This window comes from Gymnogyps californianus, chromosome 5 (genome assembly GCF_018139145.2).
Source record: "Gymnogyps californianus isolate 813 chromosome 5, ASM1813914v2, whole genome shotgun sequence".
NCBI classification, from domain to species: Eukaryota; Metazoa; Chordata; class Aves; order Accipitriformes; family Cathartidae; genus Gymnogyps; species Gymnogyps californianus.
In genome coordinates, this window is record NC_059475.1 from 1,002,403 (window position 1) to 1,119,003 (window position 116,601).

The window sequence follows — 116,601 nt, forward strand, 5'->3', positions numbered from 1 at the left end:
GGCTTCCCACAGTCCCATTGCCCCTGTGCTTTTGATTCAGCAAAGGCAGCTACTCTGCCTTTCCTTCCTGTGCCCTGTCATTAGGAGGCAATCTGATGTGACACCCTACAAATGATCAGCTTATTCCGTGAGGTGTGTGGTTTGATTACTCCACTTAGGTTACCTTGTGTAACTCTAAAATCATAATTCACTGCCATGATGTTATACACTCCCTTGTCTGAACTCTGGCCCTGGTTTTTGTTCTTGGTGTCTGCCTCCAGCAGTGTGACTTCTACAGGCAGATTATAGACTTCATAAAGAATTTTAATTTTTTATTGGCTGTGTGTTGCTTTTTAAACTTTATACTGTCTCCTTGGTCACATTTGTGAGCTGGGGAGGGATGGATGAGGTCTTTCTACCTGCCTCCTAATGTTTAAAGGATGGAACAGGTATGTTTAAATTCATCTCTGTCTTGGCTGAAGTCCTTGAGCAAATACTTTGCTAGGCTTGAGCCTTCTGTCATAGAGAACGTTTCTGCTCTTGACAGGGGACAATCTCTCACACTCTGCTGTCTGCTCTTCTAAAGGAAATATGCCTTATTTCACACTGTTGTGCCAGTCTCCCATTTGGAGCCTGTAGGGAATCAGATTCTGTTCTTCTCTGCATCTTCCTCTTACACTTCGAAATTTCCTCTGTCTTATGTGGGAAGGTGCTGTCTTTTTTGTTAATCCCATAACAGATGGGGGGAGGTTGGGGATGTTCTTTTAATTCCTTCAGCTTCTGATTTAGCTGTGGTCAGTGAAATTTGCACAACCCACTGTCTTGTGCTGACCTGGAAAGTGATCTGCAGAGGTTATAGGGTGGGTGGGGAAGATAGTAGAAGTGATGCTGAATTTGAGATATAACAGCAAGAGGTCTGGTTTTGCTCAGGATAGAGGCCTTGGGCAGAAAGCTCCTGATAGCTCAGGGTAGTAATGTATCAGCAGCTTCAGCCTTGTATCATCAATTTGGTGAGGCCCATTTTGAGCCATTTTATTATCCTGTGAACCATCCACACAGTATAAAGAGTATGTCTTACTTGCAGGAGAGCCTTGCACAGTGAATGTTTCCTTGGTGGGAACCCTCTTGAGAGTGAAAAGTATGTCTGAAAAGGATTTATTGTTTTGTTTTAATGTTTAGAAACTCCTGTAAGTAGATGATGGTTCAGACTCTGGAGTGGGGAGAGCCACTTGGCTAGCTTTATAACAGAGGTGTTCACAACATTTCAGAAACTCTGCTTTTATTTGGTGTAATTTGGGGTTGGGTGTACTTCTGAGTGGAGACAGATCTCAGTCAGCTTTCTGGAGGCAGGGAGTTCTCCCAGAAAACATGAATTGTCTTTGGCCTGTTGTTTCCATGACATGTTTCTGAAACTGAGAAAAGGCTGACAACGGTGGCTTGACAGTGCCCTGGGCGTTTGCTGAAACAAGAAACTTTGCCATTTGCTCGCGTGTTACGCTTTAGTCCCAGGGGTTCCCAGTGCTCTGAGCTGTAGGTTTCACGCATCGGTTTGTGGAGAGAAAAGTTGTTTCACTAAGTGCAGAACTTCAAGAGTGTGAATGTTGTGGGTTTTTTAATAAAAAAAGTTTCTCTTTGGGTGTGAACCTGTGTTGTCTGTGGTTGTGACTCTAAACACAGTCTCTGTGGAGGAATCTAGAGGCAAAAGTCAGTGCTTAATTGTTCATTTTGCAAGGAGGAAATGTGCATGTACACACACCCACACACACTTAACATCCAAACACAATTCTGAGGGCTGTGTTTTGAAAATAATCACCACTTTTCAAGCAATAGGACAGTAATGATTAATGGCCGCATAATCTGACTGTGCATCTTTGCCTCCAGTTTTCATGGTCTGAAGAAACTGAACTCACCCACCTTTATGTGTGGAGAATGAATGTGTATGAGTTGTGCTTCTCCCTGATGCACACCAATATATATATAGTGTTTGCTCACATGTATGTGTGGGAGAGCACTGACATAGGTTGTCTGAAAATACAACCTATAATGTTTGCAGAATGACAACACTTCATTCAGAGTTGCACCAACTTGTGATTGCTCCTACAAGCACTGGAACAGAATTTACTTGGAAAGCCCTATCCACAATCTCAGGATGCAGCCCTGAAGCTAGAGTGATCCTGGTTTAGCCTGGGTTTCTGCTGTTTCAATCTGGGATAGTTTGATTATTTTTTTTTTCCCCAGGATGGAGAAGGGGCTTTTTCAGTAGTTCATGTGTGCATGATTGCTCCAGCCATCTTTGGGGCCAGCTCTTAATGCAGCCAAGCTCTTGGTTAGACCGAACAACTTGTTCATTCTTCGAAGTCAGGTTGGCTTAGCTTAAGTTTGGGTCCTTGCCGAGTTACACTAAGGCAACATGAAGTTTTAACTGCTTTAAAGATACAAATAGAAACCCAAAGATGGGTTTTCACCTTAGTTAAAATAATGTACCTTTGAATGTGATAATGCTCCCTGATTTCACAGTAGTTTTTCCTTGCAGAAAAAAATCAACAGCAGCTGTTACTTTTTGACTTTCTCCATTTCTGTGTGCTTGGCTTTGATAGCTGAATAAGGAAAATGTGCTGGACTCATGTTGATAACCCTGTGCAAGGGAGGGTTATTTAACTGAATTAAAATAGCAGTCTGAAACCTCTCCCAATTCTGCTGGAGCTGATTCTTGCTTGTTACATCTTACTGTTTCCACACGTCTGCTATCCTGGTTCAGGCTGCGACTGGAAATGGAGCTGTAAAGTCTTAGGAGAGAGGCTGTTCTGATGCTTCCAGGAGCAGAAAGCATGGAAGATGTCAGCAGAAAGTTCAGTCCTGCTATGTTTCTTCCAGATCCAGTGGTTTGATAGTCATCTGCTCTTCTGGATGTATACATTTCCAGCAGAGGTGTCCAAATGGTTTTGGTTATGTAACAGTATTATTCCTCAATTTTCTGTGGACCATGGTGCATGCATCACTGTCAGCTGAAAAATACTATGGAGGTCATGTGAGCCTGGGGACCAACTGCGGCTTGTTTACCAGAATCTTAAAGACCACAAATTGTGAAGTGCAGAATGAAATCAAACCTGACATCTAACCCAGTCATGTATGCCCTGAGTACTAACAAGGTGGCATGTGTCAGAGCTGGTGTTTGTTTCTGGGAAGCTGCGCTGCTTTTTGTGAACGTGCCTCATTAGACAGAAGCCTCCTCTGGTACACCTTCACTGTCTGTTCCCACCAGTACACCCAGCATTGTATTTGTCAGTGTAGTTCATGAACACGCTGCTGCCTTTGGCCACTCGTACCCCATGAATGCCACAGAATGACCTAGTAAGAGACCTTCCTTGTGCTCTGGTAGCAATTTCCATTCCATTTGCTGCTTTTTCCTGTTCCCATGTTTATCTCACTGTTCAAAAAAAAAAAAAAAGTGGCTGGAGTTGCATGCAGTGTTAAATGTTTCCTGGGGAGCTCTTTTCTAAGAATCTGTAGTCATTTTGTGTGGTGTTTGTTCCCATTTTGATAATGTGATGAAATAAAAAATCATTTTCAAGATCTAATTTTGACCTCTAGAAAGACAAGGGATGATTTAAAATATACTCTACTGATTGCACTCATCAGGACTAGAAAAGCTATGTAAAAAGCACAAGTAACAATAAGGAAGGTAAAAAGAAGGGCATTTCCTGGCAGGGCAGGGAGATGAGTCTCTTGGAGAGTGGCAATGGAAAGAAGCGATGGCCGTGCCACGTGTGCATATTCACGTGCTCATTAGTTAACGGCACTGGGCTGAGTCAGTAACCTGCCTGTGTACACAGCGGTATTGCGGGCAGCAGTGATGTGTTAATAGAGCAAACCTCTGCAAAAGTGAACAAAAATGGGTTTCGTTTTCTCTTTAGGATACCCACAGGTGATTATCAAAGGACAATGCCTGGATGAGATCTTGCCCCTTTAGCTTCAGACACCTTTAGCTTCATCTTTACAGTTGCTGGGGATATCAGCTGGTGTCAATCATTTTATGGCTTCCATGGGCTGTGGAGATTGTGCCTTTTGAGATTTTTCAGCAACAGCTTTAATGATCTAGGTGGAGGTTAGTGAGAAACTTGTGGGGGCTGAAAGTGGTCCTTAGCCTGAAAAGCTTGTGAATCTCTGATTTTGCACGATTCACTTAAAACAGTGGAGGCTGTAGACCTACCTGCAAACCTACCTGACTTTTCCTTTGCAGCCTCTGATGGAAAATGCATTCTGTCCTGCGGGACTAAATTTGAATATGTCATTGCTTCACAAGCACGTTTCACCTCAAGGAGGTGAAGAGTTTGGAATATAGTGTGCAAAGACCTTTGCAGTGAGGAGGGGAATACTGGAAGGCTGAGGCTGGATATTATGAAAGCGGATTTTTGGTCTAGCGTGTGGAGAACTGAAGTTTATGGAAGGGCCAGGGAAGACTGTGGCTGAAACCTACTCAGCTCGGTTAGCTGAGTGGGCAGAGTAGGTCCTGGGTAGCAGTCTGAGGCTGCTTTAACTTGGAATCAGCTGGCAGGGGCAGTGTGAAGAACGTTTGTAGCCTTTATTTTTATTGTTCTTTCATCCCAGACGCTGAACAGTGCTGTACCAGGGTGTAGTCTGGAATGGGAGCCTCTGTCTCTTGAATGGGATTCATTGGGATGCTTTGCCTTTCAAAGTCAGTGCGTTGCGGCTTATATATATGGACACAGCTATGTAAATCTGAGTAGAAAACTTGGTGCATTTGTGCTGACAAAAAGCCAGCCGTGGGCTGACGGCCACGTTACCTGCCTTAGCTTGATGCTGGAACGAAGCTGATATCCTTTGCTTCTCAGCCAAAGAGCTCTCATCTTTCTGGACCCGCACATGCAGACATGCCTACTATTAGGGAAGCATGGATTCGGTCCTGCCCTGAAGACTGGGCTAATCTGCTACCTTATCCTGGAAATCCTGTATTAAGAGGCTGCCTCAGAGCTCTCTGAAGGGGAAGAGTCAAAGCATGCTCAGTACCTGAGTCTGCGCCCAGGCTCTTGCTTGGGCTCTTGTCTCGATGCCGCAAGAAGCGTGCCTCTTTCCAGTGGATCTTGTTTTTCCCTACACCCTGAATGCTTTGAGCAGAAGCTGTTGTGTATCAGAGAGCTCACTCTTCATTATTTCACAGTGAAGACTGATGCTTCAGGAATAATAGTTTGTCTCAACTGAGAATGAGCATGTTGACCTTAAAAATATGTAACTTCTCCCATTCCTAAAGCTGTTAGATTTGTCTCTTGCCCCAGTTACTGTCTCCCTGGTATGTCAGTTTAAGAAGTTGACCTTGATCTTCAAAGTCCCTTGAGGTGCAGCTGAAATCATGTCTTGTTCTCTGTGACCTGCCCAAGAGGACTGTGTTCTTCTGGACTTGACTCATGTGGGCAGATGCAGTTACTGTGGCAGCTCGGTTTGCTGCTTTGGACCTTCCATAGGAGATTGCACTTGTAAAATGTGCTTTGGTATCTGACCTTCTCACAAGTGAGAGATTATGCCTAACCAAGGGAAGTAGAGAGAGTAAAGTCCAGATTGTAGAACAAATAGACTGACTGTGAAAAGCAGATGCAACGAGAATGTGAGTATGGCAGAAGTATTACAGTAATACTGAGGTCTCAACCAGGATTGGGAGTCTGCTGTGGCAGGCAGCAAATGCATCCACAGGAAGACAGCTTACAGTTTTGAACTAAGTTTGGCTGGTGGAGTAGGAAGAAAAAGTTGATGAGGTCAAGAGCAAAATGGGGCTTCCTCCCCCAGTATCCTGATTTCCAGTTCAGTATTTTATACTGTAGGTAAACGCAGTGGGGCAATTAGATGCATTCACCTCCAGATTTGGTAGAAGTTGCTTTCCTGTTCTTGCTGCTCTGTTACTGCAAGGTAATGTGAGACGGGCACGTTCTGTCTGGTGTGCTGCTGTTCTTCATCCTCCTTCCTATTATGTTAGTGACCTGTCTTGGAAAGTTTCATTCTTGTGCTAGCAGTTAGGAATTGCATGGTTCAGCCATCCCTGTGCAGCAATTACTTTTGTACTGCAGTAATGTATAGGATGTTTAAATAGTGTGTGAGCCTGCTTGCATCACTCAGCTACGCAGTTTGGAAATACGTAGAAAGCCATCAGAGTGCTGTAAGCATAACATACTCCTGCTGCATATTCCTGCCCAGTGGACGGTTAATTATGGACCTAACCATGTCTCGGTGGTTGGTCAGATAGTTTTTTGATTTGGGTTTGGTTTTTTGTTGTTTTTTTTTTTTCACACAAGACCTCACTGCTCTTATGGTATTGTGGCATGTGTGGCCACTTGTCTTTCTGTGCCGTAGTCCACTGCCCTCTGACTTTTGCAGATCAAGCTGAAGAGTCATGCTGTCAGCTGAGAGCTGTCATGAATCCTTGGCTTTGTGATTTGGGCTCAAAGTAGGACACAAAATATGCCCCGGCACACACACTCAGCAGTTGTCCTCTCCAGGGCTGGTGAGAAAATATTGGCCTTTGTTGTCCTAATGGTGTCATTAAGCCTTTCAGGATTCCCAGGGCTCAGAGGGCAGAATAGAAAAAGGAGCAGCAGGATGAACTCAGTTTTGCTTAGCTGTGAATTCATTACTGGTGTTTGAAGGCAATGCCAGAGGCTGTGTGTGCAATGTCATTGCTGTTCGCTAGAGGACAGTATTACACATTGCAAAGTATAATTACAATGGAACAATGCTGGAAGAGATTTCTTACAGATTTTGTGTGTGCTAGGAATAGGTCGGGGTTGAGGTTACAAAATAATGTGCTAGAACTCGGGAGCCATCCAGTCAAGGTGGTTTAATAGACAGCATGGCTTAAATCACTGTCTACAGACCCTGTCTTGTAAAATCTCTGAAGGGTAATGCTGACTACCTTGCTTCTGCATGTGGTTTGTGGGAGGTAGAGGCTGCGGAATAGGGAGATAAGGAAGAGTCTCTAGGGGAGAAGAAGAAAAAAGGGAAATTTTTGCATGTCAGAACTCTTGTAGTGGGTGGTGGGATGCACAGTGCTGATGGTAGGGGATGAAAGCAAAGGAGGCACGGGGCCCTGAACAGAGGGGATATAGGATGAGTATACACTGGGTGACGGGCTTTGCAGGAGAAAGAAAATAAAGGGCAGTTAGAATAAATACTGCTCAAAGTGCTGCTGCTTCTGCCTGCTCCGATATCAGAGCTTTCAGCAGAGGGCAGGACTGTTGCTTTATTCTATCGCTGTTCCATCAGCCATCTCTTCATGCAAGGGACAGAAGCTCCCACATAGAGCAAAGAGTGTGAAATGAAAGATAAGGAGACTGGGTTATGCAAAAGGAAGTAACCTTCAGCTTTCGTGACCATCTTTATGCAAGCGGGGATCTTGGCAGTTGATATTGTGCAGTGCCATGCAGCCTCAGGACAGCCGCTAGCTTGGTTGCTTCTCTTCATGTTGTGTGGTTTTTTAAATTTATTGTTTTATCCCTTAGGGAAAGCTGACCTTGAGTGACAAACAAGTAAAGCTGTGGCAGGATTCTTGCTTACTTTAGGTTTGTTGATGAGACAGAAAGCTGTTGAATATGCCGGTCTGAGAGAATGCAGGACAGAAGCAGCCTTTCCGTGAGGCCCTGGTTCTGGCAGGAAGCAGCCATGGGTCACAAAGCTATGATAACCTGGTCAATACCAGATGGGCCACTGGAACCAGTAGCTGTGACTGTCTGACCTCACCTGCAGTCCCTCTGCTCTTGGCACTACCAGGTGGCAAAGCTCATCCCACTTTTCAGTTCTTCACAGCTGTGACCTCCAAGGCCTTCCTTTAGTGCTTTCTGTGTTGCAGAGGATGGGAGGACTGCAACACTTCTGAGCAAGACTGATGCTCTCTATCCTTTTCACAGCTGCTCCCTAAGTTAAAGTTAAGCAGCCCTGAAACTGCTCTGGCATTGCAGAAGGGATCAGGTGAGGGTAGAGAAAACTTTCACTCCTCGCTGCAGCCTCCTGTGCTCCCATGGGCTTTCTCTATATGTACTTAGGCCTTGGGGTCCTGTTCTTAAGCTGCTTACAAGAAGAACGCAGAGAACAAAACCCGCCCAGCAGTGCCTGGCGTTTCACTGGCATTTATGCCAAGTCCCAGGCTGTTGCTGAGGTCCCTGAGCGCTTCTAGCTCAGCCGTTGAGATCTGGGCAGACACTGTCATCTGCTGCTTTGCTGCTTGGGAGTAACAGCATTCTCCGAGGGGAGGGTCCTGGCGATGCTGTCTTGGCTGGGCCTGGAGTACCCCAGCGCTCTGTCAGCTGTCTGCCTGAGAAGCAAGTGTCACTTTGACACACATGCAAAGGAAGCTTAATACCATGAGTGTGGCTTGGTTGTGAGACTGGAGGTGATGGATTCCTGTGTCCCTAGTCTCAGCCCTGATACCAAGCAACCACAGCTATGGGTAAGCCACCTCAGTTCGCTGCCCTAATAAAATAGAGCTAACAGCCTTAGCTTGGACAGCCAATTCTTGGAAAGTATGGTGCCTTGTAAAATATGTTAGTAAATGCAGAAAACTCGATGGTAGCTGGAAATGTCAAAGCTCTCTTATTCCCAGTTTGTCAGGCAGATAAACTCCTGAAAGAAATGTACAAAGGATGTTAGGTTTGTTCAGGGTTCTCTGTTTCTGCAGCAGGCATCTCTGATAATTGCTGCCATCTTTGGTTTTTTACAGCTAGAGCACTTGCTACAGGTCCAGTTAATCTCTCCTGCCTCGTGCCACTAACATTTGAGAATGCCCTTAGGATTCCTTCAGTCAGGTTTCTGCCGGCTGTCCAATCTGCTTTAAAGTGCTGGCCTTATCAAACTGGGTAAGTCGGGGTGGGAAAGAAGGAACAAAGCCATGCAACTGGCTCCCTTTGCACAGTGGGAGTTTCTTTGTCCACGCTTCTTGGAGAATCTGCACCGCTATTGACAGTATCTTGTCCCTCTTGAGTAACAGCAAGTGCCACACCTTGACTCTCATAGGAGACAACAAGGATGAAATCCCACCGTGTGGCTGGGAATCCTATTATAGCAAGTGTAGCACAGTTTTCTCTACTTCTAATTACTTCTGGGGCTCTGCCTTTTTGACTAAAATTAACCTTGCCCATGTCAGTCCTTTTAACAAGCCACTGTCCTTCTGGTTAGCCAGTGCACATCTGCCACCAGAGCTCCTTTTCCCCTCTGCTGTCTGCACGCAATGCCTTCGTTCCAAGGTCAGGAGCAGGGACTCGTTTTTGCCCTGTTTGCCATTAACCTTCTGTTCTGCTTTCTGTCACTTCCCTGCAGCTTCATCATTATAATGCCCATCTTACACATCTCTCCCATTCTGTGTTCCCACAGTATCTGCAGTAGACCCAAGTGAATCTGGAGAATATTCCCGTTCCTAGGGACTCTTGTGAATGTTTTATTTCATCTGTCTGTGGAATTTCCATCTGCTCTGCTGGTCTGTCTCACTTTTCAGGTTGACATTCAGAAGAACCCATAAGAGAAAGGAAAGAAGTTAAAGACTGGATAGTGCAGCAAGTGGCCCCAGAAATGGAGTCTGTACAGAGCAAAGAATGAGTTTATTTTACGTGATATTTGGCCCGTCGCATGAAGGGGGCAGTCTGCTTGTAGCCAAAGCCTGAGCTGTTCTGTAACCACATCTGCTGAAATAGTTTGAGTGTCGGCTGGCAATGCCTGGACTTTGTCAAAGAGAACATTTAAGGAAGTTCAGTTGCGGAAGTGCTACGAACCGTGCGCCTCACAAGTACAACGAGGAGTAGGTCCCTCCTGGAGAGACGGCGTGTGTGCATGACTGCTCAGGCGGGCATCTCAACCCATCGCAAGCTTTCCTCTAGGTGACCTTGGGCCGAGCTCCGCGTGCTTGCTTGGAGAGCTGTTGATTTACAATGCAGATTCATCGGTCCTCGCCTGCCTGCCCCTGCCCCTCCTAAATTTGGCTGGGATATAAGAGGCTGTTTGCTTTCTGATGCCAACGCTGGCAATGGCAGAGAGCCCTGCCATGTGAGAGGCAGAGATAGAGGGGGCCAAGGAGGAGCAAACTGTGCAGCTGCTATTGCTTCTGGTAGCTGAGGAGCACATCTGCGGGACAGAATGTCAATGCTTACCCCTGTCCTGCAGCCCCCGGAGGTGAAGGAGTATCTATCCAAGGGTGAGCGCTTCATCAAATGGGATGATGTGAGTACCGGGGTTTTTGCTTCACTGGATTGTATGCGTGGTGGCAGGGCAGATACGGTGTTTTGGTCAGGGTTTGTGGGGAGGCTGGGAGCAGGTATTCAGTGGGGGGATGAGACATTGTGTGTCGTACCTGAGAGCAGTGATGCCTGGATAGGGAGAGTGAACTGAGAAGAACAGGAGAGCTGAGGGCTAAAAACAAAGGGCATATGTATTAGGGGTTGGTGATGTGGCTTCTGCGCCTCTTGTTATTGTGGAGGATGGAAGTAAATGGAGTGTGCCACTGGGTCTGTGTGCAGCTTCTCTGGTGCAAGACCCCAGGGTCCTGTCTGTGTTTGTGAACCAGCCCTCAGGAAGGTGGTCACTGCCAGGAGTCTCCTTGGGGTGAGAGGCATACGCTGCATTTGGACTTGTCCAGAGGAGCGTGAGGGGTAGGATTTACTCCAGAGCTGAGCAGACTCTCCCTGCTTTGCAGATAGAGAGGAAATCTGGCTCCAAGTTGCTTCCTCTTATGGCCCTGTTGCTGGAGTGGATCAGAGGGTGAGCCATGTCCTCCCATGCCTGCCCGGCTTGTGGGTCTGTGAGCTACCAAGTGCACAGCAGCCGAGCAGCAAGGGGTCTGTGCTTTAACAGTGCCAGAGCCTCGAAGCGTGCTGCAAAAAGCTGCTTCTCTCTCCAACTCGGTGTCCTCTTCTGTCTTCAAAATGCCTGGTTTGCAGTCTCTGTTGGCCTTTCATTGTGAGGGGAAGAAAGTGTGGAACAGCAGAAGAGGAGAAGTTAATTTGAATGTAGTAGTCCCTCTCCTCACTTTCTAAGCAGGCAAAAGAGTATTTACCCTAATACCCACATACCTGAGCAAGGGGACAGCAGCTGCCCATCCGTTTTGTCTGGAGTATGAATTGTCTGCTATTGAGCATGAATGTTGATAAAGCGGGGGCAGACCAGGTTATCATTATTCACCAAGATCTGGGGGAAACATTTGATGTGGTATTGCAAATGAGACGCATTAGAAGGAGCCTCCAGCAGCAGTGCAGGAGCGATTAGTGCTTACTTTTGTGGGCGTAAAGCTGGAATAGAGTTTTAAGTCCCAAGGCAGTGTGTGCGGGGGAGGTAGGTCACTTGTGTGCAGCATAAGCAGGGGTGGTCCAGCGGCACTGAGAAATGAGAAAGCAATGTAATATACAGCTGACAGAAAGGATGGATGCTGACGAATACAGGTTGGAATATCACTGGGCAGTTATTGTACACTAGCTGTACATAAACAGGAGGATGACACCAGGGTACAGTGGAAAGCACAGCCTTCCCTTTCTTTCCAGTGGGGCCCCTGCCTGCAGAATGCACTTGTGGCTGCTTTGAATTTGAACAGGGATTTGGTTTCTGAGAATAACAGTAGCCAAACTTGTCTAATATTGCTGCTGACTTTCTATGCTCAGTCCTCGGGGACCACTTTCCCAAAAACTTGAAGCTGTTAAATACTTCACTGGGAATTCCTGGGATAGTTAGGCTCCCTTGAAACCCAAGGTGAGTCAAGTTGGGCTTCCTAAGACCCAACAAGTGTTATTTGCTGCTGCAACCATAGGAGTTAGGGAGGTCAAGTCCTGTGTGGATTTTTCCCTAAGGTTTACAGATTTGTAAACATTCCTAAAAGGTTGCCTCTAATTACTAAGCAGTTTACAGACTTGACCTCCAACAATAATGAAAGCCTTCTCCACAAGTGGGCTGTTCTGGTCAAGTTGCTCCATCTCATCATGCTTTCCCACTCCACAGTTAGAGCAGGCTGCAAAGGAATCATCAGCCTGGCAAGAGCTCCAGGATTGCTGCTTTTTAGAGGTCATGGGCCTGCATTTTTTTTGTTTCCCTCTTTGAATTGACCTGGCCATGCTGTTGGTAACAGTTTTTAACTCCTTCCACAACATCTGAGGCAAAGGAATGAAGGTAGATCAGATTGGCTCCTTACATCACTCTTGACAGTTTGGGACTGGACCAGAGCCTTCACTGTACCCAACAGTTTCTTGAGAAAAGCAAAACCACGCTTTTTCTGTAGTGCCTTCACCTTGTCCAGCGTTTGTAATGTATTCTCTAGAGGAGAGTGCAGTAGGATCTCTGACAGGCAGGACTGTTCTGACCTGTCCCACTGAGTTAGTTGCAACATCTTGGGGTAAGGAGCAACTTTGCTGTGCTTCGTTTAGCATCCAGCAAGCTGGGGCTGCCAAGCAGACTAAAGAGGTTAAGTCCTACTGCATGGATGATAGTTTATTTCAAGAACCAGCTTGGGAACCCTTTCAAAACTTCAGGTAGGGCACAAAGTAGTAGCTGACCTCTTAAGCAGATCAGATGCATGTGGATTTGGCTCTGTGCTGACTCTTAGCCCTCGTAGTAGAAGCAAAAATGTTTCTCTCTCTTAAAGATTATGGATTATGAGGTTTTACCAGCTAATGTTTGCTTTCTGCTCTAGAGTTGAACTCCACAGTGTGAGCCGCAGCCAGTTTGGCTGCCAGACCGTCTTCTGTAGAATTCACTATTTCCTTGGTTGCCAGGAGCCACCCCGTAGGAGAGTCTACCTGTGCCCCACAGCCATCCACGTCCCTGATCAGGAGGCCAGCTGTCAGCAGTCCTTATTGCAGCCTCAACTTGCTTTCAAGAGAGCTGCTTTGTAGGAGATAAGGTTAATCTAGAAACGTGGCACGATACTCAGTAGTAGTACTACAGTGCCTGTTCTGCTCTTCGTGGCTCGTGGCCATGTGTTCAGGGAGCTAACCAAGAACTCTGGGAACATGGGCGTGATGCTGTGCAGATCAGCATTGTCCCTAGTACAGTGTGAGAAAGACAGTAGGAAGTAAAAGGAGAACATACAATGCAGTGTGGCATGGGCAGTTTGCTATAGTGAAGAATACTGAATCTGGAAATGGAGGGCCCTGGAAATACAGATAAACTCTGAAGTATGAGTTCAGCAACAAACTGAAGAACCCAAGGCCAAGTGACAAATGCAACTTCCCAATTCCATTACTGGTTTCATCTCAGTAGCTGCGTATTTCAGCTTCCTGCATTGAATTTGAAGCTTTCCTGGAAATGGCTGATAGGCCTTATGATCCTATCTTCTGTGGCACCAGAGGTCAAATGCAGTGAGGAGTCATCTAGACTGAATGAGCAAATGGGCTGGGACCCAAGCAGAGGCACCAAGCATCCTTCATCTCTGTCTCCAAAGAGCTCACGCTAATTCATCTCTTAGCACAGGCTTGCATGTGAGATGGGAATGGATGTTGTCTTGAAAATGTCTGTGAAGTTGCCTTTAACTGAAAATGCAGAAGCAGTGTAATTATTCAGAGGCAAAGTACACAGCCTCACAGCAGCCTGTGTCTCCTTTGCAGTATATGCCTTGGTTCTGATCTGGAGGGCATCCCTGTTGTATGAGGTTCAGGATCAGCCCCAAATAATTTAATCTGGTTTTGTGCCTGTAGTGTGGGTGTTTAAATAGCTGCTTCTTTTTATAGTCTGTGTAGAGCTAGTTCATGGAGTTTAAGAATCGCCACCTAAAGCAGCCTCATCTGCTGTATTAGATGGACCCCTTGTTGAACTCTTCCTGACTAGGCCCATTCTCGTAAAGAGAGCCCAGATAACTAGCGTGAGCATGTAGATGGTAGATGCCACGGATAAATGCTATCTCTGCTTGGCCTAGGCTACTTCTGGAACTCTTAGAATGAAGTAGGTGCCTTGGAGGGAAGGCAGTTCAAATGAAACAATTAATTGCATCTACAGGTACTTTCTTCTCTTAATTCATTGTATAGAAAGCTCCAAGAGAGTTGTTCTAGCTAAGTGCATAGTGTTAGGTGAGACTCAGGCTTCAGCAGAGATCAGCTTCCATAGCCTCACACTGTTACTCTGGAGATGTACTAAAATCATCTGGTTCATTTCCATAAATCACAGAGGATGTTTCACCTGACTGGGTCTATATTTGAACTGGGAACCTCACGTCCCATGATGGGTTCTCCAAGTCAGATAAGGTGCTAACCTTCTTTCTTCTGGTTTTTTTGTCAGGAAACAGCAAGCGCCTCTCCTGTGATTCTTCGAGTGGATCCAAAGGGCTTTTACTTATACTGGACCTATCAGAATAAGGTAAGTGCTAAGACTTCACAGCTTGGTCTCTAAATAGCCAGTTCAAGTTTGTGTGAGATTAAAACACCATAAGCGCTCAAGTTCTGCACTCAGGAGCAAACTACCACACTCATTCCACTTGGGAAACCCCCCACAAAGGACCTGGGAGTCTTGTGCTTATTCAATGGCAGATTTGTCTGTCTTCAGAGTTCCAGAAAAGAGCAGGAAATTAAGCTGCGAACATGCCAGAGAGATGAGCGTGGCCTTTTTGTGCCTGTCACACTGGCATCTTATACCTACAAAGTTCATTAGATGTGCTTCAAAGGACTTCACAGAGAACAGTAGTATTGATATCCCTGTTACCCAGCATGCTAAAGGATTCTCCCAACCAGTACAATGATGCAGTTGGAAAGAAAATGGCTAGACGTATGCAGTTAAATGTATGCAGCTTCACCTAATGTGTACCTCATGTGCAGCCTGTGTTGTAATTAACTGACTGGTTGGGGTTTTAGAAATTTTAATTAAAAAATAGTAGTGACTGTAGTGATGTAGAGACTACATCAAGTCTGGAGAGTGAGTTGTGCTCCTCTCAGGCCAGGGTGGTGTGTGCACACTGCGGGAGGTAAACCACAGGATGCTGGCTGCTGGAGGAGAGTGACAGGCAACAAATTTAGGAAAGAGAATTCACTTCCTCGCTGATGAGTAGCAGCGAGGGGTGGAGAGATCTGGCTGACTGGAGGTGGAAGGCTGGGCTTACTTCTGCTTTCCAGAGCAGAGCTGTGGTTCAGCTCTACTTCCTCCTTGTGACCTACATGCTGAAGAGGCATGGTAGATAAAGAGACAGAGGCAGTAGTCCTGCACAGCGCCTTGGCCAAGAGACCTGATGTGTCTTGGTGAGCTCTGCCTTTTCAGAAGATTGTGCCCCAGTGCCAGCTAGGGCAAGGCACCACCACACAGCCGTATCCTCCAAGAATAGTGTCGCGAGGCTGGGGATTGTCACATCTCTCTGGAAGATGTGCTCTCCTTTCAGCCATCTCCGTCACTCTCAGCCATCTCCGTCACTCTCATTCCCCTTTCAAGGTCTGCTCCTGGCGGTAGAATTTTTGCTGTAAGGGTTCCAGCAGACAGCAGGAAGACGTGGTAGCACTGGAGGAGGTGCACAAAATGGGGCAAGGGGAGCTGTTGTCACCCATCAGAAGTGAGATATTTCACTGGGTTAGTGGTACAAGGGATTTAACTACCTGGGAAGGGGGCAGAGGTAAGGAAGCATAGCTAACGTGAGGAAACCCAGAGTGGAGGGGGTCTCATGCTCCTGGAAAATGCCATTAATTAGCACCTAAAATAAACTGTAAACAAGTTTGAGAGCCGCAGTGGAGCAACAGCCTGTTTTACGTCCTTGGGGAAGCACTTGTCTGGCATCTTTCCTATTCTCTGAGGGAATCTGCAGACAGTGTGAGCTAGCAAGGGTGGTGGGCAAACGCTGGCTGTCAGAGGGAGCTGGGGCAGGCTTGTGAAGGTCCCGTGCAGGCTGGCATGAGCACAGCGACCAGGGACAAGAGATGGGCTGATACAGAGCCTGGTGTGGTATGGTCAACAGTTTCTCTGTTGAATTCGTGTGGCTTATTAATCTTTGGCTGACTCCTCTTAAGATCTGCTTGTCATGAACAGCGAGGAAGAAAAACTGCACTGCTTTTGCGCTAGGAATTCAGAAGGGAGTGGGATTAGGAGTAAAATTTCCATCCCGCTTGACAATAAAATGGGGATACAGCCAGAAGACATGGTATCCACATTGTTCCTTATTGTGATCTTGGAAAATAATATTATCTGCTGCAACAAGTATAATTTGTTCTCCAGATCCATGGTGAGCAGACAAATTAGTAACAGAGGAAGGAAATTCAGGTTGGATATTAAATGAACAAACAAAATAAACATGACAGCTAGCCAGTAGTGAGGACGTGGAGTGGGCTGCCTAGGGAAGGTTGTGGAATGTCCTCCATGGGAATTGCTTCAGAACAGATGAGGTGAAGGTCTGCTGGGAGTGACCTGGGGAGAAGTGGTCCTGCCTGCCTTCCAGCTCAGCTGCTCCGTGTTGAACGCATGGAGGCAAAAGACAGGCTGAGAACATGAGTGACAGGAGACTCTGGGTTGTATTAACACATGGGCTGTAACTGGGGTAGAGTTTCCCCGTATAAACCTGTATGCGTGTCATACACTCCCTCTCACGGTAATCCACACCGAGCCTCGGGCCTCACCCTCAAGAGGACGGTGCCGCAGACCCCTGCCACCTCTGCACTAGCCAGCCTGCCAGCTTGGCATATCAGCAGCTGATGTTGCCCTGCCCGCCTTGTTTCTGGTGGGAGGGCTCTTCCCCAGTGAAGGGCACTGGCTGAGACCTGCTTTGCAGCTTCTGGGGGTCTGTAATGGATTTCTTTCCTTCCTCCTTTGTCCTTCATCTTCCTTGTCCTTATTCTGTTGTAGGAAATGGAAATTTTGGATATAACCAGCATCCGAGATACCCGAGTAGGGCGATTTGCCAAAATCCCCAAGGTGAGTGCATAGCTTCATTTCTGCTGGTTGTTCATATGGGAAAGGCAAGGCTGCCTCGGGCTTTGGCATAAGCTGAGGCAGCTTACCCTGGCTTTCTGTTACAAGAACGTAGAGAGGACCTTGTCTCCTTACATCACATCTACATAAATTTAGAAAAGCCATCTTTACTTTTGTCCCTGAACTCCCCAGGGGTCCTCTGTGCACCCAAAAGAAAGGCACTTCCAGACTATGGTATATGAGCTTGTTGGAAAGAATATGCCAGAAAGCTCGGAAAACAACAATTCCGCTTCCGAGTGCCTTCCAAAAGAGCTGTTTTCTGTTGTGCACAGCGGCTGGGTTCTCTCCCCTGCCATGCATCTGGCTAGCTTTAATCTTGGCCTGGCCTTTACGTTCCCTGAGCTACGCTGGGAAGTCCTGCAGGAGACTTGTGATGCTTCTGTATTGAGTCACCAGAGCTCCTCTCTTGTGCAGAGATGCACAGGCTGGGTCAAGGCAGCTACAAACTTGTAGTTACAGTGAGATTCCAATGCCATGTGTGGTGGGGTTTTTTAGCCCTTTAAAGGGAAGAAAATGTAGTTTCAGAAAAACTAGTGTTTCCCCCCCCCAAAAAAATTTTAAATTGTCTGCTTGCAGGGTGGCAGACTAAGGGAAGCACATGATTATGGCTTTGTTCTTGGTTTCAGTTATAATTTAAGCTTCCTGCAGCAAAGTTGTCCTTGTTAGGACTTTTTTCTGGGTCTGTTTTTTGTTTGTTTTTAACTTTTCCATGTATGGAAAAGGCAAGCAGAAAATTGAAGTAAAGCTAGAACGTGAAAAGGAAACAAAGGAGTAAAGATAATGGCTCCATATGGTAACATAGGTGATTCTCAGTTTTACGCAAAAGGGGAAGATTTTGCAATATATACTGAGAGACTCGAGCAGCCTCTTTGCGTAAGTAGTACGGCTGTTTTCTTAATTCTGCTCTGAAAATGTCTATTCAGAGCTCCCTGAGACTGATGTTTCTCAAAAGACCATAATGAGGTGGGTGCTAAAGGCACAGCAGAGCTCGAGAACAATACCCATCTTACACAATTCTTAAAAATCATAATTCCTTCTGAGCAACTGTGTTTCTTCTTGGAAATTTACTAGAATGAAACATATTTGACTTTTCAACAAGCCTAAAACTTTGTCTGCAACTTGTTTTGTGGGAATAATGTTTGAAAAAAAGCTCTCAGAAGTTTTTTTGTTGGGTTTGTTGGGGTGTTTTTTTTTTTTTTTTTTCATTTGAGAGAATAAAATATTTGGCGCTGTTAGAGCTAGGTGCTGCACTCCAGACAGAATGCAGTAAGGAAAAGGCCAACTTAAAGGAGAGGCATGACATACTATTTTCTAGGGTGTTAAACTTTCAGGAATAACCTGTTTACAAAATTAATTCAGCTTTGATATAGATTATAAATTGATCGTGTAAGTACTGAGGCCATAGGTGGACGTCCTTCTGGTGGCAACAGGCAGGCTGGAGAAAAGTGTCCTAGATTTTAGCAATTAGTTAAGGAAGACTAATTGGAGACTACCAGGAGGAACATGCTGGCACAAGTGCAGTGTCAGAGTTGCCTCTAGACAGAAGGAATTTCTACTCAAACAGCATCTTTCTGTAATGAGCCCCTACTCACAAACAAGGAATTGCCCTGGAAACAAGACCAACCGTAGTTTTTTAAGAGTAATTCACAGTACAGTTTTGGGATGACTGCAGTCCATATCCAGAGAAAAACTAAAATGGCCTTTTAAAAGAGATTTTTAAGGAAAGCACAAAGAAGTTTGAAAAGAATGAGGAAATTCATGAGCAGTACTAGGGTAGCAAAAAACAAAAGAGGAGAGGGAAGCAGCGGCTGTGTTCCATAGTTAGCTCTAAATCTTTTCCCTAAATTGGAAAGTGGCCCATGTGATTCCTATCATAAGCAAAGGCTCTTAAAGAACAGAGTAAGAGAGGACATCTTTGCATGGAAAAATTACTGCTGGAGAATAAGAAAAAGGTCTCTTGAGAGGAGAGAGAGAGAACCAGCAGACTCCCAGAAAGATCAGTGCTTTGGCCTGTGACATACTGTGTGTTCATATGTGATCTGCAAAAGAGGCGTATAGAGACAAGACGAAGTTTGCCAATGGTACCAAGTTATTTGGGGTAATAAAATGAGGGCTGATTTGTAGAAAGACCTTGAATTCCTGATTGACTGGATGATCTAATAAGTGATAAAATTTAGTACAGATAAAAATCAGGCAATGTACACAGGAAAAAAACCCCCCGATCCTAACCTTCTGTAATAACAGGCTCTGAGTTGACTACTGCTACTCAGAAACAAGATCGTGAGAGTATGGTAAAATATCAGTGCAGTGTTCAGTAGTATTTGCTCAAAAATTAAGTTGTATGTTAGGAATTATAAGGAAAGAATTAGGAAATCATGCCACTGTGTACCCCCTGAATGCACCCATATTTCTGTGCATTTCTAGTGTCCTCATCTCAAATGAGACAAGAACTGGAAAAGGCAGAGAAGAGCAGCAAGATTAATAAAAGAATGAAATGGCTACTGTAGGAAGAGCATCTGAGTAGGCAGGGACTGTAGTCTGGCAAAAAAAAAAAAAGATGAAGGGGGATGTGGAGGAGTATTGTGGAGTGCTGTAAAATCAGGAGTTGAATGGAGAAGGTGAGCATGAAGGAGTTACTCAATGATTCTTCCAGTGTGAGCGCTACACATCAAGTGGAATTTTCCAAAGGCAGGTTCAGCACAGGCAGAAGGAGGTGCTGCTGTTCTACACCCTGTGTCAGTGTGTTGTGGGATGCCTTCCTGCAGAAGTCATGAAAACATAGGCGAATGTTAAAAGTCAGGACAAGAAGGAAATGCCCTTTGAGGGTTATTAAATGCAAGATAATGCCTCTGGTTTAGGAAGTTGCTGAATCATAAATTGCTGGAAGCTGCAGAAATGTGTCGGGGAAGTATCATTGCATTTGCCCTGTTCTTATACTTTTCCCCAGGCATCTGGATGGATCTGTGGTCTGACCTGGTGTAGCTGTTGTATTCTAGCCATTGTAATAGGCCAGAGACAGTATTTTACAGTCCTGGGAATTGGCTACAGCTCACTTTTTACAAACAAAGAAACAAAGGTCAAGCACCAAGTGATTTATTAAGTATTCTCAACAGGCAGAAGTGATGCACTTGATGACAACCTCTGCTGTGAAAATCCCAAGTGCTTTTTGAATTCTGCATTTCACAGAGACCCATTTAAAATAAGTCCCCTTTGTATTTCAGGGAATTTTCTGGCATTTCTATGACAACATGTAGTAAAATGCAGTAGGCTGGCTCCTTATCCACCTTTCTCTTATGGGATGATGGGAGGTCTTGTGTGGGCACTGAAATGGCTGTTGAACCAAAACGGTGGGAGGGATGTGCCGTCCAGACCTGGAAATTTCTTATTTACACGTGGCTGTACTGTCCACAATGCTTCTGCAGGGCTTGCTTAAAGCCCTCAGTTGTGTATTCAGTTGGCTTTCCTGAGAACAGAATTTGCTCAAAGGAATGCAGAAAGCATTGAAAATTTCTTAACATGAATCGCCACGCCCTCCACATAGGGCAGCTATGTCGGGTGCATCATTACAAAAAGGTATAAATATGAAAAACTGGTGTGATGAAGCAAACAAAGCTCTGTCGAGGTGAAGGGCGGAAGAATGAAAAAGGGTGCTGTCTCCCCTGCTGCAAAATAATGGCTTGGAATGGTTGTGGGATATAACTGCTGAAATTAATACAAACGGTTACTTGTTTCATTGGCTAAAAGTGGAGGAGAAGGGGCTAATGGATGATATTGAAGACAAGGAGAACAAGATCACAGCTGTTGGAAGAGCTTTGGATAGTACCAGTAACAAATCAAGCATCCTTCTCCTCTCCCCTTCCTTGAATAGTAGATCCACAGCCTCTGTGAGGCAATGCTTGTGATCTGGTTTTCATACTGAATTGTGACTGAAGGAATTTACAAGGAAGGAAAATGCTTTATTGAGAATATCTGCACTCTTGCTTTCCTGGAAAGTGGCTGTGGTTCAAGCTGCGTGAGGGTGTAACATGCCCTGAGCTTTTCAGACCAATGTAGGTGCAATGAGTCTCTCTGCTAACACATGGTTGTACTGTGGATGCTGGGAGTTACCTGCTTTCAGTAACACTTTCCAGCTGCTGCAAAGTGAGAGGTTTGGAGTTTTTCTTTGTAACCTCTCTATACACAGCAAGAAGAATAACAGCAAAGCGCCCATGCAGAAAACCACTTCTGAAAAGACCTGCTGTCATACACACTCCGTCGCCAGTACAGGTCACAGCATTGTCCCTGCAAGGTGGGAGGCAGGGACTGGTGGGACCCCTTTCCTGACGCTGCAAGTGTTTAGGCAGTAGACAGTCAGCCTGTAGCGCCCAGCACGGCAAGTGGCATTGAAAAAGGGACAAGTCACTAAGGGCTGGCAGCAATTGGAGCCACCTCCAAATGAGAAGGGCCATTGCTGTTTGCCCCAAGAGGGAAATGATTCCTGGAACTGAACCTGCCTGAAGGTGAGGGACAGCCGTGCTCTCTTTGAGAGAGACTCTCCTCTCTCTTCCTGCCCCCCTCCTGAGCCCTCGCCTCCTGGCATATTAGCACATAAGCACGCACACAGCCCTCCAGTCCTCCCATGACCTCTTCTGTGCATGTGCAGGTTTCCCCTTCTTACCCCCTTTGCTTTATTTTCTTTGAGAGCTACTCAGTGTTCTGCAGTGTTTTTTCTCCATGGAAATTTTTTTTTGAGAGACAGGGCAGAATGAACTTTGGCACGTGTTCAAGAGTAATAAAGATAAGAATTAGCAGGGACTTTGAACATAAATGAGACAAGATAAAAAGCTATTGAATGTAGTTCAGCAGCATGCCAAAGCAGATCAAGATGTTATTTACAATGCAATTCTGTGTTTTCCTTTGAGTAACAAGGAACAATAACGGCTGCTCCATTTTGGTTTTTTTTCTGATGCACCAAGACCCCAGAACACTGACAGAGAAGGTAATAATTAGGACCAAAATACACGGTGTTTTAGGCCAGACTGCTGGGCTGTTGGCTTCATCTTGGGTTTTGTTCAGATGTTTCAGCAGGCATTGGCTTTGAAACAAGCATAATTTTTCATAAAAACAGAAGTTGTATTTTCTGACTGTCATGATTATAAAAGTTTCATCCTCCATACACATTTTGTTGTTATTGAACCCAGAGATGCAGACTCTGAACTGAACATGTACGAGGGAGAAAATTATACCAAGGTATTTCACACGTCATATTTTGAGATGATAAAGTAGGAGTGAGTAGTGTTTAGGAACCACCAATGCAGGGAGCACTCACATTGCACTTGGAGCTGAGTAGACGGCTGAGCCACGGACTATAAACACGTTGTGGGTGGTCAGTCGTTCTGCTGCATCGCGGGGGAAGGCGGCAGCTCCGGGGATTGAGCATCATCTCAGTGCTAGGCTGTGGATTCAGCAATGTGCACGAGCACAGGATGGAACTAAACAAAGTCTGACGTTCAGGCCTCCAAATAAAAGAGTGATCACAAGAAGCTGTATGGAGACAAACTGATACGTGTGCATGCAAGAGAAAAGCGGGTAGAAGCCCGTGGCTTGCAAAGGATTTATAAATAGTGGAGCAGGGGCCAAGCAAGGAAACAGTCACATCTGAATAATGGCCTTTTGCCATGCTGGGCCATTTTTCTGCCTCTTCCATCTTTCTGCAGTGTGAGCTCTTAGACCACAGGGACAGAAGTTACTGAGGATGCGCAGTCTGCATCTCTCCCTTGCAGTCTGTTCCTGCTCGATTCCAGAATGCCGCGGGTTATTTTGTGCCGTGTGAATCTGTGTGCTGCTGCATTTTCCGCTTCCTTTAGATAAGGCAGCAGTGAGAGCTGAGAGTGCTTCATCTGCGTATTTTTTTTCTGCCTCGTCTTGCTGAGATGCTTGGTGCAGAGACAGGCTGGCCCCCGTGGTGCAAACGGTGGCAGGACAGCCCTCCCCGCTTCACAGCAATCGGTCTCGTTGCTGAATCCCATGATGGAGCAGTGCTGCTAACGAGATGAGCATTACCTGCAGAGCCAAAGGCATTTGAATAATCTTGGTGCTCCCTTTCCCTTCTGGCAACCAAACCAGACCTTTCTTCTCCACAAGAGAAGATTTGTTGTCATGTCCTGTCTTCTAATACCACAAGCACTGCATCACGTAGCACATTTCATGAAGATACAGAATTGTCAGTGTGCAGTGAGCACGTGCAGCTGTGGCAAATCCCAGCTATCACTTGGCTGTATCCCGTTTCAAGTAGAGAAAGGACTGGCGCTCTCTGTCTCTTGCATTAGGCCTGGCTCTTTGTTTATATTTGCATGAGAATTTGCTTTTCTGCGGACTATGAATCTGATTTGTACAGATGAGGATTTTAGGGAAATCAGGAGGGTGGGAAGTGAGATGCAAGCTGAATCTGTATTTCAACCACTCTGCTGGTGGGTTCTTTTCTGTTTGTTTGGAGGTTTTTTTAAGTGGATTTGCTAAGCATGTTTCCCTTCCTCTGATTTGCATGGCTAATACGGTTGTCCTGCTTTTCATGTAGCAATTCCTATTTTTCCTTTTATGGCCACCTGCAACGTGACACTCAGTAATTACATAGCAAAGCGGCAGCACAAGGTGCTAAAGGAGTACAGGTTATGAAAGAGCCAAGACGTGGCATCAGGTTCAGTGCTCTCGGACACGGTCTCTGGTCCTCTCTCACCATCTTCATTCAGTGTTACGCCAACATCACTGCTTTTATCCCGTGAGGGAGATAATCCCCACGTAAAGTAGGCAGCACAAAGTAAGCGAGTGATTTGCTTAAGGCCAGGCGGGAAGTCAGTCGCTGGGAAAATATGACCCAATTTAGATCCCTGACAAGATCATCCCTTCCTCTCCCTGCTGCAGTTCGCTTCTCATAAAATGAAGCTATCAACTTTGCCGAGGTGTTGGGAGGTGTCATAAGTTATTGCTGATAAAGGGCGTGGCATATAAAAAGTGGCACAGGCTGAGGCTAACAGTGAACAACAACTTCTGAGAAGGTGATCAGATATCAGGCCGTTACCAAACACTGCATGTGTCAGGTTTGTCCGGTGGAGCACATCTAGATAAAGGCAAAAGCTCTGATGCAGCATTCAGCTTGCTAGGGACGTAGTGTGAGCAGAAACGTCTGCTGGAGAGCCAAGCGACATCAGCGTGCAGAGGAGGAAGGGCTGGGAGGAGCCGATTTGTAACAAATACAGGAAATGAGTTCAGCATAAACCACAAGTTCTCTATTGTCTTAGCTTCATATAATTTACAACGCTAGAGGTAAGGAAGCTGAACAAATGCCAGTGGGTTTGCAAGATGAAGTTAAATTTGAAGTTAAAATCCTAACGCTTTGTTGCTTGTGATGAAAAGTTAAGCTCCATCAAGAAGTTGCTATGAGCGCGGAAAGGAGGTGTGGGCGTGTGGGTGCTGCTCACTTCTGCGAAGGAAAATTGCTCACAAAGTGAAAATGAGGCATTTTAGAAATTCCCTAACTATTAGAAAATAGGCAAATCTTCTGGGTGACTGACTGCTTTCCCCCTCCCTTCTTTCCCTCCAAATACTCTTGGATTATACAGGTTTCAGTTACCCCTGCGGAGAGTTGTTTTTATGAAGTGAGAGACAGCAGTCAGATGATTTTGAGTTATAATCCAGGCCATCCTGTTTTTCCTAAAGATGCCTGTTTGCTACAGATGTGTTCAAAATTGCAAATGCTCCAGAAATTTGGAAAAATGCAGTGGAAAAAATCTGCAGAGTTCCTTATAAAATACATAGGCAGCTCTGTGTGTGACATGGTGCAGACACATAAGAATGCCTGAAGCTGAGCTGTTTTGGAGTTTCTGCTATTACAGTCCAAATGTAAAGAGAAAAATCTGTGGCAGAAATGGAATTGCTTCTATTTGAATCACAATGGGATGCAAACAGATGGTTGCATATAGGGGTTTTTAGTTGGTTTGGGCTAAATTGAGGTCCATAGAAGTCTAAGATTGGGGAGTTCGCTTTCTTCAACTTGCAAAGATTCAGACATTGTCCAGTTCGTAGCAGCTTAACAAGTCACTAAACGTGAGCTGAACTGCAGTGACTGACTTTGTATGTGCTCTTAAGTTTATAGCAAACACAAAGGTAAAGCCATTTAGCTAAAACCTCTTCTGCTGAAGTTAATGTGATATGTAGTGTGTTAAGGTGTTACTGATGTTTTAACTTGTTGAAATGCAGTAACTCAGCCATGTGTCTAACTGTAGGTTTGTGCATACACTGAGAGCTCAGATTCCAGCTCCAGTTAAACTTCTGGGTCTGACCTGCTCTGCTGACAATCCCAGATCATGAATTTTGCCCTTAATTTCTGAAGGAGCAGGTGCTCTGGCAGGTGCAAAGCCTCCCTGTTTGCTTTGATAGGGATTTATCCTGCGCTTTAGATAATGAATTGCTGTGCTTTATTCTAGGACATGGGAATTTATCTTTTCATTATAAATAGTGACTGTCAGTACAACTCCAGGATACCTTGGCTTAGTGACGCCTTACGTAGGAATGCAGAAAATGCTAAATAATTTAAAGGGATTCTATAAATACTTTCATATGGTGATGAAATCCAAGTATGACTAATTGGGTGAGCCTTATACTTAACAAAACAAATCTCTGGTGAGCCATCACTGTAGGATACTGCAATTGCTATGGAAAAAAACACTTCTGGCAACTGACAATTAGCAGAAAATGTGACTTGGAGGGAGAGAGCCCATCTCTCCAGTGACCAGGTCTAAAGCTGGTAGACCTTCCGGGACGCAAACAACATCTTTCTCATGGTGGATGGAGGTTACACTAATCTAAAAGACTTTCTTAGCATGTGTTTCGACAAATGACTGTCTGCGATAACCTGGTTATGCACCTCTGGTATGGGCAAGCTAAATACTCCTCTGCTTGTCTGCAAGTTCAGGCTGAAGTTTGAGAAGGAATTTCTTTAAGAGCAGTCTCCAACTTTTACTTTTTCAGTCCAAAACAGCATGTTTGTGCAGTGATGGTAGTCACAATGTTTTGTTCTATGGAGGATCCAGGTAATGCAGGCTCCAGAATAAAGATTAAAAATAAGGAAAGCCAGGGAAAGGAAGATTATATTAAACAGTTTTGCAACCCTTGAAAAGCTTGAATTTGGGTCAATGTTTGGATCGGGTCCTGTTTTTTTCAGGTACATTTTGCCTCTTTCTCCCTTCATCCCCATCTGTTCTGTTTCTTTTGCAGTGCCAGAAGCTCCGAGAGGTTTTTAATTTGGATTACCCTCACAGCACCTTCCTGCTAAAGACTCTGACTATTGTATCTGGCCCTGACATGGTTGACCTCACTTTCCATAACTTTGTGTCCTACAAGGAGAATGTTGGCAAGGTATCGGGTCCTGAGGGCAAGGAAGCGCTGGGAAGCACTAAGGATTGGGGCATTAAGTGGGGAGCTGGAAAGGAGAGGGGAAGAGAGGGAACCTGAACCCTGTCAATGTTACTGGCAAGGCTGTAAACAAGCAGGTTTATGTTCCAGTAAGGTGTGGTACCTCCATAGTTCTAGAAACTTCTGCCCTGAATGGAGAAGGACCAGTAGAAGAAATTTAGTATGTCATTTTTGTCCTTCATGTGCTTTGTATGGATAAACAGGCAGCTGAGAAGACTCAGTGGAGAAGTTTCAGCTGCTAGTGTACATAGGCAGTAGGAAGGTGATATAGCCAAGCCCAGGGCACAGTTGTTGGGATTTGGAGCCCAGCAGTATCGGGACAGGCCTTTTTACCAAGGCCTGTAGTGACAGGACGAGGGGTAACGGTTTTAAACTGAGAAAGGGTAGATTTAGAGTGGATGTAAGGAAGAAGTTTTTTACTATAGGGGTGGTGAGACACCGGAACAGGTTGCCTAGAGAAGCTGTGGATGCCCCCTCCCTGGAAGTGTGGAAGGCCAGGCTGGATGGGGCTTTGAGCAAACTGGTCTAGTGGAAGGTGTCACTGCCCATGGCAGGGGGGTTCGACTAGATGATCTTTAAAGGTCCCTTCCAACCCAAATCGTTCTATGGTTCTGTGCCCTTTCTGTGTTTATTGCTGTGTACTTCTTGGTGCAGTTCCATAATGCCCAACTCTCTGCCTTGTGTGTGTGTTCCCAGAGCTGGGCTGAGGATATCATGGCCATCGTTCGGAATCCCCTCACATACAACGCTTCTCGGTACACCTTCCTAGAGAAAATGTAAGTGATTTCTGACAAACATTGTTCTCTGAAACATTCATGTACGGCCCTTTCTGTCTGTACTAGAAAGAAAAGGCTGCTTAGCATCCAGGTCCTTTGGCAGCCTCCAAAACAAGTCCTGTGTCAGCTCAGGAGCCCCAAGGCACAGGTACTGGGTTGGTAGTTGGGCCATATGTTGCATGACAACTGACTGGCACAGAACTGCTTGAGCCAAACACACATGTGGTATTAGACAAACTGAAATTCTGAACCTCAAATGTGTCTCTCACCGCAGTCACCCCAACAAAGTGCTGCCTCTTTTTCTTTGCTCTGTAATACCATTTGGTTGGCAACTTGGGATCGCTGAGGAACACTAAATAATAGGAGATATCATTATCTCATATCTATATCTTACGTTTCAGAGGAATCTTTCTGATATCTAAGTTCTTATAATTTGCCTGTTTCTCCTTCCCAGGAAACAGGAACAGGCTGGGGTTAAGCTGACGGTCTGTAGGGCCCTGATTTTCAGTTAACTGTTAGATTGTTTTCCCAATTGCATATTTTTTCTTTATCCTTACTTAATAGGACCTCTAAGATTGTACAAGTGCATTTTCATAATCTTGGTTTTTTTCACAGCCTGGTGAAGCTGAAGATGCAGCTTAATGCAGAGGGGAAAATTCCTGTCAGGAAGTGAGTATGGATATTTGTTCTATTGTGTGTTCAGTCAGACTAAAGGCAGAGCAGCTAGTAAGAGGATGGTTGCCCAATGGCTTCACCTGCCTGCTCTTTCTGCACCTAAGAGGTAGAGATCATTCCCTCTGGATTCAGACCACGAAAGTATTCCTGCTGCACCTAGGTGCCTCCCAAGGAAGGGCCTGGGACATAATTTGGGTCTGGAAAGGAGACCTTTTGTGGCCTTCATCTACAGCAAGAAATTGCCTTAAACAGCCATTGATTTCAATTCCTGACTGTTGCCAAGAAATAATCAACAAAACCAAGCAACTTTGGTAAAATTCTGATCACAGATTGTTTTGCAAACCTGAGTTGAAAGGTGGATGAGGCGTAGGACTCATTTTACCTTTCATATAGGGAGTTCTGTATTTGGAGAACTTTTTGCTTGACTCCCCAGCTAGCCTGAAGTAGGGGTCCATTGCTTTCGCTTGTCTCCTTTCTTCACATGTGACCACTACAGCCGTACTCCACTGGTGTAATTCCGCTGCCCTCAGTCTTTACTCTGGATGTGCATGAGAGGGAAACAGCCTTTGAGGGCAGACCTCTGGGCCAATGTTAATGCTGGTTCAACAACAGAACAGTGGAGATTTGCACTTCGCTGTCCCCAGCGTTGGCTTTGTGCATCAGGGTAGGACTGCCATTAGAATGAGCCAAGGCTGCTTTGCTGAAGCAAAGACCAGTCTATTACTTCTCCCCTGCACTGCATGGCATAAATCTAGAATTGATTTTGTGCCACTCAGTGTCTTCCCTAGTAAAATCACTCCATGGCTGATCCTCTGGCTCCTCCATGTTGATTCAACTCATGAATGAGTTACAAAAGGCTGCACTGTGATGCTGAATTCCCTTTTGGGTGCATAAATTATCTTTTGTTTTAAGAATAAGGACCTGCAGATAGTGCATTTGTGGGTATTCACTGGGAAGTTTTGAACCACTCTGCTTCTAGGTTTATGCTGTGTTATAGCATCACAAGAGGGAAGCGCTAATCGCCTGTAATAAATATGCTACCTACTGCGTGTTATATTGCAAAATGATTCTAGATTAAGTCTATGCTGGCTAAATGGGCTCCTAGATGGTTGACCATTATTCTAACAATAAACATTTTTTGTTGTTTCTTTTCTAAACCACCAACCAGCAGAATTCCATTCTGTCAGAAACGAGTGTATTCATCAAAGGCCTTTTAAAAATCTATAGGTCTTTAATGAATAACTCACACTAGGGAAGAGTACTTTGAGCTGATCTTTAAAATGCAAGCAAGGTAGCATTACTGCAGAGAGAAAACAGCTTATTCTTCTGAAATAAGCCAGAAAAAATACCTGGTACAGGCTGTACCTCTCTTCAATGCCCTGGCCTGTCTGTCTTGTAGAGTGGTAAAAATGCTTTACTGTGTAAAGCATTAGACCACTAAATAGTCCAGATTAAGAGCCAGATTTATAAAAATACTCAGTATCTCCAGGTGCGGGTGTATGTAAGGCTTTCAAAACTCCATGTCTGAGTTCTTCTGAAAATTCCCCTGAGCATCTGCCTTTCTCTTTAGACATTTAAATCCCTTTTGAATCATAACAAGGGTGCTGCAATTTTTGCCTTGCAAAGGGCAGCTTGGGAACCAGTATGCACTGAGTTTGCATAAGTCTGCTGCAGCTCCCGCTGAACACTTTTCCACCTGTCAACACATTTGGCACTTTTTGTTCCCCTTTTTGGCTGTGAGCAGCTGTGATGCCAGGAGCTTAATAGAGCTGACATCTAAATTTATCCATGGAGGAGACCTTGTTGCTGCTGACTGGGATATTCTGAAAGTAGGGAGAGTTCAGTTATTGTTACTATTCCATAGTGCAGCGGAGGCTGCTTTAAGCTGAAGGCTTGACCAAGTGAATTCTGCCCTGCAGACCAGTACTCAGCTTTCTAAATTGGAGGTGAGCTTTGGTTTCCGCAGCAGTGGACTTTTGTGCTTCCATCATGCAGTATACCAGCTGCTTTGCCTGTGTAATGAGTTTGTTCCTTGAATTCATGGAAAGCCTTTGGTTCCAGAAAATTTTGCCTTCTTTCAAAGCAGCAAATGTGCACAATGTTTGTTTGCTATTTTTGAATGTTGTCTTGACTACAAAGTTATTCCTTGCTAATGCCAGCTACCGCATGGGATGGTGTCTTGTGGGGGGAAGTGTCCTGGGGAATTTGTGGCATGAGGCCTGCGACCACAGGGGCCACCTCCAAGAGGGGCAGGGGAGGGACAGTGAAGAGGGATTTTGAGAGTAAGCTGATGCAGTTTAGTGACAGGGCTCTTACAGAGTTCATAGCAGAAATATAGAACTTCTGTATTAAGGCAGCGGTCAAAAAATCCACTGTAGTTTTATAAGACTTGGTACATCAGTTACTCCCTTGGAGAAACACTGTCTTTCTTCTCTGGTTCATGTTTACAGTCTTCTTGTCAGTCTCCTTCGCTGTGCATTTTGAGTGTCTTGCACTCTGGCTGCAGCTCCCAGCCACCCAAACCCAGGCTTTCTGACTTTGCTCCTGCTACATTGTGATGACTTCTTTTTTCCCTGTCTGGTCAGTATTTTTCAGATGTTTCCTGCAGACAGGAAGAGGGTGGAAGCAGCATTAAGCGCTTGTCATCTTCCAAAGGGCAAGGTAAGGGTTTTGCTAGGTAGCCAAAGATCTCGCTAGTTCAAGAACAATCTTTTTGCCTACCCTGACTGTGATGCCCTTGGCTGTGAAAAAATCATCAGCCCAGATGCTCTTAGTTGCTGTGAAACCTTTTCCTTTACCACTAGCTGCCATGCCTTAACTGCAAGCCTGCTAGGATCAATTCTTACTGTTTGTATTGCAGTAACGCTTGCGACTCCACCACTTGCACTATGTGGCACAAGAAGCAGCACGTTCCTTTCCGCGTGTTTCACTGTCTGCTCTTTGAAGCAACAGATCTGACGGTTAATCTTGGGACTTCTACCGGCCTGCAGAGTACAATCCAGGCCTCTGACAGCTCCTACCACTGCATCAAGCTTTAGCTTTATACCATCACACAAGAGGCACCGAGGGACAGTTTAAATAACTGTCCCTTCTGAAATAGGGCATTATGGTGCTTCTCCACTCCATCCGTTCTTTCCTAAACACCTTGCCAGATGTTCCAGTCGCTTACTTGCGTTGTCACAAACAAGTGCTGGACTGTGGGTGTATTAACACCACAGAGAGGTGAAAGCCAGCATGGGTTTGTGATACTGACATGTCTTTATTGCATTCTCAGAATGATGCCATCAACCCAGAGGACTTCCCTGAGACCGTGTATAAAACTTTCCTCATGAATCTGTGTCCACGGCCTGAGATTGATGAGATATTTACCTCACAGTAAGTTTCCCTCAAGGCACAGCAGAGAACTTGATCTCTTGTGGCAAAAGATAGGCAAAAAGCAGAGGCGAGGGGATTTTATGCTATGTGGTTTGTCTGGTCTCAAAAGGGCAGGAAACCAGGTCACAAAACAGTGCCAGTGCACTTAACACTTTCACTCACAGCCTGAATAAAAAGGATGAGACTCATTGTGCTGCAGGGACTCTTAACTGTCACCATCAGGAGGGTTGATTCCAGGTCAACACTAGATCACGCTAACGTGATACTGCTTGTGGCTAGCCCCAAACAAGGCCATGTACAGTGTGAGAACCATAGATCCTCACAAGCAGCCAGTGACCTTTTTTTTTTTTTCCCCCCAAGTAGCTAAATCTGTGACTTCTTAAATGGACTTGGTTTCATAGGGCAAGCAATTCAGTGTGCTGTGAAATTCAAGTCCCTTTAGAGTTCGAGCCAGAGGCTCAAAATATGCTTTGTGCTCCCCTCAGTACAACGTCTTCACAGTATTGAATTAGCGAGGAAGAAGAAAGGCCACAGTAGGAAGCATCGTTTACAGGAAGAAATGTAGACAAAACAGAAATTTGTGGGCCCAGGGAGGCGGACACCCATTGCTAATCTGAGGAAGGACCAATCTCTCTTTTGTGAAAAGGTTTTCTGGGTAATACACAGGCCTTACCTCTGCTCCTCTGTAATTCTCTCACCTTAGCCATTTAAAAGCAAAGCCCTACATGACCAAAGAGCACTTGGCAAAGTTTATCAACAAGAAGCAGCGAGACTCTCGCCTCAATGACATCCTTTTCCCACCAGCCAAACCTGAGCAGGTGCAGAGCCTGATAGAGAAGTACGAGCCCAGTGGGATTAACATCCAGAGAGGTGAGTCTCTCTCAGCCCAAAAGTCTTGCTGTAGAGGTAGTATGAAAATAGCAGAGGATCTCGCACCTTCTGCTACCCTCACTTTCCCAGGGGAGCAATCAGCCCGATTCTCACAAGTCCCCTGTGTTGCAATGCACTGGCAAGGAGGTGCCAGAACCATTTTGTTTCGGTACTATTAACAGCTTTGTTTTCCATGTTAGGGCAGTTGTCTCCAGAGGGGATGGTCTGGTTCCTCTGTGGCCCTGAGAACAATGTGATAGCACTGGACAAATTGGTGCTGTACCAGGACATGACCCAGCCGCTCTCACACTACTTCATCAATTCATCACACAACACATATTTAACAGGTATGGGCAGTTCCAGAGTCTGCCTCAGCTCCAAAGCGTATGTACCACCACCGGGGATGGGTGAATGATGCTGACAATCAGTCGGGCAGATGTATCTGAGGGCTGTAATGCACTCTGAGGTGCTTGGCACTTAAATGCTGTGTAAGAAGAAGAAATGTCACCCTGTAACTGAAAACATCTTGTCAGTCTGCCACGTACACCTGCCCAAGGATGGCAGAGAGTTCTGCTGCTCCAGTTTATGCAGAAACTGTCCCATGTGAATAGCTAATGTTGAGCCTCCCTCCTTCTGCTCTCCTCCAGCTGGTCAGTTTTCTGGTATCTCGTCTCCTGAGATGTATCGCCAGACGCTGCTGGCTGGCTGCCGCTGCGTGGAGCTGGATTGCTGGAAGGGCCGTCCCCCGGATGAGGAGCCGATCATCACTCATGGATTCACCATGACAACTGAGATCCTCTTCAAGGTATGGAAGGAGTTTTCTCCATACATGCTTTCCCCTGCTTGGCTTTAGACTGATCTCTGTTTGAGGAGGCTGGCTGAAGGAACTGTCAAATGGATGGGCTGAGGTGAAAAGATTGATGGCAAGGTGCCAAGTGAATGAATGTGTAGCTAGAATGAAAGATGAACAAATATGCAGTAGGTTGGAGTTTGTGTACGTTTTTGGAGTGGGAGGACCAGAAGGGAGGTTGTTAGCTGGATGAAGATGAATGAATGAGGGAAATGCGGGCAGTCAGGTAGAAGCGATGGAGAGATGGTTGAGTAGATGTGCCTGCATACACAGGGCTGTGTTGCAAGATGGATGTACGGACAGGAAGTTGCATGAGGATGGTGGATTTATGGATAGAAGCACGTCAGAGAAACAAACAGGATGGCTTTTAGAAAACAAACGGTTAAAATGAGTTTATCTTCTAACTGGTCTACAGCAGGTTTCTGTGGCTTACAGCCTCACATGGTGGTGCTTTGGAGGAATAGGTTTCAATTACTTCCTAATTACATGAGTGTGTGGAATGTGTTCAGTGGAGCAACTGCCCTCTAGCATGCTGGGCAGATGGCTTCCCTGAGGATTCAGCTCCCAGGCTTCAGAAGCACAGTGCAAAGCCTACTTCTCCCTTGGAAATACAGAGCATTTAACTACAGAAATTACAAACAGCTTGCAGGTTAAAAATCAATGCATCACACTTATTTTTTTTCTGCACTCCTTTACACAGCTACTGCCAACAGGCAGAGGCACTTTAGATTCTTTTAAAGCTATTTATTCTTATTCCGTACCTTCCCCCTCAGTTCCCACACTTCACTATTACTAAAATATTCATGTGGGGGAAAAAAAAACCCCAATCCTTAAGATCAGAGGTATTGTCATATTCAGTGTCAGTAATTTCCCAAATCCTGTAGTACCACTGCTGCTTTTTGCACAGCAGTTCACTACAGATAGGAGGAATAATGACAGCTGTAGCTGCTGTAATTGCAGAGTTCTGCTAAAGCATGTGACTGTACCTCAAGGAAATTATAACCTGTTAACGCAGCATGTGCCCAGGTTTTAGTTTTACATAATACGTAGATCTTTCCCTCCATACCTCTCTTTTCTACCATTGCCTGTGGCCTTTTAGTAGCTTTTTCTGTAGCTTCTCCTCCTCTGAAGGGTGCAGGTTGCTGAGATAGAAAGCCCAAGTGGTCCATGCAGGAGCAGCTGCGGCAGCCTCCCTGAGTGCTAAGGTCGTGGCTGAACCAGGATTTTGGGGGGAGTAAGGGACTGTAATTGCAAAGGAGCAAATGATACTTCTTTACCATGTCAATTAGCAGCACCAGAAAAGAAAATAGTGGAAAGTTTGTGGCAGTTTAACAGGGGCTTGGGGAAAATATGATTCTTTTTTCTTACATAATTAATGCTGAGAACGTTTCCATGGTATTTGCATTTGAAATGTCAGCACTGCTGGTTACTGAACATTCCAGTTTTCTCTGCTGCTAGACAGAAGGATTTTATAAGCAGGTGAAATGATAGAAAATTGGACAGGTTCAGAGGTAAGCATAAATGGGGTTTGAAGCAGTTCAATCTGGTGCTGCATACACCTTTCTCTACCAATTCATAGTGCATGTGGCAGTGGCTTGCCTCTCTGGCAAGACGCTTTCACATTCATTTATGTATACACTGAACTATGTAACAAAAATAAAAACTCATATTCTTACATCTTCAGCTTCATTTTTTATGCAAGCTATTGAGTTTAGCTGCATGTTGTATCCTCTGGAGCTGGAAATCCAGGCGGGTATGAAAAAGACACTTGTCACCTTCTTACTGGGAGAAGTTTAGTTACTTTAAAGAGAAGCTCCTGACAATGATCAGTTTGGAGTCCATTCAGTGGGAGGTCAGCTGCATGTCTCTGTTATTAATGAGTGCTGATCTTTTCTCTGACCATTGCCTCTCATTTAGGATGCCATTGAGGCCATTGCAGAAAGTGCTTTTAAAACGTCTCTCTACCCTGTCATCCTGTCCTTTGAGAACCACGTGGACTCGTGAGTATCTAGTGATTGGGAGAATTGTGTTCTCTGTTGTCCAGAGCAGAAAGTATATAGGCAAGGGCTGCTGGGTTTTAAGTGAGTGCCTGAGCTGAAGTGAAACATCGATTGAGATTTCTGAAGCAACTGGAGGTGCGTCAGAGCTGAAAGATGAGCGATAAGCTGCAGAGTGAGAGTGACCGCAATTGTGCAGTCTTTTAGCTCGGGATGGCAGAGTATGAACAAATGGGAGTCAGCCTCAGGAGGGACTTCAAGATCTGCATAGCTGTCTGAGTGAAGGCAAGAGATGGTTTTCTGGGTAGAGTACATGGATCTCGAGATGGTTGTTCATGCTAAGCTCTGGATTTGGGCATCTGTTTCCCTGTTCACTCCTGCTTGATCTTTTTGTTCATTAGGCCCAAGCAGCAAGCGAAGATGGCTGAGTACTGCCGAACCATTTTTGGAGATATGCTGCTGACAGAGCCACTGGAAAAATACCCAGTAAGTGGAAGTTGGGGAAGGAGGCTAGTGGAGAGGTCTTTCTGAAAAAATTGGTCACTCCTGATGCTAGGAGATGCCACAACAGATACAAGGACAGTGAAAGAGAAGACGATGCCGTGGACACATAAGCCTGGTTCATAGGGGTGAGCAGCATAGTAAGCGGATGGAAGACCTCTCAGTCGCAGAGGTTTTCCTAAGCACTTGCCTGACTCTGCTCTTATTTAACACTCTGTGACTCGAGTGACTTTGGAAACTGAGCTCTAGGTAGCCAAGTCGCACCAGTTGTACCAAGATAAGTCAGTGTGGTTTTGTACATGGTACTGTTTCAAATCTGTCTGCCAGCACTTGCTTTGGAAGGAAACAGGAACAAGGGCTTAGCAGCATTTCAGGCTCTTCCTGCCAATGCTTCTCAATTCCTGCTTCCAACCTGGAAATATTCCCTTCCAGGCATAGACGGGCAGGTCAGTGACACGCATAGCTTTGTGCTCAGAACAGCTGAGTAAAGCTCCCGATCTGCTTGACCCTAGTCATCAGCTTACTTGTACCAGCATGTATTTTTGTGGACACAGTGACATCTGTGGTGATCCCCATGCACATTGCTACTTCAGCTGCCTTGCAAATGGACGCTGATTTACAAATAACGGGCAGTGCCTGTGTTCTGCAAAGCATGAGGCAGTTCCTTCGGATACGTAGTGGAGGGGGGAGCTGAGACACCTAGCCCAAGCATCTATTTTAAAGCAGTGAGATCAAAAGAAGAGCTGAAAAGCAGCAGTGTGCAAATCAGCCGTTGCCCACTGTCCAGACCCGTGTCCTTGTCCAGGCAATAGGGAGAAACAGGGTCTGTGTGTGAGGAGAAACAGTCCAGGGTATTAGCTAAATTAATAATACGCCTGTTGCTATCTGTACAGGGAGTGTAGGTCTAGAAGCACTGTCTGAGTCACACATCCTTGTCTTGAGCCACCTACTGTCGGATCTTTTTTTCAAATCTGCTGCAGGCAGAGTGTTTAAATATGGCCTGAGTGCTGATCTAGGACTGAGGCTCTGGGATAATGAGAGAACCAGGTGGAATGTGAAAGCCAGAGGTGTGTGGATGCCTTCAGGCCAAGTAGATGTTTTTTTAGCTGTGGTGCAGGAGAGGTGGCTGGGAACAGCATGGCATATGCAGGTAGCAGAACATGAGAGGGCTGAGAGGTGCAAAATGCTGGTCTGAAACTGAAGGTGAAGTCTTAGAAAAAATCTGTATAGATATAGTGGGATATGCTGGCAAATGGAGGAATTATACAGTGGGTGAGAGATGTGTCCATGCACCAATAAATGGCCAGAGGAATGGTACTGGGAGGGACAGGAGAGATGAGTGTTTGAATTCTGTCTTTGTGATGAAAATTCAGTATGAAGTTTATCTGTTGCAGCTGAAGCCTGGAGTTCCTCTGCCAAGTCCTAAGGATCTCTTAGGGAAAATCTTGATTAAGAACAAAAAGAACCAATCTATATCTGGGAAGAGGCAGAACTCTTTGAAGAAAGGGAGGAATGTGGAGCCAGAAATCATCGAGCAGCCAACCCCTATGGATGCTGAAGATACTGGTATGTCTGAAGGGAAAATGGGACTAGTATAGCTAGATGAGCAAGTCTAGCCCACTGGAGACCTTCCAAATCACCCAATACTAGCTTGAGGCAAGCCAGTACTAGTCATTAATTCAGTTATCTCAAGAAGCAGCATAAGCTTGGAAGAGAAATTAAATCTTCAGAATATTTTCAAACACTTCATTCCAACCAAGAGAGACAATCAACTTATGCCCTGCCCATCAGTCAACTCTTCTGCCTGCTCTGAGGCATATGGCTGCATGAGTTGGTAATTCGTTGATACACACTGGCTGTTGGTTTGATGGAAGGGTGGATAATTTTTTACTGCTTGTAGCTCTCTGATAACCACAAATTCACCATGGCCTAGTTCTTCACCCTGAGGTTCTTGAAGGTTTATAGAACCTTCAGCCCCACTCTCCTCCCTTCCTTCAGTCTCAAGGCTGTCACCTCTTGGGCTCAGGGAGCCTGTGGTAGAACAGTGAATTTTCAGTCCCCGTCATGGTAGGAGCACATGAAGTTACATGAAGACAAGGCGAGCGCCACTACAGAGCACCTAGAGGAATGATTTGGTCTCTTGAGTGTGCTAGTCCAGAGCGTGCTAGTTCATATTTGGATTTGGCTAATAAAATTGTATGATTCTTCCACTTATTGTTCGTGCATGACTTGATTGTGAGGTTTTGCAGAGCTCTCCATTGCTAGCAATCTGCAATGTCTTGTCTCAGTGTGCTACTGATATGTGCTACTGATGTGGGCTGTGCATGCTTAGTCTGGGCAGGTGATGTGGCTGAAGAGGAACCAGAGGAAGAGGATGAACATCTTGGAAACCTGGATGAAGAGGAAATTAAAAAGATGCAGTCAGATGAGGTACTGTCACTGTTGTTTCTGTTCCTTTTCTGTTTTTTTCCTGGCCTCCAGTTTTCTCTGGGGCCTCACCATATTGAAGAGAGATGAACCCAAAATGCGAAGGGAAATGAACTGTCCTGTGTCCAATCAGGGGCTTTCCTTCCCCCACGCAACATGACTTTTGCAGGAGAAACTGAATAAGAGAAATGATGTTGCAAGCATAGAGAATATGGCAGAAGAGTTATTATTTCTGATTCTGCCTTTGATATTCTGCATGATTTGGAGATAGTTGTTTGCCTTCAGGGTATTTGGAGAGGCTTAGCCTTAGTCTGATAAAAGTTGTTACTGAAACATGAAGTGCTGCTGCTGAAGGGGGAGGGAGGAGATCAGCATTCCCTCGAATAAAAAAATCCATTTCCCATTTCCATCTCCCTAGTATCACTCAGAGAGGTGGGAAAACAATGTCCCCAGTTTGTCCCAGACTCCATGCTTTGAGAGATTAAAGAGGTCCTGGGCTTCTCACATACTGATACCTCTCCATATGCCTCAGTTTCAGTTTTTGCCAAGCTACCTAGAAACGCTAGCCCCTGACTACGCTGCCCACAATGTAACTGTAGGACCAGGAAGGCAAAGAAACTGGTGTGCTCCAGTCAGGGCAGCCACCAGAGTTCTTCGATGGTGAAGCCCAGGTGTGTTTTGTTTCATCTCTAGGAAAGGTCTCTTCATCTGTCTTCTCTTGGATTTTGTTTTCTGCTCAGGGCACTGCTGGTTTGGAAGTGACAGCGTACGAGGAAATGTCCAGCCTAGTTAATTACATACAGCCTATCAAATTTGACTCCTTTGAAGTCTCTGCCCGTAAGTCAAACTCAGTCCTTTCAGAATCCCAAGTATTTCCATTCGACCGGGAGAGCAGTGCTTTCAGATGCTGCTGTTCTCCACCTGCCTTTGTGACTTGCTTTCACCCATTTTCTGTTGTGTTCTCTCTGTCCCACAACATGCACATGGTCAGAAATACCTGCCTTCTGGCCTCCTCCCTGTAGTAAGGAGTTGGTAAGGACAAGACAGGGAGAGGGACATGTCAGATACTACTCCCAGTTATACGAGTGAGGATGAAAAGAAACAGCCGAGAGGCCAGTGGCATCTCTGTGGGCTTGCTTTGCTGCTTCTGAGGGCAGGGTTGAGCCCAGCTTTTCTTTGTGTATGTGACTGGCTTTCCTCTTCTGTGGTGATTGGACAGAGAAACATCTGACACACTGAAAATGCACGCAATTTCTTTATACACAATAGGTTCCTCTGAACAGTTCCCACATTTGGGTCTAGCTTTGAGTGAGCTGGTTTGATTGATGAAAGAAGAGAAAAAGAAAAAACTAGGGGAGTGAAGAAGGGGAAACTTGGCAAAATAACGAACTTTGTGCAAGACTTTGAATATTTGGATTTACCTGGAACTGAAACTCCAGGCAGGAGCTATCCTCTAAGTGTCACTGAAATCCAGGAAGAGATGGGCATAATGATTGCCATTTAAGCTTTGCAAGCCAATCTTGTCTGTACTCCATGAAGTTCCCGTCCTGTAGTACACAACCATTGTCTCCCTGGTAAACATAAACCACCTTTTATGGAGTATTATTCTTCAGTCCCTTTTCAAGGGACCAGAGAAAGGTAAATTGCCTTGATAGAAAACGATAGCCGGTATAAAGTATGAGTAAACAGGCCAAAAGGCTGGGCATGCCTTTCTTCTAAATGCTTTCTTATCTCCTGTTTCTAGAGAAGAACCGGAGTTACGTCATCTCTTCCTTCACGGAGTTGAAGGCTTACGATCTACTAACGAAGTTCCCTGTGCAGTTTGTAGAGTATCCTTTTGGCAACCTTTGTCCAGTGTAGTTGGTTGTATGGAGTACGAGAGCTAATCTGAAGCTTGGGTAAGGCTGAGGCGTACCCCACTGGCTTCTGGTTTGAGGACCTGGTAAACTCTTCATCAGAGATATAAAGTGTGCAGGTGCTAGATACATGGGATCTTCCAGGGTGGCCTGGGAGCTGTTCAGAGAGATTCTTGACAGGATGCATCCTGCTGTAGCGAACGCCAAGGCTGCCAGACGCTTGTCCTTAAGTGGAAAGGGTATGGGAAAGGAGCCTGTTGTTGCCAGGGCCTCTCTTACTTCTTGTCTGGAAGGCTCTGAGCATTTGGTAGCAGAGCTTAAACAATTTTCATAATCTGAATACGTGAGCTAGCCCCAGGGTACACAAGGAGTGCTCCAGACTTGTTTCCAATAGAGCAACTGTAGATATAACAAGAGACAGATGAGCCGGATTTACCCCAAAGGCACCCGGATGGACTCCTCTAATTACATGCCCCAGATGTTCTGGAACGTCGGCTGTCAGATGGTGGCACTCAACTTCCAGACCATGGGTGAGTGTCACATTGTCCTCCAGCTTCTGAGCGGCTGAGGCTGTGTGCTCGCGTTCACTGCCTCTTCCTTCGCTGCTATTTCCTACCGCTGCTGTTTCCCTGAATGTGTTTATTCTGCATGCCTTCTCCCAAAGCGTTGTTCTTTGACTCTGTCTCCCACAGACCAAAAGCACTTTTCTAGGCCCAGCACAAACCTGGCATACAGTGTCCGGGATGCCGGTCCTACACACTTGTGCATACGTGGACTTGCTGTCATTCAGTGTCTGGGTACCATCTCTGGCTGTCCTGTAACGTAATGTCAGACTAAATAATGTGCACAAATGCATCAGAAGCTCCCTACTCCCCTGAGTTGCTTCCTCTTTTGCAAGGCAGCAGGCAGAGCTCCCTCTGGCTACAGGACTGGCCTGTCTATGCTATTATTTCCAGTATTTTGACCTGAACAGAGAAGGGTGTTTCCTTGCTGCACAACCAGCATGAGAAGGAAAGAAAAGCCTCCAGAGAAAGCTATTCTTTACCCCCCTTCCTTCCTCAGAGGAGTGTCCTATGTATAGGGAGTGTAGGAGACTAGCTGTAGGATCAGCAGGAGAAGAAAAGAAGCAACTTTAAAAGGGAGAGAGTGAGAGATTGGTTATGAAGAGGATATCATATTGAAGACAGGTGCAGAAACCACAAGACAGTGTTCTCAAGAGAAGTGGCAGAGGAGAAGATGGACTGAGAGGAGGCCCAAAATGAAAGGGGGAAGGAGTAGAGGCATTCAGACAACTATTTACTTCACACCCCAAAATAGCGGGTACTTCTTAACGTAGGTTTTAATTTAGTTCTACCCATGACTTATGGGGCAATCATAAGCAAACCACTTACCTTTCTTACAACAGCTGCTGTAATATTTTTCCCTGTAGGGTGCTGAGAGGCTTAATTAGTTTTTGAAATGGCATTGTGAGCCTTTGGCTAGCAGGGGCTGTAAAAGTACAGCATCTTTCAGCTCACTCATAGCACGCAAGCCGCCTGATGAGGTCCCCCAGAAATTTTTCTCATTGTGTTCCTCTGTATCTCAGATGTCCCCATGCAGCAGAACATGGCTCTGTTTGAGTTCAACGGCCAGTGTGGCTATCTGCTCAAGCATGAATTCATGCGGCGTCCAGACAAGCAGTTTGACCCCTTCTCTGTGGACCGCATTGACGTGGTGGTGGCAAGTACCCTGTCTGTCACGGCAAGTACAAACCATGGTGCTGTTCCTCCCCTGACAGCCAGTTCCTGGCACCACGTATATAACTGGCATCTATGTCCCCGCTATTTATTACCCAGTAGAGTTCTTAGTGGCAAATGAACCCGGAGAGTCCTGTGGGAGAGTGTTACCATGGCAACTCCCAGTCTTTTCACTATTTTAAATTAATCATAATCGCATGAAAATGGAGAATTAACATCTGCCACACAGAAGCCGCCAAGGCTGTGATGATGGGGAGGGAGGAGGTTGGAGGAGGTGCTGAAGCAAGAAGCATGAGTGGAGGTAAAAGAACAGCCTATTGTGGATTGGAAGCTGTAGCAGAAAAGATGTGTTGGGGTGGGAGAGTGACTTTGGGTGAAGGTATGGGTGGGTTCTTCTGTTTTATTCTTTTCAGCAGTTGCTAATTATGTTTCTGCTTGTTCATAGATACTCTCTGGTCAGTTCCTCTCAGACCGCAGTGTGAAGACATATGTGGAAGTAGAGCTGTTTGGGTTGCCAAGGGACACAAAACGCAAATACAGAACCAAACTGACCTCCACTGCCAACTCCATTAACCCTGTATGGAAAGAGGAGGCTTTTGTTTTTGAAAAGGTAATAACATTTAATAGTAATGTAGAGAGAGAATCCTTAAAGATGCTGTTGGCCACAAGCACTGCCTCTTGAGAGGTCAGTGACAAAAGAAGGGACTCCCTTTTGGAGATCTCAGTCATGGCTTTAGACGCACAAGGCGTTACGTGTTGCTCTCTCAGATAATATCCAAAACAACTCTCCATCAATATTTCCCTGAACAGACAAGGGGTAGCTGGGAACATTTCTGGAAATAACAGGCATCAAAAGTCTCCCATTTTTGATACACTTCAGACTGAATTGACTAATCAGCTTTGAAAACTTCAAGCACCAGGAAGCAGAAAGGAACTGAATGTCTGTGGTTAAACTGTAAAGGAGAAACAGACAAACTGGAGAAGTAATGGGACCAGTGGGAGGTTTTCAGTTGTGCCAGAATACGGAAAGCTGCTCTGTTTGTCCACGAGAATTCAGTGGTCACTAATCCAGCTACAGGGTACGGGGAAGTTGAGTCAAAGGTGGTAGTAACGTTTGGCCTTTCTGTAGTAAGTCACAAAGGCAAAATACGTGTTATGCAATTCATCTCTGTCAAGCACGCTGTGAAATAGCAGATATTTTCAGCCTACTTGGGATGTGTAGATAAATATTATCCTCATTTCAGAAAACACTTTTCAGGCTTCAGTTCTGGCAGAATAATTTGTAGTTCATTTTATGGCAGAAGAAAATGGGGGAGGAGGGAGGCAAGTGCCCTTATGGCAAAGTTACCATGCTTGCTAAATTATCCTTCAAGTTCATTCCCTTCTCTGGTGAATTGCTTCACGGAAGCTGTGGTTCTTGCCCCATTTTTCCTTTAGGTAAACTGCTCTCCTGTGATCCTGTGCAGTCTCTCCTCTGAGAAGCCTGTGTTTTGTGGAATTTCTGTGAATTCAGTTATGTCTGTGATAAACTGTAGCCTTAAATTACAAGATGCAGAAGCAGGCAGTGCCTTCCTTGTTGGAAGGAGGAGAGAGTGAAGTTCTACTTAGTGAAGCTAGTATGCTGTTAGGAGTTAGAGGTGAGGACATTGGTGCCTTACTCTGTTTTTTCCTTAGATCATGATGCCTGAGTTAGCGTCTCTCAAAATCGTGGCTTGGGAGGAAGGAGGGAAGTTCATTGGTCATCGTGTCATTCCTGTTATTGCAGTGCACTCAGGTAAATTCTGTGGAAATGCCTTCAGCTTTTGTGCCCTTCAGACCTATCCATTGGAAGCTGTAAAGAAGATATGAACACCTCCATACTTTGCTACTTAATCTCCATTCCTGTAGGCAGTGGAGCCTTCAAATTCATCCTGTTATAGCCTTGGCTGAATTCCAGAACATATTCATCATGCCCTCCTGTAAAGAGAGACTTTGTTTTACTGTTGGAGCACACAGACAGAAGGGACAGAGATTCTGTCAGCTTACCTCTTCTGCTTTCTGTTTTCAGGCTATCACCACATTTGTCTCCGCAGTGAAAGTAACATGCCACTCACCATGCCTTCTCTATTTGTGTACCTGGAAATAAAGGACTACGTTCCTGATGCTTGGGCAGGTAGTATGCGTTAGGATGCGCGTGGGGGGGTGCTCTGGCTTTGTCCAAACTGTGATCCAGAAGCAGTTTTCCAGCCCGGGGGGTGCTTTCCTGCTGCACCCTTAATTCCTTGTCAGGGTGGGACTTGAGCGCATGCCAGCATGCTGTCACACCCTTGCTTACATCAGAAGAGCGTGGACGCTTGCACTGTAACTGTGGCGGGTTCCCCAGACAGGCCGAGGCGCGCACACCTGACGTGCAGTGTAGGTGTAACTGTCTCCCTGGTTTGGAACGGGTCAGTCTTTTTCCTACTTTTATTCAGAGGCAGGGAGAGGTTTCCTTGAGTGAAGAGGTGATAACTGTCAGGGACTGACGCGAATAGGGTTTTAGGGAGCACGGGAGTGTTCTTCCCTGTTTGAAGAGAAGGAGGATCTTGCTGGTACTGAGATACAGTGATCTTCCTTTAAAAAGGGAATGGTCAAACAGTGGGAGATGAATCAGGAAAGAAGCCCCACTGGAGGTATTAACAGCAAAACTTTTTAACAATCACGAACAAAGCCATGCAGAATGTAACAGCATCAGCCACAGAAGTTCTTGTGCGTACTTCTCATGTTTACTCTCTCTTCCCGTGTTCATACAAATGAACCCTATTCATGGGGGAAATCCTGTGAAATTGATGGTTTTAACACATGTTCGTAAAAAAGACCAGGTTTATATGGCATTGGACTGGAACTGGAGCGGGGAGTTGTGCAGGTTAGGAAAGTCTTAACCTGGCTTTGGATTTTGGGAGCAGCATGCTCTTCTCAGCTTCATAGAGCTGCCCTAAACATCAGTTGTGAGCCATCACCTCAGAATGGGACTGAGGTGGAGACGGTCCCCTGCCTTTGTGCTGTCAGGGAGACGCTTGTTACAAGTAGAGAATACAAAATATCCCTTCCCAACAATTTCCTGTCCTAGGCCAGAAAGGAAACCAGAACGCAAGGAAATCAGAGTACAGTGAGTTATTTGATAATCCGAGCAAAGACCTCCTCTTTGTTTCTAGATCTGACTATTGCTCTCTCCAACCCCATTAAGTTCTTCAGTCTGCAAGACAAGAGATCAGTTAAGCTAAAAGATGGCTCAGTGGAGGTAAGTTTTTCCGAGTTCTGTCATTGTCTCTAAAACGTGTTGCATGGATTCAGCCTGAAATAATAGAGCTTTGATTTACTTCTGATCTTTGTTTTAGAGGCTTGGCACACAGAGGAACTTCCCATCTGCTGAAACTAACGGGATGCCAGACTCCACTGGGAAATTCAGCATTCCTCTTTCAAATGGGCCTGCAGGTAAAGCTGTGGATGTGGGGTGAGCTAAAAGTGGAAGGGAAAGCCTGTACACTCAAAAGGCTGGAAAGAGACAGTGCTGGAGGGTGAAGATCCTTGGTAATGGGCTCAGAACCTCTCAGGCCCAGACACCAACTTAAATTCTGGTGCTTGTCATTAATGGCAAAAGTTGTAGTTATCCCCTGACTCTTGGGCTGGAGCGAGTGTGACGTGCATAGTGCTTTTCCTCCACAACAGAAGAGTAATCTCTACTGAGAATACCAGGAAACAAACTGAAGGTCCAACTGGTGTGAACATCGCCTTTCCCCTCCAAGGCAGGGCTAACGTATCGGGGTAGTACTGCTGCTTCCTGTGCTACCTTGCACGTATGCTGAGGACTCTGATAGATGACCTCAGTTGTCCAGGTTCAGCACAGAGTTCCTTGGGAGATAACTGCATTAAGAGGGAACCACTGTCCAAGGAAGAAGTGGCCTGTGGCAGAGATGTAGCCTCTCCTCTGAAGGGTGAAATTAGAGGTTGGACATGGATTTTTGAGCAAAGACATGATAATTCTGGATATTTGTGAGACTAAGGTTTTAAGATCTGGCTTGGTTTTATCCCGTAATACCTCACTGCTCTTCAACTCTTTGTTGTTCTTTTCAGGGGTCTCTTTCTGTAGACTACTGTTGATTTCTGACATTTTAAGTATGTTTAGATTCTGCTGAAAACTCTGTATCTTGTGAAACTGTGCTTGCACCAGTGTCCAGTTGTATAATACTTGGGAGCTTTAAAGATTATTAATTTTATTCATCAGCTCAGATGAACACCTAACTCTTTATAAGATCCACTACAAGTTCAGAGTGAACAGATCCCGCATCTGGCATTCTGCAAGAGTGGGAATAAGAGCACAGTCCTGCGTTTTGACCGCTAGATTAAATGGGGACCCATTAACATAACAAGGGCAAAAACTACTTAACTCTGACCAGTCAGATGAGTTGGAAAAAAGTTAGGGATTTGCTTTAATAGAAATCAAAAGACAAAGTCAGCATTTATTACTAGGTTTAAAGAAGCTCTAGCAAAGAAAGATCTTCCTAACAGTATGTTTGTTCCTTTCCTACTGGCACCTTCTTGGCCTTACAAAACAAGATAGCCAACAAACATTAAAGGTGTAGCATTGGTGAAAGTGCCAGAAGGAATGTTCCTCAAACACACTTCTAATACAAACTAATTGAAAGAGTAATTTCGGATTAAGTAAGAGCATGTCCCCTACCATATGCTTAGATTACCTCATTCTCTTCTATTGTGTTTTATAGTAGTTGACAGCTAATCAGTATTTCTTCCATATTAACCGCATCAACGTGATTAGTGTCCTTTCAAATATATTGGTATTAAAACAATCAGTTTTCTCAAATTTCAGACCAGAACATCCTTCTCACCTAATCAAAACAAGTTTACATGTGCCAAATCATCACTAGCAATATTCAGCTAATACAAAGCAAATGCCCTTTTTTTTCTTGCAAGGCAGAGAATCCTCTTCCCTTTCTGCTGTGCCTGTTAACAAAGTTCCCAAGCACTTAAGCATCTCAGCAGCTTAATTAATTCCTTTGTATTCACACCAACATCCTTCATGTGGCCCATGTTCTTGATGAGCTCTCCAGTGTCTGTTTTCAACCCGAAGATCCAAGATAGAACATAAACAGGAACTTCTTTTGTGATTTCAGGAGCAGCGGCTTTCGCCAAGGACGAAAATGTGATAGAAGTGACGCAGATTGCAGGTAACTCCTCTCATGGTGTTCACGTGGTCCGAGGCCCTGTCAGTCATCTTACATTCCCTCTCTGCCCAATTTCTCACTGGGATAGAGATGAAGCCTGTTTTGCAAATTAAAAAAGACTGGCCCAACCCTGCCTGTTGTAGCCAGGACTAAAGACAAACGACACGAATCTTTGGGCTCGGGGACCCGGTTTCCCTGCCTGTGGCACCATTTGCACATTTTGACAACTGCCATGGTGTGTGGCGAGCTCTCAGGCTGGGGCTGAGCTCACAGCAGGTCTCAAGGAGCAGAGAGGCTCGGAGTTGCCGTGGTCCGTGCCTTACGCAAGCTGGGCCACTGTCACCTGCACAGGTCGGTCAGAAGAGCTTTGGACTGTTCCAGGTTTAGCCCTCTGAGGGCACTGGCTGCAGCAACACTGCAGCAAGTCAACTTTATAGCAAGGTGGGAGGCTGGAGCTGTCACACGAGTTGTGCTCTGGCCAGATTCGATGGTTCCTTTACCCTGACTAAACCAGAGGTAACGTGGCCGCAGGGAGTCTTCAGCATACGTGCACCCTCTGTAATAATGCATTGTTCACCTGCTTTTCTGTGTCTTTAATGTAGCGTGATACAAATCAATACAAAAGACTAGTAACCAGTGTGCCTAATTATGCCACAAAACTGAACTCAAGGCACAAGAGTAAACCTATTGCACTCGGGATATGTTGCCAAGTAACTGTTATGTACATTAAGTTTTGTTTTTAAAAGTTATTCCTAAAGAAAAATGTTCCCCAGGACAGAGCTATGATTACTTTAATCATAATGTACTCTGGTAAAAGGCATCACATAATATGGAAGCATAGTGGGCTCTGGTTTGAGAGCCTAGCCTTGTTGACTGAGAGACTTGCATTTAAGCTGTATGCTTCAGTTTCCTCAGTACAAGCCTTTTAGAAGGAGCTGACCCTGCACAGCACAGCATTGTGTTGCAGACACACCCGCAAGTTCTGTTAATTTTTACACATTCCAAGCCAAAAAAAAAAAAAAAGTTATTTCCCCTGAGAAGATAACTCCCTGTGGCCTTTCTGCCACAGATAACCACATCTGACTGACTTGCTACTGCCAGATAACAAGTTCTCCAACAGTTCACAGGCATCCTTCCCCTCTCATTTTCATCTGCCTCAAAAGCCCTTTCGTTTCTACATCACAACTGAAGAAATGCCAGGCGTTAAAACTGGAAGGGATGAAAGCGTCTGTCATTGTAACTCAGTTTTGCAAAAAAATCAGTAATGAAATAACAAAGCTTTTCCCTTATAATTAGAGCTGCCAACTAGCTTAACAACAGTGCTATCTTTGGGATAGTTAGAATTGTGGAAAAGGGCACAAGGCACAAGACAGACAGACTGGCACATCACCAGCAGCGTGTTCCTCTGGCCAAAATACCAAAAGGCAGCAATTCTTCTGGCCATCCCCATGCCACGCATCCACCAGACGGTGAACTGAGCTGCGTGTAATGCTGAAAAGAGGGAGGAAAAGCTGAATGAAGGCAGTGCTGAAAAAAACCGTCTGACCCCAAAAGGCATCACAGCAGGTTGAGAAATGCTGTGTGTGAGAAAACAGCCTCTCTTTATTTTGTATTTTAGAGCCTGAGACAGCCAGCCTCACAGAACTGCAGCAGATGAAGCTCTTTCTGAAGCTGCTGAAGAAGCAGGAGAAGGAGCTGAGGGAGCTGGAGCGGAAAGGAAGTAAACGGAGGGAGGAGCTGCTGCAGAAATACACTGTACTCTTTTCGGAGCCTGTCTGCTATGGAGGCAAGAAAAGGATGATCCACACTAGGAAAACCCAGAAGAAGAGGTAAATACAGCACAGGGTCTCCAGCAGGGCCTGGCCTGGGGGTCACCTCCCCAAACCAAAGCAAGGTTGATCCCTAAGAGAAACACGGGCTCCCCTTCTCTGAAGCAAGCATGGAGTGGTGGAGGCATCCACATCTCCCTGGCTTTATAGAGTGTCGGATGTTCCCACTGAGGGGTGGGTAGGAAGGTCAGGATTGTATCGGCATCTCTAGAAGCAGCACAGCTGCTGTATCTGTTCTGCAGGAGTTTGACAACAGGTGACGTTGGTACATGTGCAAATCCTGTAGAAATGGCAGAAAGCATTGATAGCCGAGTTTTGGAACTGAGAGAGAGGCTGGAGATGGACCTCATCCACCTGGGGGAGGAACACCATCATGGGATTCGAAGAAAGAAAGAGCAGCACGCCACAGAGGTAAGGACTGCAAGTGTCAACAGAAAATGTAGCCTAGGAGAGCCCCTGCAAGGACAGCCTGAAAAACCAAGTTCTTCACTAAACTGTGAGCTTGGAAATGTGACCACAGGGCAGACAACACCCCTCAGAGCAATTGTAAGGTCCATGCAAGACAATTGAGAATGTAGACAGTGATGCTTATTTGTTAGAAGCTATAAAAATCCAGCAGAAACATTTTTATAGGTCTGCAATTTGAAAAAAAATTGAGCAGCACTGCCCTGGAGCACATCAGGCTCCATCTGCTTAAACTCTTGCGATAGCTTAGCTTGGAGTTAACGTGGCATTTAGTGGCTTCATACGCTGCCAGGTGCCAGCTCTCTAGGAGCACGGGTACATGAGGCTGTACCACGCTTCTCACGGCTCCCTGCTTGATGCTGTACCTTCAGAGCTAGGGTGACACACAGGTATGTTGAAGCCCTGCAGGTTCACCGGTGGCAACCATCAGAGCATTACAGGCATGCCGTAGGGGCAACCACACTCACCACTGTCATTTAACCAGGACAGATGATGTGTGGGAACAGAACAGCCCCACCAGTACATTTGGTGCTTGCAGTTGCCACATCTGTGCTAATAAAATGAAAGCCTTGTGAGGGACAGTACTCCTCAGACCACCCCTTAGCACTGACAGCAGGGCTGGATCTCATTCCTCTTGAAACCTGGAAAGTGTTTTGCTGTTTGACTTAGTAGAAGTCAAAGTAAGTGTCCACGTAAGGTGTCGCCAGTGAGTCCTGCAAGTGCATCAGTGTTTCCCACACCCTCAGACTCCCCACCTTAAGCAAATGCCAGCGAGAGACACAGTAATGCCTGGAGACAAAGTACAGTCCACAAGATGGTGGTGATAAATATGGCATACACCATCGCTTTCAGTGAAAGGGGGATGATTCCAGGATTTGGAGGCTTTTTGCTATCATTGTTTACCAAAGGAGTTTGCATCATATGTCTTAAATCTTAGGTTCCCTGGTGCGCTTTGGCTTGACAAGCACCTTACAAGCTGTCTACAAGACTGGCTGGTCTAGCCTATGCCAACCCTGAGGGGGAAAAAAAACCTGCCTCTTGAGAACTAGCTTACCTGGAAGTCATGCTTATTACCAGAGAGAGAAGCCAAAGGAATAAAACATTCTTGTCTCACAACTGTCAAAGACTGTGAGATTTAGTGAGCAAGGCTACTAAAAGGAAATGAGAAACTGAGTTCTCACTACACAGCACGTAGCCCAGCAGCCAGGGTTTTTCCTTCCAGGCTGTCTCTCAGCAGGCAGCAGTGCAGGCAGGTCTGACTGCACTGAGACTTACCTGCCAGGAATTTCCACAGAACTTTGTTTCCACAAGACAGAAGGCCCATCCTCTTGCTGCTAGCCTCTGTTGTTTAGAAGGTAAGCTCTACTGCTGTTTCCCACCTACCCACAAGTGCAGTGAATCTGGTGCTGCCTCCTGCACAGAGGGATAGGAAGCTGTCCATAAAGATAACCTGGAGGTGTGTGACATGGCTCGCAGAGTAGCCTTTGGAGCCTTGGTGGAGTCAGTCCAGTCCACTAGCGCGGCGCAATCTGCGCACATCGGAACTCGCTGTTGTGGTGCCTGGATTTGCACAAAGCCTCATGGATGAGCTGGCCCCTGGAATGCAGTGCAGGGAGGGATAAAGCTGAATCTGGTGGTAATTAGATACGGGTGGTGTGCTGCGTCTCATCTTGGTTTGTTTGGTTTTGATCTTGTTTTCATCCCTTGAACAGCAAGTTACCAAGATAATAGAGCTAGCCAGAGAGAAGCAGACAGCTGAGCTGAAGGCACTGAAGGAGTCATCAGAAAGGTAAACTTAGTATTTGAATAACAAAGTAATAATGCATAGCTTTTATCTGGGGTAGCATTTTCTGCTAGATCTCAAAGCACTGTACTACAGACAGAGAGTGGATACAGGGGAAGAGAAGCATTTCTTTTACTTTGGTGAGAAATTGAGGCACAGCGATGTGACATGGGTCTCACACAGTTACACAGTGGCAGTGGTGGGAAGACAGCTCTTGTCTTGTGACCTCCAGAACAGTGTTCCTGCCACGAGGCACCAAACAGGGTACTAGTGTTCAAGCTGTGGTAAGTAGCCTTGACTGACTAATTCAGAAAGACAGGAAATAAGACTGCTGGTCACTGGATGTCATCTCTATCTGCTGTAGTCAGTACATCACATATAATCCCTTCCAGGGACTGATCAGTTCAGTCTTCTAAGTGAATTGAGCATCTTGGCTCCAGTACTTAATAAACTGGCAGAATCAATTCACCAGTTTCTAGCCAGGCATTTATCCATTTGTTCTTGGAATAACATTGTCCTGAAGCTAAAATCCTCACTCATTCCTCCTTCCCATTAAATCCTCTCTCAGCCTTTAGTTGCTAAGTCAGGCAAAACTTCCTCGTTTTGTGTCCTCCATCAAGACAGATTCTCTGTTTCTCTCAGCTATTCAGCATATTCAGACAAGACTAAGAAAAACAGATTGAGTAGCTAGGTAATGGTTTGCTAACAATACAATGTCATTTAGTACAGTCACATCTACAACTAGCTGTGAGGAGCTCCAGAAGGATTTAAAGATCTTGAGCAACAGGCAATAGAATGGCAGTTAAATTCAGTATGAATAAATACAAAATAATGTGGTTAGGAAAAAACCTAACCATAGTTCAACCATAGCTCAACCATAGCTCCTGAGCTATTGTCACTCAGGAAAGAGAACTTCAGCTGCTGTGAGTACTTCTCTCAAACAACTCATCACTCACAGCTCTGCAGTGACCAAAGTGGCAAATAGAATTTTTGGAATTATACGGAAAGAAAAAGATTCAAAGTCAGCATTGTGCCACTAGATGTATCTCCATAGTGCAGTCACCTTTTCAGTATGCCATCTTGAACAAAAAGCTTTGAAAGAGCAAGAAGGGGGTGGCAAGGATAGTCAGCAGCGAGGAGTAGTTTCTGCAAAAAAAGAAATTAAATAGGACTCAGCTTGGAGAACAGATGATTGAGGGGGATGTGACAGAAGTGTGTAAAATCATGAATGGTATGGAGAAGAAGAATAGGGAAGTGATTACTCACTGTTTCTCATAAGAGAAGAAATGTGGGGCAGCCAGTGAAGTTCTCAGGGAGTACTTCTGTCACACAGCATATAAATTAAGTTCTTTTCCTCTCAGGGCAAGGAGCTGTGAAGTCCAAAAGTAGAGCTAAACTGCAAGGTATGAGAGACATTCATGGGAGATAAATGCATAGAAGCTGGAGGATAGACTGGAATCTGGGAAGGTGGAGGAAGGAAAAATTACCCTACACTTGTTCTCTTTCTTACATTTCTCTCAAGCATACGCTCCTTCCACTGCTGGAGGCGGGACACCAGACCGATGGCCGCAATCCGGCGGCCATTCGCATGTCCCCCTTAGCAGCTGTCCTGTTGTAATCGTTTTGTACCTGGATGGCCAAGACGAGGTGCTGGTGGTGCGTCAGCAGCCTCTTACGCCCTGACACTTACACCTTCCTCCGCCTCTCTTCTCACGTTCTCTGGCCTGCAGTTAGCATTTTTGATGGCCACGTATGCCTCAGTCAGGGCCACAGATCTTAGGTTTTCTGGGTTTTGTTCTTTTCATCTTCCCTACCGGTTGATCGAATGCCTTTTAAGTGTTTGTGGTTTCTGCTTTGCAAGTCACATCCCATAGTTTATGTGCCTTTCTGCTTGCTTCAGGTCGTCTTTTTAGCTCTGCTACATAAACATGTAGTTCCTCCTTTTTTTTTTTTTCCTTCTTTTCTTTTTTTTTAATTTAGCAGTGTAAGTACTTTCAGCAAGTCTCCTGCTGCTCTAGAGGAACCCAATGTAGGTATACAATACAACCTCATTATATAGCATGTGTTTTCTCCTGTCCCTTTGTTATGACTCCCATTTAAAAAAAAAAAGGAAAAATTTACAGGACTTAAAATATTCTGAAGACTTAGGGCTTTCTGCTGCACAATCACTCAAACTTTGCTTTTCTGGACAGTAGAGCACTCCAGAGAGCTAATGTGGAGGGCTGCTTCAGTTTCTGGGTTTTGTAACCAGTCCTGTCTCTCACAGCACTCTTTTCTCTCCACAGCAATATTAAAGACATTAAGAAGAAGCTGGAGGCAAAGAGAGTGGACCGAATCCAAGCCATGATGAGGAATACTAGTGACAAGGCTGCTCAGGAGAGGTACTGGGGTACACGTTACTGGGCTTTGTCTATGCAGAACGCTAGCTGTCCCGCTCCAGGCAGGGAACAGCGCTACACCACAGTCTCTGTCACCAACAGGGAAACTTTTTAAAGCAGCCCAAACAGGTCATGGCAGAGCTGTAGGGATCAGGGGAGGTGTGCTGGCCTGCCCTCGCTCCTGGCTTAGCTTTTTTTCTCCATTGCATTCCAGTACACAGGCATATATGCAGTGAAGCCAAACATCTGCTCCCTAGTATAGCGATAACTTCATTCCTGTAGTCACTGCTGACAGTGCCTTCCGGAGCTTTCTCCATGGGCTTAATTTTTTTGTGTAAGGCAGTCAGCAAGATCGCTTTCACTTGCTGGACATCGGAATAGCCTGAGAGGAGTAGTGCTTTAGAAATGCCCCCTGCCTGCCGCAGGGAGTAGGAGCTCATATGGAAATGCAGGGGGAGGTCATTACAGATGGAGAAACTGTACCTTGAAGAGAAGCCTCCCATGCACCCGTCTCTTTGGCTCTCTTACGTGACACGTAAGCTTCTTGCTGACGTGACAATGCACCTTCCAGTCACTTCAGCTGAAGCCTAAGAGCACTTCCAAATACTTCCTGCCTACCCTCATGCCTTGGTGGGTATTTATCTCCCCCTAGGATCAAAGGCAGGTCTTCCCCAGCTTCCCTAGAACCTGTTTGTAATCAGTTTCAGGAACCATCTCAGTTAAGAGGTTGTGTTTGGGCATACAATGGCTGCAGCCTTCCTTCCCATTTGTTGTTATAAAAATAATACTCTGCTACTGAGCCTGTGTATTCACATAGTGCAAGATACGAATCAGTTGTAACAGCTTCACGTGTTCAAGGGTACAGAAGAGGGTACGCTACCTCCTTTGCTTCCGGCTCATAGCAAGGTCCTTTTGCTGTCTGTTAAGCTGAAAAAAATAGAATTTTGCATCCAATTATTTGGCTTACGTCTCAGTCAAATTTGAATGGTGTTTTGTTTGCCTTTCCTAAAATTACAGCAACCTCTCAATGTGGGAGGACACTATGAGAATATAACACACCTGTCTTTCTGCGTGGGCACTAGCCATCCTGTCTTACTGTATGGTTCTTTATATAAAACCTGTTTATCAGTTCTGATAAAGATAACAGATGGATTATAGGTTTTTATACGTTTCCTTTCTTTAAAGGTTGAAGAAAGAAATTAATAACTCTCACATTCAGGAAGTGGTGCAAACAATCAAACTGGTAAGTTCTCCTGTGACAGTCTGCCACAGCATCTCTGTTTTCTGCAAAGTGGGGGTGTCTCGTGTACATCATCAGCATGTCTCACAGACAGTGCGCAAGTTCTCTGAGGCATTTAAATCCCATTAAATTGCTACTGCATCAAGGACTCTGAGTGTAATTCAGGCAGCTGAAGACAGCTGCTACCCTTACTAAAATATGGCAGGTCCGTAAGGGTCTCGTGAGTCCTCCCACCTGGTCAGAGATGCAGTGCAAACAGAGCTGTCCAGGATATTTTGCATTTTTAATTCAGGGATTTTTTTTTTTTGAAGCACAACTAATTAGTAGTGTAATCCTGCATCTGTTGAATCATGTGCAAAATTTTGCAGAAGGGGAGGAGACCCTAAGGATCTCATCTTTGCCCTTCAGAGACCCATCCCCTTATAGAGCAGATCGTGCGTGTGTGTGTCCACACGCTCACACACGTGCACGCTCTTGCACTGCTTCCCTAGCACCGGAGTTCAGGGGCTTGAGTACCACACAGGTAACTCAGAGCCAGCAGAAATTGTCCAGAATTGGGAAGGGGGGGGATACTGTGGCATGTGCTCTGTAACCCTGTGTCTTGCTGGTATAAGCTTGGGACGGCTGAAGTATTTGTTTGTAAAAATTGAAATATGAGTGGTTTTTTAATTTGTTCTTTTTAAAGGTGACAGAAAAGACAGCCAGGTATCAGCGGAAACTGGAAGAGAAGCAGGCAGATAATCTGAGAACAATCAAGGAGAAAGAAAGTCAGGTAAAGGCAAAGATGAAGCTCAGGGTCAATGCTGTTACTCAGTACAGCAAATCCAAAACACTACAGGGGATCAGTCTTCCTTGCACATTCTTTAATTAATGCTACACTCATCCTACACACACACACACTTCAGCCACCCACTCTTCAGTGTGCTGAGAAAATGAATGACTTAGAAGGTGGTTCTACAGGAGCCTAGACAGATCTAAGTCAGAGGTGCTGCACGCCTACGCTCCCTGTGCCAGCACTAGCATTCATCTAACCGTACAAAAACCCCCTAAATTTCAAGTGTGATGGAAACACAGCTTTAGAAGAGATGAGCTCCTCAAACTCTCAGAACACATTCGTGTTCTTGCAAGGCTGATGTGCAGTGAACATGCAGTCTCAATTCATCAAACTGTGGTGCAAATCAGAATGATTTGCAATCCTCCCTGCTTTCATCTTCAGGGAAGCCAAAGATTGCCTGGGCGATGGAGACAAGTCGTTCAGTATAGGGTTGAGACCAAAATTGTGAAGTGCTAACATCTCATCATATTGGTATCTCTCAGAGCAGGTTTTTATACCATTCTGCTTAGCTTCAGTGTTCGGAGAATGATTTGAGGTCTCTGTTTTGCAGCTCCAGCAGGAGGCACTGGCAGAGTACGAGGAGAAATTGAAAACTCTGAATATGGAGGTGCAGGAGATGGTGAAGAACTATGCAAAAGCAGGCTTTCCTGGAGAGCCAGAGACTCAGAGCGAAGCAGTTCAGAGGGTTCCTGAGGGAGAACAAGGCTCTACAGAACAACTGGAAGAAAAGATCCCAGTGGCAGAGGTGTCAAGGCTTACAATAGCCATGCCTGGGCCCCCAGGAGCTGAAACAGATGTCGAGATTGAAGAAAGCATATTCTGAGAGGTGCTTGCCTTACTTACCGTTCCACTTCAAGAAGGTTTATGGAGGTATATAGTGAAGTTAAAGACCAGCTTGACAAACTACTATCCCTTTCCACTCTGGGGACCTCCTGAAATCCTTCAGGAATTTACTACTTTACTATCCTAGATATTGGAAGTAGTCTGAAGAGCTCACCCTTCAGGGAGTGCTTCGCTCTCTTTGTCTTCCACAGCCTTAGCACTAAGGTATTTAAGCAGCATGAAGGGCCTGTGGCTGAAGACAAGCTAGTTGTTGGTATTCACAGCAGCATCTACATTAATATTTTAGTCTGGATTCAGACTTCAGTTTTTAGAGTAAGATCCGTCATCATTCGTCACATGCATCGCTTCACATCAGAGTGGTCTCGGAGCTAGATCCCTTGGAACGAAATTTAACTGAGAGACGCTCTCCAGAAGCCCACCTAATATGCTCCTACCAGCCGAGAGCTAGCCCAGAATAAAGCCTCCTGAAATACATGTAAGTGTGGGTGGCAGGTGCTCAGCAAAAACTGTTGTCTTCGAAAGTGCCATTCCTTCTGGCAACACTACCTGCTCATGTAGACACGGCCTCTGGTTATAGGAGGAAAGGTCAGTTTGATAGAACCTCATACCATTTTTGTCAGCATACCGCTTCCTTGCACAACCACTGTTGGCTTTTTAATTGGTGTCCCCCCCGTCAGATGAGGACAGGTTTCAGGGCACTGGTGTCCACACAACATAAAGCAGCGTTTCCTTCTGTGGAAGTGTGCATTACCAGCATTGTAGCTTTTCTTCTTTCTTTCTTTCTAACCTCCCCTTATTCCCAGGGGCTGATTCTCACTCCTCATTCTAGCTTTGACTCTCACAGGCCTTCGGGCAAGTTCTCAGATCCGGATCTGTATCTCCTTAAGACCCTGCCAGTCTTGAGCAGGCTCCTTGGGCAATTATAAGGCATACTGTGAGGAGTCCAAGAGCCCCATCATTTGTTCCAGCTACCACAAAAACACTTGCAGAGTTCTCATCTACAGCCATTTGACATTTTTAGAGCTTCACTGAAACTTTTTCTCGTGAAGCTAAATTAGTTCCATATTATGGGCTTAGGTAACAACAGTTAACAAAATTTCTAAACTGTTTGAAAATAATTTTGTTGCTCAAATAAAGAGCCAGCCAGTTATGTTGCCCGTAAGATTCCCTTACGCAGGAAGCTGAGTATGGCTCATAAGAAAACTCATTGAATTATCTATTCAAGTAGCAGAAAGCAGTTCTCTGGGGCTTATTTTACGTGCTGCCATCCCAGTTAATGACAACAGAGGGCTCAGCAGTGACCTGTAGAATCTGTTCCTTGCTGCTGGGAAAACGAAACTCCTCAAAGATCCATGTTCTTTAGGACCTTGGCGGGAGGACTACACGCTACTCCAGCTGTTTGCTCTCCCTTTGCAGGAGTACTGCACACATCTTCCCTCAAAGCTTTGGTCATTTCCCATTTCTTAATGAAGTCTGTGCACCTGTAGCTAACAGCGGTTCCCCCCTTTGGTGACAAAACAGGTAAGTCTCATTCCACAGCCTAACTCTGAATGACAATGGCCCGGCCGTATGATTTCAAAGGGCAAATGGTCCTCAGCCTCTTTTAGCCCTAGCACGTACTTGCTGCTGCCTGTCTGCACTAACACAAAACCTTCCAGCAGAACACACTTGGAGGTCCAGGTTCCCAATAGCTTGGTCTTGGCTTGCAGCAGAAAAAGGGTAGGTTCCTCCTAGCCATCCTTACACTTCCACTTTGTAGGACAGCAAAGCCTTATTTTGTGAATGCAGAACTTGCATCAATGCCCCCTGCCTCCACACATACTTTCTCTCACCTGTTTTATGACCTCTTGCACTGAGCAGCTTTGACACAGCAAGATCTCGCTCATCCAGCAGGAAGGAACTGGAACCACATGGTCCAACTCTTTTCCTAGCACCATTTACGACAGACTTTGCTTATGGATCCTAAAAAAGCAGGAAACAGCAATAATTCAGTACAGATCAGCCACATCCTGGCCTTCTTCGTATCGCGTCCTGAAATAACGTTAGCCCAAGAATTGGAGTTGGGCCTGCCAAAGTATACCTGCGCCAGGTCACAGGGACCCTGCGAAATTAGGCACTTGTGGTCACCAGATGTCACAAGCGGAGGAGGGGGGAACTGACCTGACACCCCCCTGCCCCCCCAAAAAGAGTCAACCCTCTCCAGTCACACATCTGTAAATAGCAAGACTTAATTAAAAGCGGTAGAAGAAGATACACTTAGGGATACAAAAGGAAATGGGAACTGCAACTATTTTATTACAGATGCTTCTCCTAGAGGTAAGATACTGTAGGTCAAATCTTTCAAATCATTCAAGGAAACAAAAACAAAACAACAAACCCTAAACACTGCTGAAGAGAGATGGGGGGGATGGGACCCCCAAACCTCAACCTGCAATCGAGCAGATCTGTGACTACTGGAAGTCTTAGCACCAGCAGCCAAGAGAACCTTGCGCCGATGAAACCCTCAATGTATTTATTTATTTAGCCATTCAAGCCCCCTTTTATTGCTACCTTATAGAGCCGCAGAGGGTAGAGTGTCTTTAAACCCAGCCATAGAGGAGAAACGGGTGAGACCGTGGTCTAAAAAAGGAGCTTCTTCCATCCTCTTGTTATTAAAATCTTTGCCCTTACTTTGAGACAATACTAGAAGAGAGGTGTTCCTGACTGGAGCAACAGTCTCTCTCTGCTCCCCACAATTTTAAGTAAAAGTACCACGCTGCAGTGTAATCTCATCAAGTCCCCACTCACCCCTCAACTTGTTCTTCAAGTTTCTGCCTTTTCCAGAAAAGTGAGCTCAGTCACGGCAAACCTACAGCATGCAGTGGTTGTTACACGAGAACAGTTACACCTAGAAACTGCATTGATAAACGCATTATGAAGTGCTGCTATAAAAAAAACCCAAACAACAAAAACCCCAAACGATAAACAGCCCAAGTAGGTATGAGGGGCAAGATGTTCCAAGCCTGGTCTGACATCCAAGAAGAGACCATACCTCCCCTGCGGTGTTAACATAATACTGGAATTGTGTATTGTAAATTTCAGACTTATTTATTTCTAAAAAAAATAAAACATTGCATTTCTTAAAAAATTGGATCACCTTTTTTTTTAATTACAGTTGGTGGATATGGGAGCAAGTCCCAAATGTTGCCTGATGTACGCACATGTTAATAGAGACATCAGGTGCCCAGACTTTTCTGCCACCTGTGCTCACAGTTCTCAAATTCAGCTTCTTCAGTTATTAAATACCCAGTGAGGTGGGTTTTCTAAACATAACGGCCTTCTCACACACATTCTCCTCTGCACTAGTTCATTCCATTCCTTATTGTACTTAATAACCAAATCTAGCAAAGCAAATTACTCACAGTCCAAATACCGCTCCTGATCCCCCTTACCGTTACAGGTGACCTTGCCTCTCTCTAATACAGCGGCCTTCTCCTCCTCCTCCTCCCAAGCACAGGTCAGAAGAGCGCTTCAACAGGCGTCAAAACTATTCTGGTGAGTTCACACTCCTCACGTTGGCTCAGTCCTAGTTCAGACCAGCACAGGGACTGCCACGAAACGGAAAGGTCCTTCACGGACACGCCAGGGCAGCAACACCAACTCCAACGCTTGGAGCTGGTTCTCTCCCACCCCACAGCAACACTCGTCCCTCACGCACTCACAGCACAACCCCGCGGCCGCTCGCTGGCTCTGACCGCCGGCGGAAGCGTCTCCCAGGACAGAGCCGGCTCAGTGCAGAACACTTTCTGCTGTGGGCAGCAACAGGTTCACAAAACTCTGGCCAAGCAGTGACCACAGCGTGGGCTCGGTTCCCTTCTGAGCTTGTCCTCACGGCTGGTTGGGCTCCTTCACTGGTACAGTGGAGCTCTGGCGTGGCTATAGGCTATTAATGGCCATTTCCTTCTGCCGAGAGCGGTTGCCTTCGCTGTTCCAGGACTGAAGCTTTATTTCAGGAAGTGGTAAAATATTACTCCAGTTAGATCGGTTTTGTCGGTTTATAGAACAGTCTCCATCCGCAAAGTCTCGCTCATGCTGTTAAGTTTGAGGGCCTTCAAAAAAAGATGACAAACCTCACAGCAAGGTACAGCTGCAGCCAGGAAGCAGTTTCATATTTTGACTTAAACCAGCTGGCAGTGTTGGCAGTTCCAAACCGGAGCCCGTGTTCCTTAGCCCCCTGCTTTCCACACTGGGGCCGGCAATGGCCGTCAAGGATGGTGTCAGAAACGGGATTAGCACAAGGGGAGGGGCTGCTTTCCCGGTAAGAGCACGGCAGAGGCGCAGCCATCGCAGCAGTGAGGAAAGGCTGCAAATGGAGAAACAGACCAAAAACCCACCCAGAAAAACACTGGCCCTGAGCGGGGCTCCCCAGTCCCTGCCAAGCACCCGTTATGTCCAGACATGAGTAAACAGTCAATCTGCATTTCTCAGCCACGCAATGGTGCCTGCAGTTACTCCCCTAGATCCAGCCGCACACAGATGAAACTGGGAAAACAAGGAACTGAGCTTAAGTACATGCAGACTTCCCATCAGCATAAATATAAACCCGCAACACTCACTGCTTTACAGCCTGAGACTGCTGATAACAAAAGCTGTTCCAAGCGGTTTCTAACTGTATTTCTAGGGGCACAACAGCCGCCACCTGCTCTCTATGTCATTACATGGCATATGTTGCTCAACACAGACCGAATTGTTTGGTGTTTATCCGCCCTCCTGCTGCACACGCAGCATCCAGCACAGCAGAAACACAGCTCTCATGCTGGCTAAACGGGGGTTTGTCACCAGCTTCAGCCACCCAGTCCATACTGGCCACCCAAAACCCCTCCAGAGCAGTTTTTCAGAGGTTATTTTAAAGGACAATTCATCCCATCTCTCTGGAAGGAACCCAGACACCCAGCTCAGACCAAACGGTGGACTCGGGGTGCCCCCCTCTCCATGCACATTGCCAAAGCACCAGGGGTTACTTTTTTCCTTCAAACCCTTGAACGGACCCAACAAACGGACCTTCAAAAGTGAACGGACCCAACAGAATAAACCCGTGTTACAGAGACAGACATGTAAAGCCAGGGCAGAACAGCAGGGCCCGAGTTAGCGGAAGTTTTCAGTCCTCTCTCCCCTGACCCCACCACCTAAAGAACAACATGTTTCACAGGGACAGGGACAGGGACAGCCCTAAGGGCAGTTGCAGTGAAGAGGGGAGGGACACGGTCTCTTCCTCCATATAGCACACGACAGGACAAATGCTCTAAGCCAGGTCGGGCAGGTTCAGTCTCACTTCAAAGGCTGCTCCCCACCTACAGCACCGGCGCAAGCCGCAGCCCGCGTAACGAGGGATACCACCGCTGCAGCCTCCTTCCCTCCAGCCTGCGCCAACTTACCCAGCGCTGCCCGTCAGAATTCCCCAATTCCTTCGTTTTCCAGCCTAGAGACCTCTCATTACTGCATTGTGCCAACTCTTCAGCAACACCCTTCAGTGAGAGCTCTCACACTGCCTGAGAGCATTTTGGGGTCAATACAGCAGGCTGAACCCAGTGATCTCCCCTTCTAACCTTTTTAGCTCTTTTTGCTGTCATCTCCAAGCAGAACATCAGTGCTCTGACAGCCTTTGGATGACATAAATTGGTTGGCCAAAGCAAGGGTGAAACAATGCCAGAGTAAAATGCTCTTCGTGAGGCTTTTTTAAAGGTGTGGACATTTCAAAAAAACAAGCATAGCTCAGCTATACTATGACACAGATGTAAGAAAACTTAACTTCAGCAGTTTGGATTCATGTTATTAATAACCTCTGATGTTTGAAGCCTGAGGAAGAAAACACACCACGATGACTTGTACCCTTACACCACATCACAGTTTCTATTGTGCAACCCTTCTGTTACTAAACAAAGCACTGGCACAGTTTTGTCAGGTGATTTATGCAGAATTTCATGAAAAACAGGTGGAATGTTTTAAGCAGATTACATCTTAGTGCCAAAAAAAAAATCTAAATGTATTTTTCAGAGTGTATACAGAAGAATCACTAACTGTAAGCAAAGCCACATCTCAGATGAAGTACAGACCATATTCTGCATCAACACCTTTCCCCACTGAAATGAAGCAGCCTTCATGCCTCAGGGGCCAGGCATGCCGATGCTACTCTAGACAGAATACTGTCTCTACGCAAAACGTGATGAAATTTCTGGAAGATGAGAAATGGACATAAGTAAATAAAGACGCTAAAACAAATGTTACCATAGAGGTTTCACACAACACATGATGAATTCTGACCATCCCTCCAGCAGCACAACGGCTCAGAGTCATACCAGTATTTGGTTACTTACCTACTCCAGAGGAGAAATGCCACCTTCTGATTTTCCAGCACTATTTCTTCCCACAGAATTCAGACATCCTTGGAGATTTCTTCATGCGGCTGTGCAGCCCTGCCTGTGTTTTTGCTTACCGTAAGACACTTGCTGACCACAGGGTGATACGGTAGTTGGATCAGATAGGTCTCTGTAATGAGGCTGTTACATACAGAAACCAAATTCAATGGTAATTAAGACAACAATAGTGCCTGGTCAGACAGCGAACAGCAGCAGATTTAGGCACAATCTTAGATTCTTTACACATTTTCATCTTTTATGTGGCATTTTCTAAATCTCATTCTCTACCACTAAATTCTCTTTCCCAAAATACTTATTTTCATGAGCCCAAACTTTGTACTGTATTCTTAAAAAACTAAATAATGGGGATCCCTAAGCAAAGGAGGACTCCAACCACAACAAGGGATACAAACACAAGCCGCTGTACCTGAAGGATCAGCACGAGGACTCTCTAAAACAAGAGCATTACTAACAAAAGACACAGCAGTCGAACTCATCTCTCGGCCAACACCTTTGCAGGCAGCTTCCCTAATGAGAATTCGGCACTGACACTTAGGAAAAAAAGAAAAAAATAACCTAAAAGACTGACATGGCATACACTTTCAGATGAGAAGCCCAACCCAGGGGAGAGCTTCCCCTTGCTCTCTCTTCACTATCCAGTGGGAACTGGTGGTAGTGGGAAAGTTAGGGCGAGCGCAGCTCTCCTCGGCAGGCTGGCTTGCTATTAGCACCTTTGTTATCATCATGCCCTTCATGTTTTCAGAGCGCTTTACAGACACGAGTAAAAGCCTGAAGGTCATTGCTAAAGCAAATCAGTTTGCTGTGGTGAATAGATGCAGATCCCTATGAATAGATGCTGTCAACCAAACACTGAGAAGTAAATAGCCAGAAAATGCATGTAGCTGGTTGCTTTAGCTTTACTTCTATCATCATTCCCTAGGCAGTCAGGGACCTAGAAGCCTTTGATGTCTCTTCGCAGCTCCACACAAATGTATGGCCATCCTCTCCTCCTTTGTAAGCAACATTAACTCATTTCCTTCCAGTTTGCACGACTACGATGCCCCAGTTTTTAACTGAAGAATGGACAGTGTGTACAGGCAGTTCTCTCTGCTCCCTTTCCTGCAATTACAGAAAACTTTGCCTTCAAATATTTAGTGGCCACTTTGCATACCGCAAGCTGCTCTAGATATTCCTACAAACTATATCCAGTTGAGAGCCACAGTTCAAGCTCAATTTGTACTGAATGATCGAAAGTTATCTTCTACCTCTGTAATAAAGATATGGTGCTGACATGACCATTGCTACTACAGAAGGAACTGCTGCACAGGAGCGACTGTATTTTAGAGACACTCTCCCTGCCCCACACGGTCAAGATTCACTACTTATTATCATCCCCATTTATATACTAGGATCTAGGGCACAGCAAAACACTTCCTCCAGGCTACAGGGGGAAGCGTAGGATTCTTCTCACCAGACTGAACAATCTTAAAAGTCGGGAGCCTCATTTGATCTAGAGTCCTTCTGTAATCACTGGTTAAAAGATAGGGGCCTCTAGAGAAAGATTTGTCTCGTTCTGAAATAAATGAGATAATAAGCTGCTGCATTCGATAGCACAGAGCTCTGTTTGAGGAGGACAGGCACCATTATATATAAACAAGTGCAATTGGGAGATGACAGCAGTCACAGACTCCCCGTTTGATTCAGCAAATTGTTCATATAAATTCAACCTGCCATCTTCAAAGGCCTACTATATGCTGATTGCCAGGGCTGTGGCAGCATGGAAAAGACTCGATACCAGCAAGGCTGACGGGAAGGAAAAATAAAAGGGAACGATTCAGGTGAAACATGACACAAAACAACAGAAAACCCCGAGACATAAGTGTAACCTTGTTGAAAGCATATACAAAAAGATATTCAGAGAAAACAACATCTCAAAGCATAATTACCCACTGAGTAGGCTATGAGCTCTTCAGAGAAGAGGCTACATTTTGTTATGTACTTAGGTATCACTTAGCATACAAGAAATCTCGCTCCCGAGTACTACTGCAATGCAAATTACAAACCTGCTCTGCTTATCATAATTCTCCTGACTGGCTGCCTGGTTCTTGGGGAAGGAGCTGTTGGCCCTAGAGACAGAGCTCCAATCTTTTATCTAATCTAGGTTTATCTTAGGATTTACATTTGATTCCACCCTCATCTAAGTAATGGAGCAATTAATTGGTGATATGCCGTGCACGAACTGTAAAGAGAGAAACACAAGAATCAGATATTTAATTCTATATTGGACAGGAAGATGGATACTTTCTGCATTCTTCACAAATACAGTACTGAGTTTTTTAAATTTTATAAGATACTTGAATGCAATCCTTCAAGGGCCTTCCCTCACTATGTTTAGTCAGACTTGGACCAAAGTATAAAATGATGTTAAATGTTAAACCTGTCATCTCTGTCTCCAACAAATGTTTGTTTCAGGATCCAGGCTTCTGCTGTAGTCTCTTCTTGTTTTAAAAGCCACATCGCCACAGAATAGGTAAGTTAGACCAGACTTTAAGGTCCACACTTTCCTTACATCTCTGAACTATAGACATATTTTAAAGCATCTCAGCACTGCAACAGGCTTATGAATAAATCAAGATCTACTTTAATTTAAAACACAAGTGCAAAGGATTCACAACTACAGACGAGCAGGATCGTTTGTTTCAAATTATAAATCTTTTCAAAGCCCTGCTCTTTTGCATTAAAAAAGCAGTATATCTGGAATACAGAAACATTTTACATCAAAAATTTTCCAGTGCAGGTAAGGAGGAGCTAAATGAATTCATTTCAACCAACTTCATCAGCCCCAAACTTAGACATCCAGTCTAGGCAAACCACCTACGATCCCTCTACTGGCCACAGGCAGAGTGGTATCGAGAGACAGCGATTTCATCCTTCAGCAGGTATCTGAGACAATGGAGATGAATCACCCTCTGGAGGTGTTCCTCTCACCTTGGTCTACAGAGCCAACCTATACGCTTCGCAGACTGGGTGCCCACCATTTAGATGGCTGGCATCAGTGCAGATGAATTCCATCCCAAATTACTTCAAGTAATCAACTGTGGCTTCAATTTTGAAGCAGGATCTGTAACTGGAGTAAATAGCAGAGGATAGAGATTATTAACATCTTCTGAAGAAAATGCAATTATGAGGTTAGTTTCTGAGACACTAGAAGTGTCCCAAGAATAACTTAAATTCCAATAAATTTCTATCTGGAGTTTCAAAATAGGATCCCATTCCACATGTAAGATTATACTCTTGAGACCTCACAACAATACACACCATTACTGTACAATGTTACATCCTGACCTAGAGTCCAATTACCTTGACTATCTCACTGCTCAGAAAGTGTATCATACAAAATATCTAAATCTATTTTAAAATAACTGAAAGAGCTCTTCAGACAACCAGTAACCTTCCGAATGTATCAGCAAAGGGATGGTGGGGAAGGGCATACCAATAACGAAACATACATCAAAAGTTTCTCTTCTCCCCATCTGCTGCAGTAGCAAGCAGGGGAGATAGAGGCTCAACAAACCGCCTCACGTGAACACAAAAATCTCTCCTGGGATATGCAGGACAGCTGAAACTTTTTCATTCAGTCTCCTAGAGCATCCCCAAAGTGCTACCCAACAACTGTCTCAGGCAGCATTTCTCAGCCTCTCTTGGGAGAAAGGACTTGGAAAGAAAGGCGCCTGGAAACCAAACATAGGAACAAGCTTTCACAGACTCTCCATTCCAACCAGCACTGGAGGTGTTGCATATTGCAAATTTTCAACGACAGGATCCTGGTGGCAAGAACACCTGCCTTCACAGAGTCCGTTTTGAGGCCCGTATCCAAGGGTTTCCCCCTCCAAAAGTTTAAGATCATGAAATGGATTCAAGATTGACCACTAACCCATACATATTCCTCAGCAAAAAAGAGAAGCATGTTGACGCAAGAGAGCCATTTAGAAACAAATATATACATATCACATCTGCTCCCTAGGAAAATATGTACAGTTTTCTAGGTCCACATTTAACCGAAGGAAATTAAAATCATCTGTGAAAAAGTCTCAGAGGAAAAAATTGTCAAGTCTTTGTGCATTGTTTGAGAGTTTAAAGGGGCCTGTGCCCCAAAATGTACATTTGAGTCAGCTCAAGACTCCAGTGTACAACTAAGGAAACAAAGATCACATTTCTAATTGGGAAATATTGTTCCAGTTCAGTAGTCAGCAGCCAAAGTTTGCAGGAACTTGCAGACATTCAGATACGCAACTTCAGACTCCGCTTTAAAATGCCACTCTTCGGAAGAAGCGATCCGCAAGCCGTGAAACACCTGCTTTATTCTTGATACATACTTGGTCTTATTTGGATCTAGTATGTATTGATTGTCTTCAGCAAAAGAGAAGCCACAAAAGGCTGAGAATGCAAGGACAGTATTCACATTCATCCTCTAAAAAGATCGCTGACAAGTTCCAAGCACCATTCACAGGACGAGACTGCCTGGTCTCTTGAAGGGTTTTTTTGTTTGTTTGTTTGTTTTTTAATAAACATTACTTTTTCCTAGCGTTTCCCCTTATGTAAAGTCAGCAGGTAGAGGTACGCTTTCTGTATTGTTGGATAAGGGGGACCAGGCACTCTGGAAGTCCTGTCTGGAGCAAAAAGGGGTGATCCAGAAGTTCTTGTGCCGTTGCTCTTTCTAGCGGATCCCGTGTCAACATCCTTTCCAAGAAGTCTCTCAGAACTGGGGAGGTCTGTGAAAAAGCAACCAACCAAGTCAACCCCGTAAAGGAACCAGGCAACAGTTCATGCGACAACAGGTTGCCGAGGTAGGTTTGGTTAAAAAGGATCCTGTACATTCAACTTTGTAACCCTGCTTTTGCACAGAAAGGTAACATGAGATAGCATGCTTTTTACGCTACAGTAAGAACTTTCTGTCACCGGTAGGCACAACATTTACACAGGTTGTTTTCTTTTTAATGGGGCACAGCAAGTTAAGACAAGACTGCCTGCTTGTTAATTTAATTTTGTTTCTCATTTTGTTATTTAATCTTTTCTGCACTTCAGCTCAAAAAATTCAACAGAATTCCTGCTACCCAAGGCATGTCACTTTGGTGTGAAGGGTTGATCAATTCATTCTTTTACTGGCCACACATTGTGGAAAAAGTAGTTAAATAGGATTCCCAAATCGTTTTTGAGAGTCTGGAAACCTGATGCTGCTGGTACAAGAAGGTGAAGAAACTGCAGAACAGTATACCGAAAAGCTAAATGACCTCAGAAGGTTTGTCCTTTCAAAGATGTGTAAAAGCCTGTTGAGTAGCCAGCTCCAAGAACCACTTAAAGGCACTGCACATCTCTTGCTGGTGGTAATCTTCTGCATCATTAAAACTGAATAAAAAATGAACTTGGTATATATTTATTTATTTTAATGCTTCTAATTACATCCATTTTAGATTGTGGGCATTTTCTCAGCTCTGGTTAACTTACAAGTAGATCATGAAATACTGTTCACACTGAGCTACTGCTTATTTCATGAGTGCTTTGAACGACTTCACTGTGATTGCTAGAGGGAGAAGGCACAACATAGCTAAGTATGAGTGCCAGGATCCAGCCTTTATGGCCCTGTCAGTAAGTCTAGCTCTGCTTTAGAAAAGCAGCAGAGATGATCCCAGGTGGTGTCCATTTAACCTGTTGCACCCAGTGCTACAGGAACTGACCACAGTGAGCCATTAACTGTCATCAGAATGGAGGGCTGGATCTGGTGCTGAGATCCACCCAGACAGCAGGGAGACGGGGAGGACGGCCACCGGCCTGGCAATCCAGAGATCTGCTGGAAGCCAGTTTGCTTCCCAGGACAAGGTGGAGCAGAGCAAGACTGTAAATGGCTCTGGCTTTCACAGCCTGTGGTAGGGCCATCTCACCAAGCGAGGTGTGCGATCCGGACCAGAACCGGCTTTACACTGTCTAAGGAGTGCAAGCACTGGGTCCGGAATGTGACCTTCAAATTTTAATTAGTGTTGCAAAGGCAAAGAGGAAAGAGCAGCTGTTGATGTTTGAGTGTATGCTGTTAGTTCAGCAGTCTACTTTGTTAAATAATTCAGTGTTAGCAGCTGCAGATACTCTGATTAATTGGAAAGGCCGGATAGCTCAAAATGCTGCAGAAGCTATTTGATCTCAGAGGCTTGGACTGAAATGAAAGGAGGACTGCTCTAAGTGGTGACTAAAAGGTAATCACTGTATTTCTTATGTCACTGCTACTTTTTCATAAGAAACCATGAAGCTGAGTTCATCTTCAAAGCAGCTGCAGTGTTTCCATGAGCTACTGTCTGTATTGAGCTCCCCTGCTCTGACCGTAATGCAGTCTTTGCAGTCCTGAAAGCCGTCAAGCCGGAAACTCTCAAGAGCAAGGATCTTCCTATTTACTTCCCTAGAAGATGAGCTACTCTATCGACATCAGCAAGATATTAACTGTTGGGTCCACCTGAAGCAGCTTGGGCTCGCATTATCAGGTTTATGCCCAAGTGACCTTACATTATTAGGGCTATTTCCCAAACCAGCCACTAGCTGTCAGCAGCAGCTTGCATCCACTGAGGCACCAGGGCCAAAGAAGTTTGCCAAGAAACACGTCCTAGCAAGATCACTTTCACAGCCAGCTTTACTGGGAACGGCTGATACGGATGTTTCCCCATGATAATCATCAAGTTTACAAGTGTTTGCCAGCATGCTCACCCTGTGGAAGTTTTTCAGTTTGGGAGGAGGACTGTCACGGAGTCTCTTCATTGCCTGGACCGGAGAATCACTAAAATAGGGGGGTTCTCCATCCACCATCTCTATCACCATGATCCCCAGAGACCAGATATCCACCTGTGGGAGCCAATGTCACATCAATACACACAGTTCAGAGCAACAGGTCCTTGCTTTGCTGCTTTCACAAAGACTACAACACCCCACCCACGACAAATGGCACTGAGAGAGTAAAACATGAACCCACTTGATGCTATTGAACTCCTTACCGCAGTTTAACAAAGACAGCTTTCCACCTAGGACTGAGCCATGCTGGTGTTGCAACATGTAAAGCTCTGCAAGTAACTGCTTGTGCTACACCTGGTTGGTTGGTAAACAAAACTAATCAGTCTGCTGCCACCTGCCGTAATTTCAGAGCTCCCATCTGTGCCTTCCCTCCTCTCCTCCCCTCCCTTTATGGCACCGACTGATTTATTGATCCATATCATGTCACAGGCTGCTCCTTGCTAACATCTGTCCACACTACAGCAGATACAAGTCTACGCCAAGCTTCAGGTATAAGAATAGAGTAAGTTTACACCTCGTTCCCGGAAGCAGAACAACCTGTTTTTCTACTGTTTTAGGAAATATTGGTATCATCACAATCAAATCTGTAGTCATAGTTGTATTTATAGCTTAAATAGATTCCAGAGGCTCTTCCTAGAAAAGCCAATAGTTATCTTCCTGTGACACTTCAGAATATTATTTGCTACCTCTTCTGATATTAGGGAAGTAGTCCCTTACCTCGGTAGTGTACGGTATCCTTGCAATAACTTCTGGAGCCATCCAGTAGGGAGTACCTACTAGGGACTTTCTTTTAGGTACATCTTTACTGATCTGAGCACAGAAGCCAAAATCTGAGAGTTTGACCTGTACAAAGAGAAAAGCAACCAACCTTAAAAATAATTTTTAAACAACATGGAGGGAAACACCAAAGACAAAGAAGGCAAAGGCAGCAAGAGGATGAGGTACAAACAAGAGACTGTGAACAGAAAGGAAAAAAGGAGACAGACTAAGGCTGCAGCAGCAGAAGACAGGAAACAATTTGTCTGAGGAAACATACCCTTCCATCCAGTGTCAGAAGAATGGAGTCGCTCTTAATGTCTCGGTGAATGACCCCCTGAGAGTGAAGATATGACAGAGCCTGCAGCACTGATTCACACACTGTTGCAATTTGCTCTTCATTTAGCCTGAAATTAAAGACACGGGAGTTTAACTGCATTGTACTGGTCAGTGGATAGTATTCATTCACAGGTCCTCTTTAAATGCACAGTGCAATTTTGAAGTTGAATTGCAGATACATATTTTGGTTCCCCATGACCATTACTATCTTGCTTTTACCGTTCTTCTATGACTGTCTTTTACTGTTGAAAACATTTCTGTCTTGATGGTTAGCAATTTTAATTTTTCATAAGTCTAATACAGAGAAATTGCAGTTTAAATCTTTTATCTAAATTCATTCTGCAAGATGCTGTTTCAAGCAATTCTGATAGGCAAGACTGCTGCTTCATGCCAAGGTGCTGCAGTAACTGTTGAGACAGCTTTTTTTTTTTACGCAAATATAGTAAAGCTATTGTTCACAAAGCTTATTGCGCAACTTTATCCAGAAAGCATCTAAACACGTAATTTGATAGCGAATATAGGGGTCCTTTACAGGTTTCATGCAGCTAGACGCTTTGGATACTCTTATACCTAACTAAAGGTAGCACAGGTTACAAGCAGGGAAGACACTCCTGAATTTACCACTTTCTCTGTTAGCACACTGAGTATGAGCACCAAGAACCTTATCTTTAGAAGCTCTGGCTGTTTGGAATACCAACACAAGAACCTTCACGATCAAGTATAAGTGAAAATGGTAGAAATGAAAATTATCTCCTGTAACTGGGGACAGTGACAGCGTTCTCTGCACATTTGTACTGAGCAATGCTAGAAATTAAGTATTTCAAAGAATAGCTGAAGTACCCAATTTGAGTACTTTTGATTCTCAGCCAGTCTCTAGCAGTTGTTTCAAACAGCTCTCAGCTGAGGGCATAGAAATGATACTTCCTCAAATCCAGGTCTGCAAGTAAGACTGAGGAGAAGAGAGCGCTCAGAAGGCAGAACTGTGCAGAGCGTACCAGTACCTTCTCAATACATAAGAGCAATTTCTACACATTCATGAAGGAGGCTGCACCACCAGCTGAGAAATTTATACTTCCATTGCTTGTTTGATATTCCGTATCTCACTCTACCAAACTGACCATCTGACCAGGACAACTACATGTCGTGGCTGCACTGTGCCATGCTGATAGCAAATATATCTGAAGGATGGCAGGGGGCTACTTTTGTCATTATGATTCAACCTGTAAAGAGAGAGGGACAAAGGCTAACTGTGAGACTTCCCCAATACAGAACCTAACCTATTTAGAAACAGTGCTTTTCATTTCATAGTGCATGAGCTTTAAGAAAAGCTGATATACTTCTGAGCTCTGTGGTTCTAGAAAATAACAAGAGGTGTACTTTCAGCTTGTCATGTATGGAATTTGGTTTCAGTCAAGTGACTGCATAGTGTAAAACAGATTACTAGAGGATTACCTCACTCCTGGAGATGCAAATCAGTTATCACCTTCAGCAAATGTTTAATGAGTGGAATGAGGGTATTTTCCTCCCTGTGAAAAACTGATAAAGGCTTGGAGCTTACTTTTGATAAATGTTATGGTTATAACAGATCCTGTTTCCACTACGTGGAAAAACAAGCATTCATTAAAAGGTTCAAAGGAAGGCTTCGTAAAATAACTCAAATCTAGGCTGAGGTCCCACAATAGAATTCAGTCTCACTGGTGGATATAAACTACACAGACCCTTCATAAACCTCTTCAGAATATATATATTTTTTTAAAATCTGTAGTTCCATTGGTTCTAATACCAGCTAAGAGCTACAAGAGTTTCACTAGCTCTGCAATGCCGTAACTCAGCACTCGTCAGAATTAAATGTTCTTTTTCCTGTCCAGGAGCAAGTACATGACTTACAGTGAAAGCTTGGTTCTCAGACCCTGAGATGTGCCTCTGAACTCAATGCTGGAGGGCCTGGCCAGCTAAGTGTCTCCAAGACACTCCTTACAGGTGGGGTTGTAGAGGCTACAGAGGACAATGTGGTTTTTTATGCCTCCCAAACACATCACAGATGCGCTTCCAAAACAAAGAACCCAACAGAGTGAGATATATACCTTAAATCCACCACAGGATCAGTAAAGGCTAGTCAAAGCACGTAAGTGAATTAAAGGCATACTATGATTAAAAAAAGTAAATACAATTAGCGTTAGCAATACTGCCTAATTGTAATCCAATTAAGATTCTGAATCTTCAAAAAATGAAAGCTCATCCTACAGACTTTCTTGGTCAGTCTTTTCATCGGCGTTCCCTGCACCAGTTTACAGCCTCGCAGGACTGCTCAGAAGCAGGAGGAGGGTGCTCCAGGGTCATGGGTAAGACACGATCATCATAACTGCATCACCAGAACACCTTGTGAGTGGGACTCTAGAGGCCATTTGAGAACAACTTCTTTGCCCTACAGAAATGCTTTGGGCATTAATGAATATGAAGTGGTGTGGATAAGAAAACAAATTTAGGAGAGTGTCCAGTAGCTGCTATCTTTAGGCAATGAAATTTGGGAAGGAGTCCAGGAGTCTGCTGCACTTCTCCAGAGGAGTAAGCCACAAATTCAACCTCACTAAGGTTGCACCATTGAAAACTATTTCTGCATGCTCTTTAATACTTATTCAATGAGCTTCCTGGCCAGAATTCAACAGATATAGTAAACAACACTTTTTATGAGTACTGTGGTTTACAGGGAAGGTCATCCAGTAGATGAATAGTGGGTATCTAAAGGGATCAGTACCATAAATGAGGTCCCTTCCACATCAGTATTATCGCATACTTCAAATGAACGACAGTTATAAAGTGTAGTAGTTTCAGGGCACTGCAAACACAAGAACTCTGAGGGAAACTGTTCTTCCCAGAAATCTCCACTCTACTACCCTTGCCTGTCAGGTGGGAACACAAGTGTTGATGTTTCAGATTTTGCTTCGTACCTGATCTGAGACACAATGTCTGTGAGGGCTCCCCCTGCAGGAACTCCATCAGCACCCAGAGCTCCTCTCCCACCAGATAGCTCTTGTACATCTCCACTACATTGACATGTTGATAGTCCCTCATTATCACCACCTGTAAAAACACAGTGGACAACTGACCACCACAAAATCACTAACACTTAATCTTATCCAACAAAGCAAGCATGCACAACCCTATGAGTACAATGCAGTAGCCTCCATCCCCCCAGTCATTTTTCTTCTTGGTACTAGCATCATTCTATTAAAAGGAAGATGTTGCCTGATCTTCCCTTCTTTTTACCACACTGGCTGTTACCATGGTTTTATGGCGGACAGCAGAACTCCACCTCTCATCACTATACTCACCTCATTAAAAAGGAGCTCCCGGCGCTGCTGCTTTCTCAGATCCATCATTTTCACTGCCACCTGCCGCCCTGAGTGCTTTTCTCGAGCAATACAGACAATACCTGTGGACCCCTCACCAATCTTTACATAATTCTCTAGCAATGTCCGGGGATCCCCCTGGTCCACAACCATCCTAAGGGCAGCTTTGAACTGCTCATGAGTCACAACCACCGGGTCCTCACTGGCCAGCTGCCCTTTCACAGAAGAGTCCTGGGGAAGGTGAAGGTTGCTAGAACTAGTCTGAGTCTGCCGGTTCCTGGGAGACCCTGCCGGTGACGGCCTGCCTTGTGGCAGCGCAATTGCCTTCTCCACTGTTGGTGATTTCTGCGGGGTCTCAGCTTCTGAGATCATCCTGGGCAAATCGGATGCAGGCTGATCTGATGGAAGAGACTGGGCTTTGGCTGCAGGGCTGCGTGGTGAACCCCACTGCTGGGGCCTGAAGAAAGCATTAGGCTTTGAGAAGAACAAATATGAAAGTGGAAGAAAGAAAAAGTGATGGTTAGATTAACAAGAAGAAAGAAGTGTCAGGAATCAGTTGCGTGTTATGCCACTCTGGCCTAGTACATTTTGTAGGAGACTGGAGTCAAGAGCTCTAGGTTCTTGTCTCTGGGTCTGCCCAACATATGCTGCATGACTAGGGGAAGCCACATGGATGCAGATTTTCAAGAATCATTTACAGGATGGGTGGTATGCTTTAAGGACCTCCAAATTGAGGCAGTTTAAAAGGGACCTTTTAAAGCACATGCTTTAAAAAAAAACCACCAAAAACCAAAATCCACAGAAAAAAAACCCAGCTGGTAAAAAGCATTCCAACCTTGCTACCAAAACTGAGGGGCAACCTGTGTTGCAGAGTATTTGAAAATCTTTTATCCCTCTGTGCCTCTGATCTTCCTCTATATAAAAGGAAAGGGGATTCATGCCAAAGCTGTAAATCACTTTGATGTCTTGGCCTAATTCCCTTTGGGTAATTACGCTCTGCCTACTGAAAACTCTCTCTGCACTTTCCACTGGTACCTGCAGAGCATTCCTGTCGATCAGACACAGAATTAGCTCTCTGTTTTGGGAAAAGCACCATGAACCAGGACAGCTGTGGGTGGCCAGCATGAGACTTCAGCTACACAGAGCCACCTGCCACCTTGCCATCTTACTGGCTCAGAACTGACCTACAATGTATTTGGATTAGCAGTGCTCTTTCCCACAGCACTCGAGGCTTTCAGAGACCTCCCACTCAAGTACCAAGCAGGCCCAACCCTGCTTAGCTTATGAGATCTAGTAAGATCACAGCCTGCAGTAATGTGGCTTCAGGATACGCATTCCCATGCTAGCACCACGCATAGGTCTCCCAAGAAGGATCAATCTTGAAGTGCTAATACTCACCCTGGAAATGTTGACTAATTAAAATTCAACATCATCTAGCAACTTAGGTATAAAATACATTATATACTTAGTTATATGTAAAATAATAGTGGATCTGACAAAGTAGTAACTTCAGAAAGAGCAAGCCAATCATTTATATTATAGGGCAAAATAAAAACTTCAAAGCAACAAGCTTTTTCTCTCTCACAATTCAGACAGATTATTAATAAAGTTAATAATATGGGTATGGGAACCAAAAACTGCCAATAGAGAAATTCCTAAAAGAGCACTCATTTTCTCTGTCTCAGAAAATAATTGTATAGAATTTAATTCTATGCGCTTTGGTTTTTAATCAAGGATTTTTGTCAACAGTAAAATCTGCATAAGCCTAACACACATACAGCTCATTTTCACACGCACACAGGCCCTGAAAGTATGATTTAGTAGCTCCTGGCATCGGGGTGCAGGAGTGCGCAATCACAAACTGCCTGTCAGAAGTCACTTCCTCCTCATTTACCAGCTCCACCCCTGCAGTCCTGTAGAGACATGCTCATGGCAATGAAGTATTTATTTCCCAACTCTTGTTTTGTCTCAGGAGACAGGAAAAAAAGAAGGGTTTATATAACCTAGAGCATGCAAAAGGGCACACAACATGCATGCAAGCTCACACATGTTTGTCTAACCACATGTAAGTATTATTTCCTGCTCCTGTAATTTGACAGCCCCTATATACACATTTTCAGTCTCTGGATATTTTGAGATGTCACTGGTTCTCCCACTCCTTCCCCCCACATTAGGTCAAAAGGAGAGAGCACTCGACCTTCCCCTGGTGACTATAGGCAGCCTGTCAAAGCACCCACCTCCCTATTTTCAGCCAGTTATATCCCCTTTCAATTTCATCTCCAATTATGCATTTCTTACACGTCACAATTACACATCATCATCTCCATTTGTGAAGGAGACTAAGGTTGTAATCATTGGAGGCAGTTAAGAACAGCTTAGATAAACAATTGCCAGCAATGGCACAGATCCTTCACTGGAGCAGGGAGATGGACTAGATAACCTCCAGGTCTTTCCTACTCCTCTCCTCTCACAAGCAGCTCGAGTTCAAACACACCCAAGCACATCCATGCGCACACGCCATTTGACTGGTAACCGCTGCTCCTCCTTGTGAGAGCGCTGAGGCATGGCAAAGACACTCTTGCTAGAGAGGAAAGAAGCAGTCAGTTCTCCTAAGTACTCAGGGACAGCCTCCAGCCAGTAAAGATCAGCCTGGAGTCAGAGACAGCAATAAGTCTAGTTTGTGCTACACAAGAACGGCATTCCTTTAAAATCTGACTCCCTTGGAAAGGGAGTCTGCAGGGAGAAGTCTCTGTCTGGAAGCCTTGAGTCTGATCCTTATGCAAACTCCAACAAGCTGGGTCGTAGAGAGCCCCACCCTGCAATACGCTTTAGAACAGTCATTTTTGTTGGGCCAGTGGTTCCTGTCGCCTTCCTCCGAGTTCAGGGACTCCACGCCTGCTAGAAATTAGTCTGGCCTAGCACCAGCCCAGCGCAGCCTGTGAAACCACCAAACAGCTGTGCAAGGACAATGAGTGCTGGGTTAGCCTGGGATGAATTAGAAGCAGTGGCCCGAAGGGCTGCATTTCCTATCCAGTAACAGGAACCAGAGTTTTTCTCCTAGTTTAATAAGAAGTGAGTCATTCATTCAGGATAGCTTTCCTGGGCGAGATGTAGCTATGAGCTGTCGCACCCTTACCAAAAACCAACAGTCAGATTTCCTGTTTGACAGTACTGTGGGTGCTGATGGAAATGTTCCTGTTGTAGGCAGGTTGGCAGATACAGCTATAAGCAACAAGCTCTCCTGAGGTAGTTCTGTTTTGCACAGGCAAAAGAATACATTACTAATGTAAATGACGGCAATTTCCCAAATGGCAAAAGCACATTTATGCTAGTATAATGGCATTTAAGTTATGCCTTTACTACTACAGAAGGGCAAAAACGAGTAAGTACCCTACCTCCTTCCCAACCTACACTCCTGCAAGCACACTAACAAGTCTTTCTCGCGTAGAGCTGACTGCCATTTTGAGCTACGCCTAGCAGTATATTTTGTGAAGCTTAGGAGGACTACACATTTCCCCTGTCCAGGACTATTTTGATTCCAGCATTAATCATAACAATAACAGATGGTTGCATGATGTTTGCAATTACATTTGTTCAGCTGTGTAAGTAACCTCTGGAACTGTAAATTCAACATTGCACTCACTCAAAAATACTGAATAACTATACCTTCATCTGCAGGGAAGGGCCGGACTTGTTTGAGCCGCTGGATGAGGGGAACACACTGCGTAACAGCCTCCTCTTCAAGCTGTTCTCCCTTGATTTGGAGCTAGGGCTGCCCTCCCCTGAGGGCCTGGAGTTTGCCTGTCGTACGAGACAAGGCTGAGGCCAGCACTCTTCCGAGCTCTTCTTTCCCGTGTTCTCACTCTCCCCTGGTAGAGTTGGCATATGCTGCAAACCAGAGGCACGCTGGAGGCAGCTGCCGTCAGCGCCCTGGAACTCCGAAGGCCCGAGGGACTGTGCTTTCATTACCATACCATTGGGATGAGACTGTCCTTCCAATCGGGGTTTATAATCTGGCCACATAGTCTGCCTCCGGGTCACCTTGGTTCCACCATTGCAATTGAGGTAGTTTCCATATTTGTCTGCCCAGTCTGCTTCAGGACTCTGAAGATACATGTCTGGGGGTCTGTCTTCCCCCAGGAGCCCAAGGGACTGCGCTCTCCTCCTGCTGGTGGGGCTCCTTCCCCTCAGAGTGTTCGAACTGATGGCAGAAAGCTTCTGGATGTCGTTGAGTATCCCGGAGATATAGCCTTCCACTTCCACAGTGCTGCCCCTCACCACAGTCTGTGAAACATAGGAAAGGGGAAAAAGTTAGAGTTGTAAAAATTGAGGCTCAGTTTATCTTGACAAAGGTTAGATTTTGTTTGTCTAGCCAAAGAAGACTCAAGGAATTTAGGAAAAAAAGAGAAATTTTTCTTTCTGTCTTTTTTTCATTGTCCTTTACTGAGGGACAAAAAAAAAAAAAAGGAACCATTGGGTTACATCCTTCTGTCAGAGGCAGCAGTGCTTTCAGCCAGAACAGTGAATTCTGCTGCTGCGCTCACATTCTAAAGGACAACATTAGAGCAAAACTGGGATGTTTTTAGCACTCCTGACTCTCTTGTGCTGAAATTGTGCTACGCTACATCACTAACTTCGGCTCAACAAGCTCCCGAGAATATTAGTTCTCAGAAGAAGTTACAGCATGCCGTAAGCTCTACCTGCAAAAATCACCTTGCTATTCCAATACAAGGTTCATCTCTCCCCTGAAGCACTCTCAATAGTGTTGTAATCAGCCTCTCTTAGTCTGGTTCTCTATAATTTTTGCTAATGCATCTTAATCCTGACCAGTGAAGACCACACTGTTCCAACACTGCATCCCTCCTCTGTTCAGCCAAGCTATTATAATTAAAAATGATGAACAAAGGGTCACAACAGCTCACAACTGCCTTGTAAGCAAACGATGAAGAACAAGGCTTCCATCCAAACAAGCAACAGCACTATACAAGTAGGACGCTTGAAGCTGTCGGTATATTATGTAGTGCTCTACCTTGTTTATTCTGGAACTGAAAAGCTTACAGAAGCTTTTTTAGTGCTGGGAACCAAAATGTTTCATTTCTTCACAGAAATTCACAGCATAGGATCACTCCTACACTTTCATGAATCTCTGCCTGAGGAAAGTCCTTCCCTGGAGTGATGGCAATCTCCTGTTTGCTAACTGAACTCCAGGGATCTTCTAAAGATGCTGAATTAATTACACCGAGCCTAATATTTAGCTGGTGCTAAACAGCAGCTCCAGTAATTTCAACAGAATGCCGCCACAGTGCACAAAATGAGCACCCGGGTTGCTCAGCATCTGAGAATGAAAGGCAGAATAGAAGATTTTGTCAAACAAGGTGAAGAAAGGACAATCCGACTCATACCATTGCATACACAACATCACCTGCAGCAGGAAATTCTGCTCTTCAGTCCTATTGTAGCAATATGCCTCCCTCATCACATACATGCACCTTCCTCCACGGCCCGAGCTGCTGTCAAGTAAACAACATGCTGAGGACACTAACTCCTCAAGCTGTTTCCACCACTTTTTTACCAAACTCAATAGGGAAAAAAATACCAGAAGTACATGGTCAGAAATCCAGTCTCTGAAATCTGTCAGTGGGGTGGGAAAAGTCTTCTGTCCATTCTATTTCATCCATTAGGAATGCCAGACATATCAGTTTACCTCAGTAATGCACTCAATTAAGAGCACTAGTTCATAAACGAGCCTGAGCAGGGACAGATGTAATATGCAGCACACCCCCAAGTCACAGAGCACTCGGCAGGATGCCTCCACACCCTTGCTCATGCTCACACAGGCAGATGGGAGACAAAGAGGCCCTCCTCCAGTGCTCACTGATGGTTCAATGTTTCTACAAAGTGGGAAAAAGAATAACTCAAAATAAAGTTGGAAGAAGTCTCAAGAGGCCAGCTAGTCCAAAGTAGATGGACAAAAGTCATTCCAGAAAGACTTGTATCTATCATGTTCTCAAAGTAAGAAGTCTCCAAGAACAGATGCTATGGCCTCCCTAGGAAATCCATTCCAGTGCTCACCTCACCTCCTGGTTAAAGACTTCCTAAAATTAGACTCAAGTCACTCCTGTGGCACTTCTAGTCCATTAAGTCAGTCCTATCCCCAGTGGACAGAGAAGACAGGAGTTAGCTGTACTTTGCAGCTGTGTTTGAAGACTGCATCAGATTAATGAAGAAACATCCAAATTTGAGACAAATCTATATGGAGTGCTCTTACAAAGATCATGCCTTACTAACCAAAATTTAGAAATTATAATTTTAAAAAGAAAACCGACCCTTTACAAGCTACACACAGTACATGTCAAAAAAAGGAAAAACTATGATAGTTGAATCCAGGACTCTCTGTATAAGGGCTTGGCCTAATAGGGCCAATTAGCACTTTAAAAAAATAATCTTACTATTGATTGGTATCATTGAACAGGAATTTGTTCAAATGGAGTTTACCAGAAATAATCAACTATGTGATGCAGTCTAAGAGAGTATTTGCACTTGAACTTACTGGGGCAAAAAAAACAGTATTAGTTTAAGATTCTTCTCTACTTTTTAAAGATTGTTGGGTGTTCTGTCCTTGTTCTCTTAAAGATTTGCACCTCCTTTGAGCTTTTACCATCTACAGGTTTAATAAGTCATACATGAAAGTACTGACCAGTATTAGACTCAGGACAAACTCCAGTAAATCTCTTCATGCACATTTCTATTTTAACAGTGATGCCTCACACTATTCTTTTGAGTACACTTTTCCCAATACTCAAGAAAACTTGCTCAGTTTGCTCTGGGAATGCCATAGGTACAGTGTCAAGAGCCTAACTGAAGTCAAGATACAGGAGAGAGCTATCATTTCTCCCTGACCCAAAGCCTGATACCCCGTGATTGATGGAAATTGGGTTGCTTGACATGATTTGTTCTTGATAAATCCATGCTGGCTGCTAGCTATTACCCTGCTATCTCCTAGGAAGTGGTTGCAAATAGATTACTTGCTTATTTGTTCCGGTCTCTTTCTGGGAATTGAAATTATTCTGACTGATCTGCAATTCCTTGAATTCATTAGGCCCAGCTGACTTGAAAATATGTAACTTATCTAAGAAGTCTCATTTCTGTTCATGTTCTTTTCTTACTCCAGCCTGCATTCTTATCCCTTCATGCTCGTGTTAATTGTGTTAGCCCACTGATCACAGTTAACCTTTTCAATGAAGGCTGAAGAAAAATCATTAAACATTTGAGAATTCTCAGTGTCATCTGTTATTAACTTTCTTCCAAAATGAGCAGTGAACAAATTCTTTCCTTCATCCGCCTTCCCCTCCTCAGTGTACTTATGATGCCTCCTTAGTGTCCTTTATGTTCTTTGAGAATAACATCTCTTTTTGTGCCTTGGCCTTCCAGTTTTGTTCCTACATAAATTTCTTTTCTATTTGCCCTTTATAACTTGACCTAGTTTCCACCCTTCTGAGCAATCCTCCTGCAGTTTAAGCTCATTAGAGAGCTCCTGATCTAACCAAGTTGGTCTCTTATTACACATTTTATCTCTTCTCTGGATTGTGGTCCTATCTCCTACTACATTTTGAACCTCAAAGCACATTCAAGACACCATAAAACAGAAGGCAATACCTCCTCCCTTTTTCTTTTACCTGTTCTTCCTGAGCAAGTATTTCCTTTGTAAATCAGCATTCTGCTCAAAGATCCTGATGTGCTATTTAAATTGCAGGTTTGATTTTGCATTAATGCTTGCATTATACTAAAATGTAGTCCTATTTAGTCCCGATGTTTTAAGCATCTGTATGCAAAAAGCTAAATATATTCATCAGATAGACAACTATTTTCTTTTATGTCCCTCCTAAAATCCAAGTAGTAACATCTCTATTTTACAACTTACCTTTCAGTTTTAAGGCCCCTGTAGGGTTTTTTTAACGGGGAACAAAAACTTCCCACAAGCTACCAAGACTTGAAACACAGTAATTCTGTCACCATCTTTCATTTCCTTTTCCAAGAGGTCATCATGAATCTGCCTCTCTTCACACAGCAGGTCCCTGCAGTCACTTATGAATACACAGTCTCCAGGTGCCATTATCAACAGCCACCCAAGCAAGACAGCCATCTAAATTCACTCATCTACAAGGATCAGTAACTTGTTTCTCCTTACTGAAGGACTTGCTTTAAGGACATTCTCCGGTTTACTATGTCCCACTTTCTGTTAAAATGCTGTTTTATAAACCCTTTTAGCCTGAACCCTAGTTTAGTCCTGCTCCCTGTTGTCTCTCATTCATTTAGCCATCCATGAACAGCAAGCTAGTGCTACCCCACTCTCTCCCACTTAGGCTTCCCTGTCAACTTAATTACCAGCCAAATATGCTCACCCACGAGAATGACAAACTTGCTAAAACAGGTCTCTCCACGAATCCTCCTCTTCGCTTCCCTGTACAACAGCTGAACACATCCTAGGCCCTGTCACCTACCACGGGAGCTTTCACGGGTCCTTGTTATAGTGACAGGCAGCCAGCTGGTTATTTGAACAGTGACACTAGTGCAGTTAAGGACACTACTGTCCTTATTTCTGATGAAGTTACTATCGCCTCAAAAAAAGACAGTGTTATCAAAGCCCAGACCCTGCCATCCACTGAATTCCTTATAGATCCCACCCTTAGCCCCGTTTAAATATATATGGGGCAATGGAAACATTGCCTCAACTTGGGCCTCCTCAAGGAACAGGAAAGCCCAGGGGACAGGAAAGAGCATCTTCCTCTCTTACCTTCATAGGCTGGAGTTGCATCCTCGTGATCCTTGAAGGGTCTACCACTGGCTTGGGGCGCCTCAGCGTGTCTAGAATATTCTGCCATTGAGGTGGCAGGCCCACAAATTTGCCCTCCTTTGGGTCAAATGAAGTGTGGACACGGTGCTCAAAGTTCTGCGGAGCCGAGATCTCCGGGCGTTTCTTCTTCTTCTTACGGAACATGATGCCTGAATCAGAGAAGGCAATGCCATCAGTGCTCTTGCATGTCTAGGTCCGATATGCCCGATCAGTAATATCATGTATCAATTATATTAGTTAATTACATTGTATTAAGAACATTCTCCAGTGACAAGCATTTTAACAACAGAGTTGATCATCTGCTTTTACAGATGAGGAAACAGAGGCAACAAGAGAGCAATGACTTGCTCAAGACCACCTAGCAGGTCAGTGCCTGAGCTAGGATTTCTAGTGACCTTTTCAAGTGCTCTGCCCACTGTGAAACAGTGCTCCTATTTCAGAAAAGACACAGACACCTGTTATGTCTATGGCTGAACTCCTACCACTTGGCTTCCTTTATTTCTACAAATTCATATTGCCTGATATAAATGTTTTAAATATATATGAGATACATATTTATATTTTACAAGCTTGTACCCAGGTTAAATGGCTTTGGAGTCCAGCCAGTTAGACAGTGTTGATTCCACTACAAGCCTGGAATGAAGGGTGGTTACGAACAGGGCTCAGGTGTCTTCTCACTGGTTACTCCAAGTAATATACATCTGATTCCCATTTAAAGACAACAGAGTTGTTGCCAAAGGAAGAGCTGCCCAAGACTGATTTTGGATCTCAGTTTTTCTAGCTTAGACAGAGGGCCTGGGCGAGAGAGAGGAGGTGGTAGGTGGAAATCAAACTCTGTCAGCAGGTAGCTGAAGAAGCTAAAATTAAAAACTAAGATTCCTTTCCCTTGGGGGCTGAGACAGTTTGTGTGAACAGCCATTACAATTGCAACAAGCCAAAACCAGCTAATATTTAAATATACCTAAACACAAGAGACATTCAAAATCGGAATTTAGACTTTATAGGCAAAAAAAGAGATGTAGATAGATAGAAAGCCAAAAGTTTTAGGCCTTTTTGAAATCGGGAAGGTATGAAGGAAAAGGAAGAACTGGAGCTCCGCACGCAGTCACAGAAGTGGGAAAGCTTGAATAACTGCAGGATTGCAATGGATGGACACAACCTCTTCACAAAAGACAGACAGGGAAGATGGGGTGAGGGGGAAGTTACTCTTTCCATGAACAAACAGCTCAGAGGTAGGGAGATTTTCTATGGAGAGCCAGGCTTTTCACAGTGGAGAGTGGTGGGAGTCTGAGAGACAATAGGCATAAATCGAAACAAGAGAGGTCCCAACTGGATAGAAGGAAAAACTTTTTAGTGACCAGGAGAGTCCAGCATTGGAGCAGGTTGCCCAGACAGGCTGTGCAGTCTCCATCCTCAGAGGTTTTCAAGAGCAAGTTTGCTCTTGAAGACAAAGCCCTGAGCAACCTGGTCTGACCCTCAGAGCGGACCCTGCTTTGAGCAGGGGGTTGGACTACAGATCTCTTGAGGTCCCTTCTCCCCTGAATTGTTCTATGATTCTGTTGACTGGTTTGATGGCTTTAAAGTTACAAGTATTCAAAGTTACATTTTCCTGTTTGCTGTTGGAGAAACATGTTTAACGGGCAGGTTACTGTTCTGTGGATGCAATGGAACTGGCGTGCTCCAGAGCTCATCATCTCCCCTCCAAGATGCTTTCTGTCAATGCACGGGATGAACTGCGCAATGAGAGCCGTAAGAGAGATGAGACAAAAAAGAGACCCAGTGCCAAAACATTTTAGGTAGCTCAGTACTAAAGCTCTCTAGCTTGGGAAAAAGCTGTACAGGTTTCTTTAAAGCAATTAGTATCCACCAGCAGGAAAAAAAATCTTTATATGCTCTTCCCTTTCCACTGACAACTTTAATATTAGCATTTGCCTCTCACTAATACTGCTTAAAGTGATGAATGCTACCTCTTCCTTGACATCAGGTAGAGGATTTTTGCCACTTAATCTTCAACTTCGTAGTGATCACTCTTCCCCTGTACAGGACCTCAGCTTCCAACTATTTGTGCTGAATAAATATTTACACGGGTCAGAGACACAGAACACGTACAGAGATAACATGTTGTGGTGTAAACACAAACATACTTCTAGAGGACACTGGTCTCGAAAATCAGCACACCTGGTGCTTTTTTCCCCCACAGTGAAATATATGTCAAACATTTTCCAGGTTGTTTCACTTAAACTTGTTTAGGGAGCAAAGTGCAGCCACCAGGCGAACAACAACTTTGCTTCCTAGTGCTAGACTGAGATCCTGAAAGCGCGCACACACTGGCTTAAAATTTGGTTACCGTGATCCTGTAGTCACAGGGACGGGAAGTGTTTGTATGTCGCGGAAGGACCTTTACACCATCTAAACCCTCAATCATGCAATCCATCCTTGGTGAAATACAGACTTCACACACTGACAATGTCCATTGCAATACTGTGTCCAGAAGCCTACTAAAGATACCTTACAGTTGAAAAAGAAAGCAAAGGTTAGGCAACTAAAAACACTTATAAAAGAGGCTGGAAGCAACTGCTCTGCCTAGAAGAGGTTTCGCAGCCAGAATAATCTTTGCTTAGAATACGTTCCAATGAAAACTCAAATACATCTTAATGGAGAGCTTATGGGAAGAGCATCTGTGCTCCAGGTTCATATTGCAACTACTCAAACACAGTGATTCATCTCTAAGGCCCCTTAGGTGCTGCATATTAACTGATAATCAAGACTAAAGTCATAGGGCAGTTCTTTAAGGAACAAAAAAGCACAGACAATCCTGGAAAGGAAAGATATTCTAATAGCTCATGGTGTTAGTACTATTCAAACCAACAGCTGGTGCTACTGAGAAGCTTTCACAGCCTCCAAGGAAAGCAAGAAGTATATCTATAGTATTATATCAAGTGCTTCAGTTCTGAATCGTTGACTACATGTCAGTCATGACAGCTACTTGATCCACAAGAACAGGGGCATTTCCAGACAGAGCGATGTTACTATTTTAACCAGTATCTTCCTTCTGCTCCTACTCTCACAGCTTCATTCCTCATCTCATCTTCATAATGAGAAGATATTCGGGGCATAGCACACAGTGTCTTTCAAGTTTGCTCTTTAGCTGCTTCAGGTGGCAAGAGGTCCTGTAAAATGTGGTGTTACAAATGCCACAACCATTAGCACCTGTAGTATCAATTGTTTTCTGAACATTTCAATCATTTTCCCATAACGAGAATGTTTCCAGGTAAACTACTTGAAAATGGAAATTTTTAAAGCCCAGGTGATATTTTGGCCCCAAATAGAACAGTGGCTCTATGCCAGCATATCAGTTTGCATAAGCATAAGCACTACATTTGTATATTTACATTAAATCACTATACCTGTCAATCAACACCTGGACTACACTTAGATCCTACACACAAAAGCATGCTTCCTAAACCCAGAAGAAAGCATCTACTAAGTTCATGGTCAATTTTAGTGTGACTAGCTGACATGGCCTGCATCTACCTTATTGGCTTATAATAGACATCTTAAAAACAACAAAATGTAATCAACTCCAAATACAACATACCCCTGGGTATCCAATGACATTTGCTTTATATGGTCAGCATCAATCTTTGATTATAAAGACATTGCTCTATCAGACAGGTGGTTTAAAGGTACACTGCATTAAGATCAAATGAAATTCATACACTAAAAATAGTTATTTGAAATCCAATGGACTGTAATAATCTGTGTAGGTTTTGCATTTCATTGAGAAGGTCTGTATTTAACCAGTCTCCTTTCACTTTGTGGTTTTCATGCAAGAGCTATTTACTTGTATTTCCAATACCCAGCTAAAGAATGTTTAAATAAAATACATAAAACAGGCCTTTTCTAATTCAGTAAGAAATTCATAAGAACATTTTATGCATATAAGATTTTGTAAATCAAGCCAAACCTGTACTTAAACATAGACAGCATCCCTTTCATATAATAATACAAATACTGTGACACTGATTTTATAATAATCTACTAGACTTTAGTCTTTCATTCACTGCTGACAACTATACTGTAAGAAATGTCACAAACATAAATAATAAAAGTCACTACCACAAGACAAAAGCAGTCGGAGATTGAAATTCTCTCAGCGATCCATTCCTGCTGCCTGGGAAACCACGTTAGATTTTTCAACTCCAGATATAGCTGTTCCTAGATGATACAGTTCCAAAAGCTGTCACATCTGCCAGTGAGCATGAGAAAAAAATCCCACAGCCAGCAGATCCAGAGCAGGGGGAGGGATCGGCTGGGAAGGAGGGGCAAGAAGAGAGAAGGGTCAGGCTCAGATGAGAGGAAGGGGTGGGAAGATTAAGGATGGAAGGGAGAAAGGGGAAGGAGAGTTAGGAAGGGAAAGAGGAATGGCTGGGAGACAGGCAACTCAAGGAGCAGGGCACAGAAAAGAATCAACCCCACTGAAAAAAAGAAGTAGATAAATGTAATCAGGAATTGCTCATTACAACACACGAGTTCAAACACTCAGACAAAGAAGCTGGCGTGCACTGTCATTTCATCTGACTTGCCTCCACCCTATACACATACAATTACATACTCCATTAGTATATATGCACTGTACTTAACTATGTCCGTACGCTCATTCACTCACACATACACTTGATGATAGCAAGGCAGCAGAGAGCTACTTCAGTCTCACTTGTATAGTTTCCAGTTAAAAATAAGCTTTCCCTCCCCCTCCTTGCTGCAGCAACCGAACTCACTCATCAGCGCTTATTGCGCTGCTATCACAGATCTGGACGCAGCTTGCTACATTCCTCCCGCCCCGGACAAGAGATAACGTTTGGTCCCTGGGTTGAAGAAAGCAATTCCCATGATTTCTAAGTACTTCCTCAGCTGGTATGCCAAACTACTCTGGCCAGCTACAAGAGGAGGGGGGGAGGAGAAGAATTCTTCCTACAGGACCTGAGGAACTGCAATATGCAGATTGAGTTTGGAGTAGGAAGATGAAGAAGATCCCAGAGAACCCACCAATTAAAAGGAAAAACATATTTCCATACTCTGCTATACAGGTCACCTGTCACGTAATACATTTCAAATGCAGCGCAAGTTAAATAGACCATTATTGATGCATGTTGTATGCATATATGCATGTGCTCGTGCATATGTACGTGTGAATATGCACACATCGTATTTCACTGTATTCCATACCTTCTAAAATCCTAATGTTTACCCTCCTGAGGTTTCTGACATGGTTGTTATTTATAACAAGCCATAAACGTTCATAGCAGTTTGCAGACAAAGAAAAATGACAGGTTACTTCCCTGAGGAGCTTACAAATCTAAATGTGACTTCACACAGCAAGAAATGACAACAAAGGGTGAGTGAAAGGGGGAAAGACAAGCAAAATGGTCTGAAATCTGAAATGGGACCTAAGAGCACAGAGCCTTGTCACAATGACACCTTCCACATTTGTCTGCAATTCTAGTTTTAGAAATACTGTTTTAGGTACTTTTTTTCTCCTAAAGGAAGAGTGGATATTTGCTTGCTGTGCTATCACTTCCCCTATTTCAAGTCCTTTCCTTCCACTCCTCTCTCTCCCTCACCAGCCCCCAATAGCAAAGCTATGTGTCGGAGCAAACTAGCAGCACAGCAAACTGATGTAATGCTCTAAATCCTGCCCAAACACACACATGAGTGCACAGATTAATATTACATTAGACGTAAGCTTAGGGAGAGACATATTTGTTATATTGGTGGGTTTATTTTTGACAAATGAGAAAAAGAACACAACTGCTTGACATTTTTTGCTGTGCCTCCGCTGAACAGGGTCTAAAGGCTATGGTGCTGCCTCTTTCTCCCCTGCTCCGTTTCCTTGCTCATAAATTAGGACTAAAACCTGAAACACAGTGAACACCTATTTGCTAAGCTTGTTTTGGACGCTGCTCAGTGACATACTTTTAGGTCTATTTTAGCTATACTAGACCAAATTCATTCTGGGACGTATAAAAGCACTTGCACAGAAAAGACCTCTTGAACTTTCTGAAACCAGTACAGGCATGTCCCAAATGCTAATGGGCTTTTTCCCTTGACAAATAATAAAGTTTTCCATTATTTACAGTCCCCTAGAAATCCCAGCTAAAGTCACTGTCCCATTGTGCCTGTCTCTGAAGTCAGGCCCCACCCTCCAGAGGTTTAATCTAAACAGACGAAAGGTAAGGAAAAGGAATTATTATCCTCATTTGCAGACGAGACAGAAAAAAAAATTACTAGCTCGGTTTCTTCCCAGCTATGTCTAGATTAGCAAACCTAAAAGAGCTTCCAGGTATGTCTCCTGGCTGCTTTTTAACTTCATATCAAGGCCAGATCCAGGCCCAACACACCCTGCCTTCCATGGAGAGAAAACACGGGTGCACAGCACCGGTGGGAGCCAAGACATGCTCTGACCACGTTTGATCTTGACACCAACATGTAGGTCTAGACACCATGACAGAAACCAGCTGCACAGACAGAAATCACACCCAAACCTCAACTGCAATCCAATGCCTTCATTATGAGATTAGCCTTTTCCCATCTGCATTTGGTTTGTGAGAGGGTTACAGCTAGCAAATACCACTGCAGCACCAAGAGAAGGCTGCAACTCATTGCATCCTCTTCACCCAAAGCCAGCAAGATGTGTGCTGCAGGTCATAAGGCTGAGACATAAGCCACTGTGACAACTATGACCCTTTTTCCCCACCTTTTAAACACTTGATGTGGCTGTGTCCTGTTCTGGATATACAAAACCATACAGCACTGCATCTCTTTGAGACATCTGCCTTACACATGCACACTTCACTGTTCCATGTCCAAAGAGTAACTGCATTGTTTCAAATGGGTTTACAGTCATTATTTTGCCATAAAGGATGCATCAGGGTTAAAAACAAGTGGCTGTATTTTGCTGTCAATCCAGAATATCAAAGAGCTTCAAGACAGGGTAGGATATGGGGCTTCACTCTACGCTGCCTTGTGTGACAGATCCATTCAAAATGAGCATAAAAATACTACCGAGATTAGAATAAAAACATTTAAGGGTCTGTCTCCAAAAATTCACATGAATAGCAACATCTCACATATCAGATAGGAGGTTACGTTGGGACAAGTGCAAGGGGCCACATCTGGCACGCTGGGTCACATGACGCACGAAGGAGCCAAGGCACTCGGCTGCATCTGGGGAACACGCTACTTCAAACAAAGCACTTCGAAACACGGGGTGCCACGTCCTGTGGCTGTCTGAGCACTGCAACCTCCCTGTGCTCCTCCTTGCCACGTCACAGATCACAGATCCAGCTGCCTCTGGCACACTGGGTTACGAGAGGGACGCTGTAGCTCTGCGCTGCAAATGTGCACAGTACAGACTTTACTATAGGGAAGCACCAGGCAGGAGCCAAGCAAGAGTCGCACGCTCAGTGAGCATGGCCGATGGCTTGCAAGCAGACCTGTCCCAGCAGAGGCACTGGTGATCACACACGTCCTGGATCACAATCCTCACTCCAGCAGCATGGCAGAGGGCTGGCAGAGACACCACAGTGATTCCCCCGACCACCCAAGTATAGAAATGCAAGAGTTAAAATTCCTTCCAAACAACACTAAACAATCTTAGTCCCTATTTATGATCATCATGTTCTCCCAAAGTGAGAAACATATATATATTTAATTGCTGTCAACAGCCTGCAAGGCAGTTTACTTGTGTTATCCCCACAGGATAACTGATGGGAAAACTGCAGCCCAGGCAGTGTGCCCCACAACATGGAGGAGACAGACTAGCTTAAACCCCACAACCTGGCTGACTCTCAGTGCCTTCCTACTCACTACTGCCAACACCGATATGGAAACTTAAATCATAACAGACAAGTCTTCTCCTAGGGAGTATCAGTTATTCTGCTCTGTTTGGAAAGGAAAAAACACATGCCATGAGTATGAATGTTCACATAGCCCTCCATACATTAAAACCTGAGGTGCACTCATAACACAAAATAAATAAAGATAAACTGTTATTGTCTACAGCTACACTCTGTTCATCAATTAATTACAAAATAATCTAATTACTAACACTACAAATTAAAATGGATCAGCCCCAGGGTAAATGTAATTTCCTGAGATTTTTTGAGGGAAATAGATTTGAACTTTTAGTCTATTGTCACCCTACATTCACATCAGTCTCAAAACAACATCATCATCACTAATGACCAAATCTCAGTGCATTAGTCCTCAAGCCACATGGTAATCCCTCCTGCAACTTCAGAAACCATACAGAGAAATTCCTTAAAAACAAGAGGTGTATCAGCCAAGTCCTGATTCTGTACTCCATTGCACTGAGTCTATACAATTATAACTTAGAAGCCAATGAGACAGGTGCAGGAGCAGGGTTAGTACAACAGACAAGAAAACTGGTCCCCTAGTCCAGAACCTCCCTTCGCAAGATCTGAAAGTTTGCTGTACTCTCTCCAGCTATCAGTGCTGTGCAGCACAACATACTCATTAGCCTTCAGCTGCTCTTGCTAGCTTCAGAGCTGATGTCCTGTACATGTATAGAACTGATGTGCAGCTCTGAATATGATGAAACTTCAGCATGGTACATCTATTGGTACCCTCAAGAAAACGTGATGTACAATGCAGAACTCAGAACCTGCCTGAGTTTTTACTTGCAGTTGGTATAGGCTAGTCCAAGCTGTTTTAAGCAATTTGCACAAAATATTCAGCTCTTTTCTCTGCTTGTGAACTTCCCTAAGCACATTAGAGAAGTAGGTTAAAAAGTGCTCTTTTTTTCTGATTGGAGGCAGGACAGCCAAACTTTTATAGTGCTTCTCCTTGGGAATGAAAACCATTTTGTGACCAAAAGAGTTACGTTTCTCACTTTTGCAAGCCTTGGCAGCAGGACCCAGGATATTCTTTCCAGGTACGTACATACTCACACCCATCTAGACAGAAACAACCCCTGTACAGGGAACAGACTTTCCATCTGGAAGCGCAGTTACTAATCCAGCAAACTATTTGCTCATAGCTCTTTCCACTATTTGATCAGCCTGGCTACTACATACATAAACCATTGCTCACACTTAGCGCACAGGATGTACATACCAAGGCAGTGTAGAATATTAAAATCAATATACAGTTTCATCACACCGTCAAGAATGAAACTTTTCAGTGGGACAGGGCTTGAGAGCCATGCAGCAGCGTTCCTTTCCCCAGCAGCTGTGCAGGGGCTGACTCAGGTTTTACCCAAGCACAAAACTCAGAAAAGCAGAGGAAGACTCAGCAAATACCTCTTACTCTACGTACATCCGCCAGCCTCACCTGAGAACTCGCACTCACCAGCCACAAACTTCTCTTCTGTTTTTTTCAGTACTCTGTCCCCAAATACATTAAAGCATTAATGTCCTGGCAAAGAAGAAAGCAAACATATCAGCAAACATTAATGGACAGGACTGTTTTCTGTAGCTGTAAATACCTGGCTGTATATGTTGGTTACCACCTGGCAAAAATAATTAAGTACAAATGCCCAATAGAATTGTAGATTGTAAATTAAATAGGAGGAGATTAGCCAGCTTTCAGATAGCCAAAATACACTCATGCACCCATATGCACACGAGTACTACAACGTAGTTTCAGTAGGTGTGCTGAAAGGATCTTGGCTAGCACAGCAGCCAGGTCAGGAATACAGACATGAGGGGTTTTAACTGGTGAGTCAATTAGACCTGTTCGTAAGATACGGTGAGGGTCCTTGCAGATACAAGAGACTTAAGAGGAGATATTGCTATGCCTCGCATAAAGGCAATGAGCATGCATGTTCTGACATGCTGTCTGCTTTCTCAAGCATCATCCAGAGTAATTTTTAACCCCTTCTTCACCCTAATGTTTTAAGAGCATCACCCTGCAAGATTCAACAATTCCTCTCCTCGTTCCCCATCATCTCGAATGTCAATAGGCTAAATAATTGCTAGACCCCAGGCACCACAGACCCATACGCTGGCCCACCTAAAAGACACTGGAAAGCAAAAAATGCAAGAGCTTACTGGCAGTCCTGCTGCAACAATGCTGGTAGAGGACAATTCCAAGTGAGAGGAGAAAGAAGGGTCTGGAGGGAAACTCTCCCACTGTCATGCAGCAAAGCTGATTGGAGGACGGTGTTGCTGGGCTATAGGAGTAAAGATGAAGTAAACTCCTTCCCAAAGGAATCCAGCTCCCGGTTTTGCTTCCCTTCCAGAACCATCCCTTGAGAGAAAAAATTGTATGACCCCCAAACCATTCCCCTCTCACTTTGCCCTAGGCTGGCACTGCCAACACACGTGTGATCATTACGCTAATTCTTGGCAGTGGCAAGGCTTAGCTCCGAAGGGAAGGGGTTAAGCCGTAGCAGCACAGCCACTGAGGAGTGAAGACGTTAGTTTAAACTGACAAACCTAGTCCTCTGTAAACAGAGGAAACAAATCGCACGAAACAGCGGCCATTAGGATGGTGTTGTTATTGCTTTAAAGCAAGCAAGCAAATCAATGTCGATCCCCAAATGTGCGGGAGGGAGCTTACCCGACTCCTCATTGCTCCGTAACCAGAGGTGAGGTGGGAATGCTCTGCCACCGGGATCCGCTGACACGCCGATAAACTTGAGACAGAAAGACGGCAGGAGAAAGTGGGAGAAGAAAAAGGGGTGGAGGCAAGTCTGACATGTTTGTACAGTGCCTGGTTCACCTAAGCTGCCGAGTTTGATTTCAGGGCGTGGTAGTAGATGGGACACAGAAGCACTCAGCGCGGAGAAGCCTCAGATTCCTGTTCCAAGGAAAACGAGAGATGCCAACAGCAGAGCCTCTTGGGACCATTGTGCCTGCTCCTCACCGCCTTCTCCTTTTTTGGTCCCTAGAGGGGATGAGAGAGAGAAAGAGCTCAGAGTCACACCTGGGCACCGAGGTTTGCTGGGTCTCAGGCAAGAACCTTGGGGAGATCATCTCCCATTCCCCTCCACCCTTTTTTTACCCCCCCACTTCACTGCTGACTTATTAAGGCTCCAACTTGCTCGTTAGCTCTTCTCTCTCGGCTCCACAGCCTCAGGGCCTAGAACTGCTGCAGTTTCTAACAAATCCTGACATCTCCGCCTGTGTCGCCTGGCTGCAGATTTCAGGACCTGCCACCAATTCCTTGTCATTCCCGGCAGGAAAGCTTTGATTGCTTGCTATATGGCTGGCTATAGAAGAATTCACCGATTTATTTGCATTGCAGATGAGCAGCACATGACCTGGCGCTTTTACTTTTCCCCTGTCGCTCCACATGAGTCAGTGCTGCGAGGTCTGAAGTCTAGTATCACCCTCTAATCCTGTTGCGCTGCCTGTGCCGTGCCTCAGGGTTTACAGACTCCTGGAAATAGACATTTCCACAAGCGGCTTGCGTTCAGTAGGACGCCAGCCCCACCACTAGCAGTGGCGGATTGGCATAGGTGGAAGGGGGCATCATTAGAGAACACTTTGGGGATTACAGCTCGGGAGAGGTCAGAGTTCATGTCAGCAAACCCATCAGCTGCTCTTTCTCCACTGCAAATAAAGAGGATTCTTGGCCTCTCCTAACCACTAACAATGCTGGCTTAACCCTAAGATATTTTTAGGTCCAAAGTGCAGAGATAAAAGACTTAAAAATCCACCCCCATGATTTTTAAATTTTTTTTTAAGGTTGGTTTTGTTGAACCGCCCTTAAAATAAATAAACGAATGACATGCTACAAATAATCATTAGGCTGTCATCATTTCTGCTGGGAGTGGCTTGTCCAGCAGAGGTGGGCCAGCCCAGTGACCTTTTAGCCATGTTCCCCCATTCCCATTTTCCTTCCTACCTATTGATCCTGCCTAAGTAGGCTGTAGTATCTTTGTACAGGAACCAGAGTCACAGATCTAGTCGGAATGCACAAGATCTACAGTAATATTATGGAGAAGGAACAGAACTGGGGTTCATACAGAGAACATAAAGGAAACCCTGGCATTGTAGCTGATGGTCTGAGGTTCATAATCCTCATTTCCAGACCTGCTAGCGAAGTGGTGGAAGGCTGCTTCCTGAAAGTGCAGTCACCGCTTCTACGTTACGCTGCAGGTCCTTGCCTGCCAGAGCCTGCCAAAGAGACTGAGGTTTCTTGCCTGTTACCTCACAGCAGCGTCCCTAGGGTATAGGAAATAAAGTTAGCCAGGTTCCTTTCTGTCTGGGGATTAGCTTGTCTCCTCCTACAGGACAGGCCCCATACACAGATGTAATCAAAAAAGGGAAAGTTCATGTTAATAGTAGTAAATAACAAACTACAAGAGAGGGGAACAGCATTTTTTCTCCAGAAGACTGGAGCTTGCAAGGCAGAAGCAGCCCGGTGGAGGATCAGAGATGACGAAACAGAGCTTAATCCTACTAGGTGTGGAGGAAGCGCAAGAGTGAGTGCAAACCGTCATTGTCATCTGTTGCATCTGTGCTTTGCTGATGTGCCAGTCAGTGAGGAGTCGTCTACGCAACGATACCTTTGGGAGCATCACAAAGAAACGTCATTTATATTCTACGAGGAGTCACCCAGGCTTGGAAGTGGCTTCAGATTTGCATAAGTATTATATTTCATGGGCTTACATGCTAACACAGTCTTCTAGAACAAGATGCAAGTTCTTTATAAATGGAAGAGCCTGATTTTAATTGTCAAGACACCAGCTTAGATGAAACCAAGGCAGCTTTGAGTTGGTGTGAACCTCTGCTGCCTACAATCTTAATGAAAAATTAGGACACTTTCCAGTCTTTCTATTCACAAGTTTGGTCCCGGCAGTCCTACACACTTTGAAGAAAAATTTCCCAGTAAAAGTGATGCATCTTTTATTTTCCCCTTTAGCAATTGTCCCTTTATTAAACATTTCACTGCTCCTTCCCTGCCCACTGCTCCCTTCTTACCTAGAGAATTGCACAAGACAATATAAATAATTATACTCACACATTTATATAAACACACGCATACACACCCCACTCCTACGGTTGCTATACTCTATGTTGCTCATTCAGGTCCTGTCTGTCTTAGCTATGGCAGCCATAACTGGCAAGCAAGAAGTGCTGCAGGGTACACTGACTAAATGCTTGCATCGCAGACTGCCTGATTTATCTACGCAGCAACGGCCATTCCGTACTCCATGTCCTCTCCCCAGACACAAAGCATAGCAAATTTCAGATCAAAACTGCTGATCTCGCCTCTTTTCTCACCCTGCCCATCCACATCACTGCATCAGGAAAGCACCAGTACCTCACATCCTGCACTTTTGCTGCAATAGAGTCCATTTAAGCCCATTTCATCTCTACTGGAACAGAATTTTGTGAGAGAAAAAAAACCTTTTCAACGTTTCACTATGCCAACAGGCAAGACTGAGCACTTCTAATCTTAAAAAAAAAAAAAAAAGTTAGAGACACCAAGGCCACCTCTACCATATATGATGTCTTTCTTCCACCTCAGCCAGGAGAAAGAGACTTGGCCACCTGTTTGGAGCTTGTGGGAACTGGGAAAGCTGTTAAGAAAAATGTATCCTGCTTCAACAAAGCTTCCAGGAGAAGCCTAATACCAAGGCACAGTAAATCTGATGCACTCAGGAAATCCCAGTAAGAACTAAGGCAATTCCACCCATGGAGCTAGGCTGTGGTTCAGAGCTAGACCTTCTAGCAGGGCTCCTCTGAGCTCTGGGATTTGCTAGGAGGCACAAATGCACTTCCGTCAAAGAAGTGTGGTCCCTCTTCTCTTTCATGGCTCTTGAAATCCAGAGTAAGCTGGCCAGGGAAGTGAAAAAATACACCAACAATTGGGACAAAGGGGTCACTAGGAGAAAGGGTGTGTTGCAAATTCACAAAGCATCAGCATCAAGTGGTGGGAGGAAGCACAAGATAGGAATCAAATCTGCAAGTCTCGTAATCAACACATGACATTAGCCAGGACTGGAGATAAGGAGGGAGCAATCCAGAGGCAGTTTCACTTTAAGTAAGTGCTTACAGTTTAGCTACTTTTCCCCAAGGCTACTGCATTCAGAGGTGGGCAGAAAATTTCAGGAGAGCACTATTTGGATTGCTAGCTCTGATGTTAGGGTTATCCTCCTGCTTACTATGCATTGCTGACATTGTAAAGGTAGTGTCCTGGAGATCTCAGCAGGACAAACCCTCATCTGCACTCCCACTGCATGAGCTCATTCAGCATGCGTGTAAGTGTCTCCAAGGTTTACAGTCTAATCCAGTTTCCATTTTTTTGGCCCAATTCAAAACAAACAAACAAACAAAAAAAGGCTCCAGAGCTGAAGAACTGGAAGTTGGTTTAGCAAGTTCATCACCTCTGCCAGAGCACTGCATGCTGTTACAGATCAGGACGCATCCCCATGCTCAAATCTGGCAGGCCAGTGTGGTGCTTGGAGTCCCTCTTCACCATATGCATGCCGCCAAACACACTGCATGCTGGGTCACATGAAAGAAGAAAATTTCTGCTGCTTCAGGCTCTCATCGGCACTAGGGCAGAATCACAGCCAGGCTCTCCTGGGCCAGGCAACTCCAATGGTGGAGCAAAGCATAGCCAGCAAGGAAGTAGCATGGGGACCTGCAAATTCTGCCAGACTGAGAATACTAGGCTGGTGCAGCGAGAGCTGAGAACATAGGCAAGAAAGCAGATTAAGCTTAAAGAGAGTAAGAAAACAGCAGACACTCTTTAAAAATTTTAACTCCCTCTCTGATGAGACGTTGAAACTAATGCTCAAGAGGATCACCTGAACACAGCACACGCTATTTTGCTACTGGTTAAATTCCTGTGGCTTGGTAGACATTCCCTGCAGATAATATCAATACAGCTTGGATCACAGCCATCTCACACTTCTTCCAGATCTTTTACTTGCAAAAATTCACAGACGTATTAGGTTATAATAGAAGTAACGTCACGCTCCACCAGACAAGTCTGTGCCACCCTCTACAAAAGGTGTATCTGCTGCTTCCCACAAAAGTCAGGATGATCAGTCCTGCAATGGCAACACCACAGCGGAAAGTCGGTGTAGCCTACCTTTTCCACAGATTCACCAGGTCACCTTGGGAAAGTCATTTTGCACACTGGTAAAATGACTGTGACAACGCTTAACTCCCACAGAACAGAGGCAGCTTAATCTCTTGTTTTTTCAAGCATGCTGCGATCCTTAAAGATGCTATAGAAATGCAGCTTGAAATCCCTGGCTGACATAAGAGGAATACAGACTACAGCTTCTGTTCAGAATAACTAGGTCAGTCAGCTATAGCAAAAGTATTAACCAGAATTCAGAGAATTCCTAGTGGCTAAAGTAACGGCAGCAAAAGTCTAACACCATTTGCAGTTATTAGTCACTCTCTACCTCTGGGTACATTCAAACCCAACTCTCAAGAGCCCAGAATAATTTGAGGGCTGGAGCTTAAGCTTGTCAAAATCCAGCCACGTGGCTCTGCGCAGCACGGGAGGCTCCCATCCCGCTTGCTGCCTTGTGGAGGCAGGGAACAACTGCCCTCGCAGGCAACACAGCCTTAAGCAGCTGAATGCATGCAGCCCATCTCAGAGAGCTGCACTGTTAATCCTGTGCCAGGGAATGGGTGTCACGGTCACCCTCCCAGCAGCAGCCACCCTACAGCAAGTGGAGGAGGGTGCTTTGTACTCCGGTGGTGTATGGGTAGCTTATTTTGGAGGAAGGCTGGTAGAGGCAGAGAGCAGCTGTTTGAATGGAATCCAAGGAAGAGAAGAGGGGAAGGGTTGACCATTGCAATGGGGATGAGTATCCAAAATTTATCTCAGCCCCCTCCAGTTGCTGAGGCTGGACTGAGCGTTTGCTTTCCTCTCACTGTTTAGCACTACTGTATGCCACTCATTCATACTTTTATACTGCAGCTCATTTCCCCTAGTTGTGCTGGTACAACTGTACAGCTGCCCGCGGACCATACCATGCAGATAATCAATACATCTACTTGCATCAAAAAGCTTTTGGTTTTACTGGAAATAGGAGGTAGGTGAAGGATTAAACCTGTTTGGTTGGGGTTTTTTTAATTATTAGTATTTAATTTATTTTTAAACTCAGATTGTTTCAGCAGCCTGGCATACAGTTCAGCCACACAAACCGTCATGCCACCACAACTCAGAAGCCAGCGACCTGCAATGCAGGAACTGGGCCTTCTTGTTTTGCCACTGAAACAAGCATGTCATAATACTGTACCCTCAGTTTCCCTTATCTCCATGAGCTATGAATGCACTGGAGTCCACAGGGTGGGTTGCAAAGGATTAAATGGTTATAATCACCACTTAAGAAATTTATTTATATAGTATAGAAAAATACGTTAGCTGTGACATCTTTGTCTTGTGTACTAACTGCTACAACAGAGGAAAGAGAAAAAGTTGTTAATTGCTACTCCCCTAAGAGTGATTTTTGGTCTTTCCTGCTAGTAGTTAGAGAAGCCTTTTACTTTCTTGATCCTCAGCTCTCTCCTCCAGTCTTCATTCAGGCTGCAATTTATAATAGCCTAAATACTAGCATAAGACAGAATAAGATGCTGGTTGCTCTGGGGCACACTGTTTCAGCAGAACACAGGCTGGTGGGCACATGATAAAGCTTCCAACCACCATTTTTTCCATTTAAAAAAAAATTCAAAACGAACCGAAACATTTGTGCAACTATTAATGCTGTCAGATTCCACCATAAGAAACTAAAATGCGCACACAGTCAGGCAATGCGTATTACAAAGGATTGAAACGTTGGCTGTTTCTGGTATTGTAAGAACATTTTTATACCAAAACCCTACCACATGATTAATGGAGTCCAACCTGAACACACTCATGCAGTCTACCTGACCACATGGACCTGCTGGCATTTGGCTGCAGTCATAACAAATGTCCTTCCTTTGGAACAAGTCTAGGTCCTGCTGGCTGCTCTAAGGAGTGAAACCATAGTGGAACAACTGAACCAGAATCCTATTCAAGATAACACCAGAAACTAATCCACTGAGATATATCTATATGTATATATAAAAAATTAAAGGAAATATCCAGATTCTGAATAATAATAATAAAAGAAGTTAAGAAAGGAGCAACATAAGACATAGCTATTTAAGCTGTAAATAAAATGGTATGTCTCCTATTCTGCAGATCTAGAGATTCTGAAGATGGCATCATAAAAATAAGTGAAAAAATTCTGTTAACCTTCTACGTAATCATCATTCATCAAACTACTAGTTCAAAAACACATTTCTTGTTCATGTGCTCTCTGGAGTGCCAGATAAATTCTATAAATAAATGAACTCAGAGAAATGCATTCAAATAAAAAAAGTATTAACTTAGTTCATTTCCACATGTGACCTTTAAAAACAAATGCTTGTTAAGACTCAAAATGAGCATTTTCTTGTTTTGTTCTTCAGAACTTTGATGAAAGCTGAAAGCCTGGCTAACAGTTGTGCCCAAGTGCTTAAGCAAAGATTCCCTACAGAAATACTTGGGTAGTTAGCTGGAAAATTCTTTCATTTCCTTCTTTCAACAAATAGCAATCTCAGTCCAAGAACAGCCACAACCCATTATGAAGGTGATCACAGACCACAAATTAGAAGTAGACAGATAATTTAGGTAACCCTGAGTTCTAAGAGACTGTCTTAAAAACATGCCTTTAAATGACACAGAAATAAATGGCAATGTTCTTTAAATAAGTTATTGGCTCAGCTTTACGTCACTCAGGCTGCTATTTTGCAGAAGCTTAGGGAGAACATATGTAGAACTTGGAAGAGAACACAAAGGCCCAAAGAGCTCTGCAAATTCCTGATTTGGGAGCAAGCAGCAGAATTAGTATTTTCTTCTCTGTTAACACAAAACACTGCATATTTTATAATAAAGTGTCAGAAATCAGGAAGTTTCCTCAGTAGCAGTCACAAACAGGAGCATCTTGTCTACTAACATCATCTATGGTTAATGAGGTGGTACAAGATCTAAACTACTTGTGACATTACTTTATACATTTAGGTTTCTAATGAAATAAACACAGCATGCATTTTTTCATTTTATGGCCCAAATATTCCATAACAGCATCTAGGTTTGCAATCTGATTTTCCACACCTTTCACTACACACTCAGGAGCTCTAATTTCTGCAAATGAATTATGTGTGTACCCAAACTGGACAGCTTGCTGTAGCATGAACAGCTCAAAGATGACTTGCTCAGAGAGACTTCTTTCCAGAGTCAGCTGTAACATCTGTTCTTCAGATCCAATCCAAAGTCCCTTGAAACCAGAGTTTTTGCACTGACTTCCACAAGTGCTAGAAAGATTCTTATTCTAAGGTGGATGTTACAGGAAAGAAGTTAATTTCTAACATTATTGTATGCATTTATGTACTTTCTTGGACAAGGCCCAAAGTACTCATTATAAAGTGTTACACCCTGCTTAATTCTTCCAGAAGCCAATCATAAGGCTACTATGAATTTTAATGAGCACTGAATCAAGACCCAGATGGTTTTTAAAGCCAAATTATCCTGATCTTGGTTATTTTAAGCTCTGTGTAGTGCCTTCTGGCCACTACACATATTAACCCCTCTGTTCCTGGTCCAGATTAAGGAAAGACTTTCATACCTGTTCTCCCCCCATCTAAGCACAGCTCCTCAGCTCCGCTGTAAAAGACCCTCAGCTCCTGCTATGCCTTGAAAAGTCACAGCTCTGAAAGAAGACTCAAAGGTTGACACAGGTGAGAAAAAAAACGTACCCACAACACAGCAGGGAGGACAGTGGCCTGATCCATACTCTTTCAGTAACACAGCCAAGGCTCTGCAGCCTACTTAGTACTGTCGTCTGGACACAGTAACATGAATACGATCAAATTTAGAAGAGATTAGTAAATGAGATCTATGAGAATTTTCATCTCAGTGAAAAAGGCGACAGAGTATAAGAAAAACAAAATATAGTCGTTTATAAGGCATTGTGCATTGCAGAGAGGAAAGTCAGAAAACTAGAAGGCCATCAGCAAGATACCACTGACACTACAGACAGTCCAATTTAACTAGATTCTCGGGGGAAAAACAGTTGAGCTCAGAGCCATCAAGTTGACATTATCAGTTCATAGAGACACTTGTCTCTGTTGAAACTGCTGAGTATGTTTGCTTTCTAGTTTGAAACGGTATGTTTCATTTTAAGAACTAAAGCTTCTTTTTTATACAACAGTGTTTCAAGTATCTCCTCATCATATCGGCAGGATACCCGCCCCTGGCCAATGGATGCTGACTGCAGTGCCTCAGCTGGGTCTCCACTAGAAATGACACTGCTCAGAGCTGTAGTTTGCTATACTGATTCTTCACAGCAGATTACGAATTACCTTCCGTACCTACCACAAACCACTACTACCTTACTCTTTCCTTTGACTAAACTTGGGGTTTTTGGGCTGTGCTTGTTTCCTGTAAAGCACTGCTATTGCAAGTGATAACCTGAGCGTCTCAGAGATTGACAAGGCCTTCTTCCTTCCCCTTGGCAACCTGCAGGAGAAAAAATACATCATGCAACTGTTTCCAAAGTGCTCTTTGGTTGAAGCAGTGCTATTCCTGGCTAGACTTTAAGCAAGTCCAGAGGAACATGAATTCCTGTTAGAGGTTTTGGGGTTTTTTTTAGGAAATTTTGTGACCAATAACTGACTACAGCAATGCATGCCAGTCTTTGTAAACAAGACAGCTGTTTCAGGGTGGTTGGTGGGTTGGTGGTTTGGTTTTGCGGAGGGGAGGTGGGGGTGGTTGGTTGGTTGGTTGGGTTCTCTTTCCAGGTTGGGGTAAAGGGGGAGGAAAGAAGAAAATAAAAAGAAAAAGGTTCTACTACCTGCTTTTCTGGTCCCCGAGTATCCAGGATCTTCCCTCACTTTCCTGCCTTGGGCAACAGCAGTTCTCATTCCAGTGTCCCAATATCTCTGTACTTTGTTAAATCCCCTTTACACTCACTTGTGTGTTTTTTTCATTTTGTGTCCTGGGATTTCTTTTTTTTTTTCCCTTTTTTTTTTTTAATTTTTTCTAAACCTTGTCTAGTAAACAGATGGACGTCGTAGAAATGACAAGGATGAAATGGAAAGAATAACAAAAACTGAAGTGCGGCATTATGCAAGCCAGCTATGGAAAAGAAATTATGTAATGTCACTGTATATTACTCAGTTGAGAATGGTTAATAAGTTTACGCTATTTAACCACCTTACTAGAATGGGCATCACAGCTTGAGGAATGCAGACAGAGCTCTGAAATGATTTCATGATTAGAAATGAGGGATGGGAGGGAAATAAGGAAGAAAAGATGGTTTAATGTCCTTTCTTGCCTCCAGATGCATGACACGTGGCTCAGTTGTCCTAAGTCTGGGACTGAAATACTTATTTTTAATTCACTGAAAACACGCTGACTGAAAAGCAAGAGTGCAAGCAACACACTTAACTTGCCACCATTTGCTAAAGCAGAGAAGGAGCAAAATCTCCTGCCTCTCTGCTGGGATTGCCAAGTAAAGCATCAATGGCGGGTTCAGTAACTCAGACAACTCTGCCTTCTGAAATGGCCTGAGAGCCCTGAGGAGCATGTGCTTTAAAAGGTTTCAGTCTCTTTTGACTTGAACCACATTTGAACTTCTTAGCAGTGAAAAATCATTCTATCCTGTTACTATTCCTCTGAGCAATTGCACACAGGTCCCTTTTATTATTACATTAGTGTAATTTTGTCTCCGACATTCCCCCGAGAGGAATTACTCATGTCCTGCTATTATTTATTTTACTACTAAGAGCCTGGTTTTTAGCAGTAGTTTTAATTAAATACCAATCCTCCTCCTCAATTAAGATCACCTTTATCTAGCTTGCTGTACTTTGTATTCTCCAGCAGTATCACTTGCTTTCTCCTATTTATCCCTCCCTCTACAGTTCTGTCAGGATCTGCAAAAAGCCCCCTCTCCCACCAAATCTTATCAGCAAAAAGAAATACAAGATTGTACTAAAGTAAAGAACCATCACATGGAAGATGATATGGTGCTTAACACTGGTTATGCAGAGTTCCAGTTTAAATTGATGTCAAGTGACGCTGCCAAAAGCAGCAGCATCTTCCATACCCCCAAAGCCATATTGCCTGCTGCGCTGTCCTGTGCACCAGCCCACAGCACGTTGCTACTGCTGTCCCTCTTTGGTGTCCCTGCTGCTCTGTAGCCTTGCTTGCACATCCATTGCTCCCCTACCCTCTGATGTTGCGTCTATCCTGTCCAAATTTACTGTTGAAAGTTGCCAAGGTAGGTCTTCTTTGGGAGTCTGAAGTTCAGTATGTCCACACACTGGGTAAACACCTCTACAAAGTCTTTGCTGTCCCTGGATAATGAATCAGATCACAGTGTATTCTAGACTTTTTTTTACACAGGATTCTTGGAAGCTGCCTTAGATTAATGTTTTAAGAGTTATTCATTCATGCTCCCCAAGTGTCAGAGGCAGAACTAATGACTCCTGACTGTGAAGTTGGCAGGAAGAACCTGATTTCAACTATTTCTACAAAGTGAAATCAAACTGCAGCAACAGCATCCAACTGCATTAACTGCTCCAGCACCTGGCAAAGCCAGCTGCGGAGACAGCATAAAGTTACGCAATGACTGCTGGCATCAAACACCCTCCTGGCCATCATTCCCTGCCTGAATATTGGGCACTAGTACCCTTCCCCAGGCCATCTCACCTAACCACTCTGCAACCTTCACAGAGCACAACTCCCCCTCTAGGCACCACTCCGTTCCTTACTTTGCACAGGGAAGGGAAGAGGAGGCAACAAGTCAGAGATCATTTTGATTTCACTTCTCACAGACTTGACAAGGCTTTTTTCTCCTTCTCAGCTCTAGGTGCAAAAGTTTACTAACTACACTTACTTCCCTAAACATAAGATGTTTTTGCTTTTATGAGCACATTTTATTCCTTTTCCAAGGGCAAAATGGAACTGCATACAAGTATTACATCAATTAGTGTGCAAAGAGAAAGTGTAGACTCACGCTTACATTCTTCCCTGCACTTCCAGGCTCAGCAAGTGCATTCCTTAATGGCTCCAGCACCTTTGTAAAATTTGTGCTCTGCTGTACTTTCATCAAGGACTATAATTTATACACCGCAACCTAAGCGTACAATTCTCAGTCTGGAGGGTTCCCAACTAGGAGGAGTTTCAGTTTTTTGTTTATACTGGGAGGAGGGAATACTGATGTTAAAAGATTTTTTAGATGTTACCACTTTTTTCCAGAGCCATCTCTGTACTTTCAAGGTATTTTTTTTTCCTACCTTAAATAAGGCGTTTCAAACAAGTTGCCAGCACTGGGACAAGGAGCTCTCTACTACTTTCTGGCCTCTCCACAAATAGTTTTCAACAGTGATAAACTGGTTGTTCAGGTGTAATTCAAATAGATGCTTTAAAAAAAAATCTTATCTCCTTGCTCTTGTTTCAATAGCATTTCTTCAAACCAAGCCTATTAAAAACCTTTAAGTTCAAGTTCCCAAGGCAGGAACCATCTTCATTTTGCCTCCTACAGAACAACGAATACTCTATCAATGTTTAAAAGCACTAAACAAAATTAATAAACCATAAGTTTATGTCCATTTACTAAATTTTACTTCACCTACTGTTCCTACAACACCCATTATTCTACTATTTAAGTACATGATTTAGAAGCACAGTCAATAGCATTTATTCACCACTAGAATACAGGCAGGCAAAAGGTAGTGTTAAAAGCATTCCCCCTCACCCCTTTTTTATGGCTTCAGACCTCAGAAAATTAGTTCTTATTGGCTGATTTAAATTTCCAGCCTAAAAAGGGAGTGCCAGAAACATCAGAGATTTATCTCAGTTCTACAGCTTGGGAAGGTAAAAAAATTTTAGAAGTCATCTCAATTTTAGTGTTCAGAATGCTGGACCCTGTTGCCCCATCTACCTCCCACAACACCAGTCTTACCTTGAAAAAAAGATCTCTGAGAAATACTTCTGGAGTGAATTCAGTCCCTTCTTCCTTCTGACTGCAGGTTGCTGCTTGTCTTAAACACGGGAAACATCCCTTGCTTCAGGCAAAAATTCTCAGCAATTTCATCTTAAAGCTTCTTCAGAAAGATCCTGGTTTAGTCTCATACACATGCAAACACATCAAGCTCGCAGCTGCTTACTCACCAGCACTACCCCAATGCCAGCTGCTGTGGAGGAATATAATCAGAGTGCCACACGCCCCCTTCTTTCTGGCAGTCAGCAGAGGTGTTAGAAGAATTCACTGAAGGTAAAATGTCCTCATAATTGGAGGACAGAGGAGACCACAATGATAAATTCCATTAAAACCTTGCAGTTAAAACTTATGACATCTCATTGTAGACACATACCACTATCAAGATTCTGTAATGCAGTGAATCAATGTTTTCTGGGACCTTTTTTATCGTGGGCTGATGCTGTGATCTCAGCAAAGAGGATGGGACTGTGTGTTGAGTGACATTTTGCACAAAAGGCAAGAACAAGACACTAATCAAGATTCTAGTACATAAAGACTATATATGCATTTCCCCTGAACTAAGCCTTGAAATCACAGGATGGCTGACTTACACTTCACTCCAGGGTGGGGAGGGAGTTAACAGACATAAAGCCTCACACTTAGAGAATCTGTGATTAAAGACTCCTGTGCCCTATATAGAGGTATAAATTGCAGACCATGAGTGGCAAATACTGTGTTATTCCATTGCTCAGGCAAACCAAAGTGTTACTTATCAATCTGGTAAGCATTGCCATGTCCCTTTCTGGATATAAGAACTCTGTGGGCGTTGTGCTGATCTTGCATAACTTGCCTGAGTCCATGTCATGCAATTTCAAAAATGCAAAATATAATATCAAGTTGACACTTCTGCAGGCTAAATTTCAGCAACAGATCTCACGGCACCCTGCAGAAGAAGGAAGGTAAACTGTTCTAAGGCTTTAGACTTCATAGGGATGTAAATTAGGACAGATTTATTAAGCTGATTGAAGCAGTGACAGTTTACACTGGCTGAAACTCTGCAGCTGTAACCATTATGTTCCTTCTACTTGAGTCCCAAATGGAACCCAGCAGAATCCAATTCTGTAATCAAGACAGCAGGTGAAATAGCTTCCCCCCACTGCAGTCAGTTTAGAAATGAAGTCAAAACCAGCAGGTCTGTCAGTGAGGCAATTAGGTATTTTCCATAGGTAGTCTGATAAAGAAACCAGTTATTTACAGTTCCCTGGCATGTCAGTTACTTTAGTATTTCCTGGACAACATTCAGAAAGGAGAAGCACTTTTTTTTTTTTTTTTAAGATAAAGGTGTTGTATCCAAGAGACAATTCATTTTTCTTGCTTTTAGAGTTGGCTTTTATTTCCTCACCTGGATAACCACAAGCACATTTTTGTGAACATTAGGTAACAAGAAAGCCTGCTGCTAATTCTCTTTCTTCAGGGCCTGGGGAAAAATACAAGCTGTTGGGTGAAAGCTAAAAAACAAACAGAAAAGATGGGAGCAGGGAGAGAAGGGGAGTGAGAAAATAACTCAGGAGTGAGTCAGTCATGCTCCTCCTGCTTAGTCACCTGTAGTGCGTCTCTCCAGACACACCGGAGATGGAGAATAAGATGCCTGCCTGCCTGCCTTCCACCCACCTCCTCCTCCTGACAAGGACTTACAAAAAGAAGAGATGGGGCAGAGTTTTAGGAGACAATCATTACAGATGCAAGCTTTCCAGAGAAGCAGAGCTGACAGTAGCCTGTTTGCTCGTGCTTCCCACCCCCTCCTGTCACCCCCTGCACTATTTCTCAATTAAATCATCTTGAATAAACCTGTTCATGTGCTGGTTTAAGTTTCTCTGATGGTGCCCTGCAGTTTTGACATCGTAGGGAGTTGCCATGGAGAAGAGGGTGATGTCATTGACACAAAAAGCACTGAATTTACAAATACAACAGGAACAGAGCTATTTATAAAGAGATGCTTTTCTCCCCCCACTCTTTGCTGGGGTGGGTGGAGGCAACGGCAGCAGTTCCATTCTTGATGTTTCTGTCAACAAGTCTCAGAAATGAATTTTCTTGTTAGAAAATATCCTGAGCCCGTGAAATTGCTGAATGCTGTCAGCTTTTGGACTTCATTCATTAGAGCTGGATTTAGCTTTCCAGTTCATAGCTGTTTTTGAGGTCATATAACACTTGTGTTTGTATAGTAACTTCTATCCTGAAAAATCTATGCAGCATTACCGAAATACAGCCACTTCTGAAAGGAAAGACAATAGCATGTCACAAAAAGAGAGGGGACAGGTACCCTCCTTTATGTAAAGACTTCGTACTGCTTATGATCACTTTGAATAGTAACTGTGACTGTTGGTTTTGCCTTGACTATGTGGGGTGCCATTGCACATTAACGCAACCCTCATATAATGAGACATTTAGTGCATATAAAAATTGCAAAACACAGAAGAGAGAGAAAAGGGAAGATGATAAACTTAGACATGAACAAAAAAAAATTTAGAATGCATTTGGAATAAATTGGGAGGAATAAAGGGTGGTTTAAGAACATGACAGGGAAGCTAGCATAGATGTCAAAAGAGTATTATTTACATGTATGGCACCTAAACCAGACATGCAACTATCTATCACACCAAAATCTGACAGGACAGTGACATTCCTAAAAGCTGGATGCTAAGAAGAATTACTTCACCAAGATACAGGTCAAGGTCCAAAATTCAGTTTTGAGTTCAAAAAATAGCTTAGTTTCCAAAGAAAACAGCTTGGATCTTAACAGCTGGTAGAACAACTACACTCCAGCTTAAACAACAGCATCAGTTAGAGCAACGATTCCCCTATTTTACTCTCTGGATACTAATATCAAAATCAAAACCAAAACCTATTTTGGTGAAATGTTACTGGCTGCATTGTACATTTCAGCTGCCCAGAAGCACTACAGTGATAGGGAGCAACAGAAACTGCTAATCCAAATGCAGGTTAGGAAACCAGCAACTAAATGTATCAAAGTGTTACCTTGTTTTTATGAACCATTTCTCCTCCACAGAAGTGAAACATTTATAAATATGTAATTTAGATATGAAAATATACATAAAAGTATAACACCAGTTTTATAACTAAGAAAACCCCAGGACTTAAATGATTTGTCCAGTATCACATGCAAAGCCAGGAGCAATGCTGACAGTGGAAGATAGGTCTTCAGTCTGGAACCCTGTTTGTCTCAGTAATAGAAGTTTAACAAAACTACAAATACTAGAAACATTAACAGGGCTTTGCCAAAACATCCACAGTTTCTGCAGCACAATGCCCAACAGCTTGGCTTTTACTGTAATGAAATAGCAAGAAGATTCAGGAGAAGCATAGTTTTCTTACCTCTCCTTTGCAATAAGTCCAACTACTCAAACACCGTTTCCAAATTTGCTGTCTCCCATTTTAAGAGGACCAGCATGAATTTACTAGGGAAGCAAGGAAAACTGTAACTCTTTTCCATGAGCCTCATCCAACGCAACAGTGTGTTCCTAATCACATGGCAGTTGTTCTGCCTTTCCCCCTCCACCCATATTGCTATGCATCCATTTCTGGAAAGGATATTGATACATCAGGAAAGATCACTGTGGAAACCACAATGAAGTTTAAGAAAGTGAAGAGTATGCCACATAGTGAAAGACCACAGAAACTTAAGCTTGTAATTGAGAAAGTTATGAAGTGATTTGCTGCCAGTCTAAAAGTATATAGATATACTGCTCACTTGGATAAAAATCTCCTCAGTTTAGCTGATAGGAAGCAAAAAACCATTTTGATCTTGGTGCACGGAGCACATGTGTAGCAGAAATGAATGCTCATAAACAAGAAGCGACGAAGATGGCTCCCATTTTCAATTGTCTCGGAATTATCTGTTGAAAGAATGATAACAGGATCACAGTGAGTTTTCCATTGTTGTCTAGCTCACGAAGTGAAAAAGACGCTTTCCGAGAAGATGAGGAAGAATAACAACTTTTTAAATTGCATAAAAATGGACTGTTCCTGTTACACATTCCCTCTATGCTAAGCAAATGAGAGACTATCTTTGCAGCTGCCCACACCAGTTGCCAGTAATGTTTTCTGTTTCAGGCTAGGCAAGACTACTTTCAGCTGACACTTATGTTTTACATCTTGATATAAAAACTGCTGCTTTTAGTTGCACAGGATCTAAGCAGTAGTTTCCAAGATATAAGAATATGGCACACTCCACTAAAGCAATATGAAGAAAAGTCTTCCATGGTTCCCCTACAAACATAGCAGGAGCAGACGATGTGCCACTAAAACAATAGGTGCCTACTTACCGTTGGATTTAATCCCTGACATACTTATCTTTTCAAACAGGATATCAGCAGATCTGGACGGTGAAGCCATGGGAACAGACTAATGAAAGGACAAGTTGTAGCCAGCTCAGTTCACAGTGCAGGTAAAGTACTAATCCAGGTTGGCTCTTTAGGAGTAAATTCAGATCCAATGGTGTGGTAGAATGGTCCAGAATGCCTTTACTGGAGCTATTTTGACTGGGTATCGAGGAAATGAACCAACAAACCATATCCGGCCACCACTGAACTTTACAATACTCCAACACTTCTCTTCCCTACGAAATGATTCCTGAGTGAATGATTATTTAAAGTATTACACTACATCAAAATACGTTACTAGTTTAGCTTCAAGAAAGGAACTGTATAATTCAAGAGATACTGAAGAACTGTGCATCAAGAGAATCCAAAGCACTGCAAAACCAAACATAAGCTCAGGCACAGAAACTGAACAGAAGACTAACATTTGTCTTTCGTCAGCATTGTGTCACTTAGCTGCTGATCCTGCTTTGTAAATCACACTTTCATACCAGCTGGAGCCATGGGATCAATAATTAAATAGATTTGAATGGTACTTATTACAAAAGGAGAGTAGGGAACAAATACTTCTAGAATGAACAAAAGGAACAGCATTCTTCCCTGGTCTTACTGAGTGACCTCAACCTTCACATGCTTGTTTAATAATTTAAAATATTCTATCAGATAAAGAATGAATGGAAATGAAACCTCCTTGTTTCTAAACGTGGCATTCTGCTAGATGAACCAAGCAGGGGGGCAATGAGCGTAAAGTAGTAAGAACCAAGAGAATGAAACTGTTAAAGGAGCTTCAGTCTTCCTTCAGCAATCTTTAAGGGCAATCTTTTTAAGCACATGCACATTAATGTAGCTGCAGTGCCCATAGCCCAAGGCTAAGTGAGAGGCTCTAACCACCAATTCTCAAGACCACAGTCAAATAACTCACTTAGAATAAGAACACTAAGCTTTTGTACACCAAAGCATCGCTGGCACCGAAGCATCGCTGGGGAAATCACTAGTGCACAGCATGGAGCGCAACACCTCAGAAGTTACAGTTTAGCCCAAAGCCATTTTGGAATATTTATTATTTGGGAAATCAGCAGCAGCACAGAGGAAAGATTTAGAATTATTTGCTGATGCACATGCAGGAGGTGTAATTTGTCTACTTTTAAAAGTATTCATAAATTTCATGAACCAAAAAACAGTTGGAGCTGATTTACAGTAGGTTTGGTAGAACTAAAGCAGAATTAAGGTATGGAATCCACAATCTGGTAGGTCAGTCGGAGTGACACAAAATGTGAAGTGAGAGTGTTCTTCATAAAAAACAATTAGGATTTTTTTCTTCTACAATTCTTTCAATTTTAGACTAAAGATAGGACAAATGGCTCATCAAAGACTTTTTAAAATTTTCTTTTAAAATGTGATCATACTGCCTCTTCTCAGCTCTGCAAAACTTCAATGAGGTTCATGAACAGACTTTATTTTCTTACATAAGACCATATTACACTGGAGTGAGGAAAGTGACACATCCAATAGGTAGAAAATAATGGAAGTAAATTTCCAAATTAATATAAAGATATTAGAAACTGGAATAGTTCAGCTTATTGAAATAGTTCCAAACCTTCCAAACATTCAGATTTAAATCACATCAGTTGTTCACAGTATCCAGAATGCAATTTTCTGAGAACAAGAAGAAACCTACACTTAGAGCCATAAAAACCAAAATTCCTTGGCTGTGTCCAATGCATGGGACTACGGAGCATTCCCCACTTACTGGGAGCACACTCCATCCGTGTCCTGACTGCAGGGATAAGATCTTTGTGCCTACTCTTTATGCCTTGCTCTTTATCAGGTGGAAGAAGAGCTCTGAGATTTGCTAGTCTGGAAGACTAGGGGACAAATACTGCTGTACAGGCGAGATGTGGCCCTCAAGATTTGGGTTCTGTATGTGTCTAAAACTTGGCAAGTTCTTATATATTTTGCAGAATGAAAGCCTGACAGGTCATAATCATAACAGTTTTGCTTAGTCTTGAAATTATCTAACTATTGTCCCATGTAAATTTAAGGCTACTGATGTAATCCAACATAATTACCTTTATGTGTTGCCAAATTTTTGTTATTTTAAGAATTCCTGAATTTATATGAATCTATAATATAGACTATAATCAAAGTATTATATAATTGTATGATTTCATATCAAAAGCTGTAAATACAAGTGTGGGATTTCATGCACCAGCCACATGAAATGCATTCTCCTTATTCATCAATTGAATTTATACAGACACACCTAATTTAAGTATTACAGGGGACACACATTAAGGTAGAGTGCAAGCTACTGTTTCTAGTTCATTCTGGAAATCTTCTGTTAAGTAATCTCACCTGCTAGCACAAGTACAGGCTTACACCTCTGATAATGTATCAGTCAACAGGTGCATACTTCTACTATGTGGTTTTCATCATCTTTCTGTTTAACACAGACCCCAGGCTAGGAGAAGTCTCAGATATGAATGCATTTGGAATATATCTCTCTGAGCTGATAAATACTTTTACTAATTATCTCAGTTTTAGGATTTTGAATCTCCTACATATTAAATACCTTTTTAGGACAGCAGGTGATGAGTACTACTAGCTGACACCTTTCCTTAAAATGATCTCTTAAGATGTAAAGTATTAGCAAGTTAGTTTCAGAGCTTGCAACAGACTTTTTGTTTTAGTATTATGGTTTTAGAACTCTGATTCTTATTGTTGGCTTCTGCAGCTTCTTTTAATCACTTTTCTATTCTTCACTATCAAGATCTGCTTTTTCTTATCATCTGCACTGACATAGTCAAGTAGAAGTAATAAGGTTACGCAACATTGTTGGTCATTACAATACATAAATACTGACGAGGTAACCTGTATCATCTGTATTTCCAAGGTGCAGACAGTGATCGTGATGAGCCCTGGAAACAGCAGAAGCAACTCCTTTGAGCCCAGGTGCAGCTACCAGAGGTTAATGAGCAGAAAATGGCTCAGACCTGTGGCTTCCACTTAATATAACAGAGTGGACAACATTATTGACTTAACTCTTTTACTGTTTCTGAATAAAAGCAGACGGTTTATACAAGACAGAGGAAAGGGGGTCCCTATGAATACCAGCGAATTGTTTCAAAGAACAAACATTCTAGAGCTTCATAAGCAGACCAAGTATTCCATAGTCTCGAGTAAATGTGTCTGGGGTTTGGGTGGGTTACTGCATGCAGGGCTATTCTGTGAAGTGCACATTCAAGGCATCCAGAGCATCAGTCAAGTTGCTCTTAATTTCTGAAAAAGTTAAAAGCTCAGCTCTTCTGTACCCTTACCCTTTTCTGTAGCCTTTGAAGAACCTTTCACTGTAGCGCTATGCTAGCAAGGAATAAGAAAGAACTAAGGGCAGGCTTTGTCTCCGGTTCTCTTCCCACTCTCTGGCCAGTCAGAACTCTAGGGACAGATCTAAAGCTTAGAGTGCTGTTGCTGGCACATGGATAATAAGAAAAAAATCACAAAAACCAAGATTCTCAGGCTTTAGAAGCAGGTTCCATATGTGCTTTCCAGCAGTGTCCAACATTACAAATCACTTCCATTCTTATGACCTTTCTTGTCAAACACCTGTGATTTTAGAAGCAGGGAAATAGGCTGTGCATAAAAAAACCCCAACTTGCCTACTGCAGGTTACCCAGGTAGGAGAAAAAGCATTATCTGGACAATAATATTATTCCAAGTGTAGTATCATGCATAGCATTTAGACTGTACTTGAATTGCATCTAATTGGTAATTTCAGTGAAGAAAATTTACTACTGACACAGTAGCCAAAGAGCAGGATATTGTTACTGTATCTCTAGTTAATATACATGCAAAACCAACTTTGTGTTCAAATGGAAAGCAGGCTAAGGAAGAATGGCAACATCTCAGACATCATAGATATATTTTTTTCTTCTTTCAACTACATGAAATTTATTCCATTTTCCAATTTAAAAAATATTAGAAAGTGTCCCCCCCCTTTTTTTTAAAGAATAATAATTGATTTTCTAGGACATTGAAATAGTATATCTTCTTCTACAATTCTATCTGTCATCATCTATCTTTACAATAGAGCTCTTCCAACTCTGAAATTTAACCACAGATTTGCCAAATTCAGTAGGCACTTTGTTTGACTAACATTCATGTTGACAAACATCACACAACTTGTGTTATATCCACCAACTATACAATTAAGGAAATGTCATTCTGCTGAAAATTTTTAGAGCAGTTTACTTAGGCACGGTAACCTTTATTTTATTAAAATAAGAGTTTGACGTTGTCACATCAGATACAAAGAACCAAAGACAAGTAGAATGGATATGTAAGATTTCAAGTGTGTGGCATTTCTCCCAGGAAACAGTCAACTTGGCACCTTCCTCTCCACATGCCAGTGATACTACTTTCTGGTAACTGAACATGATCAAACCTATTTACCCTCTGTTATTAAGCATACATTAGCAGGCATGAAGGGTTTTTTTCCTTTTAAAGTAACTGTCTGCCTCCAACCTTAGACAAGTTTTTCCTAAGCACCACTTTTTGAATCATTCTGTAAAACACAGACATGCTCTGAGACCTCACAGGCCAGGATTGTAATAGACCAGTCATTAAATAGAAGAGACCAGCCTTGCCTACAAGATGCTTGGAGATCAAAATTATCCTAACATCTTCAGAGGAAGAGAGGCATCTACAGATGCCAAGATGATAAGAAGTGCCACAAGGGGTTGAGGGTAGGGTGTAATTATGTCTGATGGCCAGGCCTAGAAGTCCTAGTGAGCTTATCCCTAAAAAATGCGGTGATAGAATCTGAGCTATTGCAAATTTTAATATACTGTTTATTATATGAATAAGAGTGCATGAAAGAAAATAAGTCCAAGGAATGTAATGGATCACGGTTGCACCCAGTTGCTTGGAGAACAAAACTTGAACAGAGATACAACAGGGATGTCTGAAAGACCTCCCTGACCTCCTTTTACATATTGGTGCAATCAACTCATAGGATAGGGTAGGCAGAGACTAACCTGTGTGGAAGAGATGCAGAGTTCCATCAGAGCAGAACTGGAAACAAGCAGCAGAAGAGAGATGTCTGTTCTTTCTTTTTATAGCTGCTAGTTCATCTTCATTATTTCTGTGTGTTTGTTTCTTATGGAGAAGTTTGTAATGCCATTGTTAAGTGTTTCTTATTTTACAGTATTGGGGAGGACAGGAGTTTCAATAATTTTCTAGTTATGATGAACTGAGGTGCTTGTGTTGTCTGGGACATACATGAAGAGTAACGAGACATGCTCTTGTGCAACTGATCAAGGGTAGTCTTATTAGATGGAGAAGGATTAGCGCACTTTTTGCTCAGAAAGAAAACAAATGCCAAGTCAACATAAGAGTATTAATGGAGTTATTTCAGCTTTAGACTTCATTAGAGTAAAGACAAATAGATTTTAAAGACCTGAGGAACAAATTTCCTTTGCTGAACTTCTGCTGAGAGCTCTTATCTGTGTGTTCAGACTGTTCTCAAAAGCTTTCTGTCTGAATAAGTTTTATGAAATAGGTGAAGAGGTGGAGAAGTTGTTCTGTGTTAGCTGGAAACATGTCTTGCCTGAGAAGTCCTTGGGATGACGGACACTTTGTTACAAGCATTCTCTTCCTAAGCTACCTGGTTTTCATATCAGCGTTGCAGGATATAAACTGAAAAGGCTGAAAGCGAGAGGACAGTAAGTGAGATCCCCCAGACTTTGTCTAAAAGGAAGTTAGAAGATCAGCAAAAGAAAACAAATTTCAACTAAAGGAAAGCACTAGCAAACATGCAAGTCCTTTTAGAGCTAACAGAAGTTAGTCCAATGCATAGCTCCCAGTTGCTCTACCAGTGATCTTTGCTCCAAACTCTGGCTATAGATCATTATTTCATCTGCTTGCTCAATAGATGACTAACTACTGACTTGTATTACAGGAAGCGTTATTTGAGGCATTAACGGACCAAAAAAATTCTTCAGCAACAGTTTACATTAGATATTAAAGCTTGTCTATCAGCGCATTTAAATCCTATTCCTGAATTACAAGAGTATATAACCTTCATGAAGGGACTATAAAGAAAGCATTAGGTATCTGGAAGAGCAAAAAGAACACAGGTCAAAGTAAGAGGAGTAGCAATGGACATATGCAGAAAGAACAGGAAAGAAGCTAGCTTGTAGCAACTTAGAAAATACAGAATTAAGTTCCAGAGTAGAATTTAGAGATAATATGGACAAACAGGGGAGAATCAAGCAGAACCATGGCCGGAGAATTTGACCAAATGAAAAAACACTTACAGCCAATTTGGTTTTATAGGGAGAAGAAATTACTATTGATGCAGTCTTCTACTCTCACTTTCATACATGGGAGAAAGTGTGAGGAAGTAATCCCGAGCCTGAGAAGTTCCTCTACACTTAAGGTACGTAGCATCTTGGGTTTGGATCCTGTAAATTCTGTTCTCTTGAATAAAACGAAGCCTTTGTATTGGTTTCAATAATACAGTGCATAAAAGGTTAACACAAATATCTGTCCACAAAACCTCCCACAGAAACCTGCAAACACTTCAGCACATATGACAAATTTAGACTTCAGTGAGATTTCTGAAAGATGCTCAATCCAGTCAGTAACTCTAGCCCTTGCAAAAGTAAATAAAACACTTGCACTGAGAAGCAAAAATTTAAGTATGCAGCTTTTTCACTTATGA

The 116,601-nt window shown here is 43.9% G+C and overlaps 2 protein-coding genes across 2 annotated transcripts; one reads left to right on the top strand and one right to left on the bottom strand.

The window, feature by feature from the left end:
• The first annotated feature begins 10,104 nt into the window (after positions 1 to 10,104).
• Positions 10,105 to 59,126, top strand: PLCB2 (phospholipase C beta 2). The gene is made up of 32 exons (XM_050896841.1): positions 10,105 to 10,188; positions 14,221 to 14,298; positions 16,756 to 16,824; positions 26,134 to 26,274; positions 27,028 to 27,107; positions 27,723 to 27,776; positions 30,368 to 30,443; positions 31,057 to 31,157; positions 31,861 to 32,027; positions 32,228 to 32,374; positions 32,675 to 32,832; positions 34,795 to 34,877; positions 35,276 to 35,360; positions 36,770 to 36,941; positions 37,708 to 37,805; positions 38,543 to 38,639; positions 39,547 to 39,631; positions 40,064 to 40,188; positions 41,244 to 41,398; positions 41,840 to 42,004; positions 43,069 to 43,168; positions 43,442 to 43,546; positions 44,568 to 44,653; positions 44,751 to 44,847; positions 46,545 to 46,598; positions 48,214 to 48,424; positions 48,667 to 48,835; positions 50,602 to 50,678; positions 52,958 to 53,053; positions 54,236 to 54,293; positions 54,976 to 55,062; positions 55,676 to 59,126. Exons 1-32 carry the CDS (start codon positions 10,105 to 10,107, stop codon positions 55,946 to 55,948), a joined length of 3,633 nt encoding a protein of 1,210 aa, XP_050752798.1. The 3' UTR covers positions 55,949 to 59,126.
• A 5,902-nt stretch (positions 59,127 to 65,028) lies between these two features.
• Positions 65,029 to 91,909, bottom strand: PAK6 (p21 (RAC1) activated kinase 6). Its single transcript, XM_050896847.1, is given in 10 exon segments — positions 65,029 to 67,135; positions 69,111 to 69,245; positions 69,909 to 70,034; positions 70,228 to 70,354; positions 73,235 to 73,271; positions 73,274 to 73,367; positions 73,619 to 74,110; positions 77,303 to 77,920; positions 82,431 to 82,639; positions 91,863 to 91,909. Coding segments are annotated over 9 exon segments (2,001 nt in total). The 5' UTR covers positions 82,635 to 82,639; positions 91,863 to 91,909; the 3' UTR covers positions 65,029 to 66,967.
• Positions 91,910 to 116,601: the final 24,692 nt, after the last annotated feature.

Bases quoted from the DNA above. Each gene is read 5' to 3' on its own strand.
- PLCB2 (XM_050896841.1), top strand. From the start codon at position 10,105: ATGTCAATGCTTACCCCTGTCCTGCAGCCCCCGGAGGTGAAGGAGTAT. The intron at 14,299-16,755 runs GTAAGTGCTAAG...ATTCTGTTGTAG, and splicing joins ACTGGACCTATCAGAATAAG to GAAATGGAAATTTTGGATAT. The intron at 39,632-40,063 runs GTATCCTTTTGG...GAGCAACTGTAG, and splicing joins TTCCCTGTGCAGTTTGTAGA to ATATAACAAGAGACAGATGA.